This window comes from Leguminivora glycinivorella, chromosome 2 (assembly GCF_023078275.1).
Source record: "Leguminivora glycinivorella isolate SPB_JAAS2020 chromosome 2, LegGlyc_1.1, whole genome shotgun sequence".
In the NCBI taxonomy this organism is placed as follows: Eukaryota; Metazoa; Arthropoda; class Insecta; order Lepidoptera; family Tortricidae; genus Leguminivora; species Leguminivora glycinivorella.
The window spans coordinates 19642599-19781680 of record NC_062972.1 but is presented as its reverse complement, the minus strand read 5'-3'; the positions used below and the strand labels follow the sequence as shown (position 1 = coordinate 19781680).

Sequence of the window (139082 nt, the reverse complement as noted above, 5' to 3'; positions counted from 1 at the left end):
CTCAATGAACCAGGGGGTTCTCTAGGTAATTCTCTAGTTAGCCTTTGGAAGGTCTATTTTGTACAACTTTTGCCATGTTTAAGAGTTAATATAAATATATCTAATATAACGTTACTATATGTATAGTACAAAAATATATGATAATACATATATTATTTAAGTTTTTTGAAGTGCAAGACTTTATTTTTCATATAACGAAGAATATTGTGACGATTACATTAGTAAACTACTCTTAGTTTAAATAAATAAGCATTTTTGACATTGTAAATGTTGTATTTATTAAATTGCCCCATATTTACCTAAATCAGTTTGTATATTTTGCAATTATTTATCAAAAACTATGCAATTATATAATGGTAGGTTCATTGTGTACTAGGCCGGTTCATTGAATACATAGTACCGGTTCAGTCTGTACCAGAGATTGTACACAATGAGCCATTGTTCATCTTTTAAAAAAACTAAAATATCTCGACTTCTATTCAGTTTTATTAAAAAATAATGATGAAAATTTAGAGCTAGATAAATAACAAATGCACTGAATAAAAATAATTGAATTTGGACCTATTATGACTGACTTATTAAGATTTAAATTTTTGGTGGCTCATTGTTGGCAACCTCACCATAATTAGCTAATGTCTAAAATAGGCCCTTGAGGCATTGTACCAAGGATACTGGCGACATTTCCTCGCTGTATCGTAATACTGATACGTTGTGCGACCTCAACCAGACGCTTCGCGATTTCTGTGAACAACTTGTTCGCGCTGGGATACTTACTTATACATACTTAGATAGGTTAAAATAAAACTTACCTGAAAAAGTGTACATAAGACTTTGCAAATACCTGATGCATATAATTATATCAAAATATGTGAGTGTGTACGGGAAAACGTCCCACTTTGTCGATTGCTATAAAGCCGCTTTGTCAGTTTATTCATATAAAGATACAAGTAAATCTCGCCTTAATGGTAACCGACAAAGTGGAACGTTTTACTAAACAGACTCATATATCGCTAAACTGGAATTAGCAATAAGGTACTTATAGGTACTACTAAACGAAGGTCAGAAATATCATAATGTCAAAAAAAGTAACTTAAAACATACTTACCTAGAACGTGATAGGTTTATAAGATGATATACGTAGGTTAACTATATGCGTCAGCATGGTTGTATGCTGACACGGTGACACCGCTGGGAAAAAGCATTCGTGATATTAGTTACAACTCTCTTTTTTAACCGCCTTCCAAATCTCAAGGGAAGGGGTTCTCAATTCGTCTGTTTTTTTTTTTAATGTTTGTTCCTCGATATCTCCGTCGTTACTGGACCGATTTTGAAATTTTTTTTTTGATTGAATGTATATGCATACAGATTGGTCCTATTTTTCTCAAAACTCAGTTCTGGTGGTGGGATCCTGGAGAAATGGTGATTTTTGTGTTTTTAAAGGAACAGCATGCATTTACGTACGGAACAGTGACATTTGGTGCAGTGGAACTCCTGATGATGGTCAGAATGGAACTCCTCAAATCTGAACGGCACACTTATAGTGACTTTGGTATTTTTATAAGAACAGCATGCACTTACGTCCAGAACAGTGACATTTAGTGCAGTAGAACTGCTGATGATGGTCAGAACGAAACTCCTCAAATCTGAACGGCACACTTATAGTGACTTTGGTATTTTTATAAGAACAGCATGCACTTACGTCCAGAACAATGACATTTGGTGCAGTGGAACTGCTGATGAAGAGTGAGCCGCCCTGGTTAGAGTTCCGTTCTGATAATCATTCTGTACTCTGTAAGTACTTCAGAATCATCCAAATTTCAAAATTGGTTCAGAAATAACGGAGATATTGAATAACAAACATTAAAAAATATACAGACGAATTGATAACATATAATCCAACATTTGAAAGTATTTATCACCAGAACCCCAAAGGAAGGCGGTTTTTTTTTCTTAAAAATTATTTTCAACAGAAGCGCTTCAAACCATGCAGTGACTTTGCAACACTAATCTGTGTTAGCATAGGTTACAGTAGGGTGCGCGTGGTATGTTTCAAGGCATTTTTTGCCTTTGAGCCAATATCTGTCCCACGCGAAAACGCCCAAAGGCTTGTGCGCTATTGTGGCGTCTCTTTGAATAGTGTCGCTTACAAAGGTTTGTTATCTTTGGCATCGAAGAGGAATGGGTTGGATAAACATTATGTTGATGATTTCGTTTTTTTAATGATATAGGACGAGCAGACAGATCGTCTGATGGTAAGTGATTCCCGCCACCCATGGACACCTAAACCCAGAATTAGAGGAGTGTTAGGTGCGTTGTCGGCCTTTAAGATGGGTGTACGCCGTTTTATTGAAGGTCCTATCAGTCCGAAAATATCCAGATTATTACATGTAAATAGAAGCAATAAGCAATATTATTACTGTGATTATTACATAATATCTGGGCGACCGAGCTTCGCTCGGTTCTATTTTAATATATCACGTCTTTAGATAAAAAAAAACTCTTATAAATACAAAAACAAAAAAAAAAAGACAAAAAACAAAAACTTAATTTCTGGCCGGGATTCGAAACCCTGACACCTACGATCTATCTGCGTACATTAGACCGACCTCGTGCGACTGAGCTAAGCGGAATCGATGCGCGCGCGGCGAAATTAAGGACCATATTTTACGTTTACAAATGCGAAAGAAAAACTCATGAAAACTCGAAAATTCGCGTTTTCCGGGATCTAAGGCTACGCTAGATCGATTTTTCACCCCCGAAAACCCCCACAAAACAAATTTCAGCGAAATCGTTAGAGCGGTTTCCGAGATCGTCGGTATATATAAATAAATAAATAAATAAATATACAAGAATTGCTCGTTTAATAGTATAAGATATTATTACAGCAAATTCTAATGTAAATATTATATGAAAACGTCATGTTATGTTATCAAACATTTCCGACCGGTCTGGCTCTGTCGGTAGTGACCCTGCCTGCTAAGCCGCGGTCCTGGGTTCGAATCCCGGTAAGGGCATTTATTTGTGTGATGAGCACAGATATTTGTTCTTGAGTCATGGATGTTTTCTATGTATATGTATATAAGTATGTATTTATCTATTTAAGTATGTATGTCGTCGCTTAGCACCCATAGTACAAGCTTTGCTTAGTTTGGGGCTAAGTTGATCTGTGTAAGGAGTCCCCAATATTTATATTTTATATTTATTTCAAATACCTATTTAAGGTTACATCTTAAGCCCTGTTTAGTAGGCAGCAATGCTATTACATCACCGTTATTCATTAAAAAATCAATTGCTCATTCGGGGCTTCTTAACTATTGGTTTTACTCTACTCTCTTTACCCCATAAAATCGTTAACCTCTAATTACTAAAATCAGTTTAAAATAACCACGCCCATAACAATTTACAAAAGAACCTCAAAAATATTTAATACAACCCTCATTGTTAACCACTTAATATCTAACATTTCACTTTGAGCTTTAGCCCATTGATATAAGAAAATTTAAAATATACTTTACATTTAATTGACTAACTCTATATCAAGTCGAGTACGTATTATTATAATTCTAATAAAATAATGGATATAATAAAACAATTACTCGAGTCCCATACAAAGCACTTAGTTCCATTTGGAGTCAATATATGTCGTGTGGCGGCATTGTAGTGTTCATTCGTGCAGGCTTTGTTCAAAGTGTTCAACAGACTGAACAAAAGGTTCATTGTTTCTTGAAACATGGCGCAAACGGGACTTGCCAACTTCGACAAATTAATAACGGGGAGATCAAATAGTTCAATATTCTACAGCGAGATAATTGAAGAAACGTGTGTGTTACCACAATAAACATTTTTTCATTTTTTTCATTTTTTCATTTTTCAAAAAGCACTTTTACTTTTTGTATAAAACTCAACCCTATAATTTGTAAACATACCTACTAGACAGTAGACAAATATAAGACCTCACAACTTTCACTTAGATAAAAATCTACCAATGCCCACCTGTATGTGTATAGATAGGCAAGTATGTTTCCTGGCTATTTGTACTTTTAAAGGTTTTACTGAAGTAATATCGTATTTTCGTATTGTATTGAAAACGCTATTAAAATCAAAAGCCTCCTCATGACAACGGGTTGATTTTTTAACAATGATACTGTCATCCAATACTTCGGCACTCAGCTGGGCAACCGCAATATAAGTTTAATTGTTAGTACAAAAAAATCAAAACCACTCAATGAAAATTTCTACATAATAGCAGGTAAAACTCACTGAACTCCAAACAAATTTAACAAGACCTCCAAAAGTCCCATCGTTTTTAACAAAGTACCAATTTTATATTTGAAAACGCGGATCAAGAGGTCAAGGTATACTGGTCGCGTTGTCATTCGAAACCATTCAAGGAATATCAATTACATATTGTTCAAAAATAATTGCGGAATCGACCGAATAAAAACGTTTTATTATAACCTTTGTGCTGTGGAATAAAATATTTTTTTCGATAAATAGCTTTCGTAAGCTCGTATCTGCCTTAGTCCGGATGTTTCAGAAGAGACCTTATTTCAAATGTATATATAGTTAAAAGCTCCTTGAAAACGTCATAGCAATGTAATGACCTTCTTCAACTTATCTCAGTTTTGAATAACAAGAGCCACCACAGTAGTATAATGTAAAGCTTACTTTTAGATTGAACTGTTTTTTTTTTGCGTGGGAGACAGTTCAATATTCAAAAAGGTTTGTTTGTTATTTAACTATAATAATAGCTTTCAGTCATGGTTAGTCAACGGATTATGACTATTTAGCTAATTGAAAGCTTATTCAAATAGATAGAGTCGCGGACGGTCTTTTGTGTTGATTTGATATTAAATTTGGGTTGTTCAAAGACAGTACGCATATAAGCATATGCATATAATAAGGTATAGGTACATACAACTAAACCTACAACTAAATAGAGTTAGATTAAGAACACGATTCCATCATATTATAAGAAACTACATCACGATTAGGTACGTTGGCCACATTTATTTCAAATATTGTTTATATATAAATAGAAATATGTTGGCAATAAAGCGCTACATGTGTGTAGGTAACTTTTATAATTGTGTTTTCCTTTATTTAGTATTACCTACATAATATTTTAAGTAACGTGAGATAAAAACCAAAGAAGAGGTGGATGGACTGTGTGAGACATGATATGGAACTAAAACCAGATAATGATGAGATGACGAGTGATAGAAATGTATGGAAGAGGAAGACATGCTGCGCCGACCCCAAGTGATAAGGGCAAGAGAATGATGATGATTTTAAGTAAGTATTAAATGTTGTAAGTATGATATAACTTATATCATATAAGTTATATGTATAACGTACGATGTCGAGCTTTAACAGTTTTAACCAAAATTAAATAAAATCTAACTCAAGTTTTCTCTTCAACCTCAATTCCACACTAATTCTTGACACATTATCACGTATCAAAAAAAACTTCCATTGCTATTGTGCAAAATGGTAGTCTGGATCATTAGAGATTACACGCGCGGACGAACGGACAGACAGGCTTAACAATGTTATTGTTACAATCTGCAAAAAATATACTAACAGTGCTACTTCTTATATTCCATCTAAAGGTAAATTAATAATGGCTTGGCATGATTTTATAGAGTCATCGCAATTAAGGCCTGACTCGTAACGGATTTGTCAAATTCAAAACTGTTTTAACGGTACCAGAGCCGGCCGAATCAAAGTATGTTTTTCTATAATGTGTTTAAAATGTATTTTAAATTTATTATTTATTAGTAAATTCATCATTCTCCATTTCTCCTCGCTCATGTTGTAAGTTTTGTTGTACGCCCTCCATCGTACATCCGACAGTGTTTTTCGACACATTCTTAGTTTTAGTCCTATCAAGGACTATCTTTTTTTAAATATTTTGGTGGCTTATGGTTGGTGTCATTTAAATGAATGAATTTCTTAGACACTCCATCCTATTCCGGTTAATAGGTGAATACTATGAGACTTCGTTAAATTAAGTTTTTTACCCGATTTGAAGAGCGTTGGCTTTAGCAGGCTGCTGGCTTCATAGCTGTGGTGGATGATATCCAGCTATTGTCAGAATAAAGTTGAAGGATCATATTATTAAATAAAATCTGCGAACAGCTTCGTTCAGCAGTTTTTGTTGTAGATTTTTTATCGAAAAGTGGTTACTTTGCTTTAAATGCTTAGTAACGGACACTGCATCGACTGAATTCCTAGTAAAGTGGATATTTGGAGACTCATCTACATTATCATTGTTTCATAGGAATCGTAAAGAAATTGCCTTTCAGATAAGGTATAATGTTGGTTGCCTGGTAGTGTTGAAAATGATTTAAATGCAAGTTTCGTCAACAGGAATCAAGTTTTTGACAGCAATTTGTCGCCGAATTATTTTCAGCGATCACTTTAATTTTATCTATCTAGTTAGTTGAGAATTGCTTTTAAACATGATTCCAACATAATAATTTTGTGAATCTGGCAATTTGAATGGTGTAATGTATATATAAAGTAAGCTAGAAATTATACAAGAAAAAGCACTCTGAATTTGACAAATCCGTTACGAATCAGGCCTTATATTTCTGAATGATCTGCTTACTTATGATCATTTATGACAGTCAATAGGATCGAAAAAAGATTGCATTGAGGTTAATCTAATTTTTTGACACAATATGTATATATGATATGTGACAATGTTGGCTGCATATTTGCTAATATTACGAGTATCTATTACATGTTATTATAGTAGGTTCTCATACAATTATCAGCAATACGTAGTAGGTATGACTCTGGTAGAGGTACTGAAATTTTTTAGTAGGTAACAATTACCTAGGCCACCAAATTCATATTTATATACGAATACTTATACATACCGAAGAACGTATCTACAACTTCTAGTCAATTCTTTAAAGTATTGTACTCGTATGTACAGTATAGATAACCAGAAACTTTAAGCATAATTACCGGAAGCGAACGTTTTCATAAACTTTTGACAAAGATACAGTCAAGCGCAAAATTCAATCACAACACTAAATATTCACGCGCTGCTACCTCCTATTTGCAAAATATTATTAAGTACGTTATAATAGCATTAATATAAAAAAGTACCACAGAGTACAAAAAACGCACAAATAGAATACAAAAAGAGTACAATACTGAATAAACAATACGACAATATCGGTTTACTTTTGGGTGCGCGGATCGCGTTTCTCTGGAAAGTTATTGAGCAATTGTTATAGTTTTTTAGAAGCTTACGTTAAATAAATAAATACCTACTATTTTTCGAAACAGCCCTAATGTAAGTAGATAATTTTAACATTTTCAACATCAAGAAAACTTTCATGTAAGATATTGAAATACCTAATTGTCGTTTGTAATGTAATCCTACAGTAAATTAATAAGTAGATTTTTACCTTCACCGTCAGTTTTTAAGAAACATTACGAAACTTAAAACCTGACTCACTTTACTGGTAAATTAAACAAATATGTATAATCGACGGAGAACTTGAGAAAAATCAACAGAAAACCTAATAACCTTTTAGTCACATTACTATTTATTTCATTACCGTCACCAAAATTAATATGACATCACTAAATATTTTAACCCTATTGCAATTGAGTTGAATTTCGGCCAACTGGCTTTTTTGAAGAGTTTGTTAGTGATACGTGCTTAGTATAAATGGAAATTCAAGTTTCTAAAAATGTCCAAATATTGTGAGTGTGTGCGTGTGTGAATAGTGGACGGTCAAACAGAGGGCCGCAAACAGAATCCGTGGCGTCAGGTGATCATGCGAGAACAGATCATGTTACCTGTTCTGGACACTCGTGAGCGAAATGAAGATCATTTCAGTTGCTTCTTTTATTGTTAGGACTACTGGTAGAATACTTGGTTCAATGCTTATATAGTGACCCCTGCGGCACTCCACCCAAGGCAGAGATGGAATTCGTTGGTGTCCTAAATTGGTTTTCATCAGTCCATATCATCATCATATCAGTGTCCTTAGCTCACGAGCTAGACCATGGCATGATTATTTGCTGGCATGTTCGTAACTTAATTTCTATGTATAGTTACTAACTCGCTTTCTTCGTAGGCTCGTAGTCGCACCAATATACGAGATGTATGAATGTGCGTTTTGGAAACATTATAGAATAATTCGATACCTCTGGGTTCAATTGGCGTAAAGGACATTTTGGCCAAAATGAGTTATATATACAGTTTTGTTCAGAATTTCAAGCGCTATCGATCTGTGTAGTTAAAATTTCGATATCTCTTAAAAAGTTGCCTTTACGACCAAGATTTTCTACTATGGACTTGCAAAAATAGCTTTTCTGAAGGGGCGTAAATATCAAGTCATTAATTATAAATTATTATTTGTGTCGTAAAGGAAATCTACAAATAAAAATATAGTCGTAAGTCACCTTTATATATATTGTTGCCCTTTAAGCCCTTACTTTCTAAGGATCACTTTCTATAGTAGTGTGATAAAGTTGGGCGTAAAGGACAAGTTTTTTTCTTCGTCCTTTACGCCCAGCACTAAAAATATTTTATCCGCAACTGTAATCGATATCTTTGGGTTCAATTGTCGTAAAGGACATATAATGCAGGTTTCCAAGACAAAGATAAACCACTTTTTTTGTTTTTTTGACCTGTATTTGTGACGTGTATAAGAAAAATATGTAGATTACGAGTATCTTTAACCTAGTGTAGCAACCGTAGTGATAAACTAAACGATTTAGAAGATAGATGGTTGTAAAGGACACGTCCAAATGTTATAACGTCCTTTACACCCATGATTTGATAGGGTCGTAAATGACGGTCTTAGATGATTTTTATACAAAGTCGGGGCGTAATTGTAACCGAAATGGTACAAATGTTGTGCTAAGTTTACAATTAAAAACTGGAAAAATGTATCAAAACGTACTTAATATGGCATAGAATAGCTACATTAGTATAATGCAGTGTATTATTTATCTATGCTATCTTAGCAACAAAAAAGAACAAGACTATTTTATATCCAGTTTTGTAACAAAGAAACAATATTTGCTTAAAAACTATCTAATACTTTGGCAACAAATTCAAAGTTATTTTTTTAGTATTCGCCGCGTCTGAATAGTTAGTAGGTTACGCATTCAGTCTTTAATTCTAGCAGGGAAACGCTTTCGTAGTATTATTATACTGCGGCGAGATGTAGGTAATTAAAAAAAACATTATGGTTATCAGGGTACGTGCCCAAATGCACAAACGCTCACGATAATATTTATTTCGTAGCTAAGTATATATACTTAGCTACGAAATAGATATTATCGTGAGCGCTTGTCTTTATCGCTCTTGCGTATTGCACCAGACTGCATTTTTGTCGGCGTCTGGCGTCGACGATTGCCATTCAGCTACGCCGGCAGTAAACTTTAACAGTAGACTATACTAACATTTAGTGCGACAATAACAGGTGCGTTTCGCTAGCGAATGAGCGTTAGCGTTTGGTGACTTGGCTATGTACTCAGGTACTTAAAGCATTGACTGTAATATTTCTAGGATTGAACTCATAATTAAGATTATTCTTATTTAACAGGTTTAAGACTAAATAACAATCTTCTGTTTTAAATTATCAAAAATATGAATCAACATAGTAGGTAGTTTTGACTACAGTTTGTATACGCGTCCTAACTTGCGTTTATAAATAAGTACTTAACTCTTAGTTATTCTTAGAACTTCTTTCTACTTTAGACTTAAAATTACTGTCGTATTAATATATTCACAGTTGCTGATTAAAGATTTACGTGATTACCATTAGTGTTTTTATATTTACTTAAACTACGAAAGCGTTTCCCTGCTAGAATTAAATACTGAATGCGTAACTTATTGAGACAGCGGCGAGTACTAAAATAATAACTTTCCAAAATATGAGATACTTAGTTTTTAAGCAAATGTTGTTTCTTTATTGCATAACTGGATATAAAATAGTCTTGTTCTTTGTCTTTGCTAAATATTTAGATAAATATACACTGTAACACTAATGTGGCTATTCTACGCCATATTAATTACGTTTTGATACATTTTTCAAGTTTCTCAATTGTAAACTAAGCTAAAAACAGTTGCCATTTGTACCATTCTGGTTACATTTACGCCCCGAATTTGTATAAAAATCATCTAAGACCGTCATTTACGACCCTATCGACTCTAATTGTTCAAAAAAATCGTGGGTGTAAAGGACGTCCATAGCATTTTGACGTGTCCTTTACAACCATCTAACTTCTAAACCGTTTAGTTTATCACTACGGTTGCTACACTAGGTGAAGGATACTAAAAATCTACATATTTTTCTATATACGTCACAAATATAGGTCAAAAAACAAAAAAGATATAAACATTTTTCTAAAAAAAAAGTTGTTTTTTGCTTCTCCTGAAAACCTGCATTTTGTCCTTTACGCCAATTGAACCCAAAGGTATCGATATGTAAATGGCGGATAAGGATCGTTCGTAAGCTTGGTTATTCACCACATTTACTTATTATGCTTAAACGCTTTTCTTGCCGACTGTACGCACAGAATGCGTGCGTCTGCGCAGGTTAATTGCTAGCAAACAGTCGAATTAAGCAAACCGGGATTAGGCGACTCGCTAGAATAACATCGGCTGGCCGTCACTGGTATCTATCAATGCTGCTAGCGTCAGCATAACAATTAAATTCCGCTATCCGAGATCAGGTAAATCGCTCGCTAGAAAAACATCAGCTAGCCCTCACTGCAGGCATCTACAGACTGGCAAAACGGACAACATTACATGACATTCGTTGCCACTATTTTATTTCTACTTTTTTCTGTCAGACTGTATTAATTCTAGAGGTATCAGTATAACAATCAAAAGTCTGATCCAATCAGACCAAACTAACATGGTAACGATTTTGACACCATAGACGGCCTGGGGTTATTTTAAACGTGAAATTTCTACGAAGGAATTAGGTAGCTCTAAAGAGCACAAAACAAATCTTTTAACACTGGTAGGTATGACCCTATTTTGTCTATTGTCTACTAATCATAGTTATTTGTATTATTGCTAGACACTGGGCGTCCCTTCATTGTCCTGTATACCAAGACCCAAAGTAGTAGGTAATAGTTTGTCAATAGGTTAATTAGGTTAGAATGTACTAACACTAGTCATGTAAGTCTGTAATTAACACTCTATGGGCAAATTGGCCTGAAATAAAGCATTATTATTATTATTATTTATTTATTTTTCTTTATTTTTCTCTCCAATTGGAGGAAGATTTATTTCCATATCCGCGGGCTTTTGGCCAAACGAATATAGAAAAAGTGTTTTAAACTACCTATATTATTCTAAGGTTAGAAATTTCCGGACTATTCTGCATGTGTTCATAATTGCAGCTTTTTGTAGTAAGGTGTACGTGAGGGGGTGGATATCAAGAGCCTTGAGGCTGGAATGTAATGTACGAGGGATTACACCCGTGGATGAGATGATAATCGGAATAGTTTTTACTGTGTTCACTCGCCATTGGGTTTTAATCTCTATAGAGAGGTCTGTATACTTACTGAGCTTTTCGGTGTGTGTAGAGGTGAGGTTGTGGGTGTTAGGAATAGCAATGTCAATCAGATATACAACTTTCGCTGTTTTGTCATGAAGGGTAATATCCGGTCTGTTGTAGTGGATCGTTCTGTCTGTAATTATAGTTCTGTCCCAGTAAAGTTTGTAGTCGGATGTCTCAAGTACAGTCTGTGGAGAGTATTTGTAGTAAGCAGTCCTGTTGTCAATAAGGTGAAGTTTAAATGCGAGGTATTGGTGTATGATAGCAGCAACTTGGTCGTGGCGATGCTTGTAGTCAGTCTGGGTTATGGATCGGCATGCTCCAGTAATATGTTGTATTGTTTCTGAGGCTGCGTGGCAGCGACGGCAAAGGTCTGAGGTTAGATTGCGATCGCGTATAATATGTTTTCTGTAATTCTTGGTGTCTATAATTTGGTCTTGGATGGCTCACCTCTCTTGAGCCACATGTTGGACGCCAGCTTGTCGACGTTTGGGTTGATTAGGTCGAGTCGATGTCTACCGTGAAGGGCCTTCTGCACCCATGCTTGTTGTTTCTGCTGCGGCTCCATAATTACTTCATTTTTTTGTGTTGTACGGTCGTTTAGGTTCAGGGGGGTGAGTTTTTTGTCAGTGATGGTGATAGCCTGATGAATTGAAGAGCGGGAGGACCGGTCGTGAAAGAACTTTCTTAGTGTTCTTACCTGCTTGTTGTGAAGGTTCTTGATATCTATCAAGCCCCTTCCACCATCGGCCCTCGGTAAAGTCATCCTCTGGGTGCAGCTACGTGGATGGTGCTTGCGGTATTTCGTCATTAACGTGTTAATACTTCTTTGTAGATTACAGAGATCTGTTTGAGACCACTGGATAATACCGAAAGAATATGTCAGCACGGGGATCGCATATGTATTATTAATTGCCTTTATTGTGTTTTTGGCGTTGAGATGTGTATTAAGAATTTTGTGGAGCCTGGATGTGAACTTCTGCTTGAGTTGGACTTTTGTTGTTTTGTGGTGAATTTGGCGTGTCTGCTGGTAACCTAGGTATTTATACCCGCTTTCATCATCAATTGGGTCGATTCGCTCGCCACAATTTAGGGTGTAACTATTGAGTTCTACTTTACCATGTCGAATAGATTGAATTTTGCACTTGTCGATGCCAAATATTATTATTATATATTGCAGTTTCCAGCGTGTTAGGTAAAAGAAGACGGGCCTAGAGAGGGCTGAAAGAATATTCGTTTTATAATAATTAGAGGTATATTGCAAGTAATTATTAAGTGTAACGTTTTCAATCATGTCAGTTTATAAACTATGCCTTACTTTACATTTTTAAGTGTCATAACTCATAAGTCGCTTATATAGGTGATTTTTAGCATGCGAAATTACAAGTGTGGTGTTGAATATTATGTTTTGCGATCAGTACGTCCTCATAAACGGATTGCTTTATGCAAACAGTTTCCCAATAAGATTTCAAATTAATTAACCTTAGATGTCACTACAGTCACCTAACTTTTTTTTACGCTTTCGTAAATTGTTTAGCCATCATTCGATTGTGTCATTTTATCATTTTTATTTTATTTTGTTACAGTTCGTTTGATAATAGGCTAGTTTCCTACAGTTAAAATAAAATATTTTATGCAGTGCACGAAATAAAGCACCACATAATTATAAGAAAAACATGGACAGTAGTGATGTTTAAACATAATTTCCATTTAATAATTAATAAGTCAAAAAGAAAGATATAAAGTAAATGAATTGACCGTGACGTCACTCCTCAGTATTTCATAGTAATTCCATATTAGCAAATCGTTTTGACAGTTCTTAAAAAGAAGCTGATTTGACTAGTAGGAAACTAGCCTATTATGTAATGTGGTAGGTAACTAAGCTAAGGTAACTTGTGATTCGATTGATGGATTAGTGTTTGAGTGCGTAGTGTGTTACCGTAATCTTAAAGAAAATATAACTTAAATTCACATAAAACGTCACAGAAGGCAAAAAACCTAAAAAAAATGAAGACTGTCAACTCCTAAAAATAACTTTATGTTAAGTTAAAAATGTTAAGTGTACAAATAAGTTCTTTCAAGAGCATTGTAGCCAATGACATTCTCTTATTAATCGCAAAAGTCTTATGTGTATGGTATTGAAATATTCTTACGACCTTCCGAAGTAGTCGGAGTGAATGGGTGATCAAATATTGTCGATGCGAGCGGTGTCCCGTGACCGTCTGTCCTTGTCTGCCCGAGTGGGTGGGAGGGAGAGGGGACACCGCGCAAGAGTCGCGACAAAGCTGCCGACTAACAAAATACTAGCATGGTGGCAATTCAGGGATGGACTTGGGTGTTGGAGGTGATGTGTGAATTTGGGAGTTTCAATATTTTTTTTTCACACTATAAAATGTGCTATGCACGCAGGCGGAGCGGGAGTTATAGAAAAATCGTTCTCCCATGGGAGTTATGCAATCTAATACCGTACTTAACTTTGCGTTAAGTACGGTATTAGATTACGTTGCGCAAACTGTTGCGAGTGTGATGAAAACATTGTGTGTAACTCATGGCGTAAGAATATTATGAACTCGAGTTTTTAAATCGCTCCGTCGTGATTTAACTAACCTATTCTCGTTTGCAATATTTAACTTCCACCCCATGTTGCACAATGTTATTACGTTAGCACCGACGTTTATACTCAAATTTACCATTCTCACTATACTCGGACGAATCTCTCTACTCTTTTGTTTATGACCGTGTAAAATACGGCATTAATATGATTAGCTAATTGTGTAAGACTAAGAAGACCTATAATAACGAAGTCAAAATGTTTAAAAATCGTCGTGTTTTTTTAAGATTGTCATCGCCCGAGTCCCTCCCTCGGTGAGCCACTTGTCTCGGCAAAGGGGCCGCACCGCACACAGCTCCTCGATACCAGTAGATACTCTCCCACTCCAAAAGTGTTCCTACAGAGTATAAGGTACCGACAACCGGCAAGAGTATGCTGAGACCAAGACGTACCTAAGTCAAATGCTGCAACTATATACCTAACTACCGTCAGACATCTAATGTGTGAATGTCACGCCCTCGCCAGACAAAGAATGAGGAACTTTGGAGCAGGCTACCTAGCACCAAAGGACTTCAGAGAGCTACCCATGAGCCTCATCATCCGATACGTAGAGATGGTCGAGAAGCTCCTGAATAGCTAAAGGATCTTAGGATCGAAGGGGGTAATTGCACAAAAGATCCCGATGGGTCGAAGTGTATCCGGAAGGGCCCCCGCAGATTTAAGATAAGATAAGATAAGATCTTAAACGACATTCATAATTATTATTCTTTATTACTTTATTATCTTATTTTTTGACATACCTACATTATTCTTACTAAAATAGATACTATATACTTTCAAATACCTATACCGTCAAAATTGTACTGGAGTCGACGAATTACCACCAGCTTTGATTAAAAAATGCGCCGATGAGCTTACAATACCTTACTACCTACTCATCAACCAATCGTTCTCTGAGGGAATATTCCCGGATCTTCTAAAGACTGCCCTAATAAAATCTATATACAAAAAGAAGGGCGACCGAACAAACCCCAGTAATTATCGGCCCATTTCACTACTTACAACATCATCAAAGATATTTGAAATAGCTATTTGCAAACGTCTTTACTCTTTCTGTGAAAAATATAGGATTTTTGATGAAAATCAAAACGGATTTCGGAAAAATCGTTCGACCACTTTAGCCGCATATACATATATGCAGCAAGTATTGGACATACTTAATAGTAAACAATACGCCATTGGAATCTTATTAGATATGTCTAAGGCCTACGACAAAGTCCAATATCAAATACTTTTAAATAAATTATACGGGATTGGCGTAAGAGGAATAACCCACAAATGGTTTACCTCTTATCTAAAAAATCGTAAACAATACGTGGAACTACAAAGTGTCGATCACAAAACCGGGTATATAAATTACGTCAGATCCGATGTACAACACGTACAGAATTCCATTCCTCAAGGAAGTGTCCTTGGATGCATATTATTTTTGATCTATATAAACGATCTCCCAAAAATAATAAATCAAACTTGTGTACTATTCGCTGACGATATTTCCGTGCTTACACCATGTCTAAACGATCAAAATCTTCACGAAAATCTCAACAACATATTAACAGATATTACGCACTGGATGAACGACCATAATTTAGAAATCAATTTTGCAAAGACTAAGTTAATGCAATTTAGGCCATACCAAAAAACCCCTTTAGAAATAGAATTCTCGTACAACACCATAAAACTAGAATGCGTTGATACTTTTACACTTCTCGGTTTGGACATAGATTCAAACATAAATTGGAAAGCGCACGTAAAGAAAATAGCAACCAAAATGTCAAAATTTACGTATGCATTAAGGGTACTTAAAAAAACCACTGATTTAAAATCTGCCCTCGCAGCTTATTATGCGTATGCGTATTCGTGGCTAAAATATTCTATTATCCTATGGGGAAATAGTACGGATATAAACGATTTATTCATTCTCCAAAAAACTTGTATAAGAATATTAGCGAACATTAAATTTCCCGATAGCTGCCACCCTCATTTCATAAATATGAAAATCTTAACCCTAACTTCAATCTATATCTTTGAGCTCTGTAAGTTTGTACGAAAATACCCCGAATTATTCAAAAAAATCGGTGACCAGCCTAGACGATACGAATCGAGATATAAAAATAACCTCGTACAAACAACAAACTCAAAACTAAAACTGCATAGCACAAGCCCACAAAATATGGCAATTAAAGTGTATAACCAGTTACCGAATGACATGAAAGATATCCAATCGAATAAAATATTTAACAAAACCCTGAAACAATATTTAATCGAAAAATGTTATTACAGCTTACAAGACTTTTTTAACGATAATGAATAAACAAAGTAAAAAAAAAAAAAAAACATTATTGAAAGCCTATACCCCTACTTACTATAATTACTATGTAGTACCTAGTCATAGCCGAAACAGTTTCAATTGTTTACCCTTATTTGTTGGCGCACCGTCATGACGTGAAAAAGATTGTACCTAACAAATTGTATAAGCGAAATACTTCCTACCTACCTACATTAATTATTGCTGCGCCCCGCAGGGCTTCATGTGTCATTTGTGTACCTACCTATACTTTTAAGTACTTGTAAAATCTGTAATGTACATGTGAATTGCAATAAATAAATACAATACAATACAATACAATACTCTTTCACACCTATTAGCTTAGTTTAGATTTATGGGTGCTTTAAAAAAAAACGTCAAAATAATGTAAAATTGATAGTTTTAGTCGGTGAAATACTACACTTTCCGTTATCCAATAGATTTATTTAATTCAAGTTTCAGTTAGAGCATCTTATTATCTTGATTTTTATATGACTGGATTTTTGAAAACTAACTCATTAAGTTAATTATGATTTTTTCTCTAATGCACGTTTAGAAAAACTCACGTATAGAGCTAAATTAGTCGATCTTATTTGTAAAATTTGGACAATTTTGAATACTAAAACAGGTAAATTTACAATTCGTATATCCTGCCGTTATTAATAAAGTTCTGTATCTGTATCTGTATCTACATTGCCTAACTCGATAAACAGTGATTTTTTTACCAATAGCGCTAACTATTCTATCTACCAAGAATTACATTTATAACCTAACCACAAAATTAAGCTAAGCTAAGAACTAGGCTAAGAACACTCCCGACTAACTCAGCTTTCAAACAAAAAAAAAACTAAATCTAAATCGGTCCGTTCGGGCGCTATGATGCCACAGACACACAGACAGACAGACAGACAGACGGACAGACGGACAGACAGACAGACAGACAGACAGACAGACAGACAGACAGACAGACAGACAGACAGACAGACAGACAGACAGACAGACAGACGGACGGACGGACGGACAGACAGACAGACGGACAGACGGACAGACGGACGGACGGACGGACGGACGGACGGACGGACGGACGGACGGACGGACGGACGGACGGACGGACGGACGGACGGACGGACGGACGGACGGACGGACGGACGGACGGACGGACGGACGGACGGACGGACGGACGGACGGACGGACGGACGGACGGACGGACGGACGGACGGACGGACGGACGGACGGACGGACAGACAGACAGACAGACAGACCCGTCGTTTTTGCGTCGGGGGTTAAAAATACAAGGGTGGAGTGTTGCAACTCAGCTTTAAAAAAAAAAAACTAAATCTAAATCCACATGCCACAGACAGACACACGCACAGGACAGACAAACAGACAGACAGACAGACAGACAGACAGACAGACAGACAGACAGACAGACAAACAGACAGACAGACATGTCAAACTTATAACACCCCGTCGTTTTGCATCGGGGGTTAAAAATACAAGGGTGGAGTGTTGCAGGTTTGACTCGCGTCTAAACAAAAATGATACCTCGGCTATCTCTCCACCACCGATACCAACTGATACAGAAAATCGTACCAAATTTTTATTAATATATACTTTGTCAAACAAGTCTGTCAGTAAATAAGAACAAAGAAAACTATATGCATCCTTTTCTTTAGAGTGCCATAGAAAAGGATACCTATAGTATTCTTTGTTCTTATTTACTGACAGACTTGTTTGACAGAGTATAGGTAAGTCTGAACTGATCGGTTTAACCAACCTCTGTAATTGTTCATCATTCTACATCAGTCAAAACTTGAACAAGACTGATGACTGAACTCTAGTGAATTTAGCGATATCTAATACATTTTTTGTCGATGCATAGTAAAATTAAGTTCGCCTCAATCAAGCTCAGAAAAAACTCATCACCATAACAGTCTAGGGAATTTTTAAGAAGCTCTCAAATGCCTTGAAACATCGTATCCAGAAGTGCTAGAAAACACTTGAGTAATAAAAATGCAAATAGTAACGATTTGTTAGCAATAAAGGCCCGCAAGGGTGTGCAGGAATTAGAACCCTTCCGGGCTTGCGTTTTATTACTTTTTTATTTCTTTAAGGGTCAGTTATTGATACATGTAGGGTTGGCGATGACGCGATATGTATTTTTATTTTTATATTTTTAAATTCAAGTTGTAATATGTTTTATTATTTGCCTACATATTCAATGTCATAAAAAGAGCGAGTCATAAATGGTGTAAATAGAGTATTTGTTATTATTTTGCCAGTAAATACCTAAGTACGAATATGTTCCAGTTGATATTTGAATTAAATGGCAGGTTAGGTGGACAACATATGTACTCGTATTTAGCCATCACATGTGATATTTATGAAATCATCTAATCTAGCATAATATACCTGTATAAAAAATGTTATAAAATAATTTTTAAAAACATGGTTTTCTGTTAAATAGATTAAATGCAAATATGTAACGCGTTTTATTAGCCCCAAAATTCCTAATCACTAATAGAAAAAGAAAAATAGTATGCAGTAAAAGTATGGCAGCCCTAGAAGCTAAGAAGCGCACGGGGTCATCTGTCACGGACATGAGCGCGACAACCCTATAATCTTGCGACGAGTGACTAATACCGCGGCACGCCTGCATTACTGCCTTAATATTCGGTGGTCAGGGGGGCCGAACTATTAAATGGTGGTATAGTCACAAGGCAAGTTTAGAATTACGTTCGCGATAGCGAGATCGTCACGCTCACGGAACATGTTTAGAGAAAAGAGCGCCCTCAAAGAGTTACTTACTAGAACCAAAACATATATGTTATGGACCAAGTGATAAATCGGGCACTATACATAATGCCCGGGCATTATGAATAATGCCCATTGTGAGTGCCCGCAGTTTGATAATAACTATTCAAATAATTAAATTGCCCGGGCATTATACATAATGCCCATCCTCTGTCGGACAAAGTGATAATAACATATCGAATAGTGGAATTTTGCCCGGGCATTATACACAATGCCCATCCTCTGTTGGGCAAAGTGACAATAACATACCGAATAACTGAATTTTGTCCGGGCATTATGTATAATGCCCATCCTCTGTTGGGCAAAGTGACAATAACATACCGAATAGCTGAATTTTGCCCGGGCATTATGCATAATGCCCATCCTTTGTTGGGCAAAGTAATAATAATACACCGAATAGCTGTACTTTGCCCGGGCATTATATGTACATGCCCATCCATTATTGGGCAGAGTAATAATAAAACATGTAGCAAAGCTAATAGCTGGATTGGCGTAGCTTCAGCAGACTTTCGTGCCGATCTGTTCAAGAAACTGTATGCAGTTTCATATCGAACAACAAAGGACGCGAATATTTTTTTTTATATTCCCGTCCAACTGTAACCGCTATTTGAAATATGTTTTTTTTTAATAATAGGTACGTTTTATGAAACTAGTCCTACCTATCCTATGCTCATGAAAGAAGCACAATTTACATTTCATTATTTGTTAGGAAACACTCAGTATACTTATTAAACTTATTATCAAATTTCTCAACGATCATGTATTGTAGTGTATCATAATGACCCGGCAATGTGATAAAAAATGGCGTTTAGTTAGACAAATTTGTTAAACTTACCATCAAATTGCCCAACGATCACGTAGCATTATCAACATGACCGGGCAATGTGATAAAAAATGGCGTTTAGACAAACTTGTTAAACTTATTATCAAATTGCCCAGGGATCACGTAGCAGTATCATGATGACCGGGCAATGTGATAAAAAATGGCGTTTAGACAAACTTGTTAAAACTTATTATCAAAGTGCCCAGCGATAACGTAGCATTATCATAATGACCGGGCAATATGATAAAAAATGGCGTTTAAACAAACCTGTTAAACTTATTATCAAATTGCCCAACCATCACGTAGCAGTATCATAATGACCGGGCAATGTAATAAAAAATGGCGTCTACACAATGATTAATCACTTTCCCAACACAGCTATTAGGCATTATTCATAATGTCTGGCCATTATACATAATGCCCTTATTAATCACTTGGTCCATAACATATACATTTTCCGTGAGGATCTGGCTATCGAGTACAGATGTAGTGCGAAAAGCTTTTCCTTCCTACTTTTAAGGAAACGTAGGAATGTAGAATGCTATTTCAGTTAGTCTCGGTACAAGATGTACTGACACTGTCTGAACTAACATGACAAATACAAACGTTTCTGGAGAAATACGAAGGAAAAGCTTTTTGCACTACGTCTGTAACGTGTTCTGAACTCTGTAGCTACCAGTGGTGCCTGTTTCTAGGAGACCAGTTTATCTGGACGTATAGTGGTAAACGAAAACAGAAAACATGCAAAATTTTATAGTTAAGACGTCAGTAACGTAACGTAAGTTTAATAATATGAGTGAAGATCGTGTTAGTTTAAATCAATATATAAGACGTCAGTTTTTCAAAAACCGCACAAGTATCGGCAGTGTCAAAGAACAACGGCAGTGTACAATCACAAAAATCTTGCTGAGGGGATAAGAGAAATGAGTGGCATGACGGCCGGATGGACACTGAAGTAATTCGTAAAACTGTTCAGTTTTCCCAATTTCCTCTCTGAAACCACAACAAATTAAAAACGCTTTTTACGTAGGAAAAAAACATTAAAAAACATGATTGGAATAAACTTTTCCTTTGACAAAAAAAAAACTGAAATTATCCGACGGAACTCACAAATTGGATTTCGAATGTGAATTCTTTTGAGAGAGCCTTACGTGCTCGACATGAGTGGGAAGGGGACAGGACAAAGCAAGTAATTGTAGACAATGGAGGCTGGGAAAGACGTTTCCTTTTATAAGATTCTGATCTCACTGTTTTGCCTGAGGACTCGGATACCGCGTTTATCACTCGTATCCTCGAACCATCTCTGAATTCTTTCCCAAAGTAGCAAGGTTTAGAATTAAATGGAAATAGGTTTTGTGGGTGAACAAATAAGCTGGGGAAGTGTAAGAGACTTTGTGAACGCACATCACGCGTGAAACAAGGTTTTGTCAAAGTGTTATTTTGCACCGATTTAAATTAAACTCTGTTGTTGGTGTGATAAAATGAGGAGATGGCTCTGTTGAAGGTAGTTAAGTGGAGCCCGTATTTTGTATCGCGGAGTAACTTCTGTGTCTTTTGATAATTGAATTGATAACTTCAAGTGCAAAGTTTATAACATGGCGGATAATAATTAATACAACATTTGCATCTTCTAAATATTTAGACAATCAAGGTCAGTAAAGACAGAAAGAGCCCTGAGGGACTATTAGCCATGATGACGTTTGTTAATAGAAATCACACGATAGAAACCTAAATAGTGAAGAAGTTTATTTCCGCAGCATCTTCTGAATTTTCATTCACGCGACACGCGATTATTATTTTGGTAAGGGGGCTAGGCATCACAGCTCCCTGCCTACATTTACCTACTCGTAGATTTTAGCATTGCTCCCTGCCTACATTTACCTACTCGTAGATTTTATCGATTACACTCTGTTCTTATCCCGTTCTTGAAGCGCTGTGACTTAATGGTAAAAACACGCGACTTTCAATCCACAAGTCGCAGGTGCAATACATTTTCCGCAACTAATGGTGAAGGAAATCATCGTGAGGAAACCGGATCAATCACAATAAAGCCAAGTTGACCCGCCGGCTTTAAAGGACATGTGGACGTATTTAAAAAAAAAACTAATTACATAGTGCCTATTTTTGGGTAGTTACCAAGCGGATTGCAACTGTGCGCCGTGGCAAAATTCCTAGGATATGCAAGGAACGTTGTAATAATATCTCTTGCTGCACTAGTACTGTTCCTACATGTCCAATATTTTACATCAATTTTCAAACAACTCTTTCACTCTTAATCCTATTCTCAATCAACCACCAAACATGCAACGTCAATGGCACACCAACGAGCCGATTTTAAATACAGATTAATTAAAAACAAAATATGTGAGTCTGTCACCCACAGCCCCAAGTCCAACACCCCATATTCCAACCGCAGTCGTGAATGCCGCTCAATTCTTATTTTGCCGATAAAAATTCAACCGTATACTATTCAATTTAGGGTTTGTCTGGACGACTTGGTTAGTGAAATACTGGTCTGAAACATCGTTGTGGGTATCCGACTCATACTTTCACGACTAGGCCGCGTGTCAAGGATTAGCAGGGGCGTGAACAGGGCAGTTTAATTTGATATTACAAATAAAATGTAAGCAATTAATAACTCCTGCTTCATATCTAATTTCTAAGACACGCGACCGAGTGTTTTCTGTGGTGGTACAAAACTCTGTTTAGAGTATTTTACAGTGCGTCACGCTCGTCAACATTTCCTTTACACTATGGCGAGTATTACCTAGTTCTCCCATTAAAATGACTACTATTTCCGTTTATATGACTTTGAACACTTAGTTGGCAACTGGCAATGGAGTGAAAATTCTACCACCTCCACCTACTATGACATATACCTATATTATTGGCTCTGCGAGTGTGTCAAGACTGTCAAGCAAGCACTCCGTAAATATGTCTTAATATTTTCCTGAGTTCTAAACAGATAATTTGACAGGACGAGGCTAGTGAGGCTAAAAGTACTTATATGAGGCAAAAAAAAAAATTTTTCATCATACAAATTTTATGGGGAACGTTTTTCTCGATTTCTAGATTTTCTAGCCGGACATCTTTTTTGGTCCCATACAAGCTTTTGATCCTCGATAGGAATGGGATCGATTGGCGTCAAAAAAAAGTTTGTGAAAAATGACCTTTTTCTCGGACCCTGTATGTTTTTTCAAAATCTTTAATCGCCAATTTTCATATACTAAAAATCGAAAGACCATGTTTGAGTGAGAGCACGGGATCTGGTAACTGCCTTTACTGACCCGCTATCAAAATACACCCTGTATATTACATTGTAAAATATGTTTGATTCAAATATTTGAATAAAAAAAACATAAAGAAAAATCTATGATTGATTTATGTGAATAAATTATTGTTTGTTTATTTTTGTTTGTTTAACGCCATCTATAGGAGAATAGATGTAAACGTACGATTAAACTCCGCTAGTGCCATCTATTGGCGAGTAGCTAACGAAGCTCATCGCCTACTTGAACGTTAGGGTCTGGCGTAGGCCAGTTATGTCTCTCAATCAAACTCGGTATTTATAATAAAACAGTGTAGATGTCGCTATAACGAATATAACATGGCTGGGTGCAAAGTAGGTAGTGGCCAAAAAGGGAACTTTCGGCAGAACACCTCTCACTTTTTACAGCGTAATTTACGTATCCGTGCATTTTTTGTACGTAAAAATAAATAAATATGCGTCACGATACTTGCTGCGTAGTTAACTTTAAGAACACTGGAAAAAATAGCGATCACAAATTTTATAAATTTCCTTAAGCATACTGGAAACGAGACCAACGAATGAAATGGATAATCGCTGTCAACAACTTCAACATGCTGTCAAGAGGAAAAAGCATTATCTTCATAATATTATCTTAGTACGAGTAGTCTGTGGGAAAAAGTAAGTAATCTAACATATAAAACAACGTCTTAATATCACATTGGGTACCTAGTTGTAGTTGTAATTACAATGGTTAAGTATTACCATGTATTACGTAGGTATTTATTATTTTATTTCAGTGCCGACGGATCTCCAATATCGCCATGGTAGATAAAAAGGTGGTAGAAAAATATCGTGAGTGTGCTTGGAATCCAGGTGCCGTAGCCGAATGGCATTTCTGCGACGCGAAACGAAAACGAAACGCCGCGAAAGGTAGTCAGTCTGGCTCTCTCGCGCCAATACGCACGAGCGTTAGTGATAGATACCTATCTACGAGCGTTTCGTTTCGTGAGCGTTTGTGCCATTCGGCTACGCACCCAGGTTTTATAATTAATTTACAAAAGCTACTGGCATAAATAATCGTCTCAAATGTGTTATTCGCTAGAATCGGTTAACTTTTTTACTTAGGTACCAAATTTATTGATTTTGATATTTTACACGGAAATTAAAAAACCGACCAAGAGCGTGTCGGACCACGCTCAGTGTAGGGTTCCGTGGTTTCCCGTATTTTTTTCAAAAACTGTTCAACCTATCAAGTTCAAAAAAATTTTTCCTAGAAAGTCTTTATAAAGTTCTGCTTTTGTGATTTTTTTTCATATTTTTAAACTTATGGTTGAAAAGTTAGAGGAGTGGGGGGGGACACATTTTTTTAAAATTTTGGAGCGATTATTTCCGAAAATATTAACAATACCAAAAAATGGTTTTCGTAAACCCCTATTCATTTTTAATTACCTATCTAACAATATATCACACGTTAGGGTAGAAATGACAAAAATAATCACTCCTCACTTTAGGGGGGAGGGGGGGTACCCTAATAAAACATTTTTTTCCACTTTTCATTCTACAACTTTGTCGGCGTGATTGATATACATATTGGTACTACATTTCAGCTTTCTAGTGCTAACGGTCACTATGAGATTATCCGCGGACAGACGGACAGACATGGCGAAACTATAAGGATTCCTAGTTGACTACGGAACCCTAAAAAGGTGAATGTTATTATTGACACTATAAATTTATTTGATCGAATCAAATAATTATATGTACATTACGATATTTCATTAAAGTTGTTTGTTTATTTACTTATTATTCGTAATGTATTTACTGATTATTCGTAATGTAATGACAGAAAGCCATTTGGCGTCTCAAAGTCTGCCGTAGTTGTAATCACCAGGTGGCGCTGTCATCGTGCACCCAGCCATATTAAAAAAGTCTAAGAAAAATACGTAGGTACTCCGGAAACACCTAGAAGAATTTTATGCTCGTTTGCTTAATGCTTGGTTAGATGGCGCTAATGTTAATATTGCCGAGAGATGGCAGTCAATGATTATTTATTTATTTATTTATTTAAACTTTATTGCACAAAATATACAAAAATGTACAAATGGCGGACTTAATTCCAAAAGGCATTCTCTACCAGTCAACCATAGGGCCAAACAGAGATTCAATACAAATGGTGCAGTGAGAAAACAAAAAGGTGATTTACTAAGAAGAAAAGCAAACTATATATATACATATACAGCATATACTACACATACTTTTACATAAATAGATATTTACAATAAATATTTTAAATATTACAGCGTGGTCACGACCCTCGCTCCGGGTCGTTCCTGTTGCAAAGGTTATCCATCGCGGTTCAACGTGGCAACGCGGCGAGCGTGTTGGGCTCCTTTGCGGCGGGAGGGACTCGGAGTGGATTTAGTTAGTAAGTAGGTTAGGTTATTCCTAGTATTTTTTGTAATTTTTAATTTATTTAGTTGGTAATAGATTTATGTGTAATTGTTAGTAATTAAGGATTTATTGTATTAACTTTTAATTGATTGAATAAGAGTTCCGTCCGACACGCCGTCGAGGACGGACGCATCCTTGTCCCTTAAAGGCTGTAAAATCCCGGCCGCCAGAACAAAAGAGGGCCCGCAATAACGCCACAGGCAAACTGACCGACCGACGGTCCAAGTTCGTGTTTGTATTTTCTCGGGATAGTGATAAAGAATACGCGTAGTAGTGCAATCTGTTACTAGTAACGAATTAAATCAAGTGTGTGTGGTTCTCGTCTCCATCATCATCCTGCGCTAGCGCGGCGGCGCCGCGGCGCCTACGATCCAACTCTGATGCGCAGTGACTGCGGTCAGCTCCGCCTCTTCAACGGCCAAATTGGTGAGCTCGTTCCATCTCTGATGTTACAGGCATCAACATCCTAGGTGCACTAAAACCAGTGTCCCAGGGCCCATGCCTAATAAGTCTATATAGGTATAACTAGTATTTGAGTGATTGATTAGGATGTACTTGTATTACGCGTGACGCGTGATCCTGTAACGACGCTTTTCTGGTTCGCTTCATTTTTGTATCTAGCCAGAGTTGGTTCCTAGTACGACAGTTTAAATTATTCGTTAAGTAAATGTACCTAGTTTCAGCTTATCTAGTAGTGAGACTTCAATTTAGCCAGCTTTAATCTACAGCCTACATACAGCAACCTGAGAGACAGTCTTGGCTTTTAGCACGGATAAGTTGAATTAGGTAATGAGGCCGATTAAATACATAATTTATTTCAATTATATACCTCATCATCATCATTTTAGCACAAGATTACAAAAAACTCTTAGGCATTAATTGGTATATGCTACGTATCTAGCCAATGCAAGTTCTTAGCACTGTCATCGTATTAGGAAAATAAGGCAGATCACATACCTAGCTTACTTCAAACTCAATACATTCCTAGTTTTATAATTTTTATAGTAAATAGCCTTTTATTTTTTCAGTTCTATTTAGCTATATAATATCTAGCGGATACAGTAACGCCCGAACTATATATATTTATAGTGTTGGATCTTGACACGGTTATATTGTATTAGGCATATAAAACTAATCACATGGTAACTTATAATTATTTACCTAGTTTCATTCGGCTTATCATGTTACTTAATTATTACTCTAAATAAGAAAGTAGTGGCTTCTACGGCAAATCCGTATTATGATCCAGTAAGGATGATAATATAAACAAATATCCTTTATCATCTAATATGAATACCTATAAGTAGTTTATAAAAAAAGTTTCCGTAACACTTACGAAAAATGTGCCAAATACTCCAATATACCTCAAAACCTGCAATTAGCGAATAAGTCCGAACTCTAAAGGATTACATAACGTGAAAGACAGATTTTTGGATTTGGATTTGGCCCGAACAAAAGAGTTCCTCTCTGGAAAGTTCCAGTTAAGGCATCATAAATTTATTGTGCACCATAAAACTATTACCCCCTATAAAAAATAATAGGTATAATAAAAAAAAGTCACATCTGGCATCAAGCTGTGGTGTTTCTGCAAACTGGGGTCACTAACAAAGATAGGCTCATTACGTAAGACCCTTTTGATGCAAGGATTGTTTTTTGCCCATCGGAACTATTGTCTTCAACTACAAAATACCAGCGTGACCATAAAGAGAAGAGAGCGATATAAAATAGGAGTTTTTTTAGTCAAAATTTATTATGGAAATGGACCGGTGATACTGGTGATAGACAGGACCATAAAACGGTAAAACAATAACCAAAAGGATAAAATATCTTCTACCTTGTTATCCGAAAAAATATAAGACACCGTAAACCTTGAAGCCACACATGGCAGTAACGGGCACCAATTCAGGCGTGGGAAAACTCATTGATTCAAGACATGGAATATTACATCCTTCTGAGTGGCTCGACATGGCCGACGACAAAAGCGTATTCATCAAAGCAATAGTAGCAATATATAAACCAGAAGAAAATCATACGACAGCGAGTCAGCGGGACTTCTAATCCTCAAGCAAACAACATCTCAAGATGATATTGATCCTACTGGATACAAGAGATATATTGCGAAGACGGAAACTAAAGCGACGAGTAGCATATCATCAACGCTCTCCTTCGACGACATTACCTACCCCTCCTACCTTCCAATATTGGCTCAAGGCTGCATAGCCGGTCGATTGCTATCCCTACCCCATCCCTGAGCGTGTCACTCCCTACAAAATTACGTCCCCTGGTACGCCGGCTAGTCCGGAGCAGGCATGTCCTGGCTGGGTGTGGCGTCTCTTGTCTTGTCTTGTTGTCTTGTCTTAACTTTTAATTGATTGAATAAACGTTTTGACTTTTAATATTACATATAATACATACAATGAAATACATATAATATTGATGGATTTTATTCGAATTCTTGTTTTAGCAAGTGCTTGCGTAACAAACGCTTAAATGAAAACTTACTTGGAGCTTGTCTGATATACAAAGGGAGTGAATTCCAAAGGCGACTAGCCTGAACGGCGAAAGAATTTGTCATAAAGCCAGTGCGATGCGGAGGTATGGTTAGTTTGAGAGTGCGGGATGTACGCAACTCGCATCCCAGGCGAGGAGCATCAAATGAGAATTTACTGTTTAGGTATCTAGGAGCAGAAGGCTCGAACAGGATGGAATATAGAATACAGAGGATTCGGAAAGATCTTCGGCGACGTATAGAAAGCCAATGGAGCTTCTTACGGTAAAAAGAGACATGATCGTATTTACGAAGTCCGAATATAAATCTGATGCAATTATTTAGGAGACGGTCTAATTTGTTGAGTGATTCTTGAGTGATATTGGTAGTGCACACATCCCCATAATCAATTATTGGTAACACGAAGGATTGCACTAGCATCTTTTTCATATTAACAGGCAAAAAGTTTTTAAATCTATAGAGGGTTCTAAGTGTTCCTATAACTTTGCGATTTACGTCAGACAGCTGACCAAGCCAGGAAAGGTTGGCATCAATAGACCAAGATTCTTGACTCTACTGCTCAGTGGTATTACCGCGTCTTCGAAAGTAACCGGAGCGACAGATACGGAGCTTAACCTAGACAGTTGCTGTTGGCTACCCAAAATTATGGCTTGGCATTTAGCAGGATTGACGGAAATACCAAAGCAAGCAGACCACTCAGCAATGTAATCTAAGTCGGCGTTTATTAATGAGATGGCTGTATTCACATCATCCACATTAGCCTGAGCGTACAACTGGAGGTCGTCTGCATATAAATGGTAAGAGCTTTGAATCTCGGCGGTAATAAGATTTATAAAGATAGAAAATAGGAAGGGCGAGAGAATACCGCCTTGAGGTACACCAGCACTCAGTTCAGATGATTACCTAGTTTTGAAAATCAACGACTGGCAATCGCTACTGTCGCAATCTGTTTTTATTATTTATAGATCTATTTAGATAATAAGTACTTAATCACGGGGGCGGGGCGCTAAATACTAAGTCAAACATTAATTACTGTGATTAAGTAATTACATTGTCTAAGATAATCAGATTAAATAGAAACAGTTTATCAATACCTACCACCAAATATAATGTAAATGATGCAATGTGTAAACAGGGTGTAAACTTTAAGTGTAGCCAGGTGATTAGTCAAGTTGCTGATGCTGACTTCCATCTCTCGAGTCTCGACACATGGTTGAAGGTATGGCGCCATGGGCGCCATCTACACGAGCGTACCTAATGTTTTCTATAGCGTCTCGAGGTAGGTTTTTTCTTAGAGTATTGTCTTTTATGGAGTTATTGACTCCACTCATTCAGACACTAACATTAACTTGAGTACTGACAAGTTTTTGGTGGTTTGGAGGTGGCAGGGACGGAAACTGAGGTACCGTCACCTACGTAACTTATCACTCAGTTTCCATTCTACAAGTTCGACAATGACAGCTGCGACGCATCGAGAAAGGATGGAATACGATAAATCATTCATTGTCAGTCATTGACCCGACGTTAGTAGTCGAACAATGCACTATATAGAACACTTTATGACTAAGTAGTTAATGATAGTACCTATAGGTACTATAAGCAGCAGTCAGCGCTCTAAAAGCTTGTACCAAACATTATTATTTGCTCCTTTCAATTAATTATTGATCAAAACATGCAAATGATATAACTTGATATTTTTTTTAACTTGAATTTGCATTACTTGGAAAAGTTTCACACGCAACGGTTTTCTTCGATTACCTTTGAACAAGATCACAGCAGTTCCCGAAATGGTAGGCTGATAGAGTCCATGGTGCTAAGCAAGATCCACTAGAGGTTTCCCAAAATATCCCAGGTAGTTTGTATGAAACCTTCCTTTTTATTTACCGAAAATGTATAGAAATCTGGTAACAAAATAGGAAGGTTTCATTTCATTTCTCATCAACAAGATCCGTGTAATTAAGCCTAGTAGACATCGGGATATAGATACTGTACCTAACCACGGTCAATAAAGATAATGTATGTAAATAGGTACCTACTTTAACAGGTCTCCGTTTATTGCCACGCTATCTGGCCCCGTAGCCGAATGGCATTTCTCCGACGCCAAACGAAAGCGATACGCCGCTGGCTCTGTCGCGCCAATACGCAAGCGCGATAGAGATAGATATCTACTAGCGCATCGTTTCGTGAGCGTTTCGTGAGCGATTGTGCCATTCGGCTAGCCACCCTGATCTAGCATATCCATCTTATGTTATCAGCTTATCAACAAATATATTTCCATTGTTATTTTACTCAGTTTGGCCGATAATGGAAAGCTTTTTTAAGTTAAAACCGAAATAAATTACACATATGAAAAAAAAAGTGACCAAGTCCTCTGGTGCCTGAGGCTGGAGGTTCTGCCCTAGGGATGGACAGAGGGCGCTACGAGTCCTTGTATAGATTACTCATATGAGAGATAATTTCGACCTCGACAGCTGTGACCTGGGTGGCCGAGCGGATAAAGAGGCATTTCCCGCGATTGGAAAGTACGCTGGTTCGATTCCAGCCTCAGGCACCAGAGGACTTGGTCAGTTTTTCTTTCATATGTGTAATTTATTTCGGTTTTAATTTATATACATAGTAGTGTGACTACTTTAAGACAGCACAAGTTGAAATATTTTCAATAGATTATAATTTAACTTGTGTTCATTAGCTTTTTAAGTATTGAGAAATTGTGCAATAGATATAGATATAAGTTTTTTGACGATGCATGTTGCGGATTTTCCATTGTTTTACTTTTTGACAAAGCTTGTAGCTAATAACGAAGTTTGTATTCAGCTGGCGAAGCCTTCGTTGCGGATTTAAGAATATGGTCTCTGAGTACCTAACGTGTTTGAAACTCAACTTTATTAAATGTCAATGACAAGTGTGGTGAACTTTTATAATCCAAAACACCTACTTTCAGTTAGTCAGCTAGCCATTTTTGACCGCAAAAACAACAGAGAGCACCAAAAATTAACAACATGGTAGGTATTTATAATTTCTTTTCAGTACATTATAGTGTTTTTTCCCGCACTCGTTCGCAAAATAGGTCATTTACTTCAAAGGGCCATACTTATACACTGAAATAAATGAGATAATGAGAAACGTCTTACGATACATGTGTGACTCTTGGCTATTTAAACACTCCCATACTTCGGCCGTGTTTTAATGTATCGCCATTCGTTTCGAATTTCCTCTTTTCCTGACTTGTAGGTATGAGTTGTTTTGTAATGTTACATACTATCATATTTATACCTATAGTACCTACGTTAGTTTTTCACCATACTGATTAGTTCACGGTCAGCCATCCACGAGTACTGAATGGATGTCATTTCTAAAACTTACTTATTCATGTTAAGTAAGTAGTCACGGCGCGCGCCATTTGCGCTGTTGGTATTACGTGTGTATAAAAATTGCCATCATGTGACAACTTAGCAACTGCAGCAGAACCTGGGTGCCCGACGGACAAAAGGAGATAGATTGTCTCCTTGCATGCACAATTGCACATGCACAACATAATTAATTAATAATCCATACTATCCATACTAATATTATAAATGGGAAAGTGTGTGTGTCTGTTTGTTTGTCCGTCTTTCACGGCAAAACGGAGCGACGAATTGACGTGTTTTTTTAAGTGGAGATAGTTGAAGGGATGGAGAGTGACATAGGCTACTTTTTGTCTCTTTCTAACGCGAGTGAAGCCGCGGGCAAAAGCTAGTTATACATAATTATGCAATTACCTAATATGTTGTTCATTTACTAATCTTACAATGAAATCAACGCAGCGCTCGCCATAGGTCGGATGTTCATTCATACTGTTCATCTCCACGTTTTACGAGAATCACCCATGATTTAAGACTATTTATTTCGTCCCGTGGATGCTCCGGGTAAAGTACAATTTAACACTATATTGATATTATTATGATGTTTCATTATTTTTTACACACCTAATCAGTCTATCATATTCATACCTAACGACAACATATTGTCAGGTAAAAAAATTGCACCCCGTACAGTTCTTTAAAACAGGAGTGCATCGTTTTTAAAGGGTAGGCAACGCGTATGTAACACACCTCTCGAATTGCAGACTTTGACAGGGTACGGTGATTACTTGCTATTGGGTGAGCCGTTTATTTGTTTGCCACCAACTTAACTCGGAAGGGAGGTCATACAAAGCCAGAGGGTCCTGACTCTGCGAAATATATCTTTGTGTTCATCAGTCATCAGGTCTCATTGCGTCTACGTGTACTGAAGCATAATGTACTATTTTATTCCCAAGGGAATAATGGATTTAGTTTTAAAAATTAATACAATCCGTACAATACTTCAGGCAAAGGATGTTTCAATCAGCCAAGGATTTTTGTTGCACAACCAAAATTTGACTATTAAGCTACAAAAGATATTATACGGTATGAAAAATGCAATTTATTTATGTTTTAGAATTATTTCAGTGTGTTTTGCATTTATTTCGTAAATTTAACTCAGATAAATCGTTATAATTTACAATCTGACAATATGTTCTCGAGTCGCGCTTGACCGCGTGCCAGCGCGAAGCGCCCACCGATGCCTAGCAACGGAGAGTATACCTACAACAGATCAAAATTAATGAATGAATGATAAATAAGTAAAAATTTAGTTCAATTATATGATTATATCCTTTTTTGAACATTACATTTAATTTATATGCAGGATTTTCGTGTTTGGTTTCGTTCAAAAAGTGTTTGTTATCAAAAACAATGGAATTTAATGTGAATAATCTGATATAGATGAAGATACACTACTGGTCTTTGCGTCGTCGTTGCGTTGAAGGTTTTGCCTTATGACTTTTTTTTGTATTTTTCTCTCAAATGTGATGAAAAACATTGTGTGTAACTCAGGAGGTAAGGATATTAAATACTCGTGTCTATATTCACTCCAGCCTGCGGCTGTCGTGAATATATCAGGCACAATGTATTACACATACCATCGGACCCCTCTGACGTTAATGCAAATGGATGGGCCCTTTGCAACACAAATGTGGCGATAGCAATCGTCCCATCGCGTACGTGATATCAAACGTATCTGTAAACCTGTGTTTCAGAGGTAGCTCTTATTACGACGGCGTAAGATCTTTCAGGACGGTTCAATGTCTGAGCTCATTACGTTTATCAGCTTGCGTAACTATTTGCTAGACGGACGCTGATCAGTTGCAAGGAGGCAGGACTCGTGTACGGTAAGTCCAAATTGTTTTGTTTTTGAGTGAAAAAAAAATAATATTTTTTTTCCTTTCTTTGGGTGTTTGTGTATTAGGTACAACCAGAGTGATTTTTATTTAAAATTAGGATACTAATGTATCTTTTATTAATTAATAATAACTAAGATTTGAAGAATAATAATATGAATACCTATGAATATGTCATTGGTATATTGTATTATGTAGTGAATTCTATAATAATTACGGTTACCCGGTGTGAATTTAGTCGGGGTAATTTAACAATAACATTAACCAAGTCAAATAAAAATATTAAGAAAAACCTTCAAGGGTGAAGTTCAGCATAAATAAAAATGAACATTACTACGTTACTTCTACTGAATTAAATTAAATTATATTGTTATTAAGTAAAACTAGTTTAAACAATAATAATCAGGCAGGTCACGCTCACTAGGTGTCGCTCTGCGTCATGTGACGGCTCATATCGTGCCGGCAGCCGGCAGGTGGCGACTGGCGATATTACTTTATCGTCTCATCTTACTCAAAACTTCGTGTGATCTTGTCCTTTATAAAAATGCTATTATCCTATACTATTTAAATTGACGCTAATAATACATTATGCTATTTTCACGATACGCTTGCAGATCAAAAACGCATACGAAATTACGAATAGGTAAATGCTCGTACCAACATCACTGCATTGCGCAGCAACAATTCGGATTTATGTAGGGTTTCTAAACTTAAGGACAAGTGACTATCAAGCCGATTCCCACCGGCTTGCCTAAAATTGATTACCAGTAAAGTACCTAATGTTAAGGTAGGTTTCTTTTTGCTCAGTGTTGCCTAGCAAAAATTTTCACCAGCCGCCACTGGTGACTATTTATATATGATAATAACATCTCTGGCTGGCACCATCTCAATGAAATTGAGCAGATTGATATAACTGCCATGCCTGTCCGACAAATGCGAATAGTTATTCTATTATTTGAATTATTCATTATACCATGACAGTAGCCTTACCATGACTTTTTTGAGTTAAAAAATACGTTACGTTTTCAGTGAGAGTTACGGAAAATGTATGGAAAAACTGAACAGCGCTCCAAGCGGAAACGCTCACGTACTAAAATTTTCATCGGTACCATAAGTTATTAACGTGTTTACTCCGAGTTTTCAATACGTTCCTAACTTTACAGCTAAGGCGCTCTCTTTCTAACTGTATGAAGTCAATAGAACCAGAACTATTTGACAGTCTCTAGTGAAAACTCAATACTTTACGTGAGTAATCATTGACAGTCACTAGCGTAAAAGTAAACCACCAATTCACTGTGATGTGTCATTACTGTCAAATTATATAACAATCCCACAACATTTTCACGATTATATTTGCAATTTTAAATACAATTATGACTAATATGTATTAATTTATAATATTACGTGAAATTCAAGAACAGCTTAAATGTAGCAGTTAGTCAGTAGTTCGATAAAAAGATAAACCAGTGATGAAACCAGTGTTTGATACTTTTACAAAGGTAATGAGTTATATTTATTCATCATTTTGTACTGTTTAGCTACAGTTGAGATGATTATATTGGTTGCTTTCAGAAAAAGAAGATATTATTGAAAACAATATTTCCATGCCAGCCGTATGGTATTCAGCAAACCCAACGTAGAAGATTGTTCAAATTGATAATGATTGAGGCAGTTAAGAATCAACTGATTGTGATTACCTACAGCAGCAGGCAGTACCAATTCATGGGCATGTTAGTTCCTCAATGCACAATACTTGTAGTCACCATAACACCATGGGTATATATTAGACTCGTGGGTATATATTAGAAGTGAACCAAAGGAAAAAACTTCAAAAAAATTATCCTATTACTGAAATAAAGTATCTCATTCTGTGACTTTGTTTATCTTGTAATATTCTTGAGTAACAGGCTAAGTATTTAATAAATTGATGTGAAACGAAAACTAAAAACCTAAAATTCAGCGTTTTCGTACATATCAAACATCAATTACAACGACATCGACATAGGTAACGACAAAGTCTAAGGTAAGGTATAGAACTTTTGAAGGCGACAAGCCATTATGGGGTGTATATGAAGATTATAATTTGATACAAAAGTGAGTAGAAAAAGCATTTTGAAACAAGTAATAGTTATTTGTTATACAAGGGGCAAAGTTGTATTTTAACGCCGAGTGTGGAATTGAAAAACGAGCAAGTGAAAGGATTCTATAGTTGAACCACGAGCGAAGCGAGTGGTTCGAGAATAGAATCCTGGACTTGCGAGTTTTTTAACACACGAGAAGTAAAATACACTTGCACCCGAGTGTAACACAAAACTTTTCCCCTCACTATAGCGAGGAAACTACAACGCAAAAAATGCGTTTATCACTGCTTCCAGTTGTTCCACAGGTGGTAAATCATCTTTATTACTAGATTCACCTACTTTTGTCAATTTTAAAGCAGTTAATTTGACTTTATTCAAGGTCAAATTACTTTACCCACTAGTGGATAAAATGCGTTTTTACCCGCTGGTATTAAAGGACAAAACACGTGTTTCCAAGCTAGTGAGGGGAAAAAATTGTATCTAATTTTTTGGCAGGGCACGTAGCCAAATGCACAAACGATTATGATTAAAATCGTTATCGTAGCTTAGCTATCTCTATCACTTTTCCGTATTGACATGACAGAGCTAGACTGAATTTCGATCGGCGTTTAGCGCATAGATTTAAAGTCCATGGTTCAGTGTCAACGATTGACATTTCAGCTAAGTCCTATCCAAGCCTCCCTAATAACAAAGTTTGAGAAATGCATATACTCATCCTTGACTTCTTTATGAATTAGATAATGTATTGAAAAGGGATGGATATATGCTAGTTATTTCTCTTTCTGGTAGGTGGTCAGTAGGTTCTTGTTTTGCTAGGGATGTTACTTTGTCGATTCTATTATCGATAAAATACACGCTTACTCATGTTCTCACCTTAAAAATAATATAAACTTGATACATATAAAAGTAACGAAAACATACAATATCTATTATAAATATGTCATTAGGATTATTGTGGCTTTTTGACCATGAAAGTCACATATTCATACTGTATTCTTGGATAACCAATCTAACCATACCTACGGATTGCAAATAAATGGGTTGTTTATGTACTCAGTACCTACATAACCGCTCATTATTCTTCTCTTACTAAGGCCCACTGGCCCATATCACATTATCATATATATTTCATCATAGATGTGTATGTCTCCCTTCTTCTTTAACGCGAAGAAAAAGGACGGCATGTTGTCTGTGATCATGTGATTTCCATGATAGTGCAATATCGGCCTAAATAGTATGTGAAAAAAATACGAGTATATGAGAAATCAATACATTCTTCTCTTCTCATTACGCAAAGACCTAAGTAAAATGCTTTTATTTAGCATCTATCTCATGTGAAGTCCACCACTCAGAATCTACTTACCTTCTCTACCAAATGGAAAATAAAACAAACGGCAGTGTAGGTGACATAATTTATTATTTCAATAGTTTCAACTATTTTTAGTTTCTTTTAATCATCTATGAGAATATCTGGAAAAACTATAAAATATTAATGGTTGAGTTCGCTAGACCTGTTACATTACCAGGTCCGTGATGCCTACCAATAAACATTCATGTCCTTATTATTGAATGAATGTCGATAGGGTTATTATCCCTGACGTCGATAAAAATTACACATTTTTACGCATCACTATCATATAAACATAACCTAAAAACAGTTTGAAGAAATATCGAAAAAACATGAATAAAACTATGCAGAATTTAATACGGCATTAGTTATATATAAACTATCAATATCGTTTTTTATGTTTCGTTTAGATCCTACAAATAATATTATCAATAATTGAACGTAATTCGCTAATGAAAGGTTACATGTTCTTGGCAGTTTTCTTTTCACCATGTACGTGAATTACAGTCCTTAATCACACAGGTCACAGTCACATAAGGCACTTGAACACATCACAAATAGTAACACAGCAGGTTAATCAACAATCTATTAGGAATAAACACAATATAATTAAAAATCGGCCAGATGACCGCCGAGATATTTGACTTAATATAATACGACTATGTACAGTTGTCAAAGGTGGACACCGACTGTGAAAGATAAACACATATTTAATTTAGCCGTATTGTAACTACTAAAAGGCAACCAAAAGGCAACTTGACAATCGTTTAGTGACCACCTTCGGGAAAACGAAAGAAGTTCCGGATTTTTGTCGCATTCGCTCATAAACAAAACGTGATAGTGTGTTGTGAGTAAGATTCATGTCACCATGCTCTTATTTTAGCATGGCTTCCATGCTTTAGTTATACTTCCGTGGTCCTATCCTAGTGTCAAAGTTGACAAAGCTAATTTTTTTAATTTATTGGGAGCATTGGCAACTTGGCAATCAGCACAAACATACAATATTTATAATTGTTTATAATACAACATACAGCAGAAGAAACAATTACAGGAATAACAATTACTTTGTTAATCATAAAAGTAATATTGCACATATTGTAATGCTAAACTTATGACTATTTAGTAACTACACAATACAATGTTTTATGAATGAAAAGAAGTATTTTTGAACAATTACAAATTATTTACAAAGCGCCAATAGTGTGCATAATAAATTCATAAATTATAGGGTTTATGCCTACAGCCTTCAAGTTCATTTCCCGGTTCTTTGCTTGGCGGAAAATCCCAACAAACCCTAATAGGGATAGGGGTAGGGTTAGGGATAGGGATAGGTCGATTGGTCGGCAATCGGTAATTGTAAGCGATAATGCGAGAAAGTACTTTTTACCCACCGACAATAGTGCCCAGATACGGAGCCACAGAGAACCTCCTATAGAGTAGCAATCTTGTATATTTTGTTCGCGATACGAGTCACCAGTGCTAGGGGTGCGAGGAGCGGGCGGGGAATGTGTTAAGCGCGCTGTGATTGGCCGTTTCAAGGACGGCGGGCAGTCGCGCCAGATGAAAGGGACTATCCCTCTACTGACGCGTAATTGGCCAATGTAAATTGACCTATGCCGGCTCTGAATAAATTATAAATATGACTTATTTGTGGAATGTAATGCCGTCTGTTTTTAAATTTGAGCTTCTTGTTACCTTTCCACACCATTTCACACTACAGGTGGACATCTTTAAGGCATCAAAATACCCTTTTTAAATTTTTTTACTGCGAAAAACAAGCGCTGCTTTCGGGTCTGTTACTTGGTCGCTACTGATCGGGCACGGCGAGCGCCCGCGCTTATATCAGTGCAAATACTAGGAAGGCTGGCGACCGCGAATCGTCTTGTAATGGATGTCTAATTGTCTATAGGGGTTGGTCTGTGTACGGAGCTATGTGAGTTCTGTTGTACAATATGTAATTTCCTCAGTGTATATAGAATACATACCTACTGGTACCTACTACCTACGCTGTGGTTGCTGTGTAACATTTGTACAACCACTGCAAGCATTTCTTTTTAAAAACAATAGTAATATGAGTAATTGAAAAAAACGCAGACAAACGTCTGCATAGAAACCGACGGATCCAAATGAAAATTTTATTATTTGTATATGTTTGAATAAGAATTTTTTAGTACGCGAGCGAAACCGCGGGCAAAAGCTAATTCTATATAAGATGCTATGTACCCTTTTTCTGTAAAAAATATTTCTATTTCTTTACTACTCAAGAACATCACAAATAAACAAAGTCAATTAATGAAATACTTTATTTTAGTAACAGGATTATTTTTTGGAGTTGAGGTTTTTTCCTTTATTGGAGCACTTCTATACATATACCTGTGATGATCATGGCCAATAATACCATTAAGTGCATCGCGGAACAAAAACACCTATAAATTGGTACTGCTTCCCTCTGCTGCCCTAAGGTTTTGAGTAGCGTAACTGCCAGAGTGCCACAGTATTAATATAAATTGAACCATCTTCCATGTTGACTGAATACCATACGGGTTTGTTCGGAAATATTGATTTCAATCATAGCTTCCGTCATCTTTCTGAAACCAAAAACTGCTTTGAGCATTATAATCATCTCAATTGTAAATAGTACAATATGATGGCCAAAAATAACTCATTACCTTATTTGATTTGTTCACTGGTTTATCTTTTTATTCAATTTTAGCTAATCTTGAATTTCACGTAATATTATAAATTAATGCAATATGTTAGTCATAATTTTATTTAAAACTGCAAATATAATTGTGAAAATTCCGTGTGATTTTTGTATAACTTGACAGAAATGTCACGTCAAAATGGTTTGAGGCCTACTACCGAATACCGAAGTTATCGACATGTGGACATGAGTCTCTTTTACTCTTATCAGTATAAAGTGAAAGAGGAAGAATCCCTCAGTGCGTATGTTTCGAAATTTGCAGTAGACCCTATATTGACAGATTTCGATAGGTAAATTACATTTACTTATGATTTTAGTTCCATCGCGTAAACACCAGAGGCGTAGCATTCGCCTATAGTTCTTTCTCCGTTTATTGATAAACTTAGAAAGGGATAGAAAGGGATAGAAGCAGCTTCTTTGGCGTGAAGTTAGGCACAATATATTGTAAACAAACGTAAACTCACTTACTTTCTGAGTAAAGTAATACGGCTCTCACTTGGGCAGCCCATGGTAACGGTATATAATGAGCAAAATAATCTTCTAAATTAAGAGTACTTCCGTAGATTTTTGTTTGCATAATATTTAGGCAGTAAAAAGTTGTCCATCTTCTTCCTATTTCTGTTTTGATAGCGAGTCTTGTGTGTTGGGGATGCAAGATACCTAACACTCCTCCTCGCTTCGCTCGTCGTCGTACCTAACGGTGCCTCTGGGACTGTATTTCATTTCCTTTTTGCTATCGTTGTTTTGTTCATACAAAGTACCTAAGAATTATGCCATAGCAAATTTGGTAGGACTTATATTCTACTAAAAAACTAAGTAACCTAACACTAACCCACTTTTCTGCTAGCAGAAAATAATTCTGCTTCTATACCTCTAATATTATACTATACGATTAACACGGTACTTTTTTTTAAATGCCATGTCGGTGGTAAACAAGCATACGATCGGCCTGATGGAAAGTGGTCACCGTAACCTATGGACGCCTGCTACTCGAGGGGTATCATATCCGCGTTACCGACCCATTAGAAGCTTATACACTCCTTTTTGCTGTGTATTTATTATAAAATGATTTGGTACGCGTTCCCTTATAGAGATATTTAAATACTACTCGTGGTTTACGGGTCGCAAATACAATGTTTGAATAGAATAAGTAGAATAGAATAGAATAAACATTTATTCGTGAACACAGGCAAGACAAAATACACATAATAACAACAAGACGGAAAGGAATAAAGTGCCACGAAATGGCCTCATCTCAGCGTGTTGCTGGTGACTTCCAGCGCTGATTTTCCGATGGGACCATCGTTTCCATAAAGAAACGATTTTATATGTTTTTTTTAAAAAAACCTACTTCCCAGTAATTTTTTTAGTTGCCTCCGCAATTTAAATACTACTTTAAACGATGAGCTAAGTATAATTATTTAGGTGCTAACATTTATATGACTACAAATATTAAAAATCTTACGCTTTACAATACTAGGTGCCAATTATTATTAGATAAAAACCTATGTACTCGTAGCAATTTGGAGAACTAGGTACCTAGGTATAAGTATCGACTTTCAAAGTATTGATTATAGTTACCTAAAGCGTTTTGAACAAAGGACTATGATTTTCGAAACTGAGATCGTTCGATTTAAAGTGTAGTAGGAAATGCATCTTGCAGAATTTCGTAGGTACATTAGCAATCTTGATGTTCACTATTCCAATATCATAAAAAAAATTTCAGGAACCAAAACCCTAACTCAAAATGGCAGAAAACATTCTCGAACCAGGGAAGGTGATCAAACCGATCATCAACCACGACGAGGTGAAGCTGTTAGTCGAGCGGCTGTACGGCATCTCCGTGCTGGAGCTGAAGGAGCTCAACAGCTACGACGACAAGAACTACAAGATCACCGAGGACCCCAACGTCAAGAACCCGCTGATCACGAAACACTGCGAGTACGGATACGTGTTGAAGATCACCAACTCCATGGACACGCTGGAACGCGAAACGATTGAGGCGCAGAATGAGATTATGAACTTTTTGAGTAAGTGCTAAGTTTGGTAATACACCAAGCATGCGTGTACCGGTTCAATCCTCGGCAAGAGTAACATGAGTCACGATTTTAGGGCATGTTCCATTTATTCACGATGCAAGTTCAAGTGATAATTAATCTTTAAATAATTGTTACTTTCCCAATATATGCATAGATCCCTTCAATTGCAGCTGTAGTTTAAATAAACACCCAATGAAGTCGTGACTCACGTTACTTTTACGTGGATTCACCCTACCTATAATGCTTTTAACTGTTTATCCACTCTTAATTTTCATCAGAGCTCAAGCACTGTGTAGTTGGAACAAATTCGCCTATAGTTTAAAAAAAATCTGGTTTTTATATTACGTTAATTAGTATTCTAGGCTATAACAATCATTTCCGTTCCAGACACCCGGTCAGTGACGTGCCCAAAGCCAATCCGCAATGTCTACGGCCATATGTACTCCGTGGAGACCATCGCTGGGAAGCAGCACGCCGTGAGGTTGCTCGAGTACGTGCCGGGCGCTCTGCTGAAGGACGTGCCAAGGAGCGACGCGCTCATGTACCAGGTCGGCGAATTCGTCGCCAACATCGACAACAAGCTGCAGGTAACGTGATCCCTGAAGATGATACTGTATGGAGACCCTCGCTGGGAAGTGGGAAGCAGCACGCCGTGAGTCTGCTCGAGTACGTGCCGAGCGCTCTGCTGAAGGACGTGCCCAGGAGCGACGCGCTCATGTACCAGGTCGGCGAGTTCGTCGCCAACATCGACAACAAACTGCAGGTACGGTGACTGACCCCTGAATTGTTAAGACACCATCACACTTCATGGAGACCCTCGCGGAGAAGCAGCAAGACATGAGGCTGTTGGGTACTTAGTGATTCTCCGGCATTCGTCTGCCGTTATGCTTATTACACACAAAAAGCGAACCGAGCGGTATATGAACCAAAATCACATACCCTTCGGTTCGCTTTTGTGTAAATTTGTCTCAGTAAGTAGCTGTAACAGAGTTTTTGCGAAAAAAGAATAATCGTGTAGGTACCCAATTCCTTTATGTTTTTTTTACATTCATCACCTCGTCTCCTTCCACACAGCCTAGAATTTAGGTGGTCTGTATGTCATCGGTCATCGGATTTTTTAAACATTTTCCAAAAAGTGCTAAATTCGTGAGTCATTTCAGGCACTTCAGCAGTAAATAAGGTCAAGAATATATGTCATAGTGGCCGTACAAAATCTCCAAAATGCTGAATGCCTGAATTGACTGCGACTAATACTGTATACAACAAAACGTGGTTTATTGATGATTTTGTGTTTATGAACGTAACAAGTGCAATGCACGGTTTATAAGCATGTTAACGACGATGACAATGGACGGCCTTGGGCGCATGCGCTTGTCTTACATGTCAGCTGATAGTTACCTACCTACCTACCTAGTTATAGATCACTCGAACAACACAACTGGGACAAGGATGCGTGGGATTGCTCTGACGAGGGAAAATGTTAATGAGTGGACATTATATTAAAAAAATGTAGAGCCACTGATTCTTAAACGGCAGCGTCAAGTCAACGGAAAACTTATGGGGCCATCTGTCTGTTTTCTTTTTCTTATTCACCGGAGCGATAGCGCAGCGCAGCGTAGGTCTCGGTTTTGCTCTTTGTACTTAGTAGTGTTGTGCAAGTTGCGGAAACTTTCCAAAAAAATCTTAGATTTCACGAAACTTTCATGAAAAATAAAGGGAATTTAAATTGATGAAATGGAAAGTTTCCATCCATACAATTGTCCATACAAAGTATGGAAAGTTTCCGAAGTTTTCCTATGTGAATATTTCAGAATTTTGGAATCTTTCCGTCGGCACATCAGTACTTTGTAGTATCCGGATGTTCTCCTACACGGAGAAAAAAGTCTCGTCCATGATACCTAAATAGTGTAATCTGAACGAGAAAATCTAGTAAATTCTGGGACAATTGTTCACATAGTATAAATAACTAAACTAGTCTGTTTAAATGCGTTGAGCTTAGTGAACTAGTTATCTTGTAATTGCTACACATTAAAATAGCGTGTATTACTAGAATATTTAGTAATCATAACACGTGGACCGTACAAATAAATAATATTTTCTTGCAGATCTTAATAAATGAAATGTGAACTTGACAATATATTCTTGTAAAGGTAATATATACATTACGTATCATAAAATAATAATATTGTAAGGGTCACACAGTCAAATTGTGTGTATTACTAGATTATTCAGTATTTATAACAAATGGAGTGTCTAAATAAACAATAGTTATTTGTTATACAAGGGGGCAAAGTTGTATTTTAACGCCGAGTGTGGAATTGAAAAACGAGCAAGTGAAAGGATTCTATAGTTGAACCACGAGCGAAGCGAGTGGTTCGAGAATAGAATCCTGAACTTGCGAGTTTTTTAACACACGAGAAGTAAAATACATTTGCACCCGAGTGTAACACAAAACTTTTCCCCTCATTATAGCGAGGAAACTACAACGCAAAAAATGCGTTTATCACTGCTTCCAGTAGTTCCACAGGTGGTAAATCATCTTTATTACTAGATTCACCTACTTTTATCAATTTTAAAGCAGTTTTTTTGACTTTATTCAAGGTCAAATTACTTTACCCACTAGTGGATAAAATGCGTTTTTACCCGCTGGTATTAAAGGACAAAACACGTGTTTCCGAGCTAGTGAGGGGAAAAATAATGTAAACTCCACAAGAAATTCTTGTAAAGGTTATAAAACTCTAGTTAGGCCAATAATAGGTATCGTTAAGAATACAAGTCATCTGATATATATTACATTCTCTTCATTTATGTAAACTTCATTAAATGGTTGATAGAACAAGAAAGTTAGTTACAGCAACTGCATTTATGGTACTCTCTAATAAATATACAATTGCCTTAACGTGTTATATTTTTATCGGTACCTATGAATTTGTCTGTGCACTGTATAGACAACTAACATTTCTTGTAAATGTAAAAAAAGGTTTGTTGTCTATACAAGGTGGTTCAGTAGGATTAAAGCACAGTATAAAACCAGTAATAACTCTTCTTACAAACTTCACGCCGCGCGGTGTGTCCCCCTCCCTCCCCTCGCATGCGGCGAAAACATGCGAAACTGGTGATTATTGGGCTGGACAGTCGGGGCCGCGTTTGCGCGCTGTGTTGACGTGTTGAGTTCGGGAGAAAATGACGTCAGCACCGAAGACATATTTTCGTTACTGTAGTGTTTATGGGTGTATGGAAAGTTCTCAAAATGCGGAAATGTCATTCTTTAGAATTCCTAGACACCCAGAAAAGTAAGTGGTTGTTATATATTTGCAGTGTTAGGTACATTATTGCTTACGTAAATGGCGTAAAAGTGAGATTTAAAGCTAGAATGACACATTAAAATCAATAAGGATTTATCTGTAACGACATTTAGGTAGATGCTGCGATCTATCTAGCTCGAAAGTTTGGTACCTACTTAAATATTGTGCAAACATCTATTCAAACATTTTATGTAAATATGATTTCGTCAGTATTTAAGAAACAAATACGTACTTGAATCTTTATTAGATAAAAAGGTAGAAAGAGCGTTGGTACTAGCATAGCGCCATACACAGTTACTAATACGAGTAGGACAGTAGGTACCTACGTTTCTAGTTCAAACGAATCTTTTTTTTATTGTGATGGATTGGGTGTATTCTAGAGAAAACATATAAAATGAACACTTAAATTAACGCTTTTGCAATTATTGTTACACAATCTACTATTGCGCGTATGAGAGTAATATATTTATAATGATTTTTTGTGTCTTCAATACTGACTAATGTGGTGTCATGACGTGGTATTGTTATACTAAAACCTACTTACAGTTAATAGTACCTATTAGATTTACAACAACTTACATTGTACGAAGTCGATTATAGTAACGTTGTACATGTACAACCCTGCGTGACCTTGCGCAGTAGTAACGACCGCGCCGCCGCTGCCGGAGATTAACTACTGATATATCCTTATACTGTGATTAAAGGCTGAGCCACGCCTGATACGTGTACGTAGACGTGTGCGTGGCGTGCGCGCTGTAAAGTACGAATCTTCAAAAGAGATGATACATCGCTAGACACACACGGGTAACACGTCACTCAAGCGGTGTAATCTCTAATGAGGATTCGTCATTTACACCGCGTACGCTACGCGCACGTCTACGTACACGTATCTGGCGTGGCTCAGCCTTTAATCCTACTGTACCACCTTGTATAGACAACAAACCTTTTCTTACATTTACAAGAAATGTTAGTTGTCTATACAGTGCACACACAAATTCATAGGTACCTACCGATAAAAATGCAGGTTGTTAGGACCAGTTCCAAGAGACAGAAGCCTAGAGTTGAAACTGGGATCCGGAAACCTGGGTCACCCAGCATATGGAATGGATGCTATGAGCGGTGAAAATTGGTGAATCTGAAAGTAAATAAAATAATTATATAATTTGTTAAAAATATATATTTCAACGATCCTTAGTGCAAGACTTTGTTCATATATTCGTCAGTGTTAATAGAACCGTCCTTTATTTCGTCCAAAATTTATATTTTGCAGAATTTTTCCACTTTTGTTCCACAGTATGGCATGGGTCACAGGAAACTTACAACCATTGTAAATCATCTGAAAAAGACATTAAAATTTCTATGAATAAATTTTACAATAAGTAATATTCTACGTCCACTTCAGATATATATAAAGACTGTCCACGATAAAAAGTGGTCATATATAACATGGTAAATCTTTTGATACAATGAGAATTTATAAGCAGCATGTTTGTCAAATAATTTGTAGATATCAAACTACATTATAAAAATACAAACAAATTATAAACTTTAGGTGGCCTATGAATTTTAGCAGTATGTATCTCATGATAACAATATTTTTTTGTACAGTGTCTTCTTGCAGTCTTTAAGTACAACAGTTTTAATGACAAAAATATTTTTTTAATGTTTAATTATAATAGCCAAAATATACCCTATTACATACTGATTTTACGATAGTAATCATTTTTCTGATTGTAATCAGATTAAGAAAGTACTGAGATTTTCTAACTTAGCTGAATTCGACTTTTTGACACTCTTTGGCTCTCCGTACAAAAACAACTGTCAGTGCTTGGAGTAAGTAGAAAGTCTTCCTGACTCCCAAAAGTCGAAATGAGTTTCAAAAAGTATTTTTTTGTTTGCTAAGATGTCATTCTCATGTGTGATAAACAGCTTATAAAAATATAAGTATTTATAAAATTGTGCCAGGAAGCGTGTGAAGTTTGTTAAAAAACGCTGTACAAGAAATGAAATGCTTGATGGTATACATTCGGCGAAACCTCAGACACACTAAAGCATTATAAGGAATAGCTTTAATTATTATATAGTTTTATGTATATAGATTTATCAAAATATAATATTGCTTCAAAATGTGCATTCAGGAAGAAAGATTTATCATGTTATGTATGACCACTTTTTATCGTGGACAGTCCTTATTAGTTCAGTATTTAGATTTTGCCCACGTAATGTCGTATGAATTTGTATGCAATGTAAAATGAATACAACATTAAATGCCTTTTTACTCACCATTCTAATTATCTACTAAGTTCTACATGTACGGTACATGACTCACCTGCTTTTGCCAACTTTGCCATCTCCCATCCTTGCAAGAGTTTTTGCACCTCTTCATCCATTTCCTAAAATGGAAACTACCAAACGAATGGATAATACGTAGTGAGTAAGTTTATCGATAAATAATATAACCTCTCATGACACGTAAATGGCCGCCAACCACGCCGCGAGCGCTTTGACAATTTTGACATTGCGTTTCGTTACACAAGCAAAACATTTATTTATGCGAACAATATTTTTGTTATAACAATTATTTTTCGGTGTATATTACGAGAATATCATTGTTATTTTTTACAAGAGGCGCAAAGTAAAATCAACTATACTGCTATAGCATTCACTAAGATATACAATGGTACTTAAACATGGCGTTTCGTTACAAAAACGAAACACATATTTATACTAACTAAATACTTTTTCAACAGAACTATTTGTTCACCAGTATACATTACGAGAATATTATTGTCATTATTTACAAGAGCTGCAAAGTAATACCAACTTATAAAACAGTCATATCAACTATACTGCGATGGCATTCGCTACGATACAAATAATAGAGTTGACAGCGATGCTATGTGCGCATCGCTGTCAACTCTATTTATACAAACTTAATATTTTTAAATATAACTCTTCGTTGAGTTTACATTAAAAGAATATTCTTTTTATTTCTTTACGAGAACTACAAAGTAATGGTAACGTATAAAAAAGTTACAGGAAGTATACTGTGATAGTAACCGCTAAGATTAAGATTGTAAAGATAATTTTAATTTTTTTGGCATTACAAGAAGTTTCTTGTTAATAGAATTATCGTAACCTTTATTCTATTAGTTGTAAATAAAACTAGAGTTCTCGTATATGTAATTCAAACAGAACTGTTTAGTGCATATTAATGTTTGCTTAGTTCTATTGAATTCAAAATATAGTAAACGTAACAATACAGTTGTTTTTATTACGAGATTGTAGTATCAGTTACGATAAATCTATTTTACTAACGTTCTGGTAGTATTGTTAAAATATTTTTTTTCCGTGTAGACCCAATTTATAGCCGACTCTCGTGTTTTGTGAGCAGATTTTATGATCCAATATATTTTTAATCAATCCAGTTTTTGGGAATTGTTTAAAATGCGAAAATTTCCTTAAAGGACTTAACGTCAATAGCGCATAACTATGAAAATAACTTGAAAAACTAAGTGTTTATCAATTTTGCGTTGTCCAAGTATATCGCGAATATCTACAGATCACAGAACCCCTAGTTTAGTTAATTACGTTTTATAGTGAGAATAAAGAACGTAGAACGTTGTTTCTTGATAAATAAAGAAATAAAATGACACCGTGTGATAATACATCATTGCTTCGGGCAAAAAGATAACACTAATCTAAGAGTCAGGAGACACAAGTTAATATTTTTCGAAAAACTGCAAACTGCAAGTTAATGTTATCCGATAAAAAATTGTCACGCGCATACCTAGTGTTGATAAAAAATCAAACAATGGTATCTTAAAACAAATATAGCTCAGCGAGACGTGTGCGATGTGGAATATATTTGATACATTTAAAGGAAACAATAGGTAAGTGGAAGGTTTAACTTTGCCCGGGAAATATACAGTAATATTAGTTATAATCAATACTAAGGCAAGCAATTCGATTTCCTCAGCGGGCTTTTTTTCAGACTCAATTTAGCTCAATTGAAACAGCGAACAACATTAGGGTCAATGACATTTCAGACACGAAACGCATTGGGACATAGGTACTAAGAAGTTTTATGACGTTATGAGCATAGTGCAGCACCGGCAACCGGCAAGTTCGAATGTGCCGGAAGTGCGAATTTTTCAATATTTCCTTTAATTTCAAAATACAGCTTGACAAAAAGTTAAGTTTTATGAAATTGATAATGGATGTCACAATAAAGGTTCAGCGATTATACTGATTATGTAGGTATGTTATTGTGGTAAACATTTACTGCCCAACATCAAAATAATAGGCAACTTGACTGTACTTACAATAATAGTTATTTGTTTTACAAGGGGGCAAAGTAGTTGTTTAACCGCACGTGCCAATATTGATACCCGAGCAAGCGAAAGATTCCAATATTGAACCGCGAGCGTAGCGAGTGGTTCAAAAAGTGGAATCTTGAGCGTTGCGAGGGTATCAAGGCACGAAGGTTAAACAAACTTTGCCCCGAGTGAAACACAACATTTTTCACCAAACCAATATGAACAAAATACTGATTATAAAACGTCAAAATAAATGAAATCCATCAATTTAAACATCAAATCACACACAAATCACATCACATCAAATCACATTTATGATTCAAAATCATCATTTATAGGTAAAATCTAGCAGCCAGATTAAGACATTGAGTTAAACTTTGTATGAAATTACTTTGCCCCCTTGTGGATAAAATGCAATTTTGCTATCTGTTTTCGAATAGCAAAGAAAGCCTTTACCAGTTGGTGTGGTGAAAAATATTTTATACAATGCAGAAATAAAGCATCAGATAGGTAATTATAAGAAAAACAGGGACAGAAGTTATTTTTAACTTCAATTTATATTTTATAAATCAGATAGAAATATGTAAAGTAGGTAAGGAGGAAAGTAGCCTACAATACCAGGTAGGGTGTACCTGTAAATATACTACAATATAATTTTTTACAAAACCCAATACATATCTTCCAGTGATAGATGTTTTGTTTATGTGTTAGTATTTATATATGTCGTAATTAATTTTATATTCCATGCTAAGTAGATAATTTAAAAACAAGGTTAAATTACGCGTAAGCGCCATCTTGTATAGTATGCTGGCACTAACAATACCGCTTCATCAGCCTTGCGTGGAGCTTGCAAGGTTAACTCAGTCGATATGATCCGAACGAGTTGATTTCGCTCCTCGACAGATGGAACCAGTAGGCTCTTTAAGCATCTATCAATTAAGATGTTATGAATGCACTCATGCACTGCCACGAGCAATTCAAATAATTTGCTCGCATCTTTTTAACCGACTTCAAAAAAGGAGGAGGTTCTCAATTCGACTGTTTTTTTTTGTATGTATGTTACTCGATATCTCCGAAAATCGTGGACCGATTTTCAAAAATTTTTTTTTGATTGTATGGGTAAAAATCAACAAATAAATAAACTTTTTAACAAAAAATAAAACCGCCTTCAAAAATAAGCGTGTTACAAAACACGGAGAAACTAAAAAGCCAAAAATAATAAACCTTTAAATTCAGATTTCTTATCGGATTGCAATAATCTAAACATCCCAATTATAAACAAATCAATTATTTTTGGAGTCGGGGCCAGCCTGAGTATGGTTGGGTGGGGCAAACAGGAAATAGCAAGGCGACGAACAGGTCTGGTACCGACTACAAAAATAATTGATTTGTTTATTTGGGATGTTTAGATTATTGCAATCCGATAAGAAATCTGAATTTAAAGGTTTATTATTTTTGGCTTTTTAGTTTCTCCGTGTTTTGTAACATGCTTATTTTTGTGCTTAACATGTTCGGCCAAACAAATTAGGTCCAAAAAAACCGTTTCCATGAATTAACTCCCAGCTAGCTCGAAGTCGTCTAAATACCTTCAATTGGTTCTAAACTATTGAATAATCTCTAAATGAGTTTGCTACAGCGATATACTCTATAATAATAATATAAATGGGAAAGTGTGTGTGTTTGTTTGTCCGTCTTTCACGGCAAAACGGTGCGACGGCTTGATGTGATTTTTTATGTGGAGATAGTTAAATGGATGGAGAGTGACATAGGCTAGGTACTTTTTGTGTCTTTCTAACCTGACCTGCCCCTTCCCTAAAATGGGGGGGTGGAAGTTTGTATGGAGCATTCCGCAATTTAACGCGAGCGAAGCCGCGGGCAAAAGCTAGTACCTACTTTATATATGCAGCAATACTGCTGTCTTCAACGTGTATATATATGTCGCAGTAAGATAGATAAAGCCGTTATATAGTAATAACCCTAGGGATATAATTATACGTCGTAACATAGTTAAACGAAAGCGATTTATTGCTATCTTACTAGGAATATAACTATAATACGTTACTAGTTTAGTCAAATAGTTATATGACTGGATTCAGTTTAGTGAAATGATTGTAAACAGGAGTGTGGCGGTACGGCGGAGGTATAGTTATAACCCTAGGGATATAATTATATGCGTTAAACAAACAAACCACAGTGAAGAATTGTTTAGGGCAAGAATTTGTTAATTATTTCCAATTCAATGTGCTTATTCTCTCTAAACACACAGACGGATGGACAGAGTCGCGACATAAGGGTTCCTTTTGATTTTTTTTTGGTATAGAACTATAAAGAACCGGGACTCCCGGTTCCAGTTCCACTTAGAGACGTATTATAATTATATCCCTTAGACTAAGTTTAATCCAGTGATATAATTATATAACTAAACTAGTACCTACCGTATTATAATTATATTCCTAGTAAGATGGTTATGAATCGCTTTTGTTTAGCTATGTTACGGCATATAATTATATCCCTAGGGTTATAACTATACCTCTGCCGCACCGCCGCACTCCTGCCTACAATCATTTCACTAGACTGAATCCAGTCATATAACTATTTTACTAAACTAGTAACGTATTATAGTTATATTCCTAGTAAGATAGCAATTAATCGCTTTCGTTTAACTATGTTACGACATATAATTATATCCCTAGGGTTATAACTATATAACGGCTTTATCTATTTTACTGCGACATATACACAACATGCTTCTCATACAAGTTTAACAAATTGTTTGCAGAACTTCAACCACTCCGGTCTCGCTGGGCGGGTTCACATCTGGATGCTCAGCAAGGTTCCTGAACTCGACAAGTTTAAGTTTGCCATCAAAGATCAAGAAAAACTCGATTTGGTCGAAGAGGTAAGATGCGTCGTCAATCATCAAGTTGGCAAAATCGGAGCTTATCAGGGAATAATCTCTAATCTTTGTTGTGTTAAGAAGCATAAACAGACACCTATCTCATGTGTTTACTTTTACTTCATTAGGTACAACATTTTCCAGCGAATAACACTTGCCTGCGACGAATTAGGTTCAAGATCTGTGAAATCAATAAGAACTATAAAAAAGAGCTATTTCTGACACTTTCTAATCGTTGCTTTAAATCAGGTGATTGAGGAGTTCAAGTATGCAGTGGTGCCAAGGCTAGATGAATTGGAACGCGGCGTCATCCATGGAGACGTTAACGAAATGAACCTCATCATGGGACAAAAGCCCGGCGGAAGGTAAATGTCTCGACATTTCAACTTTAAGAACTTGCACTTCATACCTTAAGAGACAAATATCCTGTAAAATGTGTCGAGTGTCCATTATTATGCAAGCCTCGTGAACATTAGGTAGTTGTGTCCGCACAGTTCTCTGGGTCACTTGTGGTAGGGTTGGAAATAAACTTAGCGCCTCCCTGTGTAAAATCCTCTATTTACAACTTTATCAGCACAATACTCGTCCACAGTATTTGCTAATCCAGGTTATTTTGTTTTCTAACGGATCTTTCTTTAATGTAGGCCTCTGAGACTGAGTGCATCAGTATTGAAGGTGTGCTGTCAAATCTTGGAAGGGATTATGTTGAGGTAAACCAAGGGACCAAGGGGATGTTGCTTAAAGGCCTTGGCTTGTCTCACATTCATGTTACTCTTAACTTACTCTATTCTGTTGGAAAATCCCTATGACGGGATGACAAAAGCTGAAAATCTAAGGATAATGATCGAATTTGTTTCTGTACAAATTCTTTAACAATAAACAATGTGTATACTAACTAAAGGTGAAACATGGTTTCATGTTGGTACTTTGGTAAGTAGTTAGATAATATTTTTAACCTGAAAATATCTCAAATTATGGGATAGTTTAAGTATTGTGGTTAATAACGTCTGCTAAATCACTGTCTCCACTCCACTCTGGGCGGTGCAATTATAAATTTGTTATAATGTTTCCAGCGCTTCGGACTACCGTATAACTGGCATCATCGACTTCGGAGACATCCAGGACTCGTACTACGTGTTCGAACTGGCTATCGCCATGACCTACGCGATGCTTCTCACAGGGAACCCGGCGACGGGAGGACTCGTGCTGGCTGGATACACCGTCACCCGTCGCCTGCCTGACCAGGAATACCGTCTGCTCAAGGTTGGTCGGCCACAACATACAAATTCGAACCACTGCTATAAACACCTATGCGAGTCTTCTAGATAACTGCCGATGTACGGCTATATATGAAGTCTTGTATTCGACGAGGAGTCAACTGTAATCCAGCTGAATTACTCTAATACTTAATACCGGACGAGACATATCGTCGGGAAAGGTAGTCTCATTGCTATTTGAGCTACTGCTAAAACAATGACCAAAAGTCATCTGAGTGTGACCCTTGGCTGAAGAGGTAAATCGTAATAAAACCTATTTGCTAGTCGTCCTTTGGAGACGTACGTGGTCGGCCACAACATACAAATTTGACCCACTGCTATAAACACTTATGCGAGTCTTCTAGTTAACTGCCGATTTTCAGCTTTATGAGGTCTCGTATTCGACGAGGAGTCAACTGGATTACCTACTCATAATACCAGACGAGACATATCGTAGGGTAAGGTAGTCTCATTGCTATTTGAGCTGCTGCTTCATCACTACATAGTATAAAACAAAGTCACTTTTTCTGTCCCTATGTCCCTATGTATGCTTAAATCTTTAAAACTACGCAACGGATTTTGATGCGGTTTTTTTTAATAGATAGAGTGATTGTAGAGGAAGGTTTACATGTAGGTATAGTACCCGTGCGAAGCCGGGGCGGGTCGCTAGTATTAAACAATGACCAAAGTCATCTGGGTGTGATCCTTGGCTGATGAGGTAAATCGTAGACAAAATACCTATTTATTAGTCCTTTGGAGACATACGGAAATTATGGATTTTTTTTTCAAACCGTCTCAAAAATTTGATTGGTATAATTCGGATTGTGATTTCATTGAATATGAATATTAGAAACGTCCCACTTTGTCGATTACTCTAAAGCCACTTTATAAGTTTATTCATATAAAGATACAAGTAAATCTCGCCTTAACCGACAAAGTGGGACGTTTTACTAAACACACTCATATTTATTTAATCTTCGGTTTTTAGTCTAGCTGGACCGTGACATTGTCCCCATCCCAAGTTCTGGCCCCGTAGCCGAATGACATGTCTGCGATGCGAAACGCCCCAGAAATTTAGTCTGGCTCTGTCGCGCCAATACGCAAGAGCGATAGAGATAGATAGCTACACGGACATAGATCTTTGACATTTCTATTCTGTCCCGCCAGACTCTAGTCTCCGCGCGCCTAGTCCAGTCCCTGGTGATGGGCGCCTACACGTCGGCCAACGACCCCGACAACAACTACGTGAGCTCAACAGAGAAGGCCGGGGGCTGGGAGCTGCTCCGCAAGATCCGCAAGCACCGGCCCAGTGCTGACGAGACCGACCCCACTGACTGGAAGACCATCGCTAACGAATACCTTACCAGGAGTTAAGATGACAGTTGGGGATAGTGATGTGCCTTTCCTGGGGCTTTGGGAAAGGGAAAATCCTCTATGAAGAGAATATTCCCTTCGGAGGGAAAGTTTTTAGGAAATGCTCGTCACTCATTGAGACTCAAAAAATTATATGACGCTCATCTAAGATAGATAAGTGACGTAGCATTTGTAACTCCAAAGTTTATTTGCTAGTTTGAGTTGCAATTTTAATTGTTTGCTATTGGTAGAGGTTGTAGTTGGGCTTTTTAGTTGAATACCTATAATGAAAGTGTTGATGTTATTAAAATGCGAAGATGTATATATTTTCATTTCTGAACTAAGCGCATTTGTAAATATTATTTTATAATTTATTTGAACTATTATTTCGAGTATTTAAATGTTTTACCAAAAGTAATAGAGTGCAACCATAATGAAGTCTAGACAATCATAATTATAAGTACCTACCTATAATGTGCCTATTATTACGTTCTTAATAAAAATAAAAATCTTAATTGTCTTTTGTGTGTATTTTAAGTGTACATTTTTTAACGTTTAATTGCATTTAACGCTAATTATAGAACATCCATTATTGTCCCGTTCCCGTCTCACAGGGCTACCATTTATTACGGCAAACCTAATCATTGTATGTTTGCATTTGCGCAATCTGTAACCGGCTGCCAGAAACTAAGTTGATATGAAAATTTAATTGAACTTCTGCTGTTATAATGTAGTTATACTTCAACAAGCCATTATTATTTCTGGTAGGTACCTGTTTAGGACTTAGATATGCTGTCGCTAGTCGCGACTTTATAGGCTTGGGCCGACCGACCGACCCCGCCTGGCCGGGTCAACGTGTTATAATATAAGTCTGAGACGTCTGAGTTGTCACCTAACGACTTATGACTTATCCGCCTCCATGAAATCACAGAGACAAGTGCAACCAGCCTCGTGGGAACCCCGCCTGTGGTCACATGTTGGACTAATGAGCGTGAAATTGGTACAAATTATTTACCCATCGATCAACTTGACTGGTTTGTAATTAGTAGCCGCGGGTCAAAAGTGGCCGAATCAATCAAAACATCGGCTTAGAAATGTTGCGTTAGGTTTAATAAAGCTAATTTTGACCGGACCATAAAATATAGAAAATATTACACTGTAATGTGCCGCCGTATAGCATTCAGCAATATGTGACATCTCTAATTCTAATTCAATTTACATTTCAGTTCGTCGCCGTCAACGTATTTATGATTAATCCAACAAACATATCCTAAAAAATGTTGATGAACAGTAAAGTTCAAGATCACATGCATTTTTTTACAATATAAAAAGAGTACCTAGTATTACATTGCGATAGGTCAGTGGGAAGGAATACAATGCGAGCTTTGTTTTACAATTTTATCATTATCATGGCCACAGGCCAATCAGCAAAAACTTGCCGTTACCCAACATAATAACAAAAAGCATTATTTGTTTGCTTGTTTTGGAGATAACGTTGAAATTAGGTTAATTAAATCAACTAATGATTAATAATAAATTAGGTATTTTCCTCGTAAATTGACAGTGACTGTAAGTGCGTTTTCACATTATCCGATCCGATATCGGATGTCGGACCGATATCCCATACATTACAGCCGCCATCTTGGATTTTTTCTATTGAAATCTTTCCGACATCCGATATCGGATCGGATAATGTGAAAACGGTCTAACGCCGTGTCCTGCGTGGGCGATGGTCGCGTCGCGCGACCGTCGCCGTCGCGTCTCGTCTCATACTTCGATTTCGTATGCGTCGACGTTTGATTTCGTATGCGTCGCATCGCCGTCGCCCACGCAAGCCACGGCGTGAGGTAAGTACCTAATATGAGACGAAAAACAGTAAATAAAAATTGATCGCGCCACATAAAATACTGAAGCTAATAAAATGTGACAGTTATGGTTCGAATAGCACAATACATCCGATCGTGAGGAGGCAGGCTGCACAGTCACTACCACTAGTTTCACGTTTTACAACTTACTCTTGATAGAATCGTCCCACGATAAGTTTGCAATGATTTTCACAGCCTCGCCAGTGCAGATGTTATTTTAAACGTCAAACTTTGATGAAATTATGACGTTTACTTAACCCTTGCAGAGGCGGGGCTATTAAAATCTATGCAGACTTATCGTGGGACGATTCTAGCGTAAGCGGTAAGAGCGTGCGACTTTCTTCAAGAGGACTGGGGCCCGTTTCTCGAAAGGTACAAGCCTTGTATTACAAGTGCGCGAACTGATGTCTAATCGTATGGGTTGTCATGGAAACACACTTGTAATACAAGGCTTGTACCTTTCGAGAAATGGGCCCCAGGTCGCGGGTTCGTACACTTCGAACCCCGGGTCGTATCAATGAGTTTTTAGCAACTTATGTGCGGAATGTCATTTGATATTCGCCAGTCGCTTTTCGTCGAACAATGTCGTGAGGAGACCGGACTAATTCCAATAAGGCCTAGTTACCCTTCGGGTTGGAAGGTCAGATGACAATCGCTTTCGTAAAACGCCTAAGCCAAATCTTGGGATTAGTTGTCAAAGCGGACCACAGGCTCCCATAAGCCGTGGTAAATGCCGGGAAAATGAGTATGATGACTCGATAGCGTAAACATCACAGAAAATATATAGGTATAATTATACATAATATTATGTTCTTTTTGGTACTACTACTATTCACCTTAATCCATTGTTATTTACCGTGACGTTTACGCTATTGTAAGGACATCACTAGTCGCTGGTCCCCATCCCTAGGCATCGCTGTCAACTGGGCGTCAGACGGACTCAGAGCGTCACTTGAAGATAGCTTGTCATTGAACTTGTATTTTGAGATTCCGTTTAATAAACTGTATAATTAATAGTGGTATCCTGGTGTTTTTACTCTAACAGTTTCAGAAGCGCGATATTAAGTTACCCATATACGCCCGTACTATGTAATTTGTCCGAAATTGACAATGTCATCATTCTCGCGCCGCGCTCATAACCTTTTATTGTTGTGCAACAGTATTTAATTAACACCAGTCGATCTGATTCGACGAGTAAAGACACTAGCACCATATACTACAGTTAAAAGTATCCATTGCAGTTTACGAGATATTCACACTTTGGACTAATATTTGATCATAATGAGTGTGAAATCGGAAGTAAAAGTGATCCAAACACAGTGCTCTGGGGCTGAAATTATCAACATCCACTATAGTAGCCTGTGTTGTGTTTCTTTCTTTCAGATCAACTTAATTATGTACATGTTGAAGATACTAATACTTTTATATACTCACAAAATGTATCACAATAAGTACCACAGTAAGTCCTGGACGGTGAGATGCTAACCACATCCAAGTTGTCATTCACAATTGCTCCGGGCAAAGAGTATTACCAGTATATATAGAGGGGCTGCAGTAGTGAATAATCATTAGCTCACTTGTGTGTTGTGTTTTTGTGCTTCCAGATATGTTTCAGAATACTTAATACATATTGAACCTACTTGTGATATATTGACAATTGTCACGGTGTCACAGTGAAACAGAATATAAGATAAGTTTCAATCTAAATGGCACCTAAATGATTCCTTATAACATGTGACTTTATGGGTTTTATGATCTACAAAGAGAGATGATCATTATCTTGCCCTATTTGTCATATTAAAAATAAGTTTGTCCGGAATGACATGGAATAAGGTATTTATCCTACTCAATAATATTGTGCCATTGCATCTGGCTTATGTAAGTATGCTGACAGTAAATACATTTTAAATTCACTACAGGTTAGTATAATGGATGAGTAAATAAGCATAAGAAAACTTTGACAACTCTTTTGTTACTATAAGTTTTGTCACTTTTACCGGGGACTGTATTTTGAAATCTGTCTTAGTGACATTCTTATGCATATAAACTCTGTATGATCTTGCATTTTTCTAAATGAGGAAACATGTTGCTATATTACATGGCACAAATTCATCAAAAATGTTGATAAAATAATAATAATATTAACATAATAATATTTTGATGAGGTTAATTATGCATCTTTGTAAAACCATAATGTGTGTTAAAATTAAGGGCATAGCACTGAAGTATAGTGTATTGTTGATGCTGTTTTGTTTATAATAGTGCTGGTTTAGCATTGCAAACATTTTTGACAAGAAATGTAATCAATGTAATCATGTTCTAAATTGAACCAAAGACAAATATATTACCTAGACAGACACTTGGAACATTTATTATCATGACATAGTCCAGTGTCCATTTAATGCATTGACAGTGATATAATTTGTTCTTTAAATTACATTCCTTTCCAGATTAATTTATTGATTACAGTAGTTGCCTGCCGGTAATCCGGAGACTATTGACCATAAGTTGAAAATACTTGCATTGATAAGGCATGATTCCAGAAGTTCCTGAGGTTAAATCTTGCTAAAAGCTGGAAACACCAAACTGGATATCTATTGAACTATTTATGACACTGGTAAAATTTGTCATAGCTAATGGTAAGAGATTTTGATATTTATAGACCCGATGGACTTTAACGGTCTACATGCTATACTTGTCTGTTACAACAAATCAGTTTGATTTGGAATTGGGCTTGAAACATGCCAATCAGTTAAGTTTTTAAAAGATGTGCAATAATCTGAGGTAAATAACTTAATTGGAGCTTCTAATAATTTTAACCACTTCACTGCGAAGGAATGTTTCCGAACCGAAGCATGACAAACAGGTTACCGTTTGAAGTTGACAAGTATTGTCTACTTTTAATATGTTCTGTTCCTTGAAATATAAAAATAACTATACACTTCTATTGCTTCTTGATTTCACAAGAATATATATATTTTACATGTTTGTGACTTTTGCAAGAATCAAAAATAATGATATTTTGTTATAAAAACCCATTAACCTGTACTAAGTATTCTTGCATATGCATAGTATTAACACAACTAACAAAATTATGTAGTTGTGCAGGTGGCAGCTATATGGATAATGTTGTGCTTTAAATTGCACATATACCTACAGCTGGAGCACCTCTCTAGTGTGTCTTTTGAAGCATTGTCTGGCAAGCCTGATGGTTTAATCAATAAGCTTATGCACCATGCCTGATGATGATATATAAATACCTTTGTCAAGAACCATTTGGTAAGTGAACAATGATAGATAAAATATTACATTATTTGAATGTAGTGAAACCTCGATAAGTCAAGCCAAGTGCCATAAGATTATTCTTGGTTGACTGGAATGTATTTCAATAATGGTATATATAGTAAGCGTGTTACCTTAGGGGCACGAGAAAAATAAGACAAGTTGCACGCTGGATTAAGATCCGAGTTATGTTTTGCCTTATTAATCTCAGATTAAGACATTAGTTGTCATTACATATATGCACGCCGGATTAAGAACCGAGTTGTGGTTTGCCTTATTAGTCTCAGATTAAGAACTGAGTTGTCATTACATATATGCACGCCGGATTGAGAACCGAGTTGTGCTTGTGCTATTACTCTCAAATTGAGAACCGAGTTGTGCTTGTGCTATTACTCTCAAATTAAGAACCGAGTTGCCATTGCATATATACACGCCGGATTAAGAACCGAGTTGTGTTGCCTTTACATGATGTTAATAATATATTCTGTTCACAGGGTTTCCTGATATATAAGCACATTGTACCTGAATCTTGTGGTATCCATGGTAGTGTAACTAATGTGATATCCACAAGTAAGAAGTGATTTCCGTCACTTAAAGTGTGAGTCATAATTATAATGATTACTTTAATGTCTGCTATACATTTAGCACTTTGATTATTGTTTCTTAAGTAGTTCTGTTTATGCAATGCAGGCCTTAGGAGGCGGACCATGTGCATAAGACCTATTATTGTGATGCAGGTCTTTGGAGACGGACCATCATGTGTTATATAGACTATCCTTGTGAGGTTAGTTCTATTTCTGGTAATTGTGATGCAGGTCTTTGGAGACGGACCATCATGTGTTATATAGACTATCCTTGTGAGGTTAGTTCTATTTCTGGTAATTGTGATGCAGGTCTTGGAGACGGGCCATCATGTGTTATATAGACTATCCTTGCGAGGTTAGTTCTGTTCTGGTATTTGTGGTGCAGGTCTTTGGAGACGGGCCATCATGTGTTATATAGACTATCCTTGCGAGGTTAGTTCTGTTTCTGGTATTTGTGATGCAGGTCTTTGGAGACGGGCCATCATGTGTTATATAGACTATCCTTGCGAGGTTAGTTCTGTTCTGGTATTTGTGGTGCAGGTCTTTGGAGACGGGCCATCATGTGTTATATAGACTATCCTTGCGAGGTTAGTTCTGTTTCTGGTATTTGTGATGCAGGTCTTTGGAGACGGGCCATCATGTGTTATATAGACTATCCTTGCGAGGTTAGTTCTGTTTCTGGTATTTGTGATGCAGGTCTTTGGAGACGGGCCATCATGTGTTATATAGACTATCCTTGCGAGGTTAGTTCTGTTCTGGTATTTGTGATGCAGGTCTTTGGAGACGGACCATCATGTGTTATATAGACTATCCTTAAGAGGATTGGTCTGTTTCTGTTATTTGTGATGTAGGTCTTTACAGACGCCATCATGTGTTATATAGACTATCCTTAAGAGGATTGGTCTGTTTTTGTTATTTGTGGTGTAGGTCTTTACAGACGCCATCATGTGTTATATAGACTATCCTTAAGAGGATTGGTCTGTTTTTGTTATTTGTGATGTAGGTCTTTACAGACGCCATCATGTGTTATATAGACTATCCTTAAGAGGATTGGTCTGTTTTTGTTATTTGTGATGTAGGTCTTTACAGACGCCATCATGTGTTATATAGACTATCTTAAGAGGATTGGTCTGTTTCTGTTATTTGTGATGTAGGTCTTTAGAGACGCCATCATGTGTTATATAGACTATCCTTAAGAGGATTGGTCTGTTTCTGTTATTTGTGATGTAGGTCTTTACAGACGCCATCATGTGTTATATAGACTATCCTTAAGAGGATTGGTCTGTTTTTGTTGTTTGTGATGTAGGTCTTTACAGACGCCATCATGTGTTATATAGACTATCCTTAAGAGGATTGGTCTGTTTTTGTTATTTGTGGTGTAGGTCTTTACAGACGCCATCATGTGTTATATAGACTATCCTTAAGAGGATTGGTCTGTTTTTTTTATTTGTGATGTAGGCCTTTACAGACGCCATCACGTGTTATATAGACTATCCTTAAGAGGATTGGTCTGTTTTTGTTATTTGTGATGTAGGTCTTTACAGACGCCATCATGTGTTATATAGACTATCCTTAAGAGGATTGGTCTGTTTCTGTTATTTGTGATGTAGGTCTTTAGAGACGCCATCATGTGTTATATAGACTATCCTTAAGAGGATTGGTCTGTTTCTGTTATTTGTGATGTAGGTCTTTACAGACGCCATCATGTGTTATATAGACTATCCTTAAGAGGATTGGTCTGTTTTTGTTATTTGTGATGAAGGTCTTCAGAGACGCCATCATGTGTTACATAGACTTTCCTTAAGAGGATTGTTCTGTTTCTGTTATTTGTGATGAAGGTCTTCAGAGACGCCATCATGTGTTATATAGGCTTTCCTTAAGAGGATTGTTCTGTTTCTGTTATTTGTGATGTAGGTCTTACAGACGCCATCATGTGCTATATAGTCTATCCTTAAGAGGATTGTTCTGCTTCTGTTATTTGTGATGAAGGTCTTCAGAGATGCCATCATGTGTTATATAGTCCTTAAGAGGTATATCCTTAAGAGGTTAGCTTGAGACCTTGTTTGTCAAAAGCATGTTTTATGACCTTAAAGAGTAATGATCTCAAGGTTACCTTGAAAGGGTCACTTACATGCATACTTTCCAGAGGTCGCTGGTGAAATTACGGTTTCCAATAGAGCGGAGAGAGCAACTGTTCGGAATGCCTAGCTGAACGAATGCATGCTACAGGCTGCGCGACAACCTTGTCATGAAGGGCCAACTTCTGCGGTCGTTGCGCTGACAGCCACGAAAGAAGCCGTATCACCGTGGCTTTCGTATGAAGATTTGATATGGTAATGTGTGTTGTCTTATAGCAAAATTGGTGGCTAGTACACATTGATTATTACCATTTATTAATTTTATCATGTTGATAGAAAAAAAAATAATCAGCGGTTGTTAAAGGTCCTGCCAAGGAACAGCCATGTATTCTGCTTAATATATATTCATGAAAAAAAAAAAAATACATGACAATATTTTGTAATGTCTTGATTGTCATTGTTTATTACTAAATTATTTAACGGCTATGTAAGCCGGATCTGTAATTGAGAGCACCTACTATGCCAATTGTAAATTAATTTCTCGTAACCTTATCATGTTACTTGAACGACAGTTGTGTTGTACTGATTCTATCACCTACTGGCTTAGTTCCAAGAAAAAATTATCACGTTCTCGTTACATTAAGGAACTTAGTATTTCCCATGTATGTTACAGAGCTTCTTAACAAGAGCTTGTGCTGTGTTGGAAGGTGGCTATGATCACGCATAGGGTGTGTCATGTTAACCTCTCACGAGTTGTACGCCTTCTTGCGCATGTGGGGAGCTTCACAGCCTACAGTGACGAAGCCAACTGTGAGTTTGTTCCATGTATTTGCTATTTAAACGACGCCAATCATCATTATTATATTGAGCGGTTGGTTAGTTTGGAATGCACCGCTCACGTAAGTCTTAACTTAAGGCATAAATGGCATAATACTTGCCTGAAAATAAATGAAATGTATTGATGGGTGAAGTTATTTACAAGCAAATATTAGATGGTGTTTTGTACACCAGTAATTACCTGCCCGCCGCTAGATGTCATCTATTTTACATAATTAATTTGACTAATATATAGTATCGATCATGGCGGTAAAACATGTACTTTTCGTATCATCGCACCTTAATAGTTTTAAAGCCTTACTGGCTGTGGATTTGTTAAATAATGACCTGACTTACTTGTACTAGGCTAGTCTGGTCATGCAATCTTGAGTTTAGTTATGTCATTACTATGATTCGACTATAAAATGAGGCCAATTACATATCTTGGTGTAAGTTAGTCTTAAACTACACCGGCCGTTTCCAACGGTTCTCGAGTTAATCACTTCAAAGGACCAGGGCCTGAGTGTATAGCTGGAGTATACAAAGTTCTTGTTCACTTTGCAGAAAAGAAAAGAACAAATGAACAGATGAAGTCTACCGCCACCCGTTGGAGGCGCGGCCTGCTTCGGCTGCGTTGACTGCGGCAGTCATCAGTAGCAGCATGGATAGCAGAGACCTTCGGGACGAAAGGTCAAGGTCAGAATGGGCGAATGTAAGGACATCACTAGTCGCTGGTCCCCATCCCTAGGCATCGCTGTCAACTGGGCGTCAGACGGACTCAGAGCGTCACTTGAAGATAGCTTGTCATTGAACTTGTATTTTGAGATTCCGTTTAATAAACTGTATAATTAATAGTGGTATCCTGGTGTTTTTACTCTAACACTATCGAGAACCTAACGTATTCTAATATGTCTAAAACGCATAGTAGGGGATCTGGTCGTAAGAACTTGCGGTATTTAATACTCATGTCCGCCAGCACATTAGTGTTAATGCGTAGTACTTACTTACTTAGTATCTCAACGGTGTACATGCGAGCGCAGAGACGCATGTTGGATAGAGCAGCTGAAAAAACAGACATGAACTTTAATTAATTTTTCACCACACCAACTGTTAAAGGCTTATTTTGATATCCGAAAACAGATAGCAAAATTGCATTTTATCCACAAGAGTGCAAAGTAATTTCATATAAATTTTAACTTGATGTCTTAAGCTGGCTGGTAGAATTTACCTATAAATTATGATTTTGTATCATAGATATTGAATAAATTGATGGGTTTGATTTAATTTGATGTTTTATAGTCAGTACCTATTTTGTTCATGTTGGTGTGGTGAAAAATTTTGTGTTTCACTCGGTGGCAAAGTTTGTTTAACCTTCTTGCCTTGAAACCCTCGCAACGCTCAAGATTCCACTTATTGAACCACTCGCTACGCTCGCGGTTCAATATTGGAATCTTTCGCTTACTTGGGTATCAATATTGGCACGTGCGGTTAAACAAATACTTTGCCCCCTGGTAAAACAAATAAATATTGTCTTATAAACTGAAAACTGAAATAAATGTCATATACAAAGAAAAAGTGACCAAGGCCTCCAAGTGTTCAAAGCCTCCAAGTGTTTGTCTTATGTTATCTTATCCTATTTTTATGAATCGTCTGACTATTTAAACTTTAATTTTAAGGAGTTTGCTGATAGTGGGGATGCGTTTAATTAAGGGCATACTTATTTCGTAGGTAACTATGTAGGTATTAGACATTTTTAGTTTACCGAGCTTGGACATTTTAATGACAATTTTTTTCTTAACGAGAATCCAATTGCTTTGGTTGCACTTGCAGTATTCAGTATCTTATAGGGATTAGGATTAGTAGGGATAAACATCACTGGGAAAAGATGTTACCACATAGATAACGACGGTATTTATAGACGTTTTTATATCCACAACTTCCACGTCATGTCTGCGCTAGATAGAAGATAGTCTATGTCATCCTCCCGACAAGGACCCGACCACCGCGAAACCATAAAGATCTGAGATAAAATGCATACTCAGCAAACTGGCCGCAATATGTGCAACTTTACACAGAAAACTGAACCATAGTACATGTTAAGTAAAGATAAATGTCCCTCTTTAAAATAACGCTAGGACTTCTATGGGAGCAATATCCCAATGAGAAATTATCCGGATTATTTTATGCCATTTATTAGTTTTATTGGAGCAAAAACTGTGAGTTACTGATATAGCTGTTTCATTGGTTATTTTATTTGATAACTACCTATCCTAATATGGAGTTGTAATATCAAGTGCTTTAAATTTTCAAGTAACTATTAGTACCTTTGTGGTACCGTGGTCATTCGTATAGACAACACAAAGAATTCCGCCTGGGAGAGTGATGTACCTACTTATAATTTTAGAACAAAACGGGACTTAATCGTGTAACAACGTGTTGTGTGTAGGCAAAGTGACAACCCTAGCGCAAAAGTGAATAATCAAGAACAAGTGCGGGTAGTTCGAGAAACTCGTCGCGCGGCTAGAAGATGTTGATGCAATTCCTCGCCAGTCTACCCGTGACCACGAACATAATGTGATGTTCGAAACGTCGGGCCAAATATAAATGTAAGTGTTTACACGATTAAGTCCCGTTTTGTTCTAAAATTATGAGTGCAAATCGTGTTAGTCTAAATCAATATAGAGTGATGTACTTATTAGATGAACCATAAATGCTTACGACACGGTGTCGTATCGTTGTACGAATTACGGCACGATGTCGTGTCGTTTTTCTTGAATAAACTTTTTTAGGAATTTTTTTTGTGATCAGTACCGAGATTGTACTGATCACAAAAAAAATTCCTTTCTCCCTGCGTCTCCTTCTCTATTTCTTAATATTGAGAGTCGAGACCTCCGTTGCTTTCTCTGAATAAACAACTTCCTACTTTAATATTTTTTTCAAGTCAGTTAAAGCAGGCGCGTTTCTTCACTCAGTGCGTAGAGCATTCGCAACGCGCTGCGCACGCGCTTCTGACATCACAATGCACGGCGTCGCCTATTCGGGAGCTTTTAATAGTGCTCCATATACCAACACGTAACTGCCTTATCTGTTGGAAAGGGTAACGGTACAGTTTATATGACTATCGGTACCACCCAGCACACTGGCCTAATGGATTTTTACATCACATCATGTTAAATATTGTAAGTAAGTTTACCTAACTGGGGTAAGGTTCTCGAGGGGTAAGATCTAAAATCTTCGTTTTATAAGGTTTTAGTGTTGTGTTGTGAGTGCACTGCCAGCCTTCAAGATAGAAATATGCTCTTTAAATGGAAATCTAATACCGCTATCCGAACAATTCTTCTCAGTATTTCTGGTTATACATCTACATCATGTGTGTTTACAGAGTGACGCTAATTAAATCTACTTATTGACGTGGAGTCAAACCAATAAGGGCATACCCAAGAGGACATTCGTGCGCAGAAAAAATAAACGAAACGTCTACGCCTCCTGAAATATACCGGAAGCCGATTATGTAAAAAGCTCTAGCTGTATTTACTTTATTTAACTAAGTATTCTATTTTTTTTAGTCAAAATGTAAGACTCAACTAGTGTACCTCTATACTTAATTTAAAAGAACTTGCGCTAAAACTTCAACTTCAACACACTAAAAAGACTTTCCCTAGCGCTTGCTTTATAGTAAATTTACCTTGCCATTACAGAATAAATGGAATTTATCGACGAATCTAGTCGCAGCGACATTAACCTACCACATTGTATGATAATCCGTTTAGTTCGCCCTATCTCAAGAAACGCGGCGGCTTTTAAAACGTTCAGTGCTCTACATATATATTAATTATATCAGTTACATCATTTATAACGAGTATCCATAGGTAGTAGGAGTAGGTATATCCAATTTCAGGAATATCAGCCTGGCGAGAGTAACTGAAACCATGGAAACCATGGCGAGCGTAACTGGCAAACCATGAAATATCAAAGTGAGACATTCGCGTTTATTATATTTGATGAGAGAGTACCATTTTTTTGTTAAGGTTGGGGGAAAATGCATTGCGGGGAAGGACCCGAGTGGCTATGTGGGACTCCTTGTTAAGGGCTAGTGAGACCCCAAATCTACCCACTAAACAACCCCCCCATCTGCCGCCATTGTGCTGTAACGGTCGCGCTTTGCATCTACAGCACCACCTGCACCAGTCCCCTTTGCAGAGCACCACCTCCGCAGGCCCTTGATACTCGTAGCCTCATCATGCACTACGGTCGACCTCTCAGGGACCGCGTGTGCAATAGATGGCAGGCGTCCCCGTGCGCTGCACGGAGGCAGGCGGCGGTCGTGTGCGACCCGTCTGCGTCGAATGACCGATGTACCTAAGACAACATGGGGTGAGATTAAAGGGATTTCCTTGAGGGGTAAGATGAAAAATGTTCCGTATGACGAAGCACTACGGCAGACGGTTGTACGGTGGCTTTTTATCTTACCCCGCAAAAAGATCCTTCAATCTTTTCCCATGTTACCTTTGGTACTTATACTAACAAATTTAAATTTATCAAAACCTTATTATTTTTAGGGCTCCGTACAAAAAAGGTAAATAAAAGGTACGAAAGGAATCCTTAGTACGTTTTCACATTATCCGATCCGATGTCGGATGTCGGACGGATATCCCATACATTACAAGCGCCATCTTGAATCTTTTCCATTGAAATCCTTCCGACATCTGATATCGGATCGGATAATGTGAAAACGGACTTATGGTGTCGCTCTGTCCGTGTCCGTCTGTCTTTTTTGGATGTGCTATGGCTGTAGGAATCCCTGGATTGGAATGGCGGAGTAATAGATAGACCTATGGTTTACATTACACGCTACCGGATTCCTTACCGGACTTCAATCACTTAATTTATTTATAGGCGAGTAAAGTTAGCGCATAGTTGTGCCAACCTTGACGATATAATCGCAGATTAAATAACGTGCGATCTCAGGCTCGTGATAGGTCGTGAGGGGAGCGACAGATTGAGATACATTAAACGATGATCTTACTAAACACAGTAGGTACAGGCAGTTGCAAAATTCTTTTAACGAAAAACATGTAATTTGAAGACTTTTGATAATTTATGTGAATTATGAATATTATTCCTTTAATGGAAGGCCTAATTTTGCTGAATATACCCCACAAGGTAGCACGGTATGTGATGATCCTCTGTCCACGAGTCGACATGAAATAAGGAGCAGCAATTATGTAAATTAGGTATAAATTTACTTCATAATTTCGTAGAAGTTTGACTTTAAATAATATTTGCAATCTGCTATTGTTACCAACCTAGCTGGTTTTTCCCTGGTCGGTTGTTTCGCGGCACCCGTATTAGCACTTGTTACTCTTGATCAAAGGACCCTATTTTTAATCCAATACTGTCTACACATAACATAAGGCAATGAATGATGTACATAGGTACTTACATTCGGAGGTATTAATGCTGCACTGCAACTCATTGCAGCTTCGCAAAATTAGTCCAGATATAATATAAACATTAAACACTCTTGTTAGATTATCAATTTATCACTTTATCAAAACTTTCCCCAAATGGTACGGGTGCAGTGGTACAATTTATCTCTATTCTTCATGGTACAATGCATTCCTACATTTTGACAATAAATTCACTGCCAAAACGTGGCCAAAACTATGTATGACGTTTTTATATTTTATTTTTAAAACTGGTTTAACCTAAGTTTTAACATGTTTCTCACTAAAAGAAGGCGAGGAATTCAATTTTCAATGGGACAATAAATATTCACGTCTACATTGTTTAATGTTGTCGCTTTTTTAGCGACGGAAATATCCTGACGGACTATAAAATTACTATACAAAAGCAACTCCAAATTAAAAACTAATTATATACCTAGGGTGGTCCAAACCTTGACGTCAAAAAATTTTTTTTAGATTCCTCACGTCATGGGCTATCAGAATATACCTCATGTATGTTATGGCCGCTGTACACACATGGCCAACAGTTCCACCAACCCCCTTGGCCATGTGTGTAGAGGGCTACTTGGCCGTAAGTTGGCAGTTGGCGCTTGCGCTTGCCGGCCAACCGATTCGTGTCGGTTTTTTGTCCACACATCAAAGGATCTTGGCGCCAATTGCCAACTGCGTTTACACGTTGGCGCTTCATTCAGTTGGTCGTCAGCCGTCAGAGAGGACGGTAGTGAAATATTTACGAAAATAATAAGTTTATCTATGTCAATAATAGTGTAGATTTTAGGAAATAAAATAACCTTGCAAATGTTTAATGTATTTCCTAAAAAAGATAAATGTTCTTATCATAATATTCAAAAAATTGTTAATATTTCAAATAATTTAATTTTACTACGGGGTTATTATTTTTTAATCAAATTTTTCTGTCAACGTCTATGATCTAGAATTTCCTAGACTTTTCCATTCCACGTCCATCTTTCATGAAGAGCCAATGCCAAGTGATTGGTTCGCCAATGTGTAAACAGCGGCTCTTATCTTGGCCAAGGGGTTTCACAAAGGGCTGGTGGAACCGTTGGCCATGTGTGTACAGGGGCCATTAGCCGATTTTTTGTAGTTTTCGAGTTATGAATTTTTTAATTTTTTTTTCTTTGAGAAATTCTGGAGTGAAGAAATTTATTAATAAAAAAAAACTATTGGGTTTTTTTTATAGTTTCTTTTTGTAAAAGTATTACTCCAAATAAAGCATTTACTGACAAAAAAATTAGCGTCCTCACTTTGATACAAGTAGGATAAAAAAATACCAAATTCAAAAATTTACGTTAAAAACGCATCAAATAGCATTAATGTACGTAAATAAAAAAAAATAAAACATATCCCAAGGATTTTTGCCCTAGACCTTAAGCCTTCGTAAAAGCAAAAAAAAGTGATACTTAATGATGAGGATTTTTCGGAGTAGTCGGTCAAATAAACTTAAAAAAAAGCTTCTAAATTTTTAATTTAAAAATAAAGTAAAATTTCGTCTGTTTTGTTGTTCTTATCAATAAACAAAGACAGAAAATACCACGAAAACTCAATTTGTGTAGTTATTCAAGTTCAGCTATCTTCAATAGGACACATGTGGCGGCGAGTTGTGTTATCTACAAAGGGTTCATTTTTACCTGCTCCCACCCCGCCTAGTGTCAACCTAGGTTAGTCCCTTGTTAATTAGTGTTATCGGTGACAGTTGCTCAATGCTATCCTTTGATTCGCATGTGTTGCTACTGTTCTCGTTTTTGTTTTTGTTAGGAGTGGTAAAGTTGTACAATGTTTAATTTATTGTTAAAATGTATTCATTGTTTTGGTGTATTTTAGTCTGTTTATTCATTTTATTTTAATTAAATTGTATTGTCTTGTTAATTTGCTGTGTTTTTTTTAAACTCCTAACCCCAAAACTGCTTAGATTTATGCCAAGTATTTTTTTGTAGTTTTTTTTTTACTGACAAGTTAAATCAGGGAAGGTGAAATGCCCAATTAAAACAATAGTTTTGAAGTAGGCAATCAACTGGAGCATGTAAAAATGAGGCATTCGTAGACAGTTAACTCGTCACCACATGGGTTGGATTGTTCAGTTAAGATAGTTAATAAGCTTATTAAGTAGCTACTTATCAAGTTCTTGTGGCACATTCTGTCTTTGTTTATCGATAGGAATAACTGAAGAGGCAAATTTTCATTTTTTACTACTCTAAAATTTTAAGCTTTTTTAAGTTTATTTGACCGACTACTCCGAAAAATCCTCATCATTAAGTATCACTTTTTTTTTATTTTACGAAGGCTTAAGGTCTAGGGCAGGCTTTAGAATACCAAAAATCCTTGGGATATGTTTTATTTTTTTTATTTACGTACATTAATGCTATTTTGATGCGTTTTTAACGTAAAATTTTGAATTTGGTATTTTTTTATCCTACTTGTATCAAAGTGAGGACGCTAATTTTTTTGTCAGTAAATGCTTTATTTGTAGTAATACTTTTACAAAAAGAAACTATAAAAAAAACCCAATAGTTTTTTTTATTAATAAATTTCTTCACTCCAGAATTTCTCAAAGAAAAAAAAATTAAAAAATTCATAACTCGAAAACTACAAAAAATCGGCTAACATACATGGGGTATATTCTGATAGCCCATGACGTGAGGAATCTAAAAAAAATTTTTTGACGTCAAGGTTTGGACCACCCTGTATAAACTAATTACATGGGTCAAGCAAATGTTGTCACTAAAAACGATAAACTTTCGCCCTACATGTTTCAAATTTGCCGCCTTTCTTAGTGACAAGATTTGCTTAAATATCTATAAAAGTAGGTTTCTGCCATAGCAATCTCTATAAACGCAGCAGCTGTCAGCTGTGACATTTCGGAATAGACTTTTGTTTGACAGTGACAGTGCAGTGACAGTGACAGCTAGCTTCACCAAAATCACCGAGACTGACTCCTTCTTGAGGCATTTTAATATTCATTCCCTAGTTTGTGCTTTTACTTTGTCAACATGTGGACTCAGAAAAGTACGCTTGCACTTATAAAGGACATTCGCCTCAATCCATGTTTGTGGAATTTACAATGTGAAGACTACAAGAATCGAACGAAAAGGGTTAACGCTTACAAAGCTTTAGGTGCCAAGTACGGCATCAACGGAAAGGAGATAGAACAAAAATTTCATGCTTTAAAGAATCAGTTTCGGAGAGAACACAGGCGGCTGGAGAAACAGGAAGAAGGCTTGTCTCCTAAGCAAATACATTGGTTCGGATATGAACCCTTATTGTTCTTGCTTAATAACTGTGTGAAGCCTAGTCAAGATAAATTTATGACTGAACAGGATTTGGAAGATTCACAATGTAAACAGGTATTATTTACTTTTATGCTATTTCTTAGTTTATCTCATAATTAATGTACATTTATTGTAAACAAACATGACTGCATTAGATCTTACCTGTCAAGTGTATTGTATAGACACAGAGGTATATAATAACATTTAGATATATTTTATCAATGTGAAATACTAAGTGTAATTTGTATTTCAGGAGTTACTCAAGTTGGAGGTTGAAACCCCAGAATATGAAGAATATGAAGTTTTAGAGAGTGAAACAATGTCACCTAAACAGTCCCAACCAGTATCATTCACACCTGTAAAAAAGAAAAACAAAGAAACTGGCGTTGCCACAGCAACAGAGGCATTTAAGTGTATGAGGACTTTAGCCGAGAAAATTTGTTCAAGAGACGAGTTTGATATTTACGGAGAATACATAGCGTATAAGTTAAGAGAAAGTGGACGTTCTAATAAAGAGATATCTATAGCACAGCATGAAATAAATACAATTTGCTTTAAGTTGTGTATGGGAGAGTTTGCACAAAACATTGAGCATTCATTGGCGGGCTCCGTCCATTCAAATCCTGAGACTGAGGAGGTTGAGCTGAGGTATGTGCAGTATGCCGACGGAGACCTGCAGGTAGATCCTAGTTAAATGTAGTAAGAAAAAGGAGTAAGGGTAAGTTGTGACTGAAAGTTAAAATTAGGTACCTATTATTTAGTGACTATATTGAATAAAAGCCATTTTAAAACATATTTGTTTGTATTCTATCTATATTTGTATAGTAGCAAAACCAGTAGAGTCAAATTAGAAGTAGAGCTAAAGTAGAAGTAAATTACAACTAGGGAACAAATCAAATTATTTTAATTGAAATTTTTTTGATTTGTTTTTTTTTTTCAAGTAGTCACACTACTATATATAAATTGTAAATTGAAATAGACTGCTCAGCCACCAGTGGGCCTTGTCGTTTTTAGGGTTCCGTACCAAAAAGGTACAACAGGAACCCTTATGGTGCGACTCTGTCCGTCTGTCACATTCCTAAATATCTCGAGAACTACTAATGCTATCAACTTGAAATTTGGAATAGTTGTGAACATTGTAAACCTCTACAAATAGAAAGTATAATTTTTTTAAATATATTAATTTTAATTGTAGAAAATGGCCAAAATGAAAGGGGGGCAAACTGTAAATTTCAAGTTACTAGGTCAAGTGGGGTATCGTTGGAAAGAGCTCAAATTGAACGTAAATAAACTATTTTTTATAATTTTTTTGTTGTGGAAAAAAAAAAGAATTTTGAAGGAAAATGTAAAAAAAAATACCGTTCCCCCCCTTATCTCCGAAGTTTACTAACAAAAAATTATGAAAATTTTAGTAAACATTGGTTTTATGCTATATATTACAGGAAAAATATAATCGTGTTTGTATTTTGAATACTTTTTTTAATTCACAAAAAACTTTTCAGATTTTTACTTTCAATTTACCCACCCTTGCGGATGTATATTGCATTAAAATTAATACGAGATGTTACGTAAACCATCTTCTGTCCAATAAAGTAAAAACTGTTTAAATCGGTTAACATTATAAAGAATTATCCCTGAAAAACCAGGTCGCGCAAATTAGTTAGCAAATTGACCGGGAGATGGCGCTATACACTATAATAATCATTAGTGCCTATACTTTTGTCTTCTAGTCAAGTCATTAGAGATATATGAAAATATGAGATTATTTTTACTAGGTAGTTTGAAAGAAAGTTTGTATGGAACCCTCGGTGGGCGAGTCCGACTCGCACTTGGCCGGTTTTTATTTCATTTGTGTATGATATTTAGAAGTTCAATTTAGAAGTAAATTATTAGTTTTAGAAATATTACAAATGCCTATTCCATGCCATTTACTATCAGAGATAAGCAAATAACATAGTCAATCTCCACATGTTTTTACATACCTTTCCATTTGTTCCCTTTTCACACAGTTCCACTTTATTGCTGTCATACAAGAAAATAGACTAAACTTTCTATAATATAGTCTTCAGTTAGCACGATTGTTACTCATGAAATAAAACTATGAATATGGAGTATATCGCGTATAATGAATTTATAATTATGTCATCGGGGGACTGAGGAAAATTAAAAAATCACAATTTACCTATATGTATTATAAATTTATACGCGATATAATCCGTTTTTTATACTACGTTGGTGGCCAACAAGCATACGGTCCGCCTGATGGAAAGCGGTCACCGTAACCTATGGACACCTGCAACTCAATCTCTGCGCCCTTTCATTCAGCACCCAGGTGAGATGGCGGTTGTATTTGGTAATGGACGAGATAGTTGATGTGTCAAATTAAGCTATAACGATTTTCACTTACCTATACCTATTTTTAAATTAAAACGGAACTTATCTCGAATGGGGCTTTTGGGGTGAGTTTGCCTGTGACCATGATCGCAATGTCACGTCCGAAACGTTGGGCCAAAGATAAACGTGAGTGTTACGCAACGCAACTTGCACGGGTAGCATGGTCGCGCGATAGACGATAAGATATCAGCCCGTCCCTATCGCACTATTAGTAAGTGCGATAGGGACGGCCAGATGTTTTATCATTTATCGCGCGACCATAATTGCCTGCTTGGTCCTGTTTTAATTTAAAACTATCATTGAGATGAGAACTTTTTCACAGCAGTTCAAAAATTATCGATTAGTTACCCTCAGTTATATTAACTAGTTACCAGTGAGAACAGTGTCAGAAAAATTTGATACAATTATTGACACTTTTAATTGATGGTACCGCTGGTAGTGGGACTACCCTTTAGAGTATGCGGGCGACTTTTCGCCGCGACTTTTTTTATCTCTTGGATATGTTTCTATTAAAAGTTGTGTCGCTTCCTGGACGCACTTTCATAATAGTAATAGCCCATAGTTGATGGTGTGATACACAAAAATGTTGCGCAACGTGGGCTCATATCCTTACCGCGGCGTGAAATACACACAAGAAACGTAGTGCCACATAATAACGCCGTGGCTTGCGTGGGCGACGGTCGCGCGATGGTCGCGCGACGGCGATGCGACGCATACGAAATCAAACCTTATCGATATGGAAGTATGAGACGCGACGGCGACGGTCGCGCGACCGTCGCCCACGCAAGACACGGCGGTGAGTCTCAAGATACGTAACATCCTGAAGTGCATACTTCAGTAGTTGATGGATTGAGAAGGAATCCTCTGTCAACCCTCGAATCCGTAGGTACTACGTTATTACGGATAGCATAAAAAGAGGTTGTTCATCGCCTGTGGGCACTATAACTTTTAACCACATTCCGCCGTTGGCGACTATCGATTAAAAGGTTAAGCTATTTAAGTTGACAGAAACCTCGTAATAGCGTGCACGTCAAAAATCGTGTTTCGCGGCTTATCACTTAACTTGATGTGTCCAAAACGCCTGTTATCTCTGCTATGGACCAGTGAATTAATTATCGTGTTATTTTAATTGAAAAGTGTCGGGTGGCGGATTAACATCGTGAGATCAGCTTTGGTGATGGGAGTATATCGATGAAATGCGACTTGAAGTTCATCGATATCGATGGACGTCCTTGGTACCTACTACCATAGAATATATACAAGTACAAGTAGAGAAGGCTGACTGTAAACGGACTGCATGCGACTTTTAGTTCTATTGCGTAGCGAGAAGGTCGTCAAATTATATGGGCCGCGAACTCGCGGCCACCGGAATGTATGAAAGAAACGCAGAGAGAGCCGCCCCTGGGAATACTTACCCGCGAGTGCGACGGTTCGAAGGTTATTACGTATAATTCCTTGGCTGGCGATAGCGGGCCAACTCTCTTTACTCGAACTTTCAAAGTAGAATTATACTAGTAGAATTTCTAAGACTCTTATGAAGGCTCTCCCGTTTCGTGAAATAAGCCAAAGGTAGACTACGGAATGTCGTTTTCTTTACATATAGTTACTGCTCAGCATTAACATAATTTTAACGGGTCCTTTTCCTGGTAGGTAGGTACAGTAGGTACAGCTTCATTCGAGTACGCACAATTTTATTTTATCGATGGTTTCATTCTTACCTCCCTATGCACTGTCAGCAACGTGATCATATGACTGTCGCCACACTATTTGTTCGAAGACAGTAGAATCAGTAGATTACATCAACAAACCGACAGACAGACAGCTTGTGGAAATGAAACGGAAATCCCTAGATGGTATCTTGTTGATTTACAAGAAAAATCGTTAGTTAATAGGCTTTAATACAGTGAACATTTGTAATATATGTATTAACCTCAATTAGTTTTAATTTAGTTAAAGATCAAAGAGTAGTACCTATGTTGAAGTGGTCGTTCGTCTATTAATACTAGTAGGTTCCTTCTATCTAGTGTCAAAAACTAAAAAATGACGAATTTGGCGTCCCTTTCGATGTGACACCCCCCCTATTGCCTCGATCGATAGTAAAATTGGCAAGCTATTCACGAAGGCGAATTATGTACCTAAGTACATTGTCTTTCGATGCGCTGAAGTTCTGTAAGTTTGGTATCTGACTGATACCTAATTGTTTATTACCTAAGCCTTGTATGTTGTGTTTAGGTTGTGGATACGAATAAAGTTACCTATCTATCTATCTAATTTAATGGCTATTACAAATTAACAAGAAAGTAAGTAAGTATACTCGTAGGTTTAAAACCTTCACAATGACGGAAACTAGTTTGAGACAACAAAAAACAATCTCGGCTTAAAATTGCAGTAGTTACAAATTTGCATAACCAGGTAATTAGCGAATATTAAAAGTTCCACTTAACGGCAAAAGTAAAATTAAAATAAGAGCAAATTCTGGGGCCTCCCAAATATAGCTAATTGCAAATATTCAACCAAGATCAACGTAGCTGGAAATGAATGAAATAAAAAAAGATACACTCACATATGAAACGTCTAACTTATGTTTTTCTTTTTCCGAGTAAGTATTCACTTTAGGTAGAATTACCTAAGTACGAGGTACAGTCACGGACTTTAATTGTAGATCCACTTCTAGCTCATTTTATACTGGACATCTCATAGTTAAGCATAGTTAAGCTATGACGTTCCGAGCTAGAAGTGGATCAACATTTAAAGTCCGTGACTGTACCTACCTAGGTACAGTAATGCAGATAGCTTCCATGAGTCAATCGAGACTTTTTGTGTCAAATGCTAAGTATCGTTCATAACTTCTGAAACGATTACCTAAGCATGTAAATAAAATTATATCTGAAACTATTACATATTTCCCAAATTGGCTTGCACATCTAGCATCAAAATAATATATCCGTTTTAGCGCATTAAAATTACAGTTTATTGTTTTGAAATAAAATGTTTACAGTTTTAATATTTACGAAAATAAGTTTTATTTTATTTGGAATCGTTCCTGTGAGTCAATCAGCCGTCTCACTAGGAATACGGACGGCTGATTATTTTTGTGACTTTAGTTTTTGTTTCATATATGATGAGGCACATCTCATTTGCGCGCGCATACATAGCGGCAGCACTGGCCTAACCACTTAACCTAAACAAGTAAAAACAAACTTAACGAGCCATCGCCTCAAGTACTGTACATAACCTTATTTTCCTATATCGGTTGGAATATTTCATTGCGTTGCTTCATTGTATGCTCTTGGAGTATGGCTGGTAGCCGCAAAAGTAAGCTAAAAGCTCGTCATGATGATGCTATGAATACATTATTTATACTATAAACTGGATTGATTATATTTTTATTACATTGAAAGTTGACTGTTCTAAATAAAGCATCATGGGCGTCATGGCATGGCAACTCATCAGTACTGTACCTAACTTTAGGCCAAAAAATATGAGATAACGATTATTAACTTTAGAAATCGTCTGAATACCTTAATTTAGTTCTAAATTAGTGCAATCCGAGTTGTAAAAAATGTTTGAAAGTAGTAGTAGAGAAAAATTACATTGTTCCTTGGACTTTTAAACCAATTGACGTGACGTAAAAGGAGCCCACCATCATCTAAGCGCACGGTAGTGCGCACGCCAAGATATAGTATAGGCATTATAGTACTAATTACTAACAAAATAAAAAAAAAACTCTTCGAATGTTCATTGGTATTATGGTGTTCTAATATATCCCCATCCCATCACAATATTAACATTTCAACTCCAATGACCGATCACATCGAGTGTAGTTAGGCAAAGGTCACCTTTTTAGGGTTCCGTAGTCAACTAGGAACCCTTATAGTTTCGCCATGTCTGTCTGTCCGTCCGTCCGTCCGTCCGTCCGTCCGTCCGTCCGTCCGTCCGCGGATAATCTCAGTAACCGTTAGCACTAGAAAGCTGAAATTTGGTAGCAATATGTATATCAATCACGCCAACAAAGTGCAAAATTAAAAAATGGAAATAAATGTTTTATTAGGGTACCCCCCCTACATGTAAAGTGGGGGCTGATTTTTTTTTTCATTCCAACCCCAACGTGTGATATATTGTTGGATAGGTATTTAAAAATGAATAGGGGTTTACTGAGATAGTTTTTTGATAATATTAATATTTTCGGAAATAATCGCTCCTAAAGGAAAAAAAAGTGCGTCCCCCCCCCTCTAACTTTTGAACCATATGTTTAAAAAATATGAAAAAAATCACAAAAGTAGAACTTTATAAAGACTTTCTAGGAAAATTGTTTTGAACTTGATAGGTTCAGTAGTTTTTGAGAAAAACACGGAAAACTACGGAACCCTACACTGAGCGTGGCCCGACACGCTCTTGGCCGGTTTTTAAAGTAGGTTTATCTATAAATATCAAAAGCTGTTGAACCGGATTACATTTATATAGGTATTGTATCTTTATTATAGTTATATCTAAAATCCATAATTTATTGCTTTGATTTACAGATACTGTGGGTGGAAAAATCTAGGAGCTCCTATTTCTTAGAGATCAGAATCTCTAAGAAATAGGAGCTCCTAGATTTTTCCACCCACAGAAATTAATTAGGTAAAAAATATAATGTTAATTTATTTCCGTATACGGAACATCAAGTTACAAGATAGGCTTGCATATAAAAAGCGATTTCTGCGATGGCTCAAGGCTATATTCAACGGCAACGGCATAGAGACGTCTCTGTACTGTACTTTAATGTAACATACTTACCTATAACGAACACGATAAAAAATACAAAATTCAGGACTTGTTGCTTTTTTTAAACACCTAACTATTCTGTGTTAGAAAATAATGCAAGAAGTGGTTGATGATGAATATTTAGATAGTATATCTAGAGGGTTAAATGTAATTACAAATACAACATACAGCGGACTCCCTTATATTTTGACATCTTTCACCCGGCTGTTATGATGGCAGGATATCTAGAGGAAGAGGAGGTAGGACCTTCCTCAGGACTGCTCAGGCTCATCAGGCATTTAGTCTCATTAGTAAAATCTTTACTTTCATAAGTATTAAATACATAACTAAACCAATTATATGGTAATTTAATTCACCATAGTAAAATTCTATTTCGCTGGCGATTACTAATTATTCTATGTTACCTATAAATTACTAAATATAAGAATTTAAAGTAGAGATCTATTATAAGGAAAGCGCTAATACTTAAAAGCGAAAGCGTTTTCACTTTAAACCACTCCTTTATCAAATAAAAATACTTATCTTCAAATATTAGGTAACTTAAAACCAAATCTGTTTTAAATCTTGGGGACAACGACCCAACGACACATCGCTACTCTATTTAATCAGCATGACCAATATACAAATCATAGTCTACTATGAGATCCAGTAACAAAACAAATGAATACGGATTTGTCGGAAGACATATGAAGCTTTTCTAATCGGCGAAATAATCGTCGCGCGGCGCAGTGTAGATCCGTGACACTGCGCGAGCGCTCGCCTGACGCGACCGAGGGTGGACTGGAAGCTCAACAGTTCAGTGCATGTGCACCTAATAAGGGTGAAGTGGGTGGAATCATATGAACTATAATTGGTGGAATAGTCTATAGTGATTAGTGATAGGTGTTTGCTACTCGATGGTTATTGGAAATCTCTTTTTTTAGAGGGTTATTCGTTTCTATTATTGCAGATTTTGGTGATATATGAATATGTGTGTATGTATGTAAACAAAATATAGTCTGACCAAAAAGAGTAGAAATTAAAAGTGGCAACATCGTAGTGTCGTCCCGTTTTCTCAGACATATTGATTTGTGAGGGATGTCACTATAATGTTGCTTTTTTTTAATTTCTACTCTTTTTGGTGAGAAAATCATTTTTGTTAGGTATTTACTTAGAAAATTATACACAAATAACCCGAAAATTATTGAAAATAAGTTAATAACATTGAAATCTGCTCTTATTTTTTCACGGCATGCAGGCGCACTGAAATTATTCCGGCATGACGTCATCCGTTCATCTAAGTACGTACTAGATTATTAGATTAGATTCGCTCGTGTATATATATGCATTAAAATTATCCTAATGTACGCATGATTGCCATAAATAATTTAAATAACCTGATGACCGTGAATCAATGTACCCTCTTATTGACTGCCAAAGTACCTACCAATATTTACAAAATCAATTAAAAACAGACCAACGTACGAACAAATCTATTTTGTGATATACTTTACACCTACCAACAAAAATAACATACAATTAACAAGAATTAATTATTTTTAATACTATGAGTAAGTACAATTAATTAGAAATATATTATAGAGGAATTATACATGCTGCGCCGGCCCAAGTAAATGGGATAAGGCCAAGCGGATGATGAATTACTTTTATTTTTTTTACCTACTGAATTACGAAGACTTAAATACGATATGATGGAGGATTCTCTTTCAGCGATATACGGATAGGCAAAAAGCAGATACCTTCGGGCTTCACACAGGGGCTTCAGCTGTTTAGAGTGCTGAGTTACTGAGTGTAGATAAGTTAGTTAGTTAGAATATTAATTAAATATTAATTCTTCAATGCGCGAATTACATTTGATCAAAGTTTCATTATTAAATTAATTGAGATCTTGGATGATAAATATGTTATGCCATATGCCAAATTATTTGTTTATAATTTATTTAACCCGTCGCATTATGGAAATCGGATAATTTAGATAGATACTTAAGTACTTATAATTAAATTTATTAAGAATCTAATCGTTCAGGAAATATGAAGGCGGTTTTAACAAATAGTTAATACTTAATAGTTGCCTAATTTAGTTAATACCTAGAAGCTTTAATAATTTTAATGTACACAAATAGCAACTCCTGCATACTCGGGAACACATATGTATCTATTATCAATCATTTGATATTTTTTGCGTTTCTGCAAAACATTTTTTTGTCTACGGCGAATACTTAATGGGGCGAATTTCAAAATCAATCGAAAAAATTACGGAACAATGCTTTTTTATTAGGGTTCCGTAGTTAACTAGGAACCCTTATAGTTTCGCCATGTCTGTCTGTCCGTCCGTCCGTCCGTGGATAATCTCAGTAACCGTTAGCACTAGAAAGCTGAAATTTGGTGTGTCAATATGTAACATATCAATCACGCCGACAAAGTGCAAAAATAAAAAGTGGAAAAAAATGTTTTATTAGGGTACCCCCCCCCCCCCTACACGTAAAGTGGGGAGTTTTTTTTTCATTTCAACCCTATTAACGTATGATATATAACGTTAGATAGGTAGGTATTGAAAAATGAATACGGGTTTACAAAATTCATTTTCTGATATTGTTAATATTTTCGGAAATAATCGCTCCAAAAGTTAAAAATATGCGCCCCCCCTCTAACTTTTGAATCATAAGTTTAAAAAATATGAAAAAAATAACAAAAGTAAATAGAACTTTGTAAAGACTTTCTAGGAAAATTATTTTGAACTTGATAGGTTGAACAGTTTAAAAAAAATACGAGAAACTAGATACAGAACCCTACACTGAACGTGGCCCGACACGCTCTTGGCCGGTTTTTATATTCGTAAACTTATGGCAGCCGTATTGTGATCCACAAAAGCGCAATGATTCATAACATATAATATAAATACCTAATTTGATCTATAACATAAATCGAGGTAACAATAACAAGAAAAAATATTCTTAATTGAAAATATGTATTACTTATGGATGTAAAAAATCCTTCGACGATCACATTTATTTATGGACACATCTTTCTTAATTAAAGCTTAATGACGATGACACAAAAACTTGCTGTAAGAAGCCTCATCAGAATCGGCTCAGCAATTAAATCAATGACAAAATATTTTTTGTCGACCCATCGCACAGTCGGAGTCAGTGTTATGTAATTAATTATTACTCATACTGGATGCCATAATTCGTTCTGTTAAAAAAATTGATTTTAAAGGTTTGTGGTATCTATCCATTAAGCTTCACCTGCGTCCACGAACAAATTTAAAAATAAAGTATTGGGCTTTATATTTGGTAACGTATTTTCTTTAGCTTGTGTATTTTTTTTATGGCTACACGAATAAAGCTATCGTACTCGTTTGTAATTATTTAGCCTAAAATAATTACAAACGAGTATATGAAGGAACTCGTATTGCTTTAACAAGCGAAATTACTAATGGAAACGTCTACCAACATTTAAACTAGCCATTGCCCCAAGTTATCAACTTATCATACTTACACACATTTTTGATGTTTGAAAGTAGCGCGTTCGAAAGTAGTAAATTTTATCAGAGATGCCCTATGTAACTTTATAGAATAAGATCGTCAAAGATTATTCGCTGTCAGAAGAGTTTGCTAAAACATATCGCCAATCACCATGGTAACATTTTGAATAAATACGCGGATTCCCATAAGTCCGGTTACCAGCACGTTTATGTGTAATCCTCTAGCTATTCAATTACCATAACTGGCCGCAGGTGGCAAGCGTGACATCGCGGATACATTGTCTCGAGCATGCTGGCTATTTCCGTGATTCTAATTAAGCTTTGTAAAAGCTGCGTGAATGTACAAGGGAATCATCGCGAACGTCAGCCTGAAGGTATGCAAGGGCAAATGACGAGTATATTCAAGTTTTACAATATCGAGACGGAAAGCGTATAGCTACTTAAAATATGTACTTGGCAATAAGGACGTGTAAACTTATTTTTAATATCATCATATTCAATATGATATAATACCTATATCTTTTTGCAATTTTCGTTACTTATTTCACGTTCACACCTACTTATGATGAAAAATTCAACATACGTCCCACTACACAAACAAAACTATTCTAGTCCAAGCCCCTCCTATTGTTATTAAAATTAAATATTAGGTAAGTATTAGCAATGCCTCACATAAACAAGAGCATTATGCACATGTATACCTAAGTAACAATCATATACGTTCTTTCAAAAACATCTTTAGATGTCTGTTAGGAAAATTGTACCTCTGCTCGATTATAAGTATCTACCTAATATCTATTCGCCAGTCTTCGCTTTTTCTGATCAATCGTTTAAAAGCTCTTGAAGCACAATATTGAGTGTTTGCGCATACCGCATACCTACCCATTAAAAACTAGCTTTGCCATAAAAAGTGAAACTGTGGTCTTGATTAGATTTATTCGCTCAATTGAGACTTTCACCTGGTTACTTTAATTGACTGATTTATCGCCATTACTTTATCGATGTTTGATTTTAGCATTTGCCAGTTTTAAAGTAGAAGGAAATTGGAAGCTTTTAGTTGCTCACTCGTTTTATTTCTATAGCAGCTATTAAAAGTCTGTATCTAATAATTGGCAACGAAAACTTTAAGAAACTCTAGGTCCATGGGGCCCCAGCGCGAACAAGTTGTTCACAGAAATCGCGAAGCGTCTGGTTGAGGTAACTGGTGACCGAAGAGCTGGCGACTTCCTCGCACAACGTATCAGCATTGCGATACAGCGAGGAAATGTCGCCAGTATCCTTGGTACAATGCCTCAAGGGCCTATTTTAGACATTAGCTAGCTTTTAAGTTTAGTCTTAGTTTCTTATATAATTATGTAAATATGTTCATGTAAATAAAGAGAATAGTTCATAATTGGCAACCCCGCAAACCATCATATACCTACTCAGTCACTGTGGGTACCCAGGTAGCTGAAATATTTATTCGATTGGGCCATATGACTATTGTGTATTTTCTGGCTTTACGCCCAGGGAGGACCCCATGCTCTGAGCCCGAAACACTGCAACTGTATTTAGAGTTCTATTCGGGTGTATTTGTTTGCTAAACATATATAGAGCTGGTAAATATATACCATTTACAATTTAATACCTGAGAGTAATATTTAACATACTAACATATTTATTAATTAATGCGCAAAATCATTCCGCCTAGGTGTAGTAATTTATGATATTTATGCACGAAATGTACGATTGAATTACATTTATCACGCCTATTGCTAGTTTTACTTTAAAACTTGATTCAGTTTCGTATGATTAAGCTATTTATACACTCCTAAAACATTTCATGTAGGTGGTACGAATCTATTTAATAATAAGTGATTTTTCCCATTAAGGTATTAATTACATTATGCCATTATGTTTAATTTTAATTAGTATCAATGTATTCTAAGTTTAAGTTTTATTCCATTTGCATAAATTTTGCAATCTTCACATGGTGGCTATAGATATCGAACAGTCAGTAGACACTGAAACTCATGCCAACGAACTAATAAAGTAAGCACATTTTATGTACTTAAGTAGTTAGCTATTTCTTAGTTAAAAAGAGATTTCTTTATGAGTAGTAAATACGCACATATAAAACATGATTTTAAAAATAAAAAACTGACTACACTAAACATTTCTACGCCTTGTGCTATTCAAATTACTCAGTGAAATGAAATGAAGTGCCAAGCAAACATGAATAAAATATACCAGTGATGAACGAAATAAACATGGAATCCAACGGCCAATTAGCAATCGACACTAAAAGTGAGAACGAAGAAAAAACACCAGAAAAAATAACCATAACCATAGACAAAACTGATGGCGGGAAAACTGAGACCAACGGAATAAAGCCTCTAGAAGTGAAAATACAAAATGGCGGGGAAAAAGGAGACTCGAAGGACTTGTTGGGAGTTCCGCGGAATGGACACCGCATGTCCTTTATGGAAGAAGAGAGTGCGAAAGAGAGGATGCGGCTGTCACTTCTGAAGCAATGCTCTGGGATCCTGAGGCAAGGAGATCAGAAGTACAATAAGGAGTCGCTGCACAAAGCCTTTCAGGATGAGGTAAGAACTTACGCTTTAAAATTATAATTACTTAAGGTAAGTTTTTAAGTAGTAATTTTATCTCAATCAATGTTCAATTTCAAGACTAAATTCTTGAGTAGGTACCTACTTGACTTGATCATAATTCTCTAAGGACCACTTGCACCAACGAGAATGGAGGGTTAACCCACCATTTTATATGGAATTTGACAGATGACAGCCCACTAACCCTGAGTTAAGTGGTTGGTGCAAATGGGCCTAAATGAATTTAAAGCTACTTAATTTTGAGTAGGTACATATAAATAAAAGACATTCATTAGTAGATAAGTACTACATAAGTACAAAAATAAAACTGACTTTCAAAATAAACAATAAGTGGGTAATTTGTTACACGAGTTTTTAGTAACTATGACCTTATATGCGCATTTCGAAATATATAATGTTTGTATATGTAAGTTACCCGTCTGTCGCGTTAACGCCTAAACCGCGGCGTCGAAATAACGAGTCGTCAACGGAAATCCGTCTGTTAATCACATTAAGCTCTGCTCTACCACAGTCGCTACATGAGAATCAGCGTCTCAACCTAATTATTATCTCATTGATTAGGTATTTTTTTTTAAATGCTAGTCGCGTATTGTGGAACAACTTACCAGACCCTCTAGCACAACTTGCCTTGTCGCACGCGAGTCCATACTTGAAATCGCGCATAATGTATGGACTCGCGCGCGACAAGGCATGTTGTGCTAAGGGGTCTGTTAGTAACAATACTCATTTCTTTCTTTTGCAAAATATAGCAAAAGAAAGAAATGAGTGCTTAAAATTTTGTATGTTAGGAACGTCCCAAGACGACCTAGATGTACCTACCTAAATGTATACCAAAACAATACAATATACAACCTACTGATTTACATTCTCCAAATTCGATTAAGGTGGTTTTATTTAGTTTAAGGTCGTAATATAGATAATGTGGTTGCGGGGTGAGCGTGACTGGTTTTCCAATTTGGATCTGTTTTTACTTTAGTTAGTGTTTACTGTGAGTTCACACATTGGTGTCTACTTATGTCTTATTTATGATAATGACCCCGAGACTCTCTTACTGTTTTCAAACACGTTACTATATTTTTGATGTATGCTAGTATTACTTTCAAATAAACTATTAACGTGAACCCGAACTCGTTGAGGTCAGTGCGGTAATAAATTGTGGTTAATGGTACGTGCCGAAAAATATCGATTAATGCGTTGCGACGCGTTTGTGTAACGTAACGTGTCTAATTATATTAAAATGTTTACTAGTTTTATGTATCATATTAACAAGATTTTCGTCTTAATTATGGCAGCCAGTCAGTGATTTCCTTTTATATGAACTCGCGTTGAAAGTTACCGCCAATGTTATACTGCACTTATGCCAAGAGTATCAAGATCATGCAATTTATATTTCGCGCAACAATTGATACAGTTGCATTTTTATGGCTCAAAAGTAACTCAAAATCTCCGGTTCTTGCGCAAACGGCACGATCGACAATATCACCTAATAAGGACAGTAACAGCTGTATTTGTGCCTTGTAAAAACCGCCAAGTACCTCATCATCTTTTACGAGCCGAAATTACAAGTTTATATGACGTCAATCATTGCAATGTGAAATGACATGGCGAGTCCACTGCATTTTTCACATTTAATAAAAAAAAAACCACAGCATTACAGTTTACACTAAGGCACCACACATTCAAGTGGTAACCATAGTTGCGGTACTTGTATTGTTTTATTTTTATCTACTTACATAAGTCTTCTTCTTCTTTATGTGTCATCTCCGCCCAGGAGGTCGGCGACCATATATCCGTCTCTCTATTTTCAGTCATGCAAATTAGTTTGTCTATGCTGATCGCTTTTAACCAGTCTTTTATATTCTTACTCCATGATATGCGCCTTCTACCACGGCCACGCTTCCCTTAAATTTTCCCTTCAATTAAGGACTGTATCGATAAGTATAAGGACAAAACAAACCTCGTCTAAATGTTGACATGTGCATAATTTTATATTATTATGTTCCGAGAGTATGATCTGAAGGTATTGGTAAGCACTATTTGATATAAGAAAGTCTAATTTTTATTTTATTTTAGAGACTTTATGGTACTTTCATTAAGGTCTAGCAAATAAATTTCGGACAACCCCTATCTGGCTTAATTTGAGAATATTTCAATGACTGTTTGCACGATTTCAACATTTTCAACAAACAAAGGTTAATATGCTGCCAAAATATATTCTTTAAGAGTCCTCTTCATGGTTTTTCAATTGGGTACTTGCAGAATAAATGCGGTGAATTTATATAATTAAAAAAAACGCTATTTTGAGCAACGTTCCGGATTGTCGTAAATTTTTGATGCAAGCAGGATGAGAGAAACAGATAAAAAAATTAGCCATAGGCCAAAGTCTAATTGACATTCACGGTGTTTGAACAGTGCCTAAACCAAATCGATATAAACAGTGTATGATAGTTAAATTCGACATCAAAGTCGGAGTTAGAGGAAGCACCATGCCACATTCTCTAAATGGCCGCCATACACAGATCCTGAACTTTATTTCTTAAAAATAACTATGGCTAGACTATGTCCAGATATTCTGCTTTGTGGATCATATGTCGTTGAGGTTCACACAGTACAATTTTTTTTCGCAATCGTATCGTTTTTTACGCACTTTGTGAATTTTCTAGTAGCATTTGTCCGGAATCGTAATTGTTACTCGGGAGGATTAAGTCAATACTGTCTAAACCACTTGCTTTACGTCGAGTTTCTAGGACAAAATGTGAACCTTATTATGTGCCTTATTAAGCCTATGTCTTGTTTTAAGAAAAAAATATAATAGCAAATAAATACGGCTACTCAAAGTTGTCCTCATACTTAACGATACAGTCTTTATATTAGGTTGTATTTATTCAATTCCAATATATATATGTCGCAGTAAGATAGATAAAGCCGTTATATAGTTATAACCCTAGGGATATAGTTATATGTCGTAACATAGTTAAACGAAAGCGATTAATTGCTATCTTACTAGGAATATAACTATAATACGTTACTAGTTTAGTGATATAATTATATGACTGGATTCAGTTTAGTGAAATGATTGTAGCCAGGATTACGGCGGTGCGGCGGAGGTATTAACCCTAGGGATATAATTATATGCCGTAACATAGCTAAACGAAAGCGATTCCTTACCATCTTACTAGGGATAATATATTAGGAATAATATATTATAATTATAATACGTCTCTAGTTAAGTAATATAGTTACATTACTGGATTAAGTTCAGTAGTATAATTGTAGCAGTGTAGTGCGGGGATGCAGTGGAGACGGGGGCGGAGCTTACCCGCTACCACAAGGCAGTCGTTCGGCATCAGTTGTCGTTCACGTCACGGTTGAGTTTTCGTGCATAATTATTTATTGAATTTTCGCCACTTTTTCTGTGATATCGTTATGTTACGGCATATAATTATATCACTAGGGTTATAACTATACCTCCGCCGCATGGCCGCACTCCTGCCTACAATCATTTCACTAAACTGAATCCAGTCATATAATTATATCACTAAACTAGTAACGTATTATAGTTATATTCCTAGTAAGATAGCAATTAATCGCTTTCGTTTAACTATGTCACGACATATAATTATATCCCTAGGGTTATAACTATATAACGGCTTTATCTATCTTACTGCGACATATATACACCGTGTTTCACTTAACACTAAAAACCTGAAAACAGTTTGTTCAGAATCGAGAGTAGAATCGATTGAGCTATATCTTGATGGGGGTAATATTTTTATTTAAATTTGTATTATTAGTTATTTTTTACGTGCCTATTCTATTGTACTCGTAAGACAACATTGTGTATATCGCATTGCTAGAGGTTGTTTACCTTTTTCAGTATTTAGGGGTATTAATACTGGCTGGTTACTTGGACGATTATTTTTTCCTCTACGAGTTTGACGTTGTTTGTCAGTTTAATCTTAATGTTTATCATAAGTCATAACAAATTGAACTCGTACCTAATTACAACCTTGTCATTTTAAATATTGGGTTTAAATTTGCTTACTGCGATTACCTGTCCAATTTGAAGTTTACTGTGACAAAGTTTTAAAGTGTTTTACAGTGACATCTTAGCTGTCTATTGGTAAACCTTATGTCGTTGCAGTAACGTACACAAATAAATAGTTTTATGGTTTATGGTGGAAGTTAGCAATTATTTTATTGAGTGTAGAGCTAAAAGTCAAGTAGAGCTGTACAGAAAATTAAAAATTCAATTAAAAAAAAGTAACCATCAGATTAAAAGATAAATACTCTAAATGAGTTTAAAAAAATAAAAATCAGTTGGGGTGTCTGAAGTTTTGAGTGTTACCGGAAATTTTTCTCTATTGTTGATACGATTTCTAGGTCTTTTTTCATTATTTCCAGAACTCTCAAATTTGTTACTCTGTTAGTCCATTTTATTTTATATATCCACATCAGGGGCGGCTCACTCCGCGATTCTATCGCCGCGCTACAAGTACATGCTGGCGGCCGCGAGTTCGCGGCCTAATCAGGGGTGGCGCGCGTTCTCACGGAACGCACGTTCGCACTTTCTATTGTTACATTACGTCGCGAGTTTTTTTTAAGGTTCATATGCGATGTCCACGTGTGGAATGGCTAATAATGCTTAGTTAAATATACATCATGAATAAAATAGGACAATCTTACACAGATCTTATTGATTAAGTCCCACGGAAAAATCCAATAAGGCTTGTGATGATGAAGGCTTAAACAAATATATATAAATACTGTATATATAAAGAAAGCACCCAAGACTTGAATATATAGTATAACATTTTATCTGCGAATTAATTTTTTTTAATCCATAGGCAACCCTATCATCCGACGCTGCGCACGTGCGGCTCGTTTCTTTGTTAGAATTTTGTAGGCATTTAAAAAGGCGGCATTTCGTGAACATCAAAGCAGTGGGCCTTCTGTACTTGTACTATTATATATTCTGTGTCCACATTACAAAAGCTATTAGTTTCTTGACCAAATTTTTTAGGGTCCAGCTTTCGGAACCATACATAAGAATGGGGATGATGTAGGTAACATTTGACCAATCGCCATCTCAATCTTAATTTTATTCTCCTGTTAGTCAGAAGTTTCTTCATTTTCTGGAAGGTACATAAGTAGATGCCTATATATTTAAATTTTACTTGTGATGAAGTGATGTACTCGTACCTATACTTATAGTGCGACACTAATATTCGCGTGCGATATGATGTCATAGGTGGCAGTCATGAATATAGGTAGGCTTGAACTTCAGCTTAACAAAGGATCTGAACCAGATTCCTAATCACATGTCATTATTTATACTGTTACCAACTTACCATGAACCTTCTTTAGGAGCTTTTTGCGATCGATTTCACTTTCATTCATCGTCATCGTTGAAATTTAAATTAACCCACATATCGCATTCATATTAAATAATGAGAACGAAGAAGACAAGCTTAACACAAATCTGCTGTCGTTAAGTCATTTGTTCCCACAACATTGAACGCCAGTCGTTCTTATTGTTTTTATTTTAGAGCGTAAATGTCGTAATCTACTCGTAAGAGAAAGGAATATTGACGAGTGGAATGGAAGTTTTAAAATTTTGCGGTAAAGTCCAGTTTTTCCGATGGTGGATTACCATAGTACTTATTTTTCTATTGATTTTAACTATCAGTAGGTAAGTAAGTATAGACACGTCAATAAAATTATGCTGATTACAACGGAACATACATGAAATCATGAATACAAGTAGACAGATCACATAAAACTACTCAAGTTTCAGTGTTACCCTTAGCAATTAACGGGTTAAAAGAAAATGAAATCGTGATATTGCCGTGACAGGTTGCTAGCCCGACATCCAAACCATAATTAATCTACCTAAGTAGTAAGTATTTATCTATCTAAGTAGTGAAATCGTGCAAAGTGAACTATGATTTAGACGTACCAGCATCAGCTGCCTGTCTAAAACGAAATAATAATAATAATAATAATTGAACCGTGTAGGTACTAGGTACTATAGTCAACTTCTATGTATAACCCCACGGGAGGGAAGGCGGAATTCTTAACACTTTCGGTGCCGCGACACATATTTGTGTCAATTTTCGTACAAAATCGCACCTGCTGGCTTTGAATGTGTTAACCCGTCACCATACTAGTGTGATGTTACAACTGTGAACTTTGCTTAGCCTAGCCACAAAGGCGAGGTTGATCTTTGTAAGGTATCCCCAATATTTTTTTATTTTATTTGTTACTAGCTTTTCCCTGCGGCTTCGCTCGCGTTATAAAGAGACAAAAAGTAGCCTATGTTACTCTCCATTCCTTCAACTATTTCCACATAATTAAAGGGATGGAGAGTCACAAAATCACGTCAATTCGTCGCTCCGTTTTGCCGTGAAAGACGGACAAACAAACAGACACACACACTTTCCCAGTTATAATATTAGTATGGATTAGCATAACCCAGCAGATAACTGTCACGTCACGTTTGTTTGACGTGACAAACTTTTGAGGAAACCAAACCTTTAACTTGCGCGTTTTAGTGAACTTGCGCCTACATATAAGAGCTTACAGGAAACTAATTTAATCAACCTCACGTCGTAAAATGTCTATTTTATTTTATTTCGCAAGCATGCGGTTCGATTTGATTCGCGAAAGTGAATGGGATCGATTTGAATGGGCTATGTTTGCGCAAGTCGGATCAACGCGTTATGTGTTCATTGACCATTTACCACGTATTGGATCTTCAGAAAAAAAAAAGAGTTAAGTGCTGCTTTAGAAGCTACAGTAAAAACATCAATAGACAATAAAACGGGTATTATAACGAAACGGAACCTTGTGTCAATTTTGTCTCATGTCTGTCTACAAGTCACAGATATTTTTCATTGAACTTATTTTGAATAACGGGAGATTTTCAGAATGTTCTCAAAGTTTCATGAATCATGATTTTGTAAATTGTTGTATCACAAAATACCTTGCAAATCTTGCATGATGATACTTACGATAATGTATTTTCTTATAAGGTACAGCGGGACAAATCTCGACTGGGGGGTCATTGTAACTAATCCATTTTTTCTATTATTACACTATGATGTTGAGTTCTACATGTATCCACTGAATACGCCTACCATATAACCGGTGGATACTCTATTTAATAATTGCAAACATTGTAAAACCTGAAAAAAATCACAACGACTGAACTATGCTATGCTATGACTCGTAAACCTTGCATCTGCGAGTTTACAAAAGAATTGTTGGTTTAATCGACGATAAACAGTTAACTTCAAAATAGTCTGCACGATTCCTATATTGCTGTGAACTTTAACGTTAATTTTGTAAGTAATTTCCGTTTTAATGGCAATTTTCTGTGGTCAGTAAAGGTTAAGTACCTAATATGATATTGCGAATATTAGTTTAGTGTGCCAAATTGCCAATTACATTTAATGACTGTTCGAACAATATTTGTATATTTACCGACATATTTGAGATTAAAGATTAAGAAACTTCAAAGAACTTGTGGATGGTTTTATCTAGTACAGACATAGCCGGTTGTTCCAATAGGGCACATAGGTACCCTAACATACTCCACCATATCCTAAAATATGATATGATACAACTTTGACCCATTGCAAAAGCTTTGAAATTTCAATACGTTTCCTATGTGACCATTTATGTTTCCATGTTAAATTAAAAGGGGTTTCTCCTTTTTCCGTAGCTATAAACAACATGTTGATAATTACGAAAACACCCCAGAGAAACATTATAGATCAAAATGTAGCCAAGTCTAACCTAAAATATGTGCATTATCAGTTTCTGATTGCTGATCCTGCGTCCGCGCACCATACACGGGTCATACATTATTCATCCACACATTTTGGTGCGAGCAGGACAAAAAGCGAATTCGTTAGCTTAGATTGAGTGGTGTGGCGTTGATGGACTGGTGCCCTGGGCAAAAACGGTGACGTGTGGCTCTGTGATATAACAGGCTCGGTTTAAATGGTATAGTCATTTTTAATGGGCAAGATTTATAGATAATGCGAGTCTGAAATGAGACATGATACCTTTTAGATAGTAAATGGTCATCATAACATAAATAAACGGAGCTATGTTTTAGCTTTTCTACTGAAGTATCTGTGTAAAGAAAATAATTGCATTCTGACTATTGCAATGACAATTTAAAAATATTTTTATGTGAAGTCATGATAAAGTCCTTGCGACATACTTTACTCGTATGTCGTTTTCATTGCATTGAACAGACTATTTTGTAATACCCAGTCATCTCTGTTTTTATGTTTTGTTACATACAAAGAATCAAAAAATGGCTTATATTTTTTGCAACACATTGCTTATGTCAGCCTCTCAATCTTTCTAATATTATGGCGTACTTGATCATAGAAAACTGGACAGGATTTACCAGTGGCAAAATGTCTTGCTATGGTATCGCAAATTTTCAGTGGCAGACAACATAGTTAAAATAAAACCTTCTGGTACGGTGAAAAGTTTTAATGATTTACATAGTTATAAGTTTGACCTGTCACCTGTCACACCTGACAGCTGGCATTGGCGGAGCTATGACCATTGGCCGCGCCGGACTCGACTCCAACCAATGGCAGTGCGTATATTGAATGACCCAGATCCGTCAATAGAGTATATATATGTGCTATGTAGTATATAGTTTTTATGTACTTACCTTGAAGGTGTTCAAAGAAGTTTTTCGAGCGTGTCGGTTGCTCTATTTATTATAACAAAAAAAAAATTAGCTAAATTATGTCTAATTGTTGCCGAAACGATGAAATAAGACCCCGTCATGTTTTTAAATATAATATTTATTTTTAGGGTTCCGTAGTCAACTAGGAACCCTTATAGTTTTGCCATGTCTGTCCGTCCGTCCGTCCGTCCGTCTGCGGATAATCTCAGTAACCGTTAGCACTAGAAAGCTGAAATTTGATACCAATATGTATATCAATCACGCCGACAAAGTGCAAAAATAAAAAATGGAAAAAAATGTTTTTCACCTCACTAGCTCGGAAAGGACTTTTTTATTCTTTAAAAACAGATAGCAAAATCGCATTTTATCCACAAGAGTGCAAAGAATATTTGAAATCAGAACGTGTCATTAGTTACTTTTTTAAATATAATTTCTTGTAAAGGCATGTCCCAGACAAGACAATTTTCTCCCTGTGCTTAAATTGTCTTAACAAATCGTGTGATTTGAACGTAAAAATAATTTCATATCGAATTGTATCCGACTAAAAACATTAAATTTATACAATTTTATAACATGATTTTACCATAAAACACTTGAAATCGTACAAGAAATTGTATTTTTGACTTTTCCACTGTACTTATTCAGAACGCACCTTAAGTAACATTGCAATCTCAAAACGCGTGAAACGGAACGCACCCAGATAGATTTTTCTTCTTGATTCTTAATTTGAAACTTTTGTGGTGTCGGTGGGTGCATCGTGGAAATTGTAATAAACGCAAATTGACTAATTTCTGTGCAATTATGTTCCAGTTGTTTTTTTTATTGCGTGTTTCCTCGCTTTAGTGAGGTGAAAAGTTATGTGTTACACACGGGATGCAAAGTTATTTTACCTCGTGTGTATTGCAACACTCTACGCTCAGGATTCTATTTTTGAACTACTCGCTTCGCTCAGGATTCTATTTTCGAACCACTCGCTTCGCTCGTGGTTCGACCATAGAATCCATTCGCTAGCTCGTAGTTCAACCCTAGAATCCATTCGCTAGTTCGTGTTGCAATTCCACACTCGGTTAAAATACAACTATTATTAGGGTCCCCTACATGTAAACTGGGGGCTGATATTTTTTTTCATTCCAACCCCAACGTGTGATATATTGTTGGGTAGGTATATAAAATGAATAAGGGTTTCCTAAGATCGTTTTTTGATAATATTAATATTTTCGGAAATAATCGCTCCTAAAGGAAAAAAAGTGTGTCCCCCCTCTAACTTTTGAACCATATGTTTAAAAAATATGAAAAAAATCACAAAAGTAAAACTTTATAAAGACTTTCTAGGAAAATTGTTTTGAACTTGATAGGTTCAGTAGTTTTTGAGAAAAATACGGAACCCTACACTGAGCGTGGCCCGCCACGCTCTTGGCCGTTTTTTTTTTACTTAATGCATTAAAGGCACAAAAGGCGGCCTCAACACTAAGCGCAAACAGAATATAGGGCAGATAGAGCTTAACAGAAAAATTGTAATTAATGAACAGAAGATACTGTCAACATTTCAGGACGCTCGTTTATGTCTATTTACTAGGCTTTAAGGCAACTGATGTGGTACTCCACAGTTAACTGGGTTGAGTAATGAAATCAAACTAGGTAGTAGATAGTAGATTGTTCATAGAAGCGAAAATGTGTTTAAATCATACTGTGTTAGATGCCAATTTCGTCTTCTCGATTGGATCCTATCAAACCCGCTGCAAATAAAACTGAATAAGATTAAGAAACATGTTGAGTCGTGAAACAATAAACTGTGTTAAGGATAAGGCTGTAAGCTAGCGTAGAGGTCGCAGCGTATGATTGAAATATATCACATGACTCAATGTAACAGTTCATAGGCAAACAGCTGGATATTACAGGCTGTAGTCTAATGTGCCCGCTATAATCGCAGCCAGCGACCTACATCCTCCCTCGTTTGTCATGAGGCAATGCTGATACCTACTCGAGGACTAGCGAGCATACATTACATGTCACACGGTAACTTTACCAACATCGCATCTCTCTCAATTGCTTAATTGTAAACGCGGTGCTATTATTTACTTTATAAAGTTCATAATTGATAGCAAGAGGGAGAGAAGTACGAGAGAGATAAAATGTACTGTCGATACGTGACACGCTTTGTAGGTCGATAGAGAGATATAATCTAATAGCTTACAGCTGTGCCATGAAACGTAGATAGTGTGATAGTAGGTTTTGATTTTAATACGCCTTTATAATAACATGTGCTCGTGTAGCCTGTAGGGGCAAGGCTCGAGGGAACGTCATGATTCGTTTGACTCATGGGGTGTAGCATTATAACCAATCGCTTACTAAATACCAATAATTATTAGGGTGGAGCGAAAAAACACTTTTCTGGAATTAGCAAACCTAATAGTTATCAATCAATGCCCCTTAGTCTATGAAGCCTTTGTGCAAATTTTCAGCTTTTTAAATCAACATCTTTTGCCTCCGCATTAGGGTTGAAATTTTGAAAATCTCATACAAACCTAAAAATTCAACTTTCAGATAAAAAAAAATTTCGACAGTATTATGTTTAGTATATGTTATTGATACATATCATTATGAGAAACTACAAAAAGTTGCGAAAATAGCGTCATGAATCGCCAAAGTTTGTCTAGTTTCAGTACATTCGCCAAAATAGCCGCTAAAATACTGAAAATTGGCGATTTTTAACGCTATTTTCGCAATTTTTGGTAATTTCTTGTAATAATATGTATCAATAATGTATACTGAACATAATACTGCCGAAAAACATTTTTTATCTAAAAGTTGAATTTTCAGGTTTGTATGAGATTTTCAAAATTTCAAACCTAGTGCGGAGGCAGAAGATGTTGATTTAAAAAGCTGAAAATTTACACAAAGGCTTCATAGACTAAGGGGCATTGATTAATAACTATTAGGTTTGCTAATTCCAGAAAAGTGTTTTTTCGCTCCACCCTAATAATTATATGAGTAGGTACTAACAGGTCTTGAATTTCGATATTAGCATGGGCTAGTTATTTAAATTGCTTCATATTTAACATTAACACCCAAATATAAACTTGTATCTACAGTCCTTCCGGTAGTACCTACACATAACCAAGCGACAAACGTAGCACAATTCATCAATAGCAAGATGAGATTCAAAATAAGATTAATATCTATCAAAAATCAATTAAGACACTCCTTCATGTAAATATCGGCGTCAATAGGTGAAGTAGTCAAAAATACACCCGATTTCAGTCCACATTCACAAATTACCTGCCAAACCATATTTATTTTTTAAATTTCTCGAGCCTCTGTTCTTTCGCGAACTGTGTAATACTGGGGACCTGGCAAAGACTTGTAGTCCAGTTTCACGTAAGTTTCGTCATCCATTATAATACAGGTGTTATTTTCAGACAAAATTGAGTAGTACTACTTCCGGACACGTTTCTTGACAGATGCATTGCGCTTATTCTTAGCGCTTAAAAAACCTGGGCTGCCACTCTGTAGTAATCTTGGCCCATAGCTCGTTCAGCATTCGGCAGATATGACCAGTCTAGTCCCACTCCAGCTTGGCTGCTTCCCGAATTACATCGACAATTTTTGTTTGTGAGCGCAGCGTGGTGTTCCGAATAAGATCCGCTAACTTAACACCTAATATGGTGCGCTTCGTAACTCGCTGACAAACCCCTAGTTAGGACCTCTAACTCGCCGTCAAATACCATCAAGTTTGTGCACCGTAGGTGAGAATTGGAAGTACGCACATGTCCATGAGTCTCGTCCGCTTAACGGACAGTGGCAGACTACCTTTCGTGAGATATTTTATGGATCAATAGCATCTCCGCGTTTTCAGTCTGTCCAATGCTACTAATGCACCGAAGTATGGCAGGCAGTAACTCTGCAGCATCGTAACCGAAGAGTTGCAAATAAACATAAAGTCATAAACGATTTGATGACGGGTTAAGAATTTCACCACCCCCTTTCTTCCAGTGGGTGTTGTAGAAGTCGTATATGCGATTCAAGTTAAATTGCGGCGTAGGCGAGAGGCTGGCAACCTGACACTGCAATGTAAAATTTTCGTTTCATTACATACCCCTTAATTGCCAAGAGTGACTCGGAAACTTCATGTGTTTTGCCTACCCCTATAAAAATAGGATACGGATTTATAGGAGGCGTGATTGTATGAACGTATGTACCTACGTATGTAATAATTTTGTAAAATTTAAATTTAAATAACTCCCCGTTCAGGTAATCTGTGGGTCTGCATCACTGTATTAGGGTTTAAAGATCGAAGTTGAAAATCTGATGTAAAATAATCGTCACGGGGACTTTACACGTATCACAAATACGTCGACATCGGCGATTACTTAGGTAGGTACAAATGTTTGGCCTTTTCATTTAAATATATTTTTTGGATGTCTAAATAATTTCTCTTTGTAGCACGATGGACCATTCCGATACTCGTCCTCAATTTTTTTGCGATGTCTCGAACAGATAGATATATATTAGATGCAAACGCCTTTACTATCTTTTGGTCCAGTTTTGGGTTGGATGGACCTGGTTTTTGCCCTGGTCGTTGTCGGTCATTGAAAGTACAGTCTTCACCGTACTTATGGCTTAGTGTGGGGGCAGTTTGAACTGCCCCCACACTAACCCCTTCCGTTTGTGCTAGTTTTCGGTATGTGATACCTTTTACAGTTCACCATTTGTTCACAATCGATTTTCGCTGTTGCGTAGTAAGGCCTTGCATTTTTTTATGCGAACAAAATGTGAACACCAAAAAGGAAATCAATTCTGTGATCAATGTCATACAATTATGTCTAATCAGCTTTCTTTTTAAAGCTCTGGATAGTTTATGATGCCAGGATTAAGTTGTATTTAATACTTAGGTAACGATACAGTCTTTATAGCATCGCCGAAGTTGGTGTCAAATAAATTTCCTGTGAAGCGGCTCTCACGGATTTGGCAATGTCCTCTATTTGTAGTGTTTATATTTATTATTAAAAAACTGAGTAGATATATAACTATTTCAAAATGTAACAAATATTACTTAAGTGTTTTATTACTTAGTTATGGCCTAGGCAACCTACCAGTATTGGCGAAGTAAATACATTGCATTGCATTTGTACTCCGGAACTATTGAAGAGCTTTGGCGTGTTTAAAAGCTGTACGTGTGACGCGAACCATACCTACTGTTTAGTGGTAATAACACCGGTAGTGGTAGTATAATACTACCTTTGTAGCTATTTCAATTATATTCATACAAAACAATACAAATCAACTAATAATCGTAGTCTATGAGATAAATTCCAAGTATTGCACTGCGGACGTTGCTAACTATACTTGTGGAGTATTTATTCGTGAGCCGAATTATGTATAAGGTCCAATTACACCAGTTTTACGCAAGTTCGCTCTAATGAAGTTTGACGACTAAATTCGTCATTTCCAACGTAAGATTAGGGTTCCGCTTTAGTAGGTTCTTTGCCTATTTTATCTCAGAAAAAATATAGGTAAAGGTACTTATACAGTTTTTACTTAATATTAGAAAAGATATTCAAACAGCTTCTACTGGGGTGGGATTTCATTTAATATTCTGTTGGTGCAAATTAATTCAAATAAGTAATTGTGTCGCTTTACTTCAACCTCGGGTAAATCTATTCTGCTATAAGGTTGATTCTTTTTCAGACTATATATACATATTTTTATACAGAATCAACCTTAAAGCAGAATAGATTTACCCGAGCTTGAAGTTAAGCGACACAATTGTCGAATATACAATCAGGTACAAACGACAACACTCGTAACTAACCATCGGTAGACTTTATGCTGTTCGTAATAGGGACTACAAATGTACAGTTAACAGTGTTGTCGATAGTACCTTCAAGTAAAAGTCTCTTTCAAAATGGTGAAGTATATCATATGAAATAGTCATTTGCTCAAATTCATGTAGAAAGATAAGACCTAGATGTACCTAATCATGTTTATTTATTTATTTAATCTTTATTGCACAAAAGAAAAATCAAAAAGGCGGACTTAATGCTTACTGAACAAAATATAATACGGAACCTACCTATCAATTACAAATATAAGCACTAACTAACCACCAAGATATTTCGTTTTTTACGTAAAATTTCCTAATTAAGGCGTATATAGCCCGAACAGACAGACTGGTGATTGATGGTTTTAATTATAGGCTTTTTACGGAAACTTGTGAGCCTAGTCAAAGTGACAACCGTTGACGCTACGTGGCGAATGGCGATTGAAACGCAACTTGCTTTGTCGCACCAACACGGAAGGTAAAGAGAGCCACGCCACAGTATAATAATGAAGAGTACTATCGTACAGTATGGCCACTCCCGCTCCCCGCTGAAAGTGCCGCCCACCCCCTCTCGGTTACCTCACAGTTACCGCCTGTCAAAAACGCCAAGTCGACCTGTCATATTTCACTCATACAAGCATAGTACGCGTTCACCTACACGAGCTTAGACTGTGTGCTAGGAACGCCACTCTTTCATATACATATTTGATCGCCAGTGTCCGAGATGTGGCCACGCTACGGAGCGTAAGCAGTTGAGATGTTGGCTAGATACCCTGCGATAAAGACTTACAGGCTGCATAGGCGCTGCAAGCGCGGTGATCTGAATATCAGAACTGGATAATTTAAGGTTTTTATTGCTTAATTGGTACGTATTGACGATAAACCGGTATGTTGTTGGATGCGGGGAAAATACATATGTGGCTTTGCATTAGAGAAGGGAATGCAGATGCACCTGAAGCGCAAGGAACCTTCAGGCATGACATGCATGTAGACATTTTTTATGCAAAGAGTCTCGTTTCAGAATAAACACAACTCAGGTCTTGGGATACCGTATCTTATTAAATATGACAGCGTTAGGTATCTTGTAGTTTTGTGGATAAGATTTTTGATTGATGACTAATATGAAAATGACTAATAGGTAGAAATAATGCTCTAAGAAAGGTGTAGAGGGAAATGCTTGAACAATTGTTGATGTGGTAACTTTGGACTAGGAGGTGAACATATCATTTATGTCGCTGGCCGTACAGCTTGAGCTATTGAAACCAACTGAACGAAAATGAAAAAAAGAAACGAAATACAATACAATGATAATAATAGTCAAAACAAGGCAATCAATCATTGTATTTGATTTAATTGCGATCGCGGTGATTGATCAGGACGAGTGAGATAAAAAAGATCTATTACACAAGTTTAAGAAGCCTATACATGTTTAAGTGTTACCTACCGCATTTATCTTTACGACTCCCTACTCATCTTTAGTTTTTGTAAACTCAAGAATGAGCTTGATAACATTTCAGAAAAAAATATTCAATTCACAGAATAAAATATTATTTAATAAAAGAAAGGAAACTTAAAAAACTCCGTAAACTTAAAAGTTGACGAAAATTCTATAGTAACTAAGTAAAATGTAAATGGCGTACTATCAGCTGCCAAAGTGCATGGCGAATTTTTCAATGAATTCATTCATAGTTTCTTCATGCACTTTTGCAGCTGATAGTACATCGCAGGATTAATTCGCCCTTGTTCGATCCTAGAAATCTTCCAGGGAAATTGTATTCTGTGTTTTAAATTTAGCAAGGTTTTGATATTGAGATGATTACTTTTGTATTTTGTACGAGCGGGCCACTGCAAGTCGCATAAAGCGTTTGTGACGGCTAGGTAACCTGAGCCTACCATACTAATGTGTTATTAACCCCAGCCAAAGTATCATGCTTCCAATTTTATCACTTATCCACGTGGATAAGACATCTGTCACTCTCACACTGACATATCTGCCAAAGCGTGAAGGATGCTTTATCCACGTGGATAAGTGATAAAATTAGAAGCATAATACGCCGGGGAACGCCGTTGTCAAAAATTTGCTACTGAATTAATAATTTTCAATCTGTTAATTACAGTTTAAATTGCCAGGAACAGATCTGGAACAAGGCGCTTGTTGAGGGGTTAATTCTGTTTTGTTTTTCTTTACGATCTGACAAAAATGTACCTATATAATACATACGGGACAGAAGTAAAGCAGGCGTGAGAGGTGATACTCAAAAACGTAACCATCAAACTGGATGTGATACGAACATTTCTCGACGATCAATGCATTGATTGACTATTGTTAGTAGCTGCTTCGATTGTAAATGGGTGCTTATACACGAAGAGGGCGGTGCAGGAGCTCAGACTGCATTCTTATACCTGTCCAACAGCTAGATTAGCATTACCCATGCTGGTGGCCTTATGCTTATCTGATGCATTCGAGTTAAATAATCCATTAAACACTTAAGTACAACTTTTTTGAGCTACATAGCCGGAAATTGTCAGGCGGTGCCATGTCACTAACTTTCAGCTTTGTGTACTTTTATGTCTATGCGTTTATAATTTTTCCCCTCACTAGCTCGGAAACACGTGTTTTGTCCTTTAATACCAGCGGGTAAAAACGCATTTTTCCCCTCACTAGCTCGGAAACACGTGTTTTGTCCTTCAATACCAGCGGGTAAAAACGCATTTTATCCACTAGTGGGTAAAGTAATTTGACCTTGAATAAAGTCAAATTTACTGCTTTAAAATTGATAAAAGTAGGTGAATCTAGTAATAAAGATGATTTACCACCTGTGGAACTACTGGAAGCAGTGATAAACGCATTTTTTGCGTTGTAGTTTCCTCGCTATAATGAGGGGAAAAGTTTTGTGTTACACTCGGGTGCAAATGTATTTTACTTCTCGTGTGTTAAAAAACTCGCAAGTTCAGGATTCTATTCTCGAACCACTCGCTTCGCTCGTGGTTCAACTATAGAATCCTTTCACTTGCTCGTTTTTCAATTCCACACTCGGCGTTAAAATACAACTTTGCCCCCTTGTATAACAAATAACTATTATCCACTAAGTAGTGGGTTAAGTAATTTGACCTTGAATAAAGTCAAATTAACTACTTCAAAATTGATAAAAGTAGGTGAATCTAGTAATAAAGATGATCGATTTACCACCTGTGGAACTACTGGAAGCAGTGATAAACGCATTTTTTGCGTTGTAGTTTCCTCGCTATAGTGAGGGGAAAAGTTTTGTGTTACACTCGGATGCAAATGTATTTTACTTCTCGTGTGTTAAAAAACTCGCAATTTCAGGATTCTATTCTCGAACCACTCGCTTCGCTCGTGGTTCAACTATACAATCCTTTCGCTTGCTCGTTTTTCAATTCCACACTCGTCGTTAAAATACAACTTTGCCCCCTTGTATAACAAATAACTATTATTATTTCATCAGCAAGCATATTTGATTTTGTAAGTACGTGCATGTTTTAAATGAAAAACCATTTTCATGTAAATTAGGCTTGTCATGTGTCGACAATGTTTATTTACGCAAGATTACCTTAGCTTATTAATTTTCTGATTATCAAAAACACAGTTAAAATAAAAGCTAAAAGTAAAGTTTAGGCAGACAGACCACACACTTTTTGATTGATGCATCAATGTTCCTCAATATACATGTTCGCAAATTATTCAGTCAGAGTGATGGACGGACGGACAGTTAAACATTTATTACAACGCTTCTCGTAATAAAAACGAATTACCACTGCTTAGTAATTTATTATAGCCTCCTAAATTCCAGACGCCTCTTAAATAAACCGCATTTATTATAATGTTAATTTTTAGTCAGCGCTTCCAGGTACCTAGAAGTTGACATTAAAACAATTTGGTCCAGATATATAATAGTCAGTAACAATACATTGATAATTGATATTGGCCTTCGCTTCTTTCGAATTTTATGTTCCATAGATCTTATGTTATTTTTGGAACATATTTTTGAGCAACTTATGTCAAACCTTTATTTTTATACTTGATTGTACAGTATACAGCAAGGTGATTATTTTTCTAAACAAGTAGCGGATTTATATCCTTCAGAATATTTATTTCAGAGACAACCTACTCACCAACAACTAACATTTTAATATGTTAATAAGTAATGCACAGTTTACAACTAATCAGATTCAGCTCATTCAAACATTTCTAGATGTCACCAATTAATTCAACTGAATGACAAATCGACGCCATGTTGCCACACGGACGCATTGTGATCCACGGTGATCCATAACGCAGATCTATATATCGTCGGGTTATAGATCATCGTATGCGCAATCGGTAAATGTCGTTTGACATGTCAAATGTATTGAGTAGATTTATAGGTTCAAGCTGTTCAGAGATCAATGTCGTATGAGAAATGTTTGAATTAGGTATTCATGATAAAAGTACCTACCTAATTTATAGTAATGTGCAAGATACAGAATTGTCAAAATTCGTTTTATACTCAAACGAGAATTAAATGCGAAAATTATCATGCGAATTAGGGATTAATATATATATTTTTTAATTTTCTCTCAAATTTCCTATAATGTTTATGTTTCATGTTATTCATATTTAATGTCATTTAGATAGAAGTTTTGACAATAAACATACAGAAATAAAATGGGTAAATATCGAGAATATTCTCAGGTTATGTATCACGAAGCGATTTAGCATTAGCTAAAACTAGCTTTTGCCCGCGGCTACGCCTGCGTTAATTTCGAAACCTACGGAATGCTCTATACAAACTTCCACCCCCCCCTTTTAGGGAAGTGGTGGGTTAGGAAGAGACAAAAAGTAGCCTATGTCACTATCCCTCCCTTAAACTATCTCCACTTAAAAAAATGATGTCAAATCGTCGCTCCGTTTTGCCGTGAAAGACGGACAAACAAACAAACACACACACTTTCCCATTTATAATATGTATTAGTATGGATTCTCTTATTGCCTTAAGAATGTTTTTAAATGAATTTGCTGCACCTACCTTCCTTTGCTGTGAAATATGGAACAACAGCGTGGTAGATCTATTAAGCCGGGCCAAGATAAATGGCCAGTCTATTTAGTGAGTTACTATTACTACTTGTGTCTAATGAGCAAGTGCGCTGCGCATGGGACTCCATTATGGATTCCATACAGCTACAGCGATCTGACTGTTAGCGTTCGGTACGCTTCACAATTTAGGTAGGTAATTAGAGTCCTACGGGAATTCGAGTGATCAGATAGCCAATTAGGCTTGTGTCGTTCACGAACTATCAACTGTTAGGAATAAAATCCCATCAATGACCGAAATGAACTGAATCTTTCCAGGCTCTGAGATTCGGTCTTTGCTCATTTAGTTCAGTATAGGATCGGCGAGCGCGAGCGATTTGGATCGAGAACGAGTGTGTGACTGCGCCGACCGAGAGCGAGAGCTAATTAGCAGAGCAACAAAAAAACGTCAAGTTTTCATATTAAACTTCGGTTACTTACAACCTTTGGGCCCGGAATGTTACTATCTGTGGACTATTCGTATCATTTTGACACTGTTCGGTCCCATTCGTTCTGATCTTTCCGACCGCAGTGGTCGCTGGTCTGGCTGAACTAAATGAGCAAAAGACCTAAAAGAGCGAACTAGTTCGTGGGAGCGATTGAACGAGATCGGAGCGCTCCGATCAACGAACGAAACGGCACAAGCCTATAGCCAATGGCCCGATTTTCTGCCTCAAATAATGGTTAATTAGTCTGATTTATTGGCAAGACAAACATTATGTTATGTTCATAGAAAGGGCCCGCGCGAAATCGTCTTTTCATACAAAGATTTAGGACTATTTTCCTAAATACTATTCAGGTTACTATTCAGGTGATGCAATGAAAGTTACAACCGTTTCAAGCCAAGTATCGAATCGAATTTCTTTTCAATCTTTAGTGTCATAGATTTTTTTGAAAACTATTGATTGAATCTAGTTTACATAACCAGTTCGTAGCCCACCAATCCCACCATCTGATTGATTTTTGCATTTATTAAATTTATTTATGCGCCAATTAGTTCTATCGGTTTTTGGCGAACAACACACTTAACTGAAAGGAAGTTAATTTCCTCCAATGCCTTAAAAGTGCATCTGTATCATTTCGTCCTTAAGACATATTGGTATTACTGCGATGGTTGGAAAATAGGGCTAATGTTCTGGGACACAAAGTTACATATGGCGTGGTAAGTATTTTAAGATAAACCTTTTGAGGAATCCTAGTTTAATCCACATAAACAGACAGAATACCGCACTAATGAATCGTAGCCGATCTGGTTTAGGTACAGCATGGTCTAGTGAAACACGACCGTATATGAGGGATACAGGGTTGATGTTGACTTGTTATAGTTGGATTAAAGCTAGCTGGATAGCGGATAAGCTTATGGTTTTTGTAACACCGTCCGTTGTACAGAGTAGCTTTCCTATACTCATATAGTGGAGAAACGTTTGTATCTATATGAAAAGTTGCATACAAAACTTTTGCCTGTGGCTTCGCTCGCGTTAGAAAGAGACAAAAATAGTCTAGGTCACTTTCCATCCCTTCAACAATATCCACAAAAAAAAACACCTTTTCCATCTTCAATAAAACTTATAGGTACCAAATACCTAGGACGAGGTAGGTACATCCGTCCAGTGTAATCCGGCGTATCATGCTTCCAATTTTATCACTTATCCACGTGGATAAGATATCTCTCACGCTTTGGCAAGTATGTCAGTGTGAGAGTGACAGATGTCATATCCACGTGGATAAGTGATAAAATTGGAAGCATAATACGCTGGCTGAGTAGGTAGGTACCTAATAAATAAGCGTTAAAAAATACAAAGTTTTTTCTTCATGAGTTTTGTACGATATGATATCAATACCTACTTCATTTCGTTTTTCATCGCAAATCTGAAAAAATGTATTATTTTAACTTAATACGAATTGATAATACATAATTCATTTTAATTTTTATCTACAACATTTAATTGCAGAGTATGTGGGTTTTTCACACTACTCTGTCATAGGACGTGACAAGTGCTTCAGACTAGTCTTTAGACTTATCCTAGCTCAGGGTTGCCAAAATATTTTACATTTAGATAAATGCGACTAAAATAAATGAGAAACTCGACACCCACATGCACTTCTGTTATTTGAATATGTTTTTCTGCGTTTTCAATTGTTGAAACTCTGCTCATTTGTTTATTGAAAGGAAAGAAGAGAGAGTGGAAAGTTTTATAATAGGATATGTATTTATACTTTATTTTATTTCCGTAACCCAGTCTTCGGACACACGTAGTGGCACTGGGGACCCACGCCAGTCACACTTCCTGAAATATGTACATTATAGATACCTACATATCTATAGTGTACATATTTCAAGTACCTACTTACAGTGAATAATAAGTGACCAAGTCCACATGCGGCCGACCCCATAATCGAACCGAAGCCCCCTAAGCTGAAGATCCGAGAATAGCTTAAGCTCCTTACCACCTTAGACCACCTGGCCACTGCAGTCGTACCGTATTGTATCTTTAGAAGAGCCAGGCGCCAAAACCTCGTTAGTTCAGTAATCAATAGATACCTACTTAAATTGACTAGAATCCTCATGTCCCTCATGCTTACTGTCAACGTGCCAATGCCTGTCACCATTCCTGCGCGTACATACATCAATTTAAAACATCCAATTACGTGTCCATATACAAAACCGCGTTTTTGCTGAAAATACTTAGAAAAATGTCTAATTGACGCCTCCAAGCCCAGTAGGGGAACATTTTTTGTGACTTGGGCTGAGCATTAAGGATGCAATAACGTCAATAGTAACTAGAACGACGTCTCATGACGCAAGATTAGATGGAGGTACTTGGTATATAGGTACCTACCGATTTCTATGAGAATGCCATTTCCCGAAAAAGTTTTCGCAACTTTATTTCCCTAAATAATTAGGATTAAGTTTAATTTTTAGCAAAAAAAGTTTAGTTTTCATTTTATTTAAGTGGGACCATAATAATTCAATTATCGGTGACCTATTATAGAGCGTTTGTTTTTAATATTGTCCCCGGTTTTGGGCTGTACACTGTAGAGTGTGGTCCCAGGAATTGATAAATTTTGCCAAGGTTATTGTCCAGATTCAAAAGATAATTAAAATAACTGTTTCACCCTAGGAGACTTTATTACGTTTTCAAGTCTGTTTTAGACTCTTTAATAGAGTATTCAAACGCAAAGTGTAACAAAATTCTTACGGAAAAGCCTGGCTACTCGTAGCTGGACAATAATATCGCATGGACGAATATGGCTATAAACAAAATTAGTTATACTAAATACACAGTTACTGGTAATACTGGAGTTAGACAGCACAAAAAAAAGTTTTATTTGTTTAAAAATATTTTAAGCGGGTTACTCACGTATTAAGTCGATATAGCGTTCGACATGTTTCGATCCAATTTTCGAGGATCTTTCTCAAGAGTAGCGACCCCGCCTTTACATGTCGAGAGCGCGTCGCGTATGCGTATACGAGAGCTATATTGTACAGTGAGTTGCAAAAGTGCATGTCGAATTCATCAAAGAATTCATTAATGATTACTCCATGCATTTTTGCAGCTCACTGTACAAAAACGAAGATTTCATCGATAGAGAGAAATTTAATTTTACAAACTTTATTGTAGGATAAAAAAACTAAGGCCATTAGGTAAGTAAGGCACCGTTTTATGTCTCCAAGCCCTACGATATATTTACAGCCCACTCATCTAAGATTAAAATCAAGAATCGAGCATGTAATAAATAAAGTAAACAGTATTACCTGGGGCTGTTGCGTGCAATAACATATCCACAGCAGCGAGTCAATTTCCTCCCGTCACTTCTGCTGAATGAGATTAATGCTTAGCTGCTACGCGTGTCAAGATATCATTAAAATGATTAGCAATTACGCGAATCTGCCTACACGAGAATTCTGTGTACATACATATTAGTTATCTATTTATTTATTGCATATAATTAGTAGAGCCGGACCGATCTAAGTTGGCTACGGGTTTGATATGATGGGCTGGATAGGGCAGACTTGCGTGTTAAGTACCTAAAGTCCTTTTTGACGGAGATAATAAGAGATTGTTTACTTGGCGATATGTTGCTCATGTCGATAAGTTGGCGAGACACGTCTGTAACTAATAACTATATAGCGTGATATATGGGGCCGAATCCAACTCTGCAATCACATTACTATCACTAAACAGTATAGTCATTGTATGACAAGAGGACTTTGCACGCAGTAGCATAATTTGTCGGAATACGTACTCGAGACTTTTATACTTACATGAAAACAATTGCTATATTAATAACTTTATTGAATATTTGTTTAATATAATTATTTACATTTCAAATTTATATACAAAATTGCTTCATTGATTTTTCTACAGAAACAGGAGGACTTATTCTATATTACAATACAGAATGCCTCATTGACGTTGTCTTATTTCGACAACGATAAAAAGCAACGTTGACTATAAAACACTAGGTAGGGTAGGTACCAAAAAAGCAGGTACAGTAAGTAATTGTTGTTACATTATGTCGCAATGTAGAGTTGATGGTCTCCATAGTACTAGTACAGTATAATAAAGAGTACTGTCGTACAGTGTGGCCACTCTCGCTCCCTGCTGAAAGTGCCACTCACCCCCTCTCGGTTACCTCACAGTTACCGCCTGTCAAAAATGCGAACAGTCGACCTGTCATATTTCACTCATACAAGCATAGTACGCGTTCACCTACACGAGCTTAGACTGTGTGCTAGGAACGCGTCTCTTTCATATATTTGATCGCCAGTGTCCGAGGTGTGGTACTAGTATATGTATATAGACAAGACCGTTAACTGGTAATTGCAATAACTATAGTGTTGCCAGCCTACGCTGACTGTAGCAATCGTATCACATATCAGTTTGACAGTGCACTGGTCCAAGCGGTTTAACGTTTCTCGAGTCTGATTAGTTGATTACTTAGGGAACAATGTTGGGAAATACGAGTAATTATCGTATCTTACTTTGTTTGAATAAAGACCTGAGCTATTTACATGTATGTCTGTCTTATTATACCTACAGCTAGCAGCAACTTTGTAGGGAAATATAACAAAGAACCTAACCTTCAGGAAGAATACGCTACAGTCACAGTTTACAAGCTCTAACGTGAACTAGTTTCGGAAGTTAGTCACTCTGCTTCAACTACCTACTTGAAGAGCGGTTGTGACTTGAGAAAAATAAGAAAGTAATTTCGGTTTTTGAGTTTCCCTTATAAAGACCTTTAAAAATGCGAACTGTCTTTTCACATTTTACTTCTAATTGGTAGGTCGTTATCGTCCAGCAGAGTTGATCGTCAGCTTCTATTGTATTATGAAGATTTTTCATAGTCGCTAAACTAAGTGATTATATCTGACATTAGACGACGAGTGTATATTAATTACCACTAGAACAGTATCGCTGACGCAGAATTATGCCGTGATATACACATTTATCTATCTTGTTGCGTCCACGCAGTAGCTCTGTTTATCATTTATCTATTAACAGGACGTAATGTGAAGGCCAGGAAATAATTAACTGTCGTGTTGGGAGCATAAGTAAGACCATTTGTTACAACATCGATCCTTACAAATGATACCTCATCACAAGATCAAACTTATGAAAATTAATTGCAACGTAAAATGAACGTAAACGATTCGCTAAATGACTCTAAAACAGAATCCTAATAAAACAATTAGTAATATATTTTGTAGCTAATTCTGGAGTCACACTCAGTCATGGCCAGAGGGCGGAATTGCTCATGGCAAAAATCAAACGTCAATAGAGTTGGAACGTTAAATTTTATTGACATTTTCAGCTATCGATAAAAACAGTCACCTTTTAAATTTCTGCCTTTATTTGACCTCTGATTAGCTATTCGACCATTTGATATTGACCTCTTTGACTAGATTAAAAGTAAATTGTATAACATTTGAATACCATTTTTGTCACTAGTCCTCTTGCAAAAACGTTTGAAAAAAAATGGTTAATCTAAAACTAAAAACAGTCAACAAATGGATAAAGAAGTATCCTCGTCTTACTTATGATGAAAACAACTCAATATACTGATAATTTCAGTTCAATCGATTGTCGATAAAATTTAACGCTCCAACTCGATTGACGTTTGATTTTTGCCATGAGCAATTCCGCCCTCTGGTCATGGCAAAGATAGGCAAAGGATTAAAAGGATAACTCACGTTAGACCGGAATGGGACCAGGGGGCCGATTTTTGAGTCTCACTGTCACTAAAATACCGGTTGAAAACGGTGACTTGCCTATTATTTTCAGTGACAATTTTCTGAATTCGAACGCGTGAGACTCAAAAATCGGCCCGCTGGAGGGCGATTTTTGAATCTCGCATACGGGATTTTGTCACTAAAATACCGGTTGAAAACGGTGACTTGCTTATTAATCTTATTATTTTCAGTGTCAATTTTCTGAATTCGAACGCGTGAGACTCAAAAATCCGGCCGCAAGCCGGAGCATTCAGGCCGTCACGTCAGTCACCCTTATCAGGAGTGAAAAAAGACACGGCTGAATTTAAACTTGAAGTTTTGTCAAATTCTAGAATTACAGGCATATCCGATCCAATCCATATCGTATCTTGAGCTAATATTTGACGTATCACATAGTTCGAATTGAGTCATTCAAATGTAAATTTATAAATTTACCAGAGGCAATGTCAGTCATTCGCCGCCACCTCTCCTATTTGTAAAAATCATAGTCTTAAAAAATCCATACTATCGAAGAAATATAATAGGTACCTATTGTAAATAAGAATAATAATTTTATTTAAATTAGATACCTATACCGTTTTCAACTTTGTAAGCATTTCTCATTTAGATTTGTGGCACTTAATCAGTATAAACTTTAATCGTTACGCAATATATCTTAAACCGGGCGCAGTATCTAACAGAACAATAGGCCATATATTTAACTCAAACCGATTGACAATCAAAGTAAGTAGGTATGTGTGTACGCAGTTACTTTCAAAGCTTACTGACGTGTTATCTTGATCATTTATTTTAACCCCTTAAGATAAAGTTAACTAAGTTACGACATAGAAGAATGAAAACATTCTTTACTTAACTAGAATAGTACATTACGATACTAGTGCGAAGAATAGGAAGTATGAAACGAGTGGCGATAAATTAAAACACGACCGAAGGGAGGGTTTTAAATCGACATGAGTTACGAATTTCCTTTTCGCACGTGTATCGTACGACGTTTTTCAGTACAGATGGCCACTTAATGAATATATTGAACCACTTCTCGCACTAGTGCGTAAAAAAACACCATGTGTACTGAAAAGATTTATTCAAAATATTTTATTCCGTCCTTATGACTGCTCGATGAAAATTGTTAGATAGTCATTAATAATTTTACTGATTAATTAATTATTGTAGAAAAACCACTATAACAGCATAAACCGAATGAAAGTTTACTTTATCTTGCAGCAGATTTAATTTAGGCCCACAACTTGGCAGACTAATCAACGTCACTCGACGGAGTCGAAAGTGAATTATGAAATTCACAGGGTATAAACTAAATAGCTATGAATTATGATAAAATAATTATATTAGCGAACGGTAATTTAAATAGTGACAGTCGGTTTGGTGCAACCGGACTTGAACTCTGTATTCTGTACCTACGTAAACCTACATTTTTCATATTTTATCTTCAGATAATATTGCTGTAGAAGAAAAGCGAATCGCACCTATTATGTCACTTATACATGTCCTGGAGAAGTTCTTCAAGATAAGAGTTGTTTTCCTTTGATGCGTTCAATTTTACCGAGAGTAGGTATTATAAGTTAGAAAATATGCACTTGTAAGTAGGCATTACTAAGAAGTTGACCTCACTCTACTATTATCTCATTGGTCAATTAGTGGTGAGTTCGTTCGATTGGCCAACGGTAGCAGCCGCCGATTGGCTTGCCGTTATGACTGATGTTTGACAAATTGTATACAATTTCGAAATGTACCTACCCATTAAAAACTTGTACGGGTCCAATACGACTTAGTTTCATAAGAAATGACTACTTATATAATGTCAGTATTATAAATTATTTATGTTTCAAATATTCTTTGCTTTCTCGTACGTTGTTGTGCTGCAGGGATTATCATCCTCTTGTAGGTATCATTCTCTTTTCACATACTCAATTCTTAACTCTTAACTCTTGCATGAATCTAATTATTCTGTATTTTATATTTTAAGGAACAATAAAAGGCTTTTTAACCGACTTCAAAAAAGGAGGAGGTTCTCAATTCGACTGAATTTTTTTTTTGTATGTATGTTACTCGATATCTCCGAGAATCGTGGACCGATTTTCAAAATTTTTTTTTTGATCGAACGGGTATAACCCCGAGATGGTCCCATTGGCACCAAGTCAGGGTCTGATGATGGGATCTTGGAGAAATCGAGGGAACTCTTCAAATGTTATAGGCACATGTAATGTTTTTAGTGTATTTTTCAAAGGTACACCAGTATTTACGCCTGACGGTAGTAATTTTATGTGGCTGAGCTGATGATGGAAGGTCAACTCCTCAATGGTTAGGAGTTAAAGGATAATTCTTTTACTACTGTACATATATTCGGACTGATACATATAATATCACTAGGAACCACTAAAAATCAACAAATAAATTAACTTTTTAACAAAAAATAAAACCGCCTTCAAAAATAAGCGCGTTACAAAATACGGAGAAACTAAAAAGCAAAAAATAATAAACCTTTGAATTCAGATTTCTTATCGTATTGCAATAATCTAAACATCCAAATTATAAACAAATCAATTATTTTTGGAGTCGGTACCAGCCTGTGTATGGTTGGGTGGGGCAAACAGGCAATAGCAAGGCGACGAACAGGTCTGGTACCGACCACAAAAATAATTGATTTGTTTATTATTTTATTTTATTTTATTTTATAATTCTTAACTGGAACTTAGAAGAGCCTCTCAAAGATGTTATCTTTTGGCCACCTTTCTGAAATGTCGTTTTTGTAATATCAGCGACGAAGTATCGAATCTTGATCTTAAGCTCACTCCTGTTTTTCCAAAAGCGGTAGACAGAGAACATGAAACTTCAGTGGCACTAAAATTTCAGCAATTTTATTAGCAATGCAGGGGTTGAACATTAACAAAATTTTGCCACTACACAATTGGACCGATATTCGACAGTTGATTGCTTCTACGACACCGAAGGGATGGAAGCGAATGGAATAATATCAAAAATATGACAAGGTGGTCAAGGTACGCTCTGTTCTATGTATTTAAGATATTATTGCTTGCAGCAGACAATCCATTAATAGCTCCTGAAAGGCGTGAGGACCGTTAACAGCGATCGCTCCTGACCGCTGCACTTGCATCATCCGCCCACATCCATCACTCACATTACCATATGAATGGCTATTTTGACAAATGACCCCGCTCCGCGCCTGCGCTCTGTTGGACTGCTGAGTTGCACAGAGTACGCTGTTGAAGATCGTTGGTATATCCTGACGACCAAAGATAACCATCGTAAAAACTTTAGGTACTCTGTCTAGTTGATAAAGAGAAATAAAATATTTGCTCGGTTTCAGGAGGTTAGGTATACCTATCTTAATTTATGTCTGTGTATAGTGCGCTGACACATTTCAGGATACTAGACGTTTCTATTAAGTCGTTGTGCTATTGAGTGACTCAGACAAAAAATTCTATCAAATTCTCCTTTTTTTTTTAATACTACGTTGGTGGCAAACAAGCATACGGCCCGCCTGATGTAAAGCGGTCACCGTAACCTATGGACGCCTGCAACTCAAACAGTGTCACATGCGCGTTGCCACCCCATTAGAAACTTACCCAAAAAGCAATCTAGACTTGATATGCCATAATGTTCATCCTTTTATTTGTACACCATCGTGTCTTAACTACTCTATCCTCGATCTAATATCGCTCCAAATGTTTCTCAACTTATCAGTCTCCATATCGACCGGCACCAGATCATCTCGCCAGCATTCTACTCTAATTGATTTCCAAATGAGTTCTCGATGATTAATACGAGATCTCTCATTAGCTACCGGTTGAGCAACGACACGCCAATCTATCTGTAACGGATCGAAGCACTTAGGATAACGAAGTTAAGTATAGTATGGCTTGGTCCGAGGGTCAGTGTAAGTGGTGCACGATTGTTGTATGTTTTGCTTGTTTTGATGGTAAGCTTCGCCGATTTAAGTTGTTGTTTACCTCGTAAGATAATTATAAGTAAAACATAACGTAAATCTTGATCAGAAAGAACTTTTTACTTCAGAACATGGTACTTATTTTTTTTCTTGGTTACATTAAAGATTTTTTCACCACACCAACTGTTTCAGGCTTACTTTGCTATGCGAAAACAGATAGCAAAATTGCATTTTATCCACAAGAGTGCAAAGTAATTTCATACAAATTTTAACTTGATGTCTTAAGCTGGCTGGTAGAATTTACCTATAAATGATGATGTTAAATCATACATATTGAATAAATTGATGGATTTGATTTAATTTGATGTTTTATAGTTAGTATTTTGTTCGTGTTGGTGTGGTGAAAAATTTTGTTTTTAAATAACTATTTATTAATAATATGTTTACGCCTCTTCTAATAGGTAATTCATTAAATTATGTACTTCAAATTGAAGGTAACTCAAAAAACACAAAACTTTTTGTACAGAGCACATTGATAGAAATCATTTTCATATTCGATGTAGGTACAATTGTACACATACCTATAATTAAATAAAAAAATGTAAGAATTTACCCTCGCTTATTAATTCGATAACATAAATGTTACTGCTACTACCAATAACCATGTTAAAAGAATGAAAAAAAAGATGCTCTAGCTAGACAGAATAGCAAAACATGATTCCAGAGATTCTTGAACTAAGGTAAGCAAGGAGTAGTGCCAAATAAGAATCCCATTAATTTTGACTCGTTTGGTGAATTCAAACTTGTATACGAAGACTCAAGATTGAAATTAGCGTGTTTATATAAGAAATAAAAAAGAAAGCAAGGGGTAAGCTGATTGAGTAAATAAATAACCATTTCTGTCTTTTAAAGGAAAATAATGGAGTGGTCACAGTGAACTTGATGGGAATCAAGTTGTACTTGGTAGGAATGGATCTAATTAAAGACTTAAGAATAGGCAAAAATAAACTGGAGTATAATTATATGTTATACTGATAGAAAGGTATGTAGCTACACTAGCTAGGTACCCTGAGTTCTGGATCTTGATCTTTCAGAAGAACAAACTTCAGAAAGCTATTGTTTTACAAGGGGCCAAAACTGTTGTTCAACCGCTCGTGTTTATTGACACTTGAGCAAGCAAAGATTCCAATATTCAAAAAGGGAAAAAGAATAATTTTCCGAGGGTTTCAAGGCACTAAAGGTTAAACATGTTTTTGTCACCGAGAGAAACAACATGTTTCACCACTCACCAACACGAGTAAAATAGGTACTAATTATGAAACATCGAACTAAATCAAATCCGTCAATTTATTAAACGTTTATGATACAAAATCATAATTTTAAGGTAAATTCTACTAGCTAGCTATCTTTGAACATAAAGTTAAAATTTGTAGGAAATTACTTTGTACTCTTGTGGATAAACTTCCGCATCAGTTTTGAATGACTCAAGAGGACCATTTACCAGTTCCGATTTGTTTTGTCCGTCACTTTACATTCTGTCTAATATACCTAATTTAATTAATTTAATACATACACCATTTTTTCTTTCTATAATTTTCAGATTTTCTATCTAGATAAGACCTATATAAGATAGCCGTGTTTCTTTTCTCCCGACCGTTTTTATTCACGGTTACCGCTTCAACTATAACGATGCTCGCGTCCAACTACTCTGCTCTAGTCTACTGCATTTATCTATACTGTGGCAAGATTTATGGGTGCTACTGACGCCATCTACGGGCGTAATGAAAACGTTTGTGTGCGGCTGCGTTTTATTTGAAGCGCACTTTTTGCGAACACTTGTGAGTCTATAACACTCTTTCGCAATTCCGCCGATTTAACAATTATTATTTAATGTAACAGGATATACCTAATCTTAATTTTTAAACTTAAAAAATCCCTCGTACGTTTTGAAGACGGGGAAATAATGATTAACTTTGGTTAGGTTTTTATTTTTGTCTTTGCTTTGACACTTGTTTTTTTCTCCTTGTGTAATATGCGCGATTAAACTAGTTAAAAATCACAGAACTAAATCAAGATAGAAGGAAAATGCTCGGCGATTAACAGCGAAACCGAGCGTGTAACGTTTTGTGTCGAGCCTATGACGTCACGAGTGTACTTTAGTGATGGGAACGTTGTCGCCGCGTAACCCATTCGATCGATTGTGGAGGTTGCCCGCCGAAGTTAAAAATATCGGATTTTCATCTTCGTTGTGAAATGAAGTAAGTATATACCTGTATTCGTGTGATGACAAACAATTCACTAGTAGGTATATAATTTGCCTAAGGCCAGGAACAAAGATTTTAGTAGGTAGGTATTAATACTAGTTAATATTTCGTAATATTTTTAAGAAAATCGACCATGTACTCACAGCATTATCCTCATGTTATTTGTTACAACTTTTAGTAATATATAAATATTATTAACCATTAACACATTTTTAGAGTTATTTTTATTCATAATAAATATAGAGCGTATTATGTTTGTATTTGTTTTTCTGCCGACCGCAAATTCAACGTTAATACCGTAACTGTAACCTATTTTAAAGTTAAATTAATTTTCACTCGTACTTTATATGTATAGTTTCATAACAATATAAAAACATAATTATAATTTCCACTGCTTCGCAAAATCGATTTAAATCGAATAAGGAAATCGCAGCATACAAGAGTTCCGTGGTGCACCACTATTCTTAAGTTCGACGTGAGTTCGACGGACAAAATAACAAATCTACCTTCACTTTGTCTCGACAGTTTGAATAGCCTATTTTTATATCGCTTGTTTTAAACGCACGCCAAGTCGGACTCGTCAAATTAAAGCCGCAATGGAAAACTAGTTTGACGGCCGTACGTCAGCTAATGTTTTGATGATAAAAATAGGAAAATCGTGTTTTTTATTTAATAAAAAATATTTTAGGACAAATGGTACTTACCGATGATAGGAAACACTTTGTTCAACACCCTTGCTTTTATTGGTGGTATTTGAACAGTTAATTATCGAATACCGACCCATTTTGTATTTTTCACTGTATGTCACTCGCGGGCAGCGGTCGGGAGCAGACTGACTTGCGCGGCGAACAATGTCGCTCGCTATTTAACTTTTCCGCACGCGAAGTAGATACACTTTTTCCTTCTATCTTGATTTAGTTCTGTGTTAAAAATGCTAACATTATATGTGATATTGCTAAGGAACCCTAAAAACGCCATGTATCTGTGCTGATAAGGTTCCACCTTAAAGCATTTTAGCGGTAATGCTCATTCAAAAGTATTAAAAGGCAAAAACTGCATCACGATTTTGCGTAACTAAATTTGCAAAACGATCTTCAAGGCACGATTTAATGTCGTTATAGGATAGCAATGAAATATTTGACTGACAAGTGAAATCAACTTCTTTTTTAAACTTTCGAAATGATTAGCCACTATTACGAATATGAAGCACAGGCACTGTGACGTCTTAGTCATAATCTACTCTTTTTTTCGTCTTATGAAGCGTGTGTAACCCGTTTTAAATACAATAGTTTATAATAAATCCGATCAATGATCAAAGGAACTGGTACGGAGAGATATACCGTACTTAACCCATCAGTGCTACCTATTTGTATTCTATCTGTAAAATTAGAGACTATCGTCTTGATCGATACGTTACGGATCCGATTTGTACGTGTCAAAAATATATTTTTTAAGTAGGTACCTAGTATAAATTTTATCATATCGTATATAGAGCTATTTTATGTTATGACATATGTATAATTATTGTTCAAATCAGGACGGAAACAGATTTTTATTATGACAGATAACAGCCTCGCGGGTTGTTCGAAATTCATTAGCTATAAATAAGCTTAGCATCAACTTCGATAACAAGTCGTTGATGTCTTTTGTTCCTAAACGAGTTGTGTCCAACATCTACATAAATACGATTTCACTTGTTTTGCTTATGCTTGCTTTTTTTTTGTTTAACCACAACTTTTAGGTACTATGGGACCAATGATGAAATAACGAATAAAAAAAGGCTGTTCCATAGAATTGAGCGGCATCGTGTCATCAGTCGGAATGTATGGGAACAGCTAATTTTTTTTCGCGACTTGAGCATTGGTTCCTAAAACAGTTGTTCATTATGAAATGAAATGAAATGAAATGAAATGAAATGAAATGAAATATTTATTTTCCAAGTAGGCATATTACAAATATTACAATGCGCTTATGAACGTCAAATAAAACTACGCCGGCTCTAACCCTACGCCTCAGCCTCGAGAAGATTTCAGTCCCCCCTCAGTTGGAGGAGGGTATCCACTATGGGACCGGCAAGAAACTCGGCGGGCCACTTCTTTTCAAAACATTACATCTTATATTTAACATGCATTAAAAAAAAACAAGATACAATTTAATAAGCAAAAGTATTCATAAAAAAAAAATATTAACACAAGAAATTATACAAAGTATAAAGCTATTATGATTATTAATAAGAGATGTTAGAGATGTATAGAGTCTCTAAGTGTCAAAGTACATCTAAAAAAATTATACATGAAGAAAAAAACCGAATAACTAAAATAACTTTAGAGTTGTAAAAGACTCTTGTTGTCTTAAGCAAAGGAAAAAAAAATATATGTATACTTAATCTACTTTTTTCCTTGGAGATGTATATGGTCTCCAAGAGTCAGAAAGAAAAATAAACAAACAAGGACCGAACAGAGTGCCTCAACGTAATCTCATTCAAAATTAATGTTACATAGAATAGCATATGACCTCAAAAGTCACTATGCACAGTATGGTTGGTCTTTTTTATTTCTGTATAATTAAGATTGTGTTACTTTTGAAAGTATTAAGGAACAATATTTAATGTATTATTACAAAGTAAGCAAGTGTATATAATACTACGAACTTTTAAATGTTATATATTCCTGTGATATATTTGTAGTCATACAAAATGTAACAAGCTAATTTTTAAATGTTTAGTAGGCAAACGCCTATTCGCGGTGATTTCGTTACGTCCTCTGCGCGGGCGCAACCGGTGCCGTAAATCGTCGTAAATATGTGGAGCGACAAAACGTTTCTTATTAAATTACCGCGCCCTCGGCTGGCGCACTTTCGATACACATGTTCGGGACACACGGCTGGAAAGGACGCCGAGCATGCTTGCGAAAGCTTTCCTATATCACTCTTGACGTCTTGACATTTTATCCTTGAACTAAGATAGCTTCAATAAAGTAAAGTTTCAGCTTCAGCAATTGTAGCAAAGCAGAGCACAATGATTAACACAAAAAGGTTGTTGAAAGTTTTTTCTGCTCGCATTTGATTTTCAGCATAGTATTTTTTATTTATTTACAACAATGATATGCCTATAATTACAGTTACGTAATACGATAATGCAGTAAATTCTTCAAAGATCACAGCGGTACAATACCAATGTATTAATTTCAAAAGGATGCTTTTAATTAAGTAATGTAACATAAGTATTGAACTTAAGTACGTGACATTATAGAAGAATTGTTCTATGTGGCCGTCAGTATGTTCGGTATTTTGTTCGACGTTCGCGCGAGACCTGTGTCCGCACACACGTTAGTCAATGTGTATAGTTGATAGCGATTATGCTAATGCTATGGCCACGCAATTGGGTCGCCGTAATAGCGCAGGTTATCGACGTATACTAATTATGTTGTACTATACATGTGTGAGAGCACGTCTCACACATCCTCTGTAGTGTAAGAATTCTACGTAATCTACATACCCTGTACATAGTTTACGTAAACAGCATTAGAAACAAGTTAAGTATTTGTAATTTTAAACGAGGGGTGGAAGTCTACTTTTTTTTCTCTTCTGTAATTTTTTACAATGACTTGAGTTGAAAATTTGGAAGAGCTGGTAGGTCGGAATTTGTGTTTAGTGTTTTGATTAGACATACTGTAAAATAATATACCTAAACCGAGGATTATTTATATAGGATTTACATACTTCATATTAAGAATCGCATACCTCGATTTTTTTGTGCCACCTATTAAATACTATCATAACTACACTGATGATGCCTACAAATTTATTTTTTTCAAAATGTGTATTGACGTGATATCATGATTTTTAAATAAAGAAATATGTCATTTGTTCTTATAAAAAATAAAAACAAGCAACAATATTTGGGGAAAATATGATTTTGGCCACTTTCAGGCTGCGAAACAGCGCCATCTAGTTTTAAGCCTAAAAGGCCCATGCATTTCAGGGGTACGCGTTTTTGTATGGGCTTTGTCAGTCCAGTATTAAATCATTCTTACCTATACTATTAAAAATACCGTACGGGACCGAAATAAGATCCAGTAATGTGACATATAGGTATATTTAATTATATAATATTCAACGACGACCAATTGTATCTTTTTAGTAACCACCGTACTCTTGTTTTTATCATTTACCGTTCTAAAAGTAGGTTTGCTATTTTCAGTCTTTATGCTTGAAGCCAACCTAACTACTGGTATTAATGAGAACAATAATTTAATCATGATATCATGTACACGCACCAATTATATACAAACGCCTATAAATATAATATGTAGAAGCTTAACCTTATAAACCCAAGGTAACCTAACTCATTGACACTTTAACTGGGTCGACTGAAAACGCTCAGAACTCAAGCCAAGCGAAATCAGCTTTTCAGTTGAAGGGTGTAAGAACTTAGGTATATTATACGAACAGTCGGCTACAGAAGTAACCAAGTACAAACTATTCAAGCACAGGCTAAGCGGACCCCAGGCTCCCATGAGCCGTGGCAAATGCCGGGATAACGCAAGGTTGATGATGACAGATTAAGCGGACGGCCTGATTCGAATAATGCATATAAAATGTAACACAGACTCGTGAGATGTAAGCACTATCGAAATGGGATCGTAGGTCTGCTATTGGTACCGTCATGACAGAAGCGCTGATTGTCACAAATATACGTCATCTTATGACATCTGATGACCCTTTGGAGTCATGCACGTAGCGAAAAGAGCACTATTTCAAGACAAAAGGGGACACCCGCCCCGAAACCAGATTTTCATACAAACTCTGGACTTTTCTTTCTGGATATTGACATTATTGAAAATATTTTTACCTACTTACGATTTAAGATTACGTCTGTATAAAGAATCGGTTTTACCCTTTTTCTCTTTGGTAACTTAGCAAATTATGGTACTGACTGTACTGCAGCAGTTGGTCGCTAAGATAATAGACTAGGCGTGACATGCTGATCGTATCGGGCCACGTCGCCAATTTATTACGGCACTAGTGTGTGTCGCGAACGCGTGTGGGTCGCAAAGGGCGAGGGCTGGATCCGCGTGTGATATAACTTCATGAGCAAAAGTGAGTCAGGGCCTTTATTCTGAAGTCAATTTCCATTGAAAATAAATGCTATTGCATTGCGCGTAAAAACTATGACACTATAAGCAAGCTTAAGTAGTTTTCATAATTTCAAATTCTAGTCAGTTCGCAGAGATAGAATACCTACTCCACAATTTTCAAATAATTTAATTATCTCTTTTTAGGTACCGTACCCTAAATAGTAACAACGAAATCCTTAAAGTTCATCAGTCAATTAGGCTCATCCGTATGTCAGAGGCGGCAGAGCAATTTTTTTTACTGATTTTATTCAGCAACTCTAAATATATTTTAATGAAATTTGAACAGTGTATTTAGTCAACCATTACTTAGCCTAACTTTTAAGTTATATATTTTGGTGGCATTCCATAGATAATTAAAAAACTAGTGCTTATTCCTAAAAAATACCTACTTGTCTTCTAAAATGGATATAAGTATTATGATTTTGTAAGTGAGAAGGGAAAAGACCGATCCACAAATAAAGAACCGATTTTTTCATTTGTAGCTAGTTTTGTTATTTAAATACAATAATTTCGTATAAATGATCCTCATGTCTTTGATTAGGTACCTGAGGTTTCTTAATTTATGTAATGTGTCTCAGTCGTCTCAGACCCGCTTTTTTATTAAGGTTCCGTAGTCAACTAGGAACCCTTATAGTTTCGCCATGTCTGTCCGTCCGCGGATAATCTCAGTGACCGTTAGCACTAGAAAGCTGAAATTTGGTACCAATATGTATATCAATCACGCCGACAAAGTGCAAAAATAAAAAGTGGAAAAAAATGTTTTATTAGGGTTGTATACGTGTGATATATTGTTGGATAGGTATTTAAAAATGAATAAGGGTTAACTGAAATCGTTTTTTGATAATATTCATATTTTCGGAAATAATCGCTCCTAAAGGAAAAAAAAGTGTGTCCCCCCCCTCTAACTTTTGAACCATATGTTTAAAAAATATGAAAAAAATCACGAAAGTAGAACTTTATAAAGACTTTATAGGAAAATTGTTTTGAACTTGATAGGTTCAGTAGTTTTTGAGAAAAATACGGAAAACTACGGAACCCTACACTGAGCGTGGCCCGGCACGCTCTTGGCCGGTTTTTTATATATACCGTAAGGTAATCCTTTTGTACCGATTTCAAGACTTGTAAAATACTGTGTATACCTGTACCAAGCTGGTTATATGACAAAACCGAAAGTTGATCTAATTAATATTCACATATTTTTGCGCAGCGAGGATTAATTAGCATCGCATGAAGATTAATTTAGAACCGAGCTTACGATAAACGGTATTAGAAATCGATCTCGTGTTGGCAAAAAAACGCAAAACAACTCGAGCTAATGACACTGGCAGTGTAAATTAAATGTAATAGGATTATGTTTTATTTAAACCGATTTGTTTTAATTTCTTTACGTTTATTAACATAACTTGCTTTCGTGAGTTTTATGTTACCTATACCTAATATGGTAGGTACGTATTTTTAATCCAAGTTGCTTTCGATTATTTCGAATTTAAACGGGACACTCACGTATTAGCCTGTCAACCAAATTTTGGCAGTAGCAATGTACATCAAACTAAAGTATGGTATCCCTATGAAACGAACAAAAACCAGCAATGTACGTCGAACAGCCACAGATTTTTTTTTCAAGGGGCTCGTTGGGCCTGCAGCATTGGAATTGAAATGGTAGTCGGATCCAAATGAAACATTCGTTTTTGATGTTTTTTATAGATTTCGTTATGAAGTTAAACAATTACAACACAGAAGCTGATTATGCGGCCAATAAATATTGGATTCTAGTGGAAAAGTGTACAAATATAAAAACGTGAAAAATCCTAAACCACATCTTGTAGGAGTTTTATTTTTGTCGAGAGAAATGTGATACATTACATTATTTGCGTGTTACTTTATATCCAATAATTTTGTGCGTACGTACATTAAGGATGAAAACAAGATATAATTTCCTTATTTTAATTTTATGTAAGGTAACCAGGATGTACATATTGTTATTGAATAAAATACTATGACTATGACTATATATTATGTGACTTGTACAATTCTTAATAAATTTTTGATAAATTAAACACATGATATATTTTAATTTGGTGTTTATTTCTTTTTTACACGCTGTTGATGTTGTAAGAATAGGTAACTGTACAAATTTGCAGATTAACATCAGAGGCTAGGTACTCTTCATTCTTTGCTTTTTGCTTCTTCTTGGACGAGGTTCTTGTAAACCTGTAACGATAAGGGTACGTAAGAACTTAGCGATAATCCGTCTAAATATAAAGTAAGTTATAATGATCATCTTTAATATAATTGCTAGATGTTTAAGTAGGTACGTACCTTTATAATCTTTTCAAGATCCTTTGGCGGGAAAATGTTATACGCATCAATATCGTGTTCCTGAATAAACGTATTATTAGGGTCCAGCTATGTAAAACATTGATGTATATTGTTTATAAATAGATTTCTTGACATCCATTTCTCTCTTATACCTTTAACACAAAGGAATAATTCGCTTCACTTTGCATGTACAATAATAAAATTATAACCTCTTCACATCACTGAAACATTATTATGCCTGCCACGGCATCAGTTTTTAGCTAAACTTTGCCAAAAACAAGACGCACAAAAGTATAAGTAAATTTTTCAATAGCCACATTAAGATTTTATACAGTTTTCTATAAAAACCGTAATTACAAACTTTCAATCAAAATATAAAATGTAAACAATGGCGGTTTCACCAAGTTTACAATAGAAAAAGCATATGAAACGCGTATACTCATCCTTTACTTCCTTACGAATTAGATAATGTATAAGAAAGGGACGGATATATGCTAGTTATTTCTCTTTTTGGTAGGGTGGAGGTTTCCACAGATAAGATACAAATGACTCGCGAATTTCCACCGATTTTCAAAACTAGTGTTCCACCATATTGTCATTAACTAGCCCGCGATTTTTTAAATTTGCCGCCTTTTCTTAGTGACAAGATTTGGTTGACAGTCTATAACATGTAGAAAAATAACTCTTCTCAAGAAAGATTTGTGGTCCAATAGTTATATAATATTTAATAGACATAAGAACTATAATATGATAGGCACAATAAAAAAGTTGAAACAATGCAATACCTAATGTGTTTTTGACAACAAGTAGATGAGTTGGTACACGTTATTATTATAAGTACGTTGGTAAGGTAAAATAAAAACCCCTGATTTTTTAACCCAGTTCGCGCTTAACCGCCCAATGAGTGTGGCTGTAGGTGTAAATGTAGACAAGATCTACTCGTATCGCCCGAAGTGTTCGCGGCTTCAATATTTTGTTATTGACACACTGTTACATCTAAAAACATCTTAAGTTTATTCTGATATCAATCCAAATTTCAACTTTAATTCTACTTTCTTAAAGATTTTTGAGCAGTTTATAGTCAATTTTTTTTTGTCATTTTTGCGCCATCACAGCATGAACAGCATTCGATAGATTGAATCATTGTTATATCAAAAAACTTGACAACTCAGCGCTAATTCTATCAGATCTATCTCCACCTAAAAAATCACATCAATTCGTCGCTCCGTTTTGCCGTGAAAGACGGACAAACAAACAGACACACACACTTTCCCATTTATAAAATTAGTATGGATATATAGTATGAATCATGTTATACTCTTTGACCTAATTTCAATGTTTATATTATTGTCTACTAATATCGGTCGACCCATGGTTGCTAAATTATAATTAGGGTAGATTGAAAATATGGGAACATTCCAATATTATATTGCGTTGTTCCGGTACCCAACAAAAATTTGACAGATTGAGATTGTTTTGATTTTGGTATCGCGTTGGATTCTTCACAGAAGTAATAAAGACCAGAACAAAGCCTTAAAATTGTCGTGAAAACATTGATTTACAAGTATAATTTGCTTATTGTATAACATTAATTAAATACCTACTGTTTCTCTTCGCGCGTGGCACGCGTGAATGAATATTTTTGTTTTATGTTGTGTTTAATGATTTTACCTTTACGTTTTGTCCAAATTGAATTAATTAATTCGTGTTGTCTTATTAGATTAGAAGATCAGTTCTCGTGTTAATTGGAACACTAAACTGTGGAACCAGTTTTATATCTGTTCTCATAAGAGTGTGATGTTACAGGACTTGTTGGAGCGCATATTCCGCCTCTTCGACACGGACCGACAGGATGAGCTGGTGCAGACCGACTGGATAGAATTCCTGAAGGCAAGACTCACGTACGTTAAATTCCTTATTCCATATGCTTTTTTAATACAAAAGTTAATTGAATTTTTAATTTCAACATCCCGCAGCTACAAAATCAATTCTAAAGAATTCTCCTAAGTACGAGTACATACATACCTTATTTACATCAGTGGTGGGCGTAGTACGGCCCGCGCGGGATTTTACCGGCCTGCCACCGGTCCTTCAAAATATATACTTGGGTACCTAATGTGTGATATGCTGATATGGCTAGCTGTAGAAAAAATACATCTTTGGTGTAAATTTAATTCCGTAAAATCTTGACCTTCAATGAATACAATTTGCCTGCTACTGGTTTAGAGAAATAAAGCAATATCTATATTAATTGTTAAATAAACTAGGTACATACTTACAGCTTGTCCAGTTCGCCATGGTCTTGCGGTGGCCTTTCGATTTTACTTTATCACATTGATCATGGTTGTTGCATTTTTTGTGTCACCTGTAAGGAAGGTCCAGGTACTTACGTATGCCAATATTTTTAGTGAAGAGAAGCAGTTGGAGCTAATAGAGCACATCGAGAGCGTTGCTTACTTAACATGCGGCAGTGAGCACATTGACCTCGACACCTTCCAGCTGATCCTGAGGAACAGACTGGTTAGTATACAGTATTTTTTTTCTAATATATTATTTACTAGCTTTTGCCCGCGGCTTCGCTCGCGTTAGAAAGAGACAAAAATCAGTCTCCACTTAAAAAATCACGTCAATTCGTCCCTCCGTTTTGCCGTGAAAGACGGGCAAACAAACAGACACACACTTTCCCATTTATAATATTAGTATGGTTTTGGTATTAAATAAAATATTAAATATTCGCGTATTTAGTTACAAGCAAATGAAATGGTTTGGAGAATACCTACCTATATTATTAAAATTGAAGTTAGGAGACTTCCTGGTTACATAATATATTCCTGATCAAATAAAGAACTAGCTAGAAAATAAATTAGTGACCTAAGTATTTTTGAGGTTTTGAAATACTTTTCAAACATACGACCTTCAAACCTTCAGGAAAAGAGCGTACCCATCTTAAGGCTGTCAACGCACCTTTAATCCTTCTGGGGTTTCTGGTGTCCATGGGCGGCAGTGATCGCTTACCATCAGGCGACCTCTGTGCTCCTTTGCCTCCTATCGAATAAAAAAAATAGTAATTAGGTACGGTCACGGACTTTAATTGTTGATCCACTTCTAGCTCATTTTATACTGGACATCTCACAGTTAAGCATAGTTAAGCTATGACGTTCCAGTATAAAATGAGCTAGAAGTGGATCAACAATTAAAGTCCGTGACTGTACCTAATACATATTCCAGGTGACCGCAAGACTCTTCAAGGTGGTGGACACAGATGGTGACGGCTACGCGACCGTCGACGATATCATGGAGTTCCTATCCACAGTATCAAGCACACGGTAACCACAAACATCTATATTATTCTTATTCTGAATTAAATAATGGTTCGCCATTTTTATTTTACGTACAGTCGCATTCATTTGTTTCAACACATTGTACAAAACATTTCTTTACATCTGTTGGGGTTGGGCGCAAATCTACTGTAACAATATTAAAATACCATGATACGTAGGTACATTTATTTGTTAGGTACTTCATTGAATTAGATATAATGATGAGTTTCAATCTGATATTTTCTTTTCAGACCTCGCGTCGGTTTTGACCGGACCAGTGTGGACCAACTTGAGCAACTGTTCCGGCAGACGGTAGGGGACCAGAAGGAGATCACCAGAGAACAGTTCGAGAAGATATTGGTCTCCAAAAACGTAAGTGCTTCGATCAACTTATCAATATCTTTATGTTAGGTACTTTTAGGAAAAAATATTCTCTATTTTCATACGAAGACGAAGACTGAGCCCTTTCCAACTTCTAGTATTTCGTTTGACTTGTTTTTCAAAACGATGGAAGCCTGTAGATACTTACCTACTTAATCCTGTTTCCTTATCATTGCCGATCATTTAAAAACCTGAAAGAAAATAATCTTCCGAAATACAGTTTGTATTTCGAAGGTTTATTTTTTTCAAGTTAATATAAAATAAAATGCTGCCAATAATGGAATCAAATGACTATAATATTTATAGTTTTATTAGGTACGTCTAACTTGAATTGTTTAACGTTGTTTTGTACTCCAGCCCTTCTTCACGGAGCGCGTGTTCCAAATCTTCGACGAGGACGACTCGGGCGCGATATCGCTGCAAGAGTTTATCGCCGCCGTCCATCGCTTCGCCGGACACTCACATGAGGACAAGATCCGATTCCTCTTCAAAGTCTACGATCAGGATGGTCAGTTCATTTTTATTGTTATACTGAAGTAACTTGGATATTCATTCATAAATCTTCGACAAGGACGACTCGGATGCGATATGGCTGCAGGAGTTCATCGCTGCCGTCCATTGAGGACAAGATGGCCAGTTCATTGTTTGCGGAAGTGGAAATTACTAGCATGATGGCAAGTTCATTGTTTTCGGAAGTGGAAATTACTTTATCACTAGTCTATACGCCAGTGCACACGTGCACACGATGCATGTATTTTACTGCATGTTTCTGAACCTTTTCGAAGCTTCGTAATAAGGGTGTACCCTTGTTTCGCCGACAAACTTTTCATCGAATATCATTTCATCGACAACAAATCATCGAAAGTTTAGTTCGAGTAAAATTGTTTCCAGTAATTTTGTTTTAACTACTATTTATTTGAAAATTTCTTAGTTATCTTAAATACTATGCAACTAATATTTCTTCATCGCTGATTCATTTCAAAGTACTTCAAACATCGCAATTCATTTATTCGACGTAGATATTATGACAAAACTTTTTCATTTGTCGTACTACACATTTATAGATGTTTTATTCTAGGAAACTTCAAATTGTCGATTTTATCGTGGCACATCACATACGTCCATAACTAAACTATGACCATTGGCTTAAATCCTATATTAGAGTACCAGTAGGTTTAGGTTAGGTTAGAACTCTGACCACACACAAAAACGACCAGCTTACAGAGTAGGTTTAGGTTAGGTTAGAACTGTGACCACATACATAAACAAATAGTTTACAGAGTAGGTTTAGGTTAGGTTCGACCTGTGATTGACACAAAAGCAAACGTATTGCAGAGTAGGTTTAGGTTAGGTTAGAACTGCGACCCTATACACATCAACGAACGGTCTATGCATATAGTAGGTTTAGGTTAGGTTAGAACTGTGATCACACAGAAACATACGGCTTGCAGAGTAGGTTTAGGTTAGGTTAGAACTGCGACCCTACACAACAACAAACCTTTTTCAAAGTAGGCTTAGGTTAGATTAGAACTGTGACCAAACAAAAAGTTTGTACATTGTAAAATTTTAGAAGAAATCATAATTGAAATAATATTATGCGTAATGAATTGTATTTAATGTAAAACAAAATGAAATGAAAAAACACGAAATGAAATACTGCGATATAATGTATACTCGGAATAACTTATCTACGAAGTAAAAGTCTACGGTTTGATTTTACTTGTGTCGATTGTTATACGATATGAACTGTCGATGAAATGAAATTATTTGAAACGTTGTCTTTGAAATAATATTCTAACAAGTGTCTGTCGGCGATTCAAGGGTAAACCCGTAATAAGGTTCTCATGAAGATACCTCAAAAAATTATCCATTAATTGATCCAAACAACGGCTCCGGCCGCGTATATTGTTTTTACATTTTTTCCTATATCTGCTTTTAGGTGACGGCCTCATCCAGCACCGAGAGCTTCAGCATGTGATGCGAGCGTGTATGGAGGAGAATGGGATGACGTTCAGCGAACAACAGCTTTTGGAGCTAACGACGGCCATGTTTGAAGACGCTGACACTGAGCAGAGAGGCGCTATCACATACGAGGCGCTGCGAGGGCAGCTGGACAGACACGGCGGCTTGCTACATAATCTATCAATCAGGTCAGAAATCCGACTGTCAATCTGAATCTATTAGGTCAGTAGTGATACTTGGTAAGGACGGGATGACTTCAGCAAGCAACAGCTGCTGGAGCTAACGATGGCCATATTTGAAGACCCGGACGCCGAACAGAGAGGTGCCATCACGTGCAGGTGCAGAGCTTCGTCTGCTGGGGCGGCTGGACAGACAAGTGGGCTTGCTGCATAACCTGTCTATCAGTAGCTAGCAGTATAGTTTGTCTATTAGATTAGTTTTCACCTATATCAGATGCTCCTTCTTCTTCCTTATCCTGATATTTTGCCATGGGCCATGAACACGTAATTACTAATTTTGACAATTACTTTGTTCTCCAATGGGATGTGCTAATGTATTTTCAAAGAAGTTTGTAGGAAACTAATCCTATTATTTAAAATTATCCATAATACCTCCCAAATTGAGTACTCGTTCATAATCTAATCGACTAGGTACTTAATCTCTTTGTCATTTTCAGCATCGATCGTTGGCTGGTCCCCGCCACTCAGCCGCAGCGCACGTCCCTCCGCCACCGACTCTCAGCTCTCAAGCCCTACCAGCTCTCACTCCCTTACTTCAAGAACAACTATGTCTTCCTCATCTTTACTGGCTTGTTCTTCCTAGTGAACATTGGGCTCTTCATCGCTAGGATCGTGGAGTATCAGGGGTCGAATGGTTTTGTTATTATGGCGAGAGCTTGCGGTAAGCATACATTTAATTTTCAATATCTCTCATAGGAATCCCTAAAGCAATGCTAGCTATAAGTTTCAAATTCAACTGCCAACGTGCAGGCTGCAGTCTAACTTATTTTCAAGGGTTGGTACTTATAGCCGATATTATTTAACCGATTCGTTGTGTGTTCCATTTTCGAAAACTTCACGCTGTGGCGGCGAACAACTTGCGTGTCATACACCACACGCAAAATACCTTGATGACAGGCCTCTCGTGTCATCCGCACAGAAACGGTTAGCTGCATGGTCTATTCACATGTCAAATGTCCATGGCCCAGGTCAATGCCTAAACTTCAACTGCGCATGGGTGCTGGTGCTGATGCTGCGGCTGTGTATCACGCAGCTGCGCGTGCGCGGCGCCAGCAGCTTCCTACCGCTCGACCATCACATCTACCTGCACAAGCTCACCGGCGTGCTCATTGGCATCTTCAGCGTTGTACATACGTTCATGCATATCTGCAACTTCAGTAAGTTATCTGTAGTAGACACTTGATCATTCCACCAGCTCGTCTTTATCTTTCGCAATAAGCACAATTGCACACACACGAGTGTAGTTAGGTATCTTTAAGAAAATAAATTTTATAGGAATTATAAACTATTTTGGCCATTGAACGCCTAGAATTCCTGGCACAATTTATTTCTCTGCTCCATATATGGAACAGAAACATCATGGGGAGTGCCTCATTAGATTACTTCGTCAATCAGGAACGAGAAGCTTTTAAAATTACATCTTTACCTTATACGTCTATTACAAAATTTTGTGTTTAGGTTTTAGCAGCCTTACTTACGAGAACTCTCTGTTTTTCCAGGTTTGATAGTAGTAAATGACCCGAAACTGAACGGGGCTAACTTCTCAACTTGGGAGTGGCTGCTGACAGAGCGCCCACACCTCTTCGGACTGGTGCACGGCTGTGCCAATCCTACTGGTTTCGCGCTAGTGGTTATCCTTGCGGTCATGTGTATCTGCAGTCAACCCTTCATTCGCAGAGGGGGCAGCTTTGAAGTAAAAATCTGAATTAGTCTCCTAAAATCTATCATCATGTTTCTCTTTCGGTTTGATGACATAAAAATGTCCATAAGCCATATTTTCTCATTCGACTCCAAAAGATCTTTAGCAGGAACAGAAGAGCTTTTTCTGATTAAAAACCAGTACTTAGTTCCAACTTCATCTATTTTCTTACTTAGTTTTTTCACCTATTTCTTTCAGATTTTCTACTGGACACATCTCCTGTACGTGCCGTTTTGGCTACTCCTTCTGTTCCACGCACCCAACTTCTGGAAGTGGTTTATTCTACCGGGCACGCTATACGTCACTGAAAGAATTATCCGGCTAGCTGCAATGAGGTAAGTATCTATTTACATCGACATTCGACATACATTAATATTTGTGACCTAATGAGCAGAAATGAAAGCCTGTTAGGATCTTTGAAAAAAGGCGATTTATCATCAGGGTAGGCACCTTTTCCACTAGTCTTGAATTAAATTACTTTTCTGGTTCCAGGTCAAACCATGGCAAGACATACATTTCTTCAGGGATCCTGCTGCCATCGCGCGTGACGCATTTGGTGGTGCGCAGACCACCTCTCTTCGATTTCCACGCGGGTGACTACGTGTTCGTCAACATACCGGCTATAGCGCGGTACGAGTGGCATCCTTTCACCATCAGCAGCGCTCCTGATCAAGAAGGTAATTCTTTTGTATTCTAAAGCATAATAAACATTTAGAATAATAATAGAAAATTTAAAGCATGGTTACGTAATACGCACACAAATAAGTGCATGTTTTATCAATTATGAATTATTTAGTCATGATTCTTCAGAAATTTATAGAACTTTGGACGGAATTTGGTCCTAAAGAAATAACATTAGGTACCACTAAAATACTGACTCCAATTTAATCGAGTTCAACACACTGTAATTATAATTCTTGCATGTTACAGATTACATCTGGCTGCACATTCGAGGCGTTGGTCAGTGGACGAACACGCTGTATGAATATTTCGAGAAGGAACATGCTAAGCTGCACGCCGGAGAAGTACCCGCTGAGCATGAGTAAGGAATACTCGCATTAGTAGTCAACCTATTAATTTATGAAGACTCCTATGTACTCAATATATTATTCATTTATTTCCTCCCACAGGAAAGTAACAAGAACAGGTTCAAATCAAAGTAACAAAAGTAAACGCAAAGGTTCTTCTGGAGATGGCAAGAAACGCTCAGTTGACTTTTCGCCAGAAGTGAAAGAGTACACCAACGAGGGTTTCACTTTAGATGAAGACAGGGAAATGGATTTTAAAGGTACGTTTTTATAGTTGCCTACGAAGTAAATTGTGCCGAAAACTACTGCTGTAATCGAACATAAATTAATCGCTTAATAGATTTATACCTACATTCAATAGGTAAATAAGTATTAGGGAACCTACATTAAATTTCGGCAAAATATTTTATGGTTACTTATGTCAATGTGGTATAAAGACGAGCAAATTCAAGTAATTCTATTTTTGATTTTGCCATTTCAATTACATTTAATAAGTTAATACCACAATATTTTTTTATGTTTCAGCATTGTCACCTTCTCCCAACGGCCGCCCAACGCTGCTTAACCTTACGCCAATGAAGCATTTGGAGAAATCTCGCTCGATGCCCGACGTCCATAACAAAGACAAGAATAAGCAACGACTATTAGCGTAAGTAGTTTCAAGATTACTTCAATGTCGGTTTTCTTAATTTCGTAGATGTCACGATTACAAGTTAAAGGTCTTTCTTATATTATATCTACCAAAGAGATTGAAGATTGGACCGTACCCACGATATTAACTTTGCACAAACTTAGCAGATAGCAACTTAATCATGGCCCAAATCTTTTTTCCGCTGCTGAATTCAAATATCAGGCAGATGAGTTAAAGAAATGATCGCGAAAGATCAATCAAAGTATATACCTTACTTAAAATATTGATTGAAGAAAAAATATTGTTGTCTTATGCCGCTTATGTAAAAATTTTCTGTTAACCGTACGATTAGTGTGATGATGTGGTGTAGATAGTGTGGGGGTCAGTATAAAATGTAACTTTGTGTACCTACGTTTAATTTGGAAATAAACCATTTTTTTTACATTTGCAGGTTGCAGGACTATCCACGCTCTGAGTCGGAACGGTCTTTCGACATCGGTTCCATGGCCAGCGCTCGCCGTGCTGCGCTGGGGCTTGCTTACAAAAGCCCGCAGAACCGGGCGCTGGCTCATAGCTTCAGGTCAGTATCCAGAACAATTGTAGACACTGTTAATCATAAGAAAAAATACATCACCTGTCACTGCAATGTCACAGTTTCATTTTCTTTCAACCCCTTACTTGCCAAGAGTGGCACTGAAGCTTTAGTAGTTTCATGTGCTCTGCCTACCGCTTTATAGGATACAGGCGTGATTGTATGTATGTATGTAAAAATACATTAAGTGTCATGCTTAGTCATTTTAATTCGTAGGTATATGCGCACAAAGCCGACGATCATCGCGTTCAAGACGCCAAGCCTGGAGAGCTGTGAACAGCGCCGCCGATCCAACGAGAGCATACTCACCGTCGGTTAGTACAGCTCTCAAAATAAAAGTTGATATGTGAATAAATACGCACTATTATCAAGTCAGATATCGATAATACAATATCGAATTTCATGCATTATGATTTCAACAAGATTCATAATAACGATCAAAGGGTTGATGTTGAGATACTGATGCATGGAGTACCCTGATAAATTATTCGTATCACACTCAATTACCATAAAATGAAAAAATATTATATTGAATCCTAATACCTATCTTTGTTTTTTGTTCAGCTCGTCGGCGACTATCCAAGAGCCTGTCTCCTGACAAGGACCTGGAGAGTCCACCCGCCATCACCGTGCAAAGCCCTAGCGAGGCCTCTACGGCTGAGTCCTTCGCCAACTATCCTGTAGGGAAGCCCCTCGAGGTACATACCAAGTTTTTCAATACGAAGACTTACTCAACCTACTTATGTTGTTTAGCGTTATAACGAAATTAGTGCGACTGCGAGTGGACAAGAGAATGATCATGGTAGGGAACCAACGCCACAATTCTCACGCTTCGTAAGCGTATCGTAGCTGTCTTTCTCTGTCACACTTCTGCCCCCTCACTCTCTCTCTCTGCCGCTCTCTTCGAAGACGATTGCTGTTCTTGTATTCCTATCAACAAATTAGGGCAGCACACATTTGTTAAATTGATTGAACTCACCACTTTTTCTGACTGGTCAACAATTCATGTTCTACTTAATTACTTATCGTTTATCATATGCACTAACATTCACCTGTATGTTGCTAGATTTATCTTGACGGGCCGTATGGAGCAGCATCCTCGCACATATTCCGTGCAGAACACGCTGCGCTCATTGCTGCGGGAATTGGAGTCACTCCCTTTGCTTCTATTTTACAGGTTTACTGTTTCTTTTATTTTCCTAACACTATCTGCATCCCTGGAGCGCTCAAATGCTTCAAAAAACTGGTGTGATGAGACTGGTTTCTGTAATAATTCAGCTAATAATTGACAGAAAAGTCTTGTTTTTTACTACCATCTTAGTCGATACAGCTGGCTCATTGAGTCCTAATTGGGAAAACGCTTAAATTACTCCTCTCACATTTCCAGAACTTATTGAATTCTTAAATGTTTACAGGCCATTATGTACCGGTACTGGAACTCGCGAAACGTGTGTCCTCGCTGCGATCACAAATGGGTTTCAAACATCGCACAAAACAACATGAACCTCAGAAAGGTAACTATTTTGTTGTTGCTTTCCCATTGGTCAATAGAACTTACGCATCTAGTTCATCCTAGACTTCTTAGTTCTAATGACGAAATAGAAGACGATTCTATAAGTTCCGAAGCGGTAAACTATAATGTTAATCTTAAGACGTTCTTTTACATCTTTTTTTCCCGTTGCTGTTTAAAGCATACGCTCTTGAGTGTCAAGTCATGCAGCAACTTACCATCTTCTAGGAATAGGCTCAACCGACGACTGCTTTAAAATTTCAGGTGGATTTCTTCTGGATAAACCGCGAGCAGCGCTCCTTCGAGTGGTTTGTGTCGCTTCTATCGCAACTCGAGATCGAGCAGGCGGAGAGCGGCGCGCGCTTCCTCGAGATGCACATGTACATCACCAGCGCGCTGCAGAGGAGCGACATGAAGGCTGTAGGGCTCCAGCTGGCGCTGGACTTGCTTCATGAGAAGGTATAATACTTACCTTAATTAGAAACCCGAGTCTCACAATAATTTTATTGTGTTTCTAATGAAATTGTCATAGTGGCTTAGAACAGTTCCCGAGGCCAGAAGCAAATTCCGGAAATGAGGGTGATTGGAGTCGATGTTTGTCTCTTGGATGATTTGAAGCCCGTCTAAGGCTAGGCCAGAGGTTCATGGATTTTTATGCTTTGCGACCTTATGGGAATAGGAAGGATAAGGAAATAAGTTCTTTAAGATACTAGACTCCTGGATATTGGATATGTTTTTGATAAACCGGGAGCGCGCAATTAAATTTCTCACTTAATTTGACAAAGCGCTTGTCTTATATGTTAAATGGAGATTCAGATTCAGATTCAGATTCAATAGTTTATTCATGGTAACCACATAAATTATTTACATAAGTAATTTCATAATTACAAAAAAAATAAGCCAAGAAAAAAAAGTATGTCTGGTTTACCACTAAATGGAGCCTATGTATGTACCTACATGTGGGATGCCTGTCTTTAGGAAGTTACATTTGTTTAGCTTGGTTATTTTGAGGCTCTTCCCATATAATAGGTTAGGGGTCTATGGCGTTTTGCTCGTTTTGTGCCCGTTACACTACTGCTTCAAGGTGCAAAGTTATATGTCCACTTTGACAGATGCGTAGATCCTATTTTTGTTTCGTAATAATCAACAAAAGCTGTGTAACTAAAAGTTCAAACTTACTGTTCTACAGGAGAAACGTGACCTGATCACAGGGCTGAAGACACGCACGAATGCAGGCCGCCCCAACTGGGACAAGGTGTTCCAGCAGCTACAGGAACAGAGGAAAGGAAAGGTCGGTATTTAGACGTCCATAAAGCATCTTAAGCTACCTAATTTCATATGTGAGCCTGATTGTGAGATCTTGTGAGCTGTCGTGAGCTTGGTCTAGACCAAGATTGTTTTATTCAATAATGTGCAATCAATTGTTCTTCATTTGTTTTATTCAGGTGACAGTGTTCTACTGCGGGCCCCCACAACTCGCGCGCATACTGCGCGTCAAATGCGATCAATTCGGCTTCAGCTTCAGGAAGGAGGTGTTTTAAACTCGAGCTATCGAGCTTTATAGGTGCTGTTATACGGGCAAATATCGCCGAATCTTGCTTAAAAACTGCAAATGCCGTGTGGTTAATAATGTAAATATGTATTGAGCTTATAGTTTATTCAATAAAGAAGTTAATAATTATTTAAATTCGAATACCGCCCCTGTAAGGCTAGCACATTGGTGAGAAATTATCTCGCCGCGACAGAGATTGCCTGTCCTTATGTAATTATTGCAATTAGAAAAAGACGTGTGATCTAAAAAGTACCTTATGTCTCATGGAAAAACATATCCCTTGTTTCAGTTGATCGATATCGAGCCTATTAGATATCTGTGTTCTATAATTTTATGGTAACAGGCTTAAGAAGCACATACATACATGACATACTTACCTACACTGACTGACTCATAAATAGATTAACTTATATTATCTATTTTCAATGTTTTATGTGAGAAAATAATTAATACCAACCACTCAAAAATAAGTCATTGGATGACACTGAATCTGGTTTACTTACTCATTTAATTATTTAAGTAAGTAATATAAATAATATATACGGTATTAAACAATGGACTAGATCTATGCAAATTATTACAATAATTAATTTAATGTTTCTTTATACTTTTCGTAAAGAAACATATTGTGAATCGTGTATCGTGTAGAATTAGCAACTTAAGCGACATCATCAAATCATTACATTTAATTTATTTTAAAATAAGTAGTATATTAATATTCCGCTGATGATGACGTCATAATTAATCCCATAAATAATGTCGGCATAATCTATTGTGTAGAGCAAACTATTCAAGGCTCTAATATTTTTAACTTAGGTAGTTCCGTGTATAGATAATAAATAATAATTTAAATTGAGGCAAATATAATTATTTATACTATTGTTGTTTCGGTGATAAACTATGTAATTACATATGTTGTTGACTTCAAATATCGAAATATACAATAATATTAACACCTAAAATTACGTTTGGTACGAGTATAACGAACTACATAATATTATCTATCCACAATTTGAATTTTTTAAGGTTTGATTTAACTTTGGCACTGTGCAATAATATAAATTATTACCAGCATTTTTGTTGCCATACTTTCTAAGATACAGAATGGAAAATTACGCAAGGAACTTGAAAATCTGTCAATGTAATTATCTAGTTTCCAGTAAATGTAATTGTGAGTGTGTCTA

General features: G+C 36.5%; 3 protein-coding genes and 1 long non-coding RNA gene across 10 annotated transcripts; all 4 read left to right on the top strand.

Moving 5' to 3' along the window:
* Nucleotides 1–33422: 33422 nt before the first annotated feature.
* LOC125242240 (hydroxylysine kinase) lies at nt 33423–55378 on the top strand. Its single transcript, XM_048150977.1, has 7 exons — nt 33423–33548; nt 41417–41720; nt 42117–42316; nt 52133–52252; nt 52499–52614; nt 53323–53512; nt 54673–55378. The coding sequence occupies exons 2-7, from the start codon at nt 41438–41440 to the stop codon at nt 54877–54879; spliced, it is 1116 nt and encodes a 371-aa protein (XP_048006934.1). The 5' UTR covers nt 33423–33548; nt 41417–41437; the 3' UTR covers nt 54880–55378.
* A 7112-nt stretch (nt 55379–62490) lies between these two features.
* On the top strand, nt 62491–63809 carry LOC125241397. Its single transcript, XR_007178739.1, has 2 exons — nt 62491–62922; nt 63341–63809. It is a non-coding gene; the product is annotated as an uncharacterized LOC125241397 (long non-coding RNA).
* An 8071-nt stretch (nt 63810–71880) lies between these two features.
* On the top strand, nt 71881–73033 carry LOC125241813. Its single transcript, XM_048150459.1, has 2 exons — nt 71881–72313; nt 72492–73033. The coding sequence occupies exons 1-2, from the start codon at nt 71960–71962 to the stop codon at nt 72930–72932; spliced, it is 795 nt and encodes a 264-aa protein (XP_048006416.1). The 5' UTR covers nt 71881–71959; the 3' UTR covers nt 72933–73033.
* Nucleotides 73034–80161: 7128 nt separating this feature from the next.
* LOC125242243 (NADPH oxidase 5) lies at nt 80162–138800 on the top strand. 7 transcript variants are annotated; one of them, XM_048150987.1, is made up of 24 exons: nt 80162–80224; nt 85074–85471; nt 126791–126885; nt 127393–127504; nt 128213–128310; nt 128556–128676; nt 129043–129193; nt 130625–130835; nt 131324–131547; nt 131855–132043; nt 132386–132579; nt 132784–132920; nt 133078–133262; nt 133516–133627; nt 133716–133873; nt 134139–134262; nt 134696–134824; nt 135053–135150; nt 135401–135534; nt 135903–136013; nt 136252–136350; nt 136611–136805; nt 137536–137637; nt 137792–138800. In XM_048150987.1, exons 2-24 carry the CDS (start codon nt 85121–85123, stop codon nt 137885–137887), a joined length of 3426 nt encoding a protein of 1141 aa, XP_048006944.1. In that variant the 5' UTR covers nt 80162–80224; nt 85074–85120; the 3' UTR covers nt 137888–138800. The 7 variants fall into 7 exon arrangements, with proteins under 7 accessions (XP_048006944.1, XP_048006938.1, XP_048006942.1 ...); XM_048150981.1 differs by having other exon boundaries at nt 80163–80298; nt 84986–85471; XM_048150985.1 differs by having other exon boundaries at nt 80163–80373.
* The last annotated feature ends 282 nt before the right edge of the window (nt 138801–139082 follow it).

What these genes read in the sequence shown, in the direction of transcription:
- LOC125242240 (XM_048150977.1), top strand. Translation starts at nt 41,438, where the DNA reads ATGGCAGAAAACATTCTCGAACCAGGGAAGGTGATCAAACCGATCATC. An exon ending in GGACAAAAGCCCGGCGGAAG is followed by an intron (nt 52,615 to 53,322) that starts GTAAATGTCTCG and finishes TAATGTTTCCAG; the next exon opens with CGCTTCGGACTACCGTATAA. An exon ending in AGGAATACCGTCTGCTCAAG is followed by an intron (nt 53,513 to 54,672) that starts GTTGGTCGGCCA and finishes CTGTCCCGCCAG; the next exon opens with ACTCTAGTCTCCGCGCGCCT.
- LOC125241813 (XM_048150459.1), top strand. Translation starts at nt 71,960, where the DNA reads ATGTGGACTCAGAAAAGTACGCTTGCACTTATAAAGGACATTCGCCTC. An exon ending in AAGATTCACAATGTAAACAG is followed by an intron (nt 72,314 to 72,491) that starts GTATTATTTACT and finishes TTTGTATTTCAG; the next exon opens with GAGTTACTCAAGTTGGAGGT.
- LOC125242243 (XM_048150987.1), top strand. Translation starts at nt 85,121, where the DNA reads ATGAACGAAATAAACATGGAATCCAACGGCCAATTAGCAATCGACACT. An exon ending in ACAAAGCCTTTCAGGATGAG is followed by an intron (nt 85,472 to 126,790) that starts GTAAGAACTTAC and finishes GTGATGTTACAG; the next exon opens with GACTTGTTGGAGCGCATATT. An exon ending in AGATATTGGTCTCCAAAAAC is followed by an intron (nt 128,677 to 129,042) that starts GTAAGTGCTTCG and finishes TTTGTACTCCAG; the next exon opens with CCCTTCTTCACGGAGCGCGT.